Source organism: Haliotis rubra, unplaced genomic scaffold, assembly GCF_003918875.1.
Source record: "Haliotis rubra isolate DU_JTF1 unplaced genomic scaffold, ASM391887v1 Scf6, whole genome shotgun sequence".
Lineage (NCBI taxonomy): Eukaryota > Metazoa > Mollusca > Gastropoda > Lepetellida > Haliotidae > Haliotis > Haliotis rubra.
In genome coordinates this window covers 3,067,149-3,193,139 of record NW_025767301.1, presented here as the reverse complement: position 1 = coordinate 3,193,139, position 125,991 = coordinate 3,067,149, and the positions used below count along the sequence as shown (strand labels likewise).

At 39.8% G+C, this 125,991-nt stretch overlaps 1 protein-coding gene across 1 annotated transcript; it reads right to left on the bottom strand.

Moving 5' to 3' along the window:
* Nucleotides 1-15,068: 15,068 nt before the first annotated feature.
* Nucleotides 15,069-112,667, bottom strand: LOC124255374 (synaptotagmin-17-like). The gene is made up of 11 exons (XM_046689270.1): nucleotides 112,037-112,667; nucleotides 67,488-67,640; nucleotides 55,334-55,786; nucleotides 52,208-52,450; nucleotides 48,491-48,642; nucleotides 35,950-36,114; nucleotides 31,017-31,136; nucleotides 29,134-29,340; nucleotides 22,677-22,791; nucleotides 21,446-21,651; nucleotides 15,069-16,883 (listed from the first exon to the last, which is right to left on the bottom strand). Exons 1-11 carry the CDS (start codon nucleotides 112,053-112,055, stop codon nucleotides 16,761-16,763), a joined length of 1,956 nt encoding a protein of 651 aa, XP_046545226.1. The 5' UTR covers nucleotides 112,056-112,667; the 3' UTR covers nucleotides 15,069-16,760.
* Between the last annotated feature and the right edge of the window lie 13,324 nt (nucleotides 112,668-125,991).

Sequence of the window (125,991 nt, the reverse complement as noted above, 5' to 3'; positions counted from 1 at the left end):
GCTGCATTTGTGAGACCGACTACCTTTTAACTGACCCTCGTATATGATTGTATTCACAATGAAAGAATTGTACTTGGCCAAGCGTTATAAAATAATAATATGTGCCATTCCCTACAAAGATATCCAAAAACTGTCAAAATGTATTTTGATTATTCTCGACATTGTTAACATTAAAGTGTGTCCTTTTCATCAAGTAATGATGTAGATAGTTGTAAGCATTCTGTACTCGTTGACCAGGGTCAGCGTATGTCATCGTATCCGAATTGCACAGATCGATGCTGATGATATCAATCAATGGTTTGTTTGACCCACATTTTTCATATAAACCAGAATATTGCCAATTTCGGCACTAAACAACAAACAAAACAGCATCACATTTATGGTGTTAGTCGCTTATGAATAAGTATGGATATAACATTCACGTGTTGTAAAAACACCCAACATGTTTCCTGAATAATACATTGAGTTATCAAAGTGGGATTGATCAACTCTTCACCAGAGTTGAAAGTGATGATTGTTCATTCTGTCCGTTATAATCAGATTGAAGGGTTGCCATGACAACAGTGTATGCAATAGGCATCGACGATCGTTGGGTCATTATCTTGTAGCCATCTCAACGTTGGGTTTCAGTTATCAACTCACACCGCTTGATAGTCATTCTGAACTGTGTCCTTAATGCACAGACAGTCTCCCTGTTTCTTATTGCCGAGGTCACCCCTATCTGATGCTTTTGGTGGACATCCGTGTAATGTCTGGTTGCGATGGAATCCTAGAAGGGACATATAACAAATATTATTCAAAGCGCGACAATGCGACATAGCGACAATCCGACAAATGACCAAAATGTCGCGTTGTTGCTTGTTTTTGTAAGGGCGACCACGCTACGATCATCTATATAGCGACAATGTCCCACTAAGACTCCATAGGTCACAGGTCAATACTTTACCTGCATAAGGATAGTCGTCTTCATTATAGTAGGAGCAGGTTAACTCCCATTTTACGAGCCAGAAACCATTTTAACGAGCCAAATCCGCCTCAAGCCATTGCGAGCATCCACTGAGACGTTATCATATCTAATACCCTTGTGAACCATGACCTGATGCTTGTAAAGATGCTTGAGACCCTTGATCATTACATGTCCCAAATCGTGATGAAGTAGTCGACAGGTAAGACGACACAGCAACGTTTCAGCAAAGACCTTCAGAGCGAAACATTTCTACATTATTGCCTCTAACTACGATTCGCTTCACTTCCATTCTCCTTTGCCTCAGGTGAAGTGAGGTGAGAATTGGGTTTATCGTCGTGCTTGAGAATATTTCGCTCATATGGCGACGTGCATGCGTGTGTATGTGTATTCGAGCTGCTTGTACTAGCCCAGACTGAAGCTGGTTTTATAGTGCTAGCCCACTGAGATATCCATGCCGCAGTGAAGCATGAATACCCCACTCAGACACATTATACTGACTCCGAGCCGACCAGTCCTTGTTGTACCCATTAATGCCGAGCGCCAGGCAGGGACCAACAAGTACTATATTTTACGTCTTTTGGTATGACGCGGTCGGGGATCGAACCCGCGACCTTCCGCTCTCCGGGCGGACGCTCTAACCACTACACCACGGAGGCGGTCTTTGCCTCAGGAATACACAGCTGCATAGTTTATGATAGCTCGTGTAGTTTCCACATTTAAATGCATATTCCCATTGGTGCACCACCTCCGTGCTTGCACCCAGTAAACTATAAATGGTCTGTAACTGTGAGCCAGAGCATCTGCACACTGTCAGATAATCTTTTACCTATATTGAGACTTCTTTGTTACACTGGTGATTAGACATTACTCAAAAACAATTAGTACATTAGGTAATTCGACTTTCACATTGGACAAAATTATTTTTGAAGTTGTGGTTAACATTTATTACATTTATATAAGATGTAAGACAATATAAAATGATATTTTGTGTCTTTTGTCATATGCTTTTATTGGCGTATATCGCAGCAATATCTATAATATTAACGAATATGAGGTTATTACCGGGAACATGGAATTAAAATTAACAGTTGCACTGACACGTATAAGCAGATACACACAAACTAGCCGACCTGACAATTGAAGCTAAACGTTATTGCACAGTGATATAGGATGGTGACATGGCATATTTACAGACTCTTGTAAGCTAACACTTTTTACCATCTGTAGTAAGCATAGTCCAATACAAAAAGTTTTATATATTTTCTACAGTAAAATGATCTGCGAAGAAGGTCTAATTGTTGCCTTCAGACTAAATGTTCATTCATAATACTAAAAAATGAAGGCTTTAATTTAATGTTTATCAGATAAGCAGATAGTGACGTTCGTGTTGGTCTTTCTGACATGATTAAGTGAATTATAATTAACTTGCATGTACTCGTGAATATGGGGTTGCTACAGCTGATACTTGTGTTGATAACTTGTCATATGGAGGGTTTGCACAACTCCGAACTAAAGGTTGACAGGGAATAATTTAGGCAAAGCACAGAGAGAGAGAGAGAGAGAGAGAGAGAGAGAGAGAGAGAGAGAGAGAGAGAGAGAGAGAGAGAGAGAGAGAGAGAGAGAGAGAGAGAGAGAGAGAGAGAGAGAGAGATTTTAAGTGGGTGGGGTTGGGTGGGTAGCCCATTTCGTTCTTGGGGAGGTAGGTGGTCATCAATTTTACACATGTACTTGGGGAGTGGGGTTCAGCAACTTTGTACATAAGAATATTACAATTTTATATTTAAAAATTATGGGAAGGGTGGGGCGGGGGCATTTGGTGGGTGGGGTGTGGTGGGTCGGGGTGTGGGGGTGTGTGGGGGTCATTCACATTGTACACACTTCTCCATAAAAATCATCATCATCCCCCTAACCATAAATTATGAGCGGTCCCTTAGCTTGGGTAAGAATGATACCAATAGAATTGCTGGTCGTTCTTTAACCAAAGTGAATCACTAGAAGGGATATACTTATTTGACCGCCATTGAACCATATCAGATTTCAAAATACTTGAAGCTGAAGTTAAACTTTCCAGTCAAATTGCCCTGTTTTGACTTTGCCAGTCCGGGCAGAAAATCCCATTCAAATGCATCAGGAACCAGATGAGTCAGAACATATAGGGATCGTTATCTGAACTGAGAAATCTGCCCGCTTCATTACCAACTCACCAGATGATGCACTTATAATGCCTTTGTCTTCAATACATGGATTCATTTAGCTTCGTCAGATTATAAAACATTTAACTAAAATTATTTCAGAAGTGTTATTGTTTTAGTGGATATCTACAGATAATTGTTTCATCCCGTATTTATTACAACTATATAAAATATCAAATATATACTCTCCCAAAAAAGAAACGCATATAGGAATGTTAACTGTATTTTGATGTTTATTTTGAAACATCTTGTAGGCTTTATGAGTCAATGAAATATAGCGAAATTGCACACTGGGAATGCAGACTTATCCGTCTTTGGCACCAACTCGAGGAAAGTCAGTTTGAGTGTCCCATGGAGACGTGTGGTGGCGCTGAAGTCAATACCTCGTGTGACCACCGTGGGCATCCAGAACTGCACGGCATCGCCTCGGCATCGAACGAATAAGTCTCAGAATCTCGTGTTGCCCAATCGCAGCCCACTCTGCCTGCAGTGCCCGTGCGAGTTGCTGAAGTGTCTGGGGCTGAGGGTTACGGCGTCGCACCCGTCTGTCCAGGGCATCCCACAGATGTTCGATCGGGTTTAAGTCCGGTGATCTTGAGGGCCAGGGGAGCACATTGATGTTGTGGTTCTGGAGGAAGTCTCTAGTGTGTGGTGCTGTGTGGGGGCCTGGCATTGTCCTGTTGAAACAACTCCCTCTGGCGATCAATGATTGGAAGGAGGTGTGGGCGTAGGATTTCGTCACAGTACCGTTGAGCTGTCAGGTTGCCCTGGATCATCACCAAATCACTTCTCCTACGGCAGGTGATCGCTCCCCACATCATAACACTACCCCGGCCGAATCTGTCCACCTGGGGAACGCAAGCGTCGGCGAAACGTTCACGTCGACGTCTGTACACCCGCATTCTTCCATCGCGTCGTTCCAATAGAAATCGTGATTCATCACTGAACCAGATTCTACGCCAGTTCGGTAGGTTCCAGGCCTGAACGTTGGTGCACCATTGAACTCGATGTCGACGATGGGCCAAAATAAGGTCTTCTAGCACGCAAACCAGCCTCTCTCTACCTGTTCCTGACAGTCTGTGCAGAAAGCCTCCTCAATCCGGGTATTTGTCGAGCGGTACTGGTCGCCGTAGCTGTTCGATGACGCAGGTGATGTACCCGGATGTAGCGATCCTGCGCCGCAGTGGTCGCTGGATGTCGCCCACTACGAGGGGCATCTGCTACCGCATTCTGCCGGCGATATCTCTCCCAGAGCCGTGAAATGGTGCTTTGGTGAACATTCATGCGTCGGGCAACTGCACGTTGAGACTGGCCGGCTTCAAGCAAACCAATGGCGATATGACGGTTGGCTTCACTTAGACGTGGCATTTTGCGTTCGTCAACAATATTCCAAATACAGTGAATAATCGACAGACAGCGATCAACCTTTTATACCCATCATTGAGACTATCTGATCCCCAACTTTCACGTGCATTGCAAGTGAATTGTGTATTCTGTGACACTACACGCCGAAATTGAAAATCATGCTGTTAAATACGGATATTTTACGGATGGTGCGTTTTGTTGTGATGTTTCAAAACATAAACACCATAGGACTCATAAACAGAGCAAAATCTTTTGTAAAATGAATCACGTTTTAATTCATTGCTACATGAAATTGCTATTTTCATGATGCGTTTCTTTTTGGGGAGAGTATATATGTCACGTTATCATATTTTGTCTCCCCAAAGGCATTAACATGTCACAGTGACAACAGACTGATAGATGGAGATTCTGCTGTCAGTTATTGCAACAGATACATCTTTCCTTACTTCGTGGCCCATGGACGTGTGGCATTAGTGACTGTAACAACCATCAGAAAACATTTGGACAGACTGCCTGGGTGGCATTGATCTATGTGAGGAAGATGGTCGCCATATTGGCATTGTAACAACACATGATATTTCTATAAGACAACGGACGAAAATAGGAATAAATACAAATTGTATGTATTTGTGTTCACGGTAGTTTATTACCAGTTTGGTCACTATAATTAGGAGCTGAAAGTGAAAGGTATTTTTAGTGTACATGTAAAACAATATCGTTAATGTATCCTTTCATATAATGAGAAAATATAGGAGATAGGTGTTTCCTGGCAGTCGTTCTAACATACATGTACATGGGAACACTCCTGACGTCAGATGTACACACAAATCTGTACGTATTACTTTCAGCCGTCATGTATTGCATTTTCGGGAGGATAACATTAGTGAGTGAGTTGGGTTTTACGCCGCTTTTAGCAATATTCCAGCAATATCACGGCGGGGGACACCATAAATGGGCTTCACACATTGTGCCCATGTGGGGATTCGAACCCGGGTCGTCAGCGTGACGAGCCGACGCTTTAACCATTAGGCTACCCCACCGCCCCTGAGGATAACATTAAACATTTGGAGTAACAAAGCACATATAGATAGGCGAGCCTTCTTCACAGCTACGGATAACTTTGAAAACATCTCTGAAACTCCCCCGACATGTCTAGAAGGCTCACAATTGGCCGCTTGTCCTTTCTTGGCAGATACATCAAGCTCGTGTATCTGGCTACAGGGAGTACCCAGGCCTATTTTTCGTATTTCAAGAGGACACAATGAAATCCTATGTCAGGATTAGATGAAAGGCTTGAGCATTTCAAATTCTCGAAATCCCGAAATCACCCAGTTCAGCATTTTGTCTTTTAACCATGGCATTACATTAGATATGTTGAAAGATGAAATGGTTGTAAGTCTAATTCTTATCCATCTGAAATCTGATACCTTTATTGAAATGTCTGAAAGTTCTGCTTGTTTTATAGATAATGCTGATACTGAGAAGCTCAAAGACTCCTCAACATAACGTTAGTCCTTCCAGGAAGGGTGAACAATTGCCTCTCTATACGGCTGTTAGACATGCGGAGGACATGTGGAGGACATTAATTTACAAATACCATGTTTAATTGATTGACTTCTTATGTATGTTCAAGTGTTTCCTTCAGGTGAACTATTGAGTTGCCTTTGCATGTGTTTGTGCCGGTGCTGTCATTCGGACAGGATACGCTGACCATTTTGCCCCAAATCACTATTTTGAAGTGATGCAAAACCATGGACAGGTGAGAATGGCAAAATAGATATTGATTTTTGTAGAGACCCTTAATACATTTGGGAATGATTTAGTCGATTTTCCTTAATAGTGCTGGGGGCATTCAAAAACAGTTTTTCAATGTGAGCTTATCCTGTGTACGCCCTTGACCAAGTAAGTAGCCGGAGGTTAAGTAACCTGATAATTTACAGAAACACGAAGCAAATAATAAATCCGGAGTTGATCACTTGTTCGGAACAAGGGCAGTGAGGTAGCCAAGTGGTTAAAGCGTTCACTCGTCACTACGAAGATCTGGGTTCGATTACCCATATGCGTACAATGTGTGAAGCCCATTTCTGGTGTCCCCCGCCGTGATATTGCTGGAATATTGCTAAAAGCGCTCTCACTCGTAGGAACAAAGGTCATCTCACTATTATAAAACAGTGTTTCCTTCACACTACCCCTGGGCCCTGACAAGAGGCAAAAAACAGATGAACCCATAGGATGTTTAGGCGGATATACAGTCCTGAATATTACATGCTGCTTACATTAGCCTAGAACACATGGCAATTTAATTCCACCGATATCAGGACGTTCTCCAGCTCGCGGCTTCGCACATTCATACATTTTACTTACATTTACACCCCTCATTTCTACATCCGAGGACAATACTGCGTAGAGTTTTTCTGAAATAGTCACTCTGACATTTCTTTGATTTATGACCGAAACGATTCACACATATTTCGAGAAGCTAAAACACAACCGTCCACTTTTGTTCTGCATGTATTCTTGATAGACGGCGGATGACAATCATGAGGCAACTTAAAACAAGGAGACAGAATGACCCATACCTCAAGCCTTCCTTAAACGCTTACAGCCGTGAAGAATTATCTTAGTTTCTGAGTCGACGATCGGCAAATGTCCTACCCGCTGTATGTTTCTGGGTCGAGAGCAATCAAACATATCAGACCAATCTGTCGATGACAAATCAAGATATAGTGATATACTCCTCACAAAAAGTTAAGCAACACAAATTGTTAGTCTCATTACATTTTCATGTATTGAAATTGCAAATCATGGAATGATGCAATAGAAAGGTGAAACATATGTACACAGGATTAACAACATGAAATGAAATGGTATTAAGCAATAATAGACTTACAAATCATCAAAAGCATGTACCCGTGAACAGTCGTGCAAAATGTTCCCATTAAGGTTCAAGTTAGTTTTGGACAGTGAAGCAGTGTTCAGTAACGCGTATCACCACCACGAGCACAAATGCCAGTTTCTACACGTCTTGGCATTGCCCAAATGAGCCTTTAAAGTTGCTGTTGTGGAATGTTCTGCCATTCTCTCTGTAACGCCTGCTCAAGGTCAACCAGAGTCTGGGGGTGAACATGGAGACCGTAAACACGACTTCCAAAAATGTCCCAAACATGTTCAATGGGATTGAGATCAGGTGACAAGCCAGTCCATATGTGTGATGTTGTTGATCTAAACAACATCATTAACAACTCTTTCTCATTATCATTCATAGACGGGCATTATCATCCATAAAAATGAAGTTAGGACCCGCTTGTTGTAGCAGAGAAATGATTACAGGTAGGTTTACACCGATCAGGGTGCATGTGTGAAGAGTGGAGCACATTCATGCCACACATATTGCATGTTGTTTCTGAGGGTGGTTGTGTTCGGGTGATGATGTCAGTGTTATCAGATAAATCAATTTGACAGTCACTATTTTTTGAATATTTACCTTTCAGTAACATGCCGGTAAAAAATCGCTATCGAGATTGATAAAGATATTACACTGAAAATACTTGTTGCTTATTTTTTGTGAGAAGTATTATACAGTGAATGTATAGTATTTAAACACCGGTCAGTTAAACCCTGGTATACACGAAACTCCTCATCCCAGCATTCCAAGAGATGGAAACATCCAGATCTAGACAAGTGGTTGTTCAACAATGCCCGTAAAATTGGAATAGACATGACGTCACTTTGGAATACCATTACGTCATAATTACACGACGATATGCCTCTGTGACAACTGATCTGACTCTTTAGCAGAAAATATACAAATTAACAAAAGCTGTTCGGATATGTATTGATTACTTCTACTGCTGTACCAGTGGGATTCAACATCGATAAGCCAAATGGTGCATGGCACTGTCCCATTCATTTAACAAGAGACATCCCTTCCGGATTGGACTTCGTCTAGTGTCAAAGTGTCCACAGGAAGAACACCACTGTAAATGTGGTCAGTAATGGATTTACAACGTACATGTAGGCAGCGATTTGTTCCGCTTGGTTTGCCAAGGTCTGTTATCATACCTGACCTTATTCTCCACAACCGTCAACACAGAATCGTTAAAAACGTTATTGAAACATTCGTTGGAACTGCGCTTCCTTTATGGCCCATCAATGTCATTCAAAATCATTTTTTCTTTATATTGATTGTTTGAATTCAAAGCGTTCTCAGGCGAAAGCTTGTCTTTTCCGCTAGGAGCAATTCTGTCTTGGAGAGTTGGCATTTTCCCTGATAGTGTTCACTGGCAGGGAGTGAACATCAATGCATTATGACAAAAAACTGTATCTATGATATCCTCAGATATTCTACTTTAAGTCTGTCAAGGCAGGTTGGTAATAAGTTGCTCTGCTTCTTTAAGAACCTTAATATCTAAGACTATGTAGTTCTAGAGGTTTCAAGCTAAATTCCTGTCACATCTGTTCCTTCGTAGTAAGTGTTGACGTACTGTGTATGTGATACTCCCACTTCGCCTAGTGTGTCTGTAGGTGGAGATGGATTCCTTAGAAGATGAAAGGTTGGGTCGTTATGCCAAAAGCCTGGGGTCGATTCCCCATATGGTTACAATATCAGTCCTGGCGCACCCTTCTTCAATTCTGCCAAATCTATAACCACTCACTGGAAATGTTGACTGGGAATGTTTTAGTGTACGTTTGATTTACGATATGTCTTTACATATTGTACACTTTCGTGTACACATCTGTTTGTCCATTGTACACTTTCTTGTACATAATTGTACATTGTACACTTTCTTGTACACATGTTTGTCCATTGTACGTTCCTTGTACACGTTTTAACATTATACACTTTCTTGTACATATATGTTTGTACAGTGTACACTTTCTTATACACTTTTGTACATTGTACACTTTCTTATACATATATGTTTGTAGATTTGACACGTTCTTGTACACATATGTTTGTCCATTGTACACTTTCTTGTACACGTTTGTCCATTGTACACTTTCTTGTACATATGTTTGTACATTGTACATTTTCTTGTTCACATCTGTACATTGTACACTTTCTTGTTTGCATCTTAACTGAAGATCCTAGTTTTAAAACTGACTGATAGACACTGATGCCAGTAAGAGCATATTGCCTTCATGTGTTAAGTGTTAATCGGTGTCCTTTAACAATGCCATGACAACAGGCTGTTTAACTCCATGGCACAAAGGATACCTGCTACTACTACCGCAGTTGCTACAACGATCTCCAAGCATCGCGGAGCAGACTGTAGACAGGCGAGTCGGTTTTACGTTGTGTTATGCTGTGACTAGTTGAATGTGTTTCTCTGTCACCTGCCTGAGACTGTAGCTACCGTTCTACATCGGTGTTTCACAGTACTGTCTGTAGTTGGTTATACGCAACAATGCCATCTGTAAAACCTCTGTACCTCTCTGCTACTGTTCTCCTCTTCCTATACAACAGGTTTACTTCAACTGTGCATGGGATACGGTGTTCGTGTACAGCAGTGTTACATTCACCGTACGTGACAACAGGTGTCCGTGTACAGCAGTGTTACATTCACCGTACGTGACAACAGGTGTCCGTGTACAGCAGTGTTACATCTACTGTACCACACATTAGGTGATCGTGTACAGCAGTGTTACGTCTACTGTACCACACATTAGGTGATCGTGTACAATAGTGTTACATCTACTGTAACACACATTAGATGATCGTGTACAGTACTGTTACATCTACTGTAACACACATTAGATGATCGTGTACAGCAGTGTTAGATCTACTGTAACACACATTAGGTGATCGTGTACAGCAGTGTTACGTCTACTGTAACACACATTAGATGATCGTGTACAGCAGTGTTACATCTACTGTAACACACATTAGATGATCGTGTACAGCAGTGTTAGATCTACTGTACCACACATTAGGTGATCGTGTACAGCAGTGTTACATCTACTGTAACACACATTAGGTGATCGTGTACAGCAGTGTTACGTCTACTGTACCACACATTAGGTGATCGTGTACAATAGTGTTACATCTACTGTAACACACATTAGATGATCGTGTACAGTAGTGTTACATCTACTGTAACACACATTAGATGATCGTGTACAGTACTGTTAGATCTACTGTAACACACATTAGGTGATCGTGTACAGCAGTGTTACGTCTACTGTAACACACATTAGATGATCGTGTACAGTAGTGTTACATCTACTGTAACACACATTAGGTGATCGTGTACAGCAGTGTTAGATCTACTGTACCACACATTAGGTGATCGTGTACAGCAGTGTTACGTCTACTGTAACACACATTAGGTGATCGTGTACAGCAGTGTTACGTCTACTGTACCACACATTAGGTGATCGTGTACAGCAGTGTTACATCTACTGTAACACACATTAGGTGATCGTGTACAGTACTGTTACATCTACTGTAACACACATTAGGTGATCGTGTACAGTAGTGTTACATCTACTGTAACACACATTAGATGATCGTGTACAGCAGTGTTACATCTACATACGTGTACAGTACTGTTACATTAGTACGTGACAACAGGTGTCCGTGTACAGCAGTGTTACATCTACTGTAACACACATTAGGTGATCGTGTACAGTACTGTTACATCTACTGTAACACATATTAGATGATCGTGTACAGTACTGTTACATCTACTGTAACACACATTAGGTGATCGTGTACAGCAGTGTTAGATCTACTGTAACACACATTAGGTGATCGTGTACAGCAGTGTTACATCTACTGTACCACACATTAGATGATCGTGTACAGCAGTGTTACATCTACTGTACCACACATTAGATGATCGTGTACAGTAGTGTTACATCTACTGTAACACACATTAGATGATCGTGTACAGTAGTGTTACATCTACTGTAACACATTAGATGATCGTGTACAGCAGTGTTACATCTACTGTAACACACATTAGATGATCGTGTACAGTAGTGTTACATCTACTGTACCACACATTAGATGATCGTGTACAGCAGTGTTACATCTACTGTAACACACATTAGGTGATCGTGTACAGCAGTGTTACATCTACTGTGATCGTGTACAGCAGTGTTACATCTACACACATTAGATGATCGTGTACAGCAGCAGTGTTACATCTACTGTAACATGACATTAGATGATCGTGTACAGCAGTGTTAGATCTACTGTACCAACACATTAGGTGATCGTGTACAGCAGTGTTACATCTACTGTACCACACATTAGGTGATCGTGTACAGTACTGTTACATCTACTGTACCACACATTAGGTGATCGTCGTGTTACAGTACTGTTACATCTACTGTAACACACATTAGGTGATCGTGTCGTGTACAGCAGTGTTACGTCTACTGTAACACACATTAGGTGATCGTGTACAGCAGTGTTACGTCTACTGTACCACACATTAGGTGATCGTGTACAGCAGTGTTACATCTACTGTAACACACATTAGGTGATCGTGTACAGTAGTGTTACATCTACTGTAACACACATTAGGTGATCGTGTACAGTACTGTTACATCTACTGTAACACACATTAGATGATCGTGTACAGCAGTGTTACATTCACTGTACCACACATTAGGTGATCGTGTACAGCAGTGTTACATCTAATGTACCACACATTAGGTGTTCGTTAACAGCAGTGTTACATCTACTGTAACACACATTAGGTGATCGTGTACAGCAGTGTTACGTCTACTGTACCACACATTAGGTGTTCGTGTACAGCAGTGTTACATTCACTGTACGTGACGATAGGTGTTCGTGTACAGCAGTGTTATATTCACTGTACGTGACGATAGGTGTTCGTGTACAGCAGTGTTACATTCACCGTACGTGACGATAGGTGATCGTGTACAGCAGTGTTACATTCACCGTACGTGACGATAGGTGATCGTGTACAGCAGTGTTACATTCACTGTACGAGACGATAGGTGTTCGTGTACAGCAGTGTTACATTCACCGTACGTGACGATAGGTGATCGTGTACAGCAGTGTTACATTCACCGTACGTGACGATAGGTGTTCGTGTACAGCAGTGTTACATTCACCGTACGTGACGATAGGTGTTCGTGTACAGCAGTGTTACATGACAGCCAGCAGTTTTATAAGCAACAGTATCTCACCGACTGTGCTTATCCCAGGGTGTTTGTTCATAAGCAACATTATTCTACTAACTTAACAAGGCTACACTTTCGTTATACTAAATTAAAAAAGACGATATAACGAAAAACTACAGCCTTTCTGAACGTGGAACGTGGAAGCCAACTAGGTCATTGTTGAAGCATATCAGATGAGTCCAATGGCCCACGGAATGACAATTTTTAACAAATGAGTGAAGTTGTTGTGAACCAATCAAAGATATCTTTCACTGTAACACATAATCAGATCTGAACGCCGATATAAATTAAATGCCCAACCAGCGTTAACAGATCTCACTAAGTTAGAATAGAACAGCGTCCCAACAAAGCGTTCCGAGCACTAAAAGACCGTAATTGCGATAATCCAACATCCAATACGATCAAGTTACTGTAGCAGGGCGTGGAGTCATCCCACAGGTGACATCCTTACCTTGTCAGCTTGCTGACGGGGTTAACCTCTTTGGTCATGTGGACAAGGCGTCCGTCTTCGGATCAGAAGGTCCGTGGTTCGAATCCCAGCACGGGACTCGGAAAGTTTATGGCCGCTGCATTGGCGCCCAACACGGGGCTGAGCACGTTCATATGAAATTTGAGCAAAATAAGTCTCAGTACCCAACTATGCGGCTCGGGACGTGCCTTCTGTTGACGGGGGTGTATGTAGCAGGGCGTGGAGTCATCCCACAGGTGACATCCTTACCTTGTCAGCTTGCTGACGGGGTTAACCTCTTTGGTCATGTGGACAAGGCGTCCGACTTCGGATCAGAAGGTCCGTGGTTCGAATCCCAGCACGGGACTCGGAAAGTTTATGGCCGCTACATTACAGTCGTCGTAGCTCTTAGATCGTATAGGGAAACGGGGTCCTGGACATAAATATGAAAGAACAAACTTTACATGAATAGACTTTTATTCATCACAGATAAATCTGTACAATATATATAAATCTCTAAAATTCTCAACATTGTACGAAACAATGGCTTTGTGTCCTACGTGCCAAAGGAACAGTTTGTTAATTGACAAAATATGTTTACATAACAGTTATGGATTTAACAGTGCAGTGAAACAAGGACGTTAAGAGTAAATTAGGGAGTTGTGAATAGTGCTCAATAACAGGAACTTATTGCACAGACATTAACAAAATTTGGAACAACATATCATCATGTGTATATTGGCTGAAACATGTCAATGACTGTATCCTATATACAATGTACTTTCTTGTTCCGACCTATTCAGTTGTAATATCAAAGTAAAAACTGTATGCGCATGCTCACTGATCATAAAGATATGGTCATTTATTTCATGACAGATTACATTATATTCCACTGGCACAATGTTGACACAAACTGAACTTTTCTTGTGCATAAAGCAACATTTTTGACTAGAAAACAACACATTTACTTCTTAGAACATATACAGTTTTGGACAAGTTTTGGCAATCTGAATACAAAGGCATTTTAAATACATAAATATACAGAGAATGTAATAATATTGATGTACAAAAGTATGAATGGAACTCAGTCGCAATGATAACTTTTGTGAAGTAAAATATGCATTATCTTTTCATTAATGTGTGTTCAGACACATTGGCAACATCACGGTGAAATAAGGTCTTATTAATGTTAAAATCGAATCTTGATTTCACTGAAATGTATAGAATGGTCTTAAATATTAACGTATGTAAACAGAATGTCATCAATTGTACAACACTTGGAGTAAATACAAACATAAGTCAGATATGGAATGGAATGAACCATCAACATATGAAACGTCATCATGAACAAATATAATCGCGATTTTTTCATGAGAATTAGACTACTATTTTAACACTGAATAACAAAAGCCGATAACAGTAGGGGTTAAACAGTGTTTTAGCTACAATACAAAATGTCATATTGCGTTTAAAGCTTTCCACGTGTGAGGAAACGAAGTCTGGTAAATATGAACAACAAATACCCTGTCCACTCGGTGTACGCGCAGCTGTAGCCTAAACACAGTAAAGTAGACTGTATACAAGTTTTGAGTAGGACTGGTTACCGGTACAAGGAAGGTTTTCATGCACTACAGAGCAGGGGCACATATGGCCAAGTCTCTGAGGCATGGTTTGACAGCACCGTTCCCATGCTCATGAGATTCGCCACAGTAGTAAAGACATGCATCATATAGGGCTTCTCTATCACATCAACCTGTGAGTTAACTGATGTACTTTTCAAAATGGCTTCACAACTACAAAACTGAAAACGACTGTTTAAACGAAAAGTTAATTTAAGAGTGTCTATAAGAATATATTATACTAAAACTTTAGAAAATCATCTGCAGAATGTATTCCATATACGTTCATTTTTCAAATGTGTGGCGAAAGCTTTATTGATAAACGAATTAAAACATAATTGATAACAAAAATATCATCTAACGTAAGACGTGAGCCCAGTCTCATCCAAATTTACCTGGGTCCAACGTAATATCTCATATTTGGAAAACTTCGAAATAGAATATAACAAATGCAATTTATGGGTAAAGACTTACGACACAACAAACAAAATATAATGCCTTGTATCGATGACTCATGAGACAAAAATCCAAAACGGTATCACGAAATTTATAATTACATTCAATAGAAAACCCATCATTTCAACATGTCAGATGCTTCAAAACATTCATTTGATATATATGCAAAAGGAAAACTTTCCTTTTTACTTATTTTACAATTTATTTTTTTCTAGTACACGAAGAAAATTTCTTTATGGAACAATACATATTTTACAGGATACTCCCGGGCTGTCCCCATCCACCATTTCCCCTCCCTACCCCCTTAAATTCGGGTCACCTATTGTCCTTCATCTGAACAAACTCTTCCGTTTTTCGGCATATAGAAATATCACGTTGTATAACACTCCTTTATTGTCAAATGAACTACAGATTCCAAAGATTTCGAATCAGTTTCCTTTTTTCTACATTTATCAAACAACAGATATGATTATGATATACATTGATTGGCCAGTGAAATATATGAATGTCTTACAATACTATGAATTACAAAGATGTTATTTTTCTATTTTCATTAAAAGTAAGAATTCTATTGTAAACATGAGATATAAATATAATAGCTAGTAGCAATAATGACGTGCAGACTATTGCTTTGAGACACAATTCGTGTTCAGACAGTTGACCAGAGTGTTATTTACATGACATTAAGGTAATACATTTCAACGCGACAGATATGTGTATGCAATGTATCAGACTGTTTGGTCAACAGAGCATACAAAAACACGCCTTCCAGACGCAATAAGTAACGGTGGTGAGATCTAGGTTTATGATACGTTTCACTGTGACAGCACACTCTAGACTCCTGTAACAGAGATGCATTTGTACAAAACATTATGCATGAGACTCCGTATAGTGATGGTACACAATGCTATTACAACAAAAGAACATTAGTTATCAAACCAAACATTGAAAATCACTGTCGTGGAAAAATGCTGAAATAAATATGGATACAAAGAGCGTAGCATACATTTTGCAGCGGAGTTGTAAACATGTGACTTATAGCTTACACTGGAGTTCCTTCTGGAATAGGGCGTTCTGGTGACAAAGGGTACAACCGAGACGAGGTACTAGGTGCAAACATATATGAACTTAAAACCTGATACTGACAGAATAGAGGTTCTAAAGGTAATGTGTATTGTCAACGATATCTGTAAAACAGAGAAGAAAGAATGTTCAAATTTGTAAGACAAAGGAATGAGTGCAAGATGTTTATCAGAAGACATATTGGAGGATACAAATGCATTTTAAGCAGTTCCGATAAGAAGACTTCCTGATGCATCGTCATCTTCTGATGTCCTCATCCAGAATCCACAAGAAGCCACCATTCATGTGTGTTATGACCACCAAATCACACCAGCACGGTCGATATCAACACGATATAAACATTGTATGTTCAGTAATTCAGGGTTTTTGGTGAAGTTTAGTATCAAGATACGTGTGGACATTATACAAATACTGACATTTACAGGGGGTTACAGTCACGTGATCAGCAGGTTGCCATGGAAACAGTAGTGTCAAGAACATATTTTCCCAGTTTTGATGATGGGATGCCAGTAGTCCGCAGAGCGATGTGGGTGTTCCATAATCTCATACCAATGCTCTAGCTGCTCGCCATGGCTGTACCAACCAAGGTCAACCTGAAAAGGTCAAGGTCAGAATATAACGGAAAAGGACTCACAAAGGATTGACTGACGTTATTGTGGAGGAAGGGGGTAGGGAAAGGTGACAACAGCGATTACAAACCCAGTATTGTTCACTGGTGTCAACAAGCCATACATACTCATACAAGAATATAATATGAATTTGTTTTTTTAGTTTGTTGGTTTCTCGTTTAACGCCGCGTCTAGCAATATTCCAGTTACATGACCGTGATCGAGTCTGACCCGGAAAAACCAGGATTCGACTGCATGAGCATCAATCTACACAATTAGAATACAATGACATGTGTCAACCAAGTCAACGAGCCTGATCACCCGATCCCGTTAGTCGCCCCTTACGACAAGAATGGGTTACTGAAGACCAGTTGTAACCCGGATCATCACGGGTATATAAATATGTACCAATGTGAGAGACATGTAATATTTCACAAGCAATCAGAAGCATGCAGTTATTTTGGAATGTTTGAAAGTTTGTCAATCGCTCAGATAACCCTTTCATTCAAAGGATTAACAAATTGCTTGCATTCCGGTGTCAGTTCCTCGACGAAGTACCTGATTGAAACCTGATTTTCTGCACACAGACAGAAATAATTTCGATCAATTCTCCAAGTGTCCATTCAATCACTATAATGTTGCAACTTTATTTTAGCCACTGTCACATATCAGGTCACAACGCAAGAACAAATACTCATTTCATTGTTGTCCAAAATCAATACTGTTGTTGCATACAGCTTTATCTCCTGAACATTTTGATGTGTGGCAAAGGGTGTGAGATTGAATAACTATCTTTGCAACTTAACGACCTCGTCAGCTTACACTTGCAAGCTGAAGCCAGCAGTTTTTTCAACATGAAACCTTTTGTGATGATAAAATTCCTTCTTCGAGCCAATGGTAACACGTCATCCATCAAATTTACCGCTTATATATTGATTTTGCTGTCGTCAAAACCATCCGCCCATGCTACAAAACACGTGGAGCATACTATTTGCAAGTCCTCAAACCAAACTTTATATTCCCAGGTACTTAATCTGTCAATATCGCATCAGTAGTTAATCAGCATCATAGAACACGTGTGTCACTTCTTTTAAACCTGCGTCATATGACATACCTACTCCAACCTCGAACCTTGTAATCATACGTTGATAACATCACACTGCTTCCTATTAACGTTGCTATAAATATAATATTTTCCTAGACTTTTTTCATTTCTCTTTCATCCTCCAGAAGAGCTCTTAACACGATAATATATAGTTATGTGCATCCTAACTATACTCAAACATGAAATATTACTGTAAAAGTCATTCGTCTATAGGAAACCTGTACATAGGAAACTCGCTTAATAATGGTTCAGGGTTATTATAATCTCAGCGCTGTGGCGCAAGCATCACCCTTGCTTGCTACTTCGTATCTCACTACAAAACTAGAGCTAGTGACGGCGAGTAATCACTGGATCTCGTTTCAGAACAAATCTAATATCATCGCAGTAATATAACGGGAAAGGCTCTCGTGGCCATAATTTGCTTAGTATATTTCATTGGCATGAAAAGGATCCAAGAGCCTTGCTTCATCTCTGAAATAGTCTCAAGTTGACAAGTAAGGGTTTTAAGTAGGTCGATGATTGCTTTCAATCATTGCGTAACGTGACGTTCGTTGGCTATGGCTTGCGTTTGCTTCAACACATCATATCAACATACACGTTGACAAAACGTCATATTTGCACGGAAAGTAATCCTGAAATAGCATTTCGTAAGTCCGTAAGGGTTTCTTATCTCTTAATTGACTTAGGAACGAACAGTTTCTCGTCGAAGTGATTGTGAATGAAGGGAATGAAGCACAATGGCTGCTTCTGCAGTTAATAACGCGTTGTTGAGAGGTGATATGTTGTCATGATCAGGGTTTGAGATAACACAGAGCGTTGCTGAAACCTGGGAACATGACAGCTGGCCTTTGTAATGACTGATCTCTCCACAGGGCATGCTGCCCACACTTGCTCAACTGTTGCTAACAGTTTGAATTCAAGGTTCGTTTAAGGAAATTCAATGTTCCAAGAAATAGAAAAACGGTTTTCATTGAGTATATATAAATTATATTCACTTCAGTATTTCTGAAGGAGGAACCCTTCTTTTTAATCTGAAACAAATATATATCCCCTAGTATTTTATTATATCAATATTACTTTTTTCTATATGGAAAGTCCAGTGGTCAAGTGGTTAGAACGGTTTGTTTTGTTAAGCTCAGGTCCTGGTTCGAATCCTAAACTACAATGAGCGTTTCTGGTTTCCCCCGCTTTTATATCGCTGGAATATTCCTGAAAGCGGCATAAAAACAAATCCATCCACCCACTCACCCTATTGAAGTGTCAAGAGACGCCATTATCACTGTGACTGTGAATGTCATTAAGCGTCATAATATTAATTCATATTACTTCAACAACGTAAAGCTGCAGAACGTGAGAAATTAAGGGATATAGGGTTTAGCTAGTTCCCGTGGCGTGAGTCCAGCTTGCTTGGCCACTTTGACATCTTTTCATAGATGAGGTTAGTATCGTTCTGTTAAATGAATAATCCGTTGTAACTGACACGAGTCGTAAAGGCAATAATTTGTAGGAAAGGAATAAATATCCTTTTATGAAAAATAATTTAAACTAACTGTATGCCAAGACATAATTTAAAAGGGCTATTTAGAGCACACGACTGACCTTCCACGCACTTGTAACATATGAGTGAATAAAAGCCATTTAAATATTCCGCCATATTTAAGCTCACTCGACCAGAATGCACAATTCGTAGTTAACAAAGTCAATAAAGACGTTACTTCAGCTTCCTGACTGACTTGCAAGACAATCAAATGGATCACACCAATGTACCCGTGGACGTTAGATGTGTTAACAGGATTAATATCGGTGATAACACAAGTAGGTAGCAGGTTCGTGTATGGCAAACATGGTTTAATAATAGCTAGGATTCTGTTCTTAAAGAATAACAGACTCTATTTGTGATAACGTAATCTGTTATTTGTAAGAAGTGCGATCTCAATGCAATGAACTTCCCTTTGTGTTATATATGACTATATAAAATTTAATCAAGAAACCATTAACCGTTTACTTGTCAATATATATGATATATAAATGCATTATTCCATTACACAATGACTTTTCTCGGTTGAGTTCCATGAATGTGTTCTCTACTGTCTCCTTTCCGGGACACAGATTTGGTAAACAAAACCGATTTTCAGAGATCCATTCATAGGTATTTCATAGCATTTTCTCCCTTTAAACAAAAAGGAATCAAAGGATTGTCAAGAATGGGTATTCTTTTGCACTGACAATTTAATTTCAAACTTAATTATTCTTTACGTTAAGATCTATAAGTTCATGGTTTAATTATGTGTAATTATAAGTTCGATTAGTGGTAATTGCACGTAAATTGACTTTCTACGTACATCCCTCGTTTCTACTCGTCACCGAATCTTTGGAGTGGGTGTTTGTATGATGGTGTGTCTCTTGTTTAACCCCACCGTTAGCAATATTCAAACTTTATGTCAGTTCTATAAATACATGGGCCTGGACTAAACGTTCCTGTAATTGACATCACGAGAATTCATGACGAAACAAACTGTTTAGGGGATGACATTAACTGCAGGGCTGATGAAGTTTAATGCTATAAGTAAATACTGTTTTATATTTATTTTTTTGCAGTCACAAACAGAGAAGGTTACTCGATACCAGTCCTTAAATCAAATGTTCCTGCGAATGACTTCCCCACCACGTCTAACCTGATCAATTCATTATTCAATAGTTCCTGCGGAAAGCTCCCTTTAATATATCATATGGTCTTTCTTTTAGACAAAAGCTATCGCCCAAACGTTCTCTCTTATCTCACCCGTCCTATCCTGTGATCTGTTATTACTGCAGTTAAATTTCATACACTAACTTACTGGTCTCAAGATATTTGTTTGCTGTGTCCTTATCGATAGTGTCTGCAGAAACGTTCTTTTCCATATCTGACCAGGTAAGTCCAACTATCAATAGTTTCTGCGGTAGGACTTCACCATATCTCACCTGGTAAGTACTATAATAGTTTCTGTGGGCAAGTTCAATTTCGTAGCTCACCTGGTCAATTCTACGATCAATAGTTCCTGCGGAAAGGTTCTCTTCCATAGCTCACCTAGTCATTCTGCAACTAATAGTTCCTGCGGAAAGCTTCTCTTCCAAAGCTCACCTCGTCATTCTGCAATTAATAGTTCCCGCGAAAAGGCTCTCTTCCATAGCTCACCAAGTCAATTCTACAATTACTAGTTCCCGCGAAAAGGCTCTCTTCCATAGCTCGCAAAGTCAATTCTACAATAAAATTACTAGTTCCTGTGAAAAGGCTTTCATCGTATCTCACCAGGTCTATTTTTCAAACAATATTTCCTGAGGAAACATTCTCTCACATAGGTCATCCTACCAACTCTATAACCAATATTTCCTGCGGAAGGACTCTAACCATATCTCACCTTTCCTTCAGTCAAAGTTAGTGCAGTCATCATATATATCTCACCTGGCCTATCTTGTGTACACCGGTCATCATGTCTTTGTGCAGCACGTGAAACACGAACACGTGACCTAGCAGTTTGGGGTTCTCCCTGTTGATCTCAAACACACACTGGTGGTGCCATACTGGATCTTGAGTATTTTGTCGGACTTTAGTTTTGTGTTTGCCCTCTCTGATTCCATTGACGTACATCTCAACCTTGACGTATGGGTCTGAAAGTGAAGAAACCAAGGGTGAGATTTGCACCGATTGGAGCTATACTTTACCTCAAGTAAGTATTGGCAGGGGCAGTCACCATTACGTCATAGTAATACGTCTTTAAATAGCTTTAACAAACAAACAATCAAATAAATAGATATATAATATGCGCTAAATGTAAACACTGTTTCTAAAACATAAAGTAGAGCTTGTCTTTTCTGAAAGTGTAAATGCATTCGGAAACTTCCCATCTGTCCATCTGAGCATTGAGATGCTTGTATAGTTCTGATCAAAATGGTTGAGCTAAATCGGAATGAGATCAGTTTTCTTCATCAATTTTCTTCAGTTGAGGGAGATAAATTACTGCAGTCTTGGTTGCCACAACCGTGTAGTAGATTGCCATTGCAACTTCTTTTAACTACGTCACTAAATTGCATCATTGTGACTTGACGTCATAATTAATGCTACTTTAGGCAAAACCTATACACAGAGAATCTTTACCCGTTATTATTCCCCAGGAAAAATAAATAAGTCGGGTAAGGACTCCTTACGCATTAAAATAGTTCAATAACAAAGAATTTTGAAATACATATATAACTTAAAAAGAATTTATATAGACAAGCTGACACCCTTTTGACGACACAGTTTTGTCATCCATGCAGACTCTTCAACACAAAAACGTACAATATCGAGACCCCGTTTGTCTCGAAGAACGGATGGCTGTTTTTATGGTCCCGAGGAGTCGACACACTACCACAGTGCATCATCAAACAGATTCTTTCGCAAGAATGTTGGGCAACTACGTGATATCAAAAGACTCAACTATGTAATCAGCGACACCTTTAATGTTCTCACTGCATCTAGAAAATCTCAACCCCTGCGTTACATCTCCAACATAACTCCCAAAAACGCTAACCATCACTTCAAACAAAATTACCCAAAATTAGACCTTAAACATACCGCAGCTTTGGTATGGGATTACCACAGACATACCAAGAATGGGCCGTGGGCGTGTTTGTTTCAGATGTGCGAGACTCACTTATTGCTCCTAACAGCGACACACGAGGAAGGTTGCGTCCTTCCAAGACGCTGAAGACAATCTTCCCCGCAACTGGCTGAAAACAACCGGATATCCGCAGATCCCCTTGGTGGAGCTGAAAATATAACCCACAATTTCAGACTTTGTTCATAGAAAGGCTTAGTTACATTAGCAAGTAGAGAGTATGGGAACTAGGGGATTGTAATTGCTAGAGGCACTTTGTACTTCTTTGCGACAAAACAGGATGTGGAAAAGAAATTTGTCATCAACGTCTTTGTGCATTGTCAGTGTCACAGGGATGTTTTGAGTGCAAAGTTTGAGAAGATAATTTTTATTGTTCTTTTTTTAACCTTAGCCGCTGGATGTATAACCAGAGAATTGTTTTCCTTGGCGTATGACTTGGATATCATTTTACAGTATGATCTTCACCCACATATACTTGTTGTTGGTTCTAAAACTGTACAAGATCAGGCGATAAAATCAGACAAAAATATACCTTCTTTGTAAGGCCACTTTAGTGTGGTGGGTGGGCGTTGGTGGTGTTTTGACATTCAGCTATGTTACACAGTGGGGCACATCATGGACATTTATTTCACTTGCATGGACAAAGATCATAAAGTTGGATTTGAACCCGACCAGTTAAATGTTCATCCTACTTGTATGACTTGCACTTAGATCAGCGCACCATTATGTCCCATACATATTTAGCATTTTTATTTTTCAGCATTATTTAGTCCTTTCAGACACTTGAGATCCTTGGACATATTGAGAAATTTCCTAGATTAGAAATTGTATTCAATGTTGAATGTTTTAAATTTCCCTAGAAACGGTGTCCGACATAAGTCCTGAACAATGCATGTCCAATATAACTACAACCACAGTATCTATTATTGAAAACTATACTGCAAGGTACCATGGAATCGCCATTGTTATCTGGGACCAGACGGCTGTAATGCCAGTGAATCTGTTCCTAAAGCATCTCTGTACAACTGTCTACCTGCAGACCGGAAATCGCCACATCATGAGCAATATCCCTGGAGACCGACTAAGCGGGGCTATATTGACTAGCCGGGAAGGACAGCTTAGATTGGACAGATAACTAACAGTTACGGCTGGGCCAAACAGCTGTTGAACCGATCGGCGTACTCGTGTCAGCAGCTTGTTCTCAAGCCTCTCGACGAGCCGTGGAACGATAAACACAACACTCTGTGGGACTTAGCACTGCGACAGGGCGACTGGGCTTGACATTGATTACTTGCTGTCATTAAGTCTTAGCTAAGTGTGAAATACACCAGACAGGAATGGCTATTTACGCCGAGAGACATTGGTTACGAATTAGGGTCGGTGTCGTTTGCTTATATTTATACGGTAGCGCTGTGTCACATTGTTACAATTGAAAAAAATACTTGGTTGTTGAGAATATTCATCAGTGTTATACGCTGAGTGTTATATAAGGCGTTAACAGTTGAACATTTAGAAATCCTCTTTGAACAAAGTCCAACACCATTAGGAACTTGTTGTCTGACAGGCGAACGGGCACTTGAGATTTACCAAGTGATGACTTATTGTCACAGACGCCGACTACGTCACCTGCACCACCGACACTTAAACAACTACACCGTGATATTATCACGCTTACAATCCAACCTAATTGATGGATTATAATTTTACAGTATATACGCATTGCGTGTCTTTGAAGGAACACATTGGAATTATAGCCGTGTACTTGACATATTCCATTCACAAGTGAGTGAGTGAGTATGGGTTTACGCTGCTTTTAGCAATATTCCAGCAACATCACGGCGGGGGACACCAGAAATGGGCTTCACACATTGTACCCATGTGGGGAATCGAACCCGAGTCTTCAGCGTGACGAGCGGACGCTTTAACCATTAGGCTACTCCACCGACCCTATTCAATTCATGTATTCTATACGCTGTACATCTGTAAGATGAGCGAGATATTTAAAAGTCAAATGTTGGATGATAGAAGGTTTGATACATATCCCAGATCACCCTGCGAATTTAATTCTAAAGATTCTGAAATACCCCAAAAGATTCTTTTCTCAAGAGAATACTACTTTGCCGTAATTTATTAGCTCCACAGCTGAATATGCCGATTTGACTGACTTTGTTCCCAGTACTCAACGGATGTGGTAATATGAGAATTACTGCTGCCAAATATTCACAGGAACAGTAAATGTCCTGAAAATCGCTTTGGAATCGTGTTCCCTACACAATTTCTGACGAAGCACGTTTGTCTTGGGTACAAAGTGAAACCTCATATTTAATTGCACAAACCGAAATCGATTGTCTAATGATTCAATTTGTTACAGTTCTTTACCAACACTCATTACGATGAGTGTTATCTGTTCAGATATTCATAGCGTCTTTCATTGCTCTGTAATTGCAGAATTTCTGCGTTCGCCTTCTAATATTATCAATACAATTAAAGGGCAGATGTGATCCGCCATCTTGCCATATGGACATAAAGTAAATTTAAGCAACATAACTATTTCTAATAAGATAGAAGGAGTATTGTTAAAATTGACCCAATTGTCATTTTTCCTAGGACGAAAATATAGAAAATAGCAGTATCAAGGGCTACCAGAGTTTTCTTTTAAAAACCACACTCCTAAGTAATGGAAGTTTTCGTGTGTAAAAAATTCCACGGTTTCTAATTTGTTTGAAGCCTTAAGCCGGAGCCTTCACTGAGACACTTTTCTGAAATGATAAGAAGCGTTAATTTCCCACGAGAGGGGCTTTACGTCGATAGGTTTTGCTTTAATTCAGAACTTGGTCGCCATTTCGAAAAGTAAATGCAAGAATTAGCGCTTGACCTTGCCGACAGCATGACCACAAATTGATTAAATGGTCGTGTGATTTAGGTGTTATCATTCTGAAGCTATCCTAACAACTGCAGACCATACAAGACGGTCTGGTGCGTGTTGGACACCCATATTACTCTATCCATTTATGTTTCTACTCTTGACACCCTAGAGAAATTTAAAGGCGATTATCTCAGAGCGAGGGCGACCTGAAAGGAAGCATTGTAATTCCGCTGATAACGATAGGCAATATCCTAGAGAACAATAACGTTGTCGAAAGTAGGACTGGATTTTTTTTAAAATTAATTGTTTGTACCATAACACCTTTCTTCAAACAAAACAAAGGTGTCACGGTATTTTCAAGATGGATAATATGTTATTGCTAAATTGGTTTCTGGTAAGTTCTTCCCTTTCAAAGATCTTAACCTTAAACAGATCGAAAGCGTCTGTCCAAGTATTGAAATTACGATAATTATGGAGGCTTCTGGAGAAAGGGCCAAGTTAAGTTTCATATTTGTTTTGAGTAACATATTTTGACACTGTGTAATGGTGCAAATCCTTGGTATGTTCCTTGCATCTGTTTTGTGGTTGTGTCACAGGTATACCTGCTAGCCTTTCCTACAGCTCCAAGTCCATAGATGTTGTAGTGCCGACGTTGACATGATAAGAATACATACTGGCTTTCAGAAAGTGGTCAGATGTAGCAAATGTCACAAATAGCATTAACCCTTTCTTAAAGGAAAGAATCTAGTGCCTTTATTTTGGGTGGGCACTTTGTTTACCCCTCTGTCAAGTCATACGTCTTATTTATTACATACCAGGAATTACATTACATTTAAATGATAGTCATGAACAGTCATGGCTTGAAACGTGTAATAAAGCATAAGCAACGATAAACAGTTGGGGTTGGACTCAATAAGTGACTTCATAGGACTCCCAATGCCCATTAGATCACAGATAAGAGTGAAGACGTGGGACATTATTCTAGCTAGGAATCTCCACGGGTACGTTCTTTGTAACATCTGTTCCATTAGTATCCGTACAACGTATTGAACGTATACAATTCTACTGTATTACCATACCCATCTATGTCTCAAAGCTGTTCTAGCATACCATCACGCTGGAGCTCATGCTACCAAAAGCCTCGACCGAAGTGCACCTTCGTTCAAAAACCTTACGCAATGCTATTAAAGTGTTCCGGAATATTCGGAGATTTACTGCATCAGTCGGTGACACAAAGTAGTTCTGGAACTTATAATGAGGATAAAGACATGTTAAATTCCTAAAACTAATGACAAGCTTTATCCTCGTTCAACTGCAGTTTAAGGCCGATGCCAAAGACGAAAATAGAGTTAAACGTTGTAAAGAATTACCAAACGAAATTGCCTCTATGATCACCGTATATATTTTCTGCACGTATCTCTGGTCCCAAGTCTGGACCACGTACTGCCCTAAACGTCTCGGTAATACATAGTGTCTGGATATTAATAGTAACTACATAATAACAATGATATTGTTTCTAAATGTAAAGAGCACTTGTTAGGCGGCTATGTCTGGGCCATGATGGAACATTCGACGTTTTCTTTACGAGAGACGTCCAATATACCTGTTAACCTATACAATCTCCAATGTCGGCGTTAGAAACGCAACATCTACATGCTCTGAGATAGAGGTATGTGATATCAATAAGTTAGCCACATTAGAGATTTATCATCTGGTTGTAAAGATGTCTGGGCATAGAAGTCAGACATAGCGTTATAATGTGCATGCTATCGTTTTGATGAAGGACAATAGGCACTGGTCAATCTAGACATTTGTAGAAAGGGCTACCAAACGAGGTGAGGTAATGCGTCTGAAAGGAAGGTATTCTAAGTGAGAATGTTTCACCTTAGAGGCTGGGTACTGGATGAAACCAAGGACAGAGGGAGATTTAAGATCTTATCCATCTACAATGTACCCGTGGGGACTGTGATCCAGATCCAACACCTTCATGTGCTGGTCGTAAGAGGTGACTACGTGGATTGGGTGGTCAAGTTAGATGACATTGATGACCGTATGTCATGTCCCGATGGTGTTGGACTTTTCTAAGATATGTATCACAGGGTGGTATTGGTCCTTTGCAACCCATGCGTGTTCCTAAGAGGCGACTAACGTGATCTTGTGACCAGGAACGCTGACTTGGTTAAATCATGTCACCGCACGCCACGTAAATCCATGCTCTTGACATGAACCAACAGATTTTCTGGTCCAGACTTGACTATTAACAGACCACCACCATGAATCTGGATTTTGCAGAGTGCGGCGTTGAACAAAATACAAACACGACACCTTTCATTTCCTGTTTCAAACAGAATGTCTTTCACTGTACGTGTTTTTCGGTCCATCCAGCTGAGGTTTTTAATCATCTTAAACCTGAGGCAATGTTATATAATTAACAAAGGACGGTCCATTAGCACACATAACCTACTGAGCAGATTACTTTGGCTCAACGTACGCAAACACTTTCTGAATACATCCCTGCACAGCTAAACCCCGTGAATGATTTCATGGACCACAGAAGAGCTTAGATGGGCCATGATGGTGGTAATTTGATGAATGCAAATCAGTGTACAACATTTCATTATAAACAACGGTACCGTGGCACATTTATGTAGGCCAAATGTGACAATATCAGCACATGTTTGCACAACTGAAGTTGTTTGATTCAATAAGCCATGACATATACAGCTTTAACGACAGTCTACGCCATCATCGGCGATGTAGTTGTCTGGTGCTAGATGACCTGGACATTTTGATCTGTGATACATAGTTCACAAGTAATTATGTCATAATGTATGGATAGTGTTAGCTGTCTGATGCTTAATGGTCGTCTGACCGGTGATGGGAATTTGATATAGCACGAAATACAGAACAGTGCCATAGTCCGAGGTAAAACAGTTAGGGCATAATGGTATTATTTGGTAAGTCAATATGGTATTGTGCGAGAAGATATGGTGAAATGTTGTGTATAACATGATAATGCAATGTATGCCATTATGATATTGCATGGTATGACATGATATTGCAAGGTATGCCATTATGATATTGTATGGTATGCCATTATATTGTATTTAATGTTAGGACTTCATTTTGATATATGCATTCATCATTTAGCTTGAGCTTACGACATAAAAACATGTGTATCATACCCAATAACATAAGTAAGCAAATTACATAACCAGAAGTGGGACTTATTTCACATGAGCATCTTCGTATTGTCAAAATCTCCAGAAGACAATACAGTCAGCGGTTTCAAATTATAAATGTGTTTGGTGGAGTCAACGCTAGGTTTGCGGCCAACGTTATGATATACCACATCAAGGGACATAGCTCTAAAATAAACTAGACTCCGTCTATTGAAGTTTCGAGCGTTTGCGTGCATTCATCCCGTACCAGTTTAGTAGCCGGGCAATACGGCTCATATGGATTTTCGGCCCTAGGGCTATTATGGCTGATATGCATTTTCGCCCGGGTGGTCAATATGGACGTATGCCGACAGCAAGTATTGTATGTGTAAAATGGTCCATATAATTGATAGGTTTATGATAACATGGTACAACACAACCCTCGACTCCAATATAATTAACTTACCCTGTAGACTGTTTGTGGCATGAGGGTCAAGTCAACCAGACCACTGGTCAGTTTCTCAACATCCGTCAGTTTGACTGACCCTACCCCCACCAGGTGGCGCCGTGACACGTGATGTGAGGAGTACACTTGGAACTCCAGAGCAAATTCTTCGTTGATTTCCGTTGGCACGATGTCTTTGATGGTAAACTTTTCCAAAAACAGTGGATCCTAGAAAAGCCATGATACTTCCAGTAAATACACGGTTATTATTGAACAAATACATTATGGAACATACATGAGTGTTACAAAATACGCAATGGCTATGTGTCAGATATCAGACAGAATAATATTTGTCACGTTGTCTCTAACTAAAGTTAACTCAGAGTTCGTTTGTTTGTTGTTTAACACTGCACTCAGCAATATTCCAGCTATATGGCGGTGGTCTGTAAATAATCGAGTCTGGACCATACAATCCAGTGATTAACATCATGAGCATCGATCGATACGATGACATGTGTCAACCAAATCAGCGAGCCAGACCACCCGATCCGTTAGCCGTCTCACGACAAGCATGGGTTACCGAAGACCAATTCTAACCCGGATCTTCATGGGTTACCTCAGAGTAAAGTTACAAATTTCACTATTAGCTGTAAACGGAAGCACTGGTTGAGAGTGAAGGGCAAGGTCACGAAACAGTTATGCAAGTATTTGTTTTTTTGTAATTTAAGGCTAAAGAAGGGGCAGAACGTGACACAAGCTAAACTTATTTCATGTTTATGTATTGATTTAACAGACATGTCAGTAACAGGTGAAAAGTGTGAGTATGACATCATCAGGAAGACACATTATATAGTCATAACTAATAACCACATCACTGTCAGTCGACGGATTATATTAACATTTGATGAGTAACCCACTACATAAGACAAAATGTAAACAGCTCCTCAAACGATTTTATATAACCTCTATATATGAAACTGTTTGTCAACGCTATGACTGTCGTAGGTCTCAAATGCTAACATAGACACACTGCTGTTGTATCTGAACGCCCACTTTGTGAAACGAGGCCCTGGACGTCGTGGAACGATTCGATAGTCAACCAAATATTAAATACTGAGTACTGAATATTGAATACAGAATACTGAATTAGAACTTCACTCACTAACGTACTATCGGTAGAGCAGGATATGCTTACCCACTACTCAAAAACCGTCCTGCTGTTATTGTACAATGATTCGTGACAGCGTTTCTAAAGAATTCCTAGAATGCTGATATTGAAAGTGTAGATGACTTTGTGTATTGGTCACATATATAATGAATAAACAGGACAAGGCGTTATAACTATCATGAACTTTATTGGATGATGTAGTCTGTTGGTAAAAGCTGTCACTCATCACATTGAAAACCATTGTACAAGCAGCCTCCCCCCTCTCTCTCTTTCTCTCTTTTCTTTTCTCTCTCTCTCTCACATACACACGCACACACTTGATTTGCTTGAATAGTAATAAATTCTGACTGTATCATAAAACATTAAAACCCATTTCGCCTCACCTCCATAATGACTACTCTGAGTTCCAAACCGATGGTACCTGTTGACTACAAGAGGGGATACAATATCGCGGCTACTGGCAAGTGCATTCAACTAAGGGTAATCCCATCACATTTAACGTAATGTATAGTTAACAGTGCAATGCAGTTCAGTCGCGTGTTGAATTCCAGACCTCAAACCACTCTATCTGGCAGGTCATTGCGTTCCTGAAAAATGACCTCACCATTTAAGACACATCGCTCGGGACAACATGGAATAGGATTTCTCACAGTCGGTAGCCTAGCTGTTGGTGGAATCAATACTTCTTGAAGAATACGGTACATAAAAGCTGGACAATCATTGGTACAATCCCTACCGTTGTCTTCGTGAGCGTCTTGGTTCTGTATTTGAACGTCCTCCCAGGAACCAAGAAGGCTTTGACATAAGGGTTGACATCGATATCCTTTGGTACTCCAGGAATCACAAGACTCTGAGCCTGAAATCAGCAATATATTGGCCAGATGTTCACATCGTTATTTGATCTGGGAGCTATGAAATGAACATGGAAAGAAAAGGCTGACGATATCATATTTATCGTGAGGCAATGCCTGAGTAACTCGTGTGTAGCAAATTATAGGTGTTACATTATTTTGGCAACGTGGTTAAATGGTAATAGCTGATAATAAAAGTGTTTGAAATGACGGTAACTTTAATAGAAACATGAAAAGTACTTGTGTAAGTAAGAATTGATTGATTATTTATTGAATATATTAAAGAAAGCTGAACTTAAACAGCTCACAATGACTCCTTTCAGATATTTGTAATTTGTAGTTATTACCTGAGATTTCACATTATTAACTATTTTACCAAGAGCTAGGCAAAGTGGAATATTCAAGATGATATGAAATGTTATTGAACGAATCTAATATATACACAAACTAATTTTAAAATGAAGCCTTGTCGTGGCTCAAAACAATCTCCTTAGCCACAGACTGGTAACTACCAGTATGAAAAGTAAGTACCAAACTTTATATTGACAACGTACTAAGATTAGAACCCACTAGCCATTACATATCTGCGAGATCAAAGAGTTTCCATGACAACCACGACTGACATCTAAAAGATTGTATATTTCCCTCAAATCAGAACTCGCCAAAAGATCAAAGTTGCAATTCCTTTCTCCTGTCTTCCTTCACTTTAATCACTGTCATCGAGGTAACAGTTTTTCACAAAAGGCAAACATGTTTGTCATGATTGATGGTTGGATTAACACTCGAAGGCTTAAAACCCGCCATCTTTACAGTCTATTATGTGATATGCAGCATGCTGTTGAAGAACCGGAAAGATACTTATTATATCTCATTATTCTGTATTAATCATATTTTAAAAAGGGAATCTCATTATTAAAAGGATATAATGCCCCTACAATATGATGAGTGAGTAACCCGGTACTTCATGATCACCGAGAATTATTGTGGAACCAATGAGCTTAAGAATAACTGGAATAACATACGTTAAAGGAGAAAATTCTTTTCCATATTCATTCGACATATTTGCTTAAGGAAGAGTCGAAATATGATTCCGGCTATACCATTTATAAGGAGAGGTAAATATATATATGGTTATAGCCTGTTTACCAATCCGTTAATTAAATAATGAATAAATGTTGTTTAAAACATATATAAGCATATGTGTATGAATAACCATCAAATAGTGATGGTACTAGATGTATCTTTGGTTTCTAATCCAAACAGGTGAAACTTAAAGATTCCATATTTTTTAAAACCACGCTGAAACTTTCAAAATGTGTATCCACTTTACGTTTTACTCAAGAATGCGTGAAATACTTTGTAAAATATATCCAACCTTTCATTTCAACTGAATAAAAATAGGAACAAAATAAAAACCTTCATCCCCAAACCAACTATCCATCAAATTAAAAACGGAACCCATTTTCATTTCAGTACTATGACGTTATCTTGGAATAAACTTCACTTCAGTAGTAACACTTGCAACTCATTAAGTGACCATATCTTTGAAAGAACATTTTGTACCTGTTTTACACAACCCGTAATGATCGCTTATATTGGATCTATTCTATCAGCCTGCGTATTCAAAGGTATATATCTATAACCACAAGCTTAACATTAAAATTAACAAAGCCATTTCTCTAATCATAAGAAATATCCGCTAAAAGGTACAGTCGCACAGTTGTAAATGCCTGATTATATCATGAGTATGTATTGTAGAACATGATGAAATCAAACTCTGTCATTGATGTAATCCGTAAGGTTAAATGTCAACCCTAGGGTTACTTACGTATATTATTTCGGTTTCATGAAAATATAATGCATACCACCCCCACCCCCAACCGCACCCCCAAAACAACAAAACAAAACAAAACAACCCCCAAAACCAAACCAAACCAAACCAAACCAAAAAACCCAACAACAACATCATAGCAAAACCAAATAACCAAAAAAATAAAAAATAAATAACAACCCAAACAAAACACAAGGAAAAAAGAAAAAGAATGAAACAAAAACTGTCTGTAGTTTCAGACAGTTGATAATAAGGTTGTAGTATTTCTACTCTTACTTTCTACTTTTTGTGTGTGTAAATATGTTGGTGAGGAAGGTACAGACGAATACTAAAAAGTATTCGCTACAAGTTGCGGAATATCTAAAAGCCGTGTTATTGCAGTTTGAAAAACCCCTCCAGGCAAGGTACAAATACAGCACTCCTGCCGACCAAAAATAACTCAGATGCCCTGACACCGAAACGAAATTTTCTTGTAAACAAAATTAAATGTTATTCAGCGTAACGCCACCTACAAGGCATCTTGTGACAAGCAGCTCTAAGACCAGGGATGATACACAGGATTCTACGCTATGAGCCTAATGGAGGACGGGTCATTTAACACTCATTTGAGGTTGGTTGAGGACTCAATATAGACTAGAAAATTGCGATGCCGCGGGTTCTTAAGGGAACCTTAGGAAAATGACATTGATCATATTTGACTGAAGATCGTCGACAGGAAAGCAGTATTCAGCGACAGATGCGTAAGGAAGTAAGCGATTCCGCGTCAAATTGAGACAAAATGACTCTTGGCACTTGAAATCATTATCTTCTATTATGCGAAGGCCCGTAGATTTAAAGCCAACAGGTCTGGCATAGTTGAAGGGGAAAGGTGTATATTAGAGTATTCAACGACGCCCTGGAAAGCAGAGTGCTTGAGATCTTGAATAATATCCACTATAATAGCTCAATGCGTCAAGATGAACTAATTAGCACTGAAAGGTATGTTGGACAAATCCCTATTGAGTGACGTTTTTTTATTCTGTAACTGGTCTAAAATATAAAAATGAACACTTGGCGTTGTAATGTGTGGCTACATTAAATAAGAAAACTGCCTCCGTTTTAACTAACTACTTTCTCTTCTATACAACGTTTCCTGTGTCCAAGCTGTAGGCAATAAGCGTATTCTCTCATCAAGGTTTTCTTTGATTCTGGTCCCTAGGCTTCAACAGTTTGAGCATATGATTGGCGTTTAATTGCAGGAATTGTAAATGTCATGATAGAAGAAACTGGTCATATCTGTGTTTAGTTAAAGCCCGTTGTCGCGTAGACATAGGTTCCAAGTAATTTGTTTTACAAAAAATAATTGTTAAAACAATTGTCTGAAATAAATAATGGAAACACGGTTTTCTGCAAATGTCCATATAGAGGGGTTGCCAGACAAAAACGGTGTCGCTGTACGAGGAAGATTGAATGGTTAGGAAAGCCAAGAGTAGAGGAATACATTTTTGGATAGGCGTTCAGAGGTTTGGAAGAACATGAAAACTAAACCCTATTACTTCTGTATTGTTTGTGACGGTGTTTCAGGGTCTCGTCTTGTCCTTTCATTGGATGAAAACAGATTGACCCCACCTTCTGTATTGTTTGGTACAGAGTTTCAGGGATACATTGATTGTAAATGTAAAAAAGGAGATACCTTACCCTTTCATCGAGTGAATACACATGGATCACAATTTCAGTATTGATTGTAAATGTAAAAAAGGATATATCTTGCCCTTTCATCAAATGAATACATATGGATCACAATTTTACTAAAGACTGTAAAGGTGATACAGAGATGTATCTTGACCCTTCATCGAGTGAATGCACATGGATTACAATTTCAGTATTGATTGTAAATGTAAAAAGGATATATCTTGCCTCTTCATCGAGTGAATACATATGTTTCAGTACTGATTGTAAATATAAAAAAGGATATATCTTGCCTCTTCATCGAGTGAATACATATGTTTCAGTACTGATTGTAAATATAAAAAGGATATATCTTGCCTCTTCATCGAGTGAATACATATGTTTCAGTACTGATTGTAAATATAAAAAAGGATATATTTTGCCTCTTCATCGAGTGAATACATATGTTTCAGTACTGATTGTAAATATAAAATGGGATATATTTTGCCTCTTCATCGAGTGAATACATATGTTTCAGTACTGATTGTAAATATAAAATGGGATATATTTTGCCTCTTCATCGAGTGAATACACATGGATCACAATTTCAGTATTGATTGTAAATGTACAAAAGGATATATCGTGCCTCTTCATCGAGTGAATACATATGGGTCACGGTTTCGATATTGACTTAAAGGTGATATTGGGATATATTTTGCCTCTTCATAGAGTGAATACATATGGATCACATTGTTTATACTATTTGTAAAGGTGATGAGGGATATATCGTGTCCCTACAAGATTCACTGGATGGAGGGGCAGGAAATAGCCCTGTAACACCGTCACAAACAGTAGAGAAGTTATTCTCTAACAACATTTATTGTATTCACAACAAAAGAAACAAGAACTGCAAGAAGATATGTTGTAAGGCACATGATTATGCATGTAGGATACTAATGCATGCACCTTTAGCATAAACACTTCTTTACATAAGTGTGTGTATGTAGTAATTGATCATTGTTTCTACGGCTAATCATTTAAAGATATATATATTGACGTGAATGAAGGACAAGGCTCAGACAACTTCGCAGTTCCATCATTTGTCATTTGAGTGGACTAACGCTTTAGAATGCATAGATCCATTTGCCTATTAATGAATGTCATAATTACACACACGCACGCACGCACGCACGCAAACACACACACATGCACAGGCACACAATGCCACCCTTACATGGCCCTTCCTGTACACACAAATGTAGAAAGAATTGGACATGGGCATCAAGGCCAAAGTGTCCCTCTTAAACGTGTAGAGGCTTAAAGCGCACACCGACACTTACCTCGACTATGATGACTGTCAGCGTGGTGTTGTCGTGGGAGAATTGTAGCTGCACCTTCAGATTCCCTGTGGGTTGCACGGGCGGGGCGTACCTCGGGATCATCTCTTCCAGGTTCAGGTCATGCAGGGCAACTGGAGTGTCTGGCAGACCTATACTGCCCTGACGCTGTAACAAACATAAGTCACACTTTAGACAGCTGTACAGGGCAACCGAAATGTCTGACAGACCTATACTGCCCTGACGCTGTAACAAACATAAGTCACACTTTAGACAGCTGTACAGGGCAACCGGAAATGTCTGGACAGACCTATACTGCCCTGACGCTGTAACAAACATAAGTCACACTTTAGACAGCTGTACAGGGCAACCGAAGTGTCTGGCAGACCTATACTGCCCTGACGCTGTAACAAACATAAGTCACACTTTAGACAGCTGTACAGGGCAACCGAAGTGTCTGGCAGACCTATACTGCCCTGACGCTGTAACAAACATAAGTCACACTTTAGACAGCTGTACAGGGCAACTGGAGTGTCTGGCAGACCTATACTGCCCTGATGCTGTAACAAACATAAGTCACACTTTAGACAGCTGTACAGGGCAACCGAAGTGTCTGGCAGACCTATACTGCCCTGACGCTGTAACAAACATAAGTCACACTTTAGACAGCTGTACAGGGCAACCGGAGTGTCTGGCAGACCTATACTGCCCCGATGCTGTAACAAACATAAGTCACACTTTAGACAGCTGTACAGGGCAACCGAAGTGTCTGGTAGACCTATACTGCCCTGACGCTGTAACAAACATAAGTCACACTTTAGACAGCTGTACAGGGCAACCGAAGTGTCTGACAGACCTATACTGCCCTGACGCTGTAACAAACATAAGTCACACTTTAGACAGCTGTACAGGGCAACCGAAGTGTCTGGTAGACCTATACTGCCCTGATGCTGTAACAAACATAAGTCACAGCTGTACAGGGCAACTGTGACACTTAAGACACGTTGCGCAGAACAACCCGCTTACGTTATAACATATATAACACACTATTCTATCCTTTTTGATCCAGGTAATAGTTAAACATGGAATTCCCAAAACGTAGTCGCCAAGAGTTGCTTTCACAGAGCTTACAACACTCTCCAACACGGAACATACACGTTAAACTTGGATACATTGAATCCAGAGCCTGTGATAAACACACGGTATAACTTCGTCGAAGCCTCTCCCTACTGCAGCCTCATTGTTTACAAAGAACCGCTTTCCCAAATAGACGTGTATAGTCACCCCCTTTACAACCGATCAGCAAAGTTGAAAGCTGTCAAGTTGTCACTCTTTGAATCTGTCGACATTTGTTGATTACTATGGGGACTGCTCCCTACAATGCTTCCTGAGACCAATTATATTCCTTAGACCGTGCCCTCCACTGATGGTTTTGACAAACGCCTGTCTGTATCGGACACCGGGTGTCTTGATTGGGTCTTTAGGGTCTTGATCGGGTCTTGATTGAGTCATTAGGGTCTTGATTGTGTCAGCCCTAGTGTGATGGCACCGGTATAGGCAGGCGTGTGCTTATATTATCAAACACATATTTTTGACGTGGTATGGAACTCTGTTTTTTTCTACCAATATCAGTTCAGAAATTAATTCGTGACAGGCTCAGTACTTGCTAAAGTCTAGGAAATATCGACAGACATCATAATGAATATATTCCGCAAAATGACATCTTTTATCAATTGATCGCGGTCAGGTTGCAGCCTCTTTTCTCCTTATCGTGGAGATATTGAATGTTTGTGTCACATTTGATCCCTTCAACCATCACATAAAAAGTGATGGTTCCAAGAAATGAAAGCAAATTAGCGTAGATTAACTTCATAGGAATTTGCGTCCGTCCTCAAGAGGTCATAGATTTCCGTTTCTAACTGTATTTTGTACATCACAAACACATAGTCGGGAGGGTATTTGCATTTAACTATAACCATAGACTGTTGAAACCGATTTCATAACATGATTTCTTCCCTAATCCCTACCCATGGTCTGACGTGCAGGTATCAGAGGCTCCGTAGGCCCAAGCAATACTCAACATCATTGTCGATATTGTACAGAATATTGGTTCTGCCATAAATCCCCCATAACATCATTGTCGATATTGTACATTAACATCATTGTCGATATTGTACAGAGTATTGGTTCTGCCATAAATCCCCATAACGATATTGTATTGGTTCTGCCATAAATCCCCCATAACATCATTGTCGATATTGTATTGGTTCTGCCATAAATCCCCCATAACATCATTGTCGATATTGTACAGAATATTGGTTCTGCCATAAATCCCCCATAACATCATTGTCGATATTGTACAGAATATTGGTTCTGCCATAAATCCCCCATAACATCATTGTCGATATTGTACAGAATATTGGTTCTGCCATAAATCCCCCATAACATCATTGTCGATATTGTACAGAATATTGGTTCTGCCATAAATCCCCCATAACATCATTGTCGATATTGTACATTGGTTCATAAATCCCCATAACATCATTGTCGTATTTGCATTATTGTACAGAATATTGGTTCTGCCATAACATCATTGTCGATATTGTACAGAATATTGGTTCTGGATCATTGCGACATTCAGTATTTGCATTCCATTTGCGAGCGGAGATTTTGTTCTATTTCCTATGCTACAACGATAGTAACCTGAAGGATTATTAAAGTTGTGTAGTGAACTGCACGACTACTAATGTCGTTAATTGGAATTCTACATGCAACATCACGGAGTCATTTCACAAGTTTGTCGTGCCATGGCACATAGTAAAAAGCCATATTCAGCATCACACAACCCTTTAATATTCGCAGATCGTGATTAATCCTTGAATTGATAAGCAAAAGCAAACCCATGCAAGGTTCGTCTTGTGTTATGCCAACAGACCTTCTTCATAGAACTACTCAGAACACCGTCTTATTGGCAATCTCACACGGCTAAATGAGAAAAAAAAGCCAAACCCATTTACGGCAGGACAATGGCAGCAAGGTAGTCAACGAGAAGCTTGATCAACATAGCGTGTTTGTTTTAGGGTTTTCTATAGGCCTTTGGACACCTGACGTTGCTTCACATCTTGGATTTAGTTGTGTGCGATTAGTTGATTTGTTGGTCTGTTATTTCAGCCGAAAATAACTTATACTATCTTCAATAAAATGTTGGACCTAGCGGAAACTAGTAACTAGTGTTTATGTTGCTGAGCAGGACTCGCCAACGAAACTGCTTCGTCAATTAGAGGCCAATGGATGTTTTCTACGAATTAGGACCTCGTGAAGCTGCTTCAGAACAAAAACAACGGTGCCTATTCCCCCTTTCCGATTGCCCCAGCATACTTTACGGGTTTGTCGGAAGTCACCTTCCGTTGCAATCGATTCCCTTTGTATTTTCGTGCTCCTCTTTCACGTGAATAATCTTCGTCCGTCTCATGCACATCCTTTCATGATTCGATTATGTTATTAACAAGGTAGATAACTGCTCTTGCCGGACAAATGTTGTGGTTGCCTGTCAATCCTAATGGATCAGTCGTTGCTATAGTTACCTATTACATCATCGTGTTTATTTTCAATAAATTTTTCAAATATCCGAGCTAAAGTCCTTCAGTTAATCCGGCGGCTTCAAGAAGTTGTTAATAACCTAATCGATTTTCAATTTAGCAGGTATGAAGGATGAAAGGTAGTGCAATGAAGGCATCGGATCGATCATATTAATGTCAACATTAATGAAGGAGACAATTCCGTCAATGTATGACTACAAAGTGTTAGCATGTACACAACAAACTAAACCAAGTCAAGACGATATAGCCTTAGGGGAACGCCCTCGTTTGTTTGTTTGATCCCGCACTCGGCAATATACCAGCTATATATAGTCTGTAAACTAGATAATAGACTCTGGACTAGATAATCCAGTGATTGGTGTTGTGGGCAAACAACCAAGCCACCGGGCTAGACACCCAATACATCTGGTTGTCACTGGACCAGTACAGGTTGCTAGGGACCTATTCTAATTAACCTGGAATCCAAGGGAGATTCGCTTTATTCAGTCTCGTGTCCTTGTGACATTAACAGAAACCAAACATAAACCTGTAAAATTTAATATGGTATACAAAAAAAGTAATAATTATCATGCATAAAAATGAAGATGAATTCCTTGAGTTCTATGTACGCAAGAGAAAATGTCATGGTATGTGTTTGTATCTATGAAGGGCAACAGGTAAATGTCATGGCATTGTGTCTATGAATGCAACATGTAAATGTCATGGTATTGTATCTATGAAGGCAACAGGTAAATGTCATGGTATTGTGTCTATGAAGGCAACAGGTAAATGTCATGGTATTGTATCTATGAATGCAACATGTAAACGTCATGGTATTGTATCTATGAATGCAACATGTAAACGTCATGGTATTGTATCTATGAATGCAACATGTAAACGTCATGGTATTGTATCTATGAAGGCAACAGTAAATGTCATGGTATTGTGTTTGTAATCTATGAAGGCAACGGGTAAATGTCATGGTATTGCGTATGTATCTATGAAGGCAACAGGTAAATGTCATGGTATTGTGTATTCATCTATTAAGGCAACAGGTAAATGTCATGGTATTGTGTATTCATCTATTAAGGCAACAGGTAAATGTCATGGTATTGTGTATTCATCTATTAAGTCAACAGGTACAATGTCATAGGAAAATGTCATGGTATTGTGTATTCATCTATTAAGGCAACAGGTAAATGTCATGGTATTGTGTATGTATCTATGAAGGCAACAGGTAAATGTCATGGTATTGTGTTTGTAATCTATGAAGGCAACAGGTAAATGTCATGGTATTGTGTATGTATCTATGAAGGCAACAGGTAAATGTCATGGTATTGTGTATGTATCTATGAAGGCAACAGGTAAATGTCATGGTATTGTGTATGTATCTATGAAGGCAACAGGTAAATGTCATGGTATTGTGTATGTATCTATGAAGGCAACAGGTAAATGTCATGGTATTGTGTATGTATCTATGCAGGCAACAGGTAAATGTCATGGTATTGCGTATGTATCTTTGAAGGCAACAGGTAAATTTCATGGTATTGTGTATGTAACAATGGAGGCAACAGGTAAATGTCATGGTATTGTGTATGTATCTATGCAGGCAACAGGTAAATGTCATGGTATTGCGTATGTATCTTTGAAGGCAACAGGTAAATGTCATGGTATTATGTATGTATCTATGCAGGCAACAGGTAAATGTCATGGTATTGCGTATGTATCTTTGAAGGCAACAGGTAAATGTCATGGTATTATGTATGTATCTATGAAGGCAACAGGTAAATGTCATGGTATTGTGTATTCATCTATTAAGGCAACAGGTATATGTCATGGTATTGTGTATGTATCAATGAAGGCAACAGGTAAATGTCATGGCATTGTGTATTCATCTATTAAGGCAACAGGTAAATGTCATGGTATTGTGTATGTATCTATGAAGGCAACAGGTAAATGTCATGGTATTGTGTATGTATCTATTAAGGCAACAGGTAAATGTCATGGTATTGTGTATTCATCTATTAAGGCAACAGGTAAATGTCATGGTATTATGTATGTATCTATGAAAGCAACAGGTAAATGTCATGGTATTGTGTATGTATCTATGAAAGCAACAGGTAAATGTCATGGCATTTGTATTCATCTATTAAGGCAACAGGTAAATTACTTTCAGTCATCTATAAACGTAGTTTCCCAACTAATTTGCCTTTTACTTGAGCAGTTTCGACTGATAACCGAGCTTAAATTTTTTCTAATGTCGACGTTTGATATTAATGATTACAGAAGGCGTTTAGTCGTCTTATTATTTATACCATGTCACTGCATCCAATAATATGACCAGATAACGTCCAATCACCCAAATGAACTAGGTTCAAAAATACTCCTTGAGATATCAGGTGCACTCCTCCTTTCTGGTGGGTATTGTCGGTTTTACTTTGAGCAGCGTTAGTGGACATTTAGCCTTTCCTGACATCCGACCAACATAAGCATCCCTTAATTTGACTAAAATTTCCCTAAAAATGTTTGTACAAGAATATAGAAGATTCTTTTCCCCGTGAACAGATTATGACCGATCGCAAGAAATCTTAAAGTAGTAGTTAGAATTGTCTGAAAGAGATGTGCTGATCGTAACATCATTAGGAAGATACGTGAAGCTAATCGATGTCACATTTTAAAGTAAAATCGTGGTTTTTTTCGTGTAAATATATTCAAATGTAATTTGAGTCGCACAGTTCAGAATCTAACCATGAAAGATGCGATAAGCAAGTATTCAAGTTCCCGTAAGTGTTTACCTGACACCGGGTGCTCATGAAAAATACCAACGATTTCCAATCGTGTTTATATTACGAATCTTGTGTATTCTGTCAAAATGTTTTGAACTTTACCAACAAACAGAAACAAAACTATTTTCATTCCTTTAACTATCTGTATCTTGGTCTTCTGTCACCTTGAAACCACAGTCGGTTCGCGAATACATGACATGTCGGCACAATTTATATCTAGACCTATCAGTTTACAGGTGTTCAATTCTCATGAGTATCGGGTAATTTGATCTCTATCAATAGGGTTCGCTATTGATCAGTCATAAACAACAGACTTAATTACCAACTATAACAACAGGCATAATTCGGGGAAACTACATCACCTTTTGTTTCCCCAGGTTCATTAGTTTCTCATTCGGTAGTGGATAAATATAGTAATAGCCAAATCGAAGAACACAATACAGGGATTAGGCGTTGTAATGAAACACGTATGTAAGGAGTAAGTCTACGTGTATCTACTGACTGTAGTCGACTGTTCTCGCCGTAGGTCTGTCAGCGTGTTATGGCGCAGATGCCCTTTGGCATATCATGTACAAGGAATGTATGTTGATAGGAAGAAGATCGAAACGTAGTAATTATGTATAAGGTAATACAAATGCGCATTATCTTTATAGATACTTTCAAAGTCGGGTTTCTCGAAGTCCGAATCTGTAGTTTCTGTAGATATCATGACACTATTTTGTTTCGTCCATTGTCTTTAGACAGATGTACGAATGTCAATATTCTTGGGCCTAAACAATTTTATTATCCATATGGTGAAACATAAACAGTGTCATATATATCATATGTGCACATGTGCACATATCACTTTTGCCTAGCAACCATTGTTTCAGAATTTGTATTACGTCATTAAACAATTGAACGTGACGTCAATGAACAGGGCTGTCACACTTGCTTGCCATGTTTTACTGCACAAATATACATGACTAAAATGGATAATAAAGAAATTATTACACTCGCAAGTGTGCCACACGACTTATACGAAACTCGTGCAAACTTGTGTATTGCCCTCGCTCTCACTCGTTTCGTATAAGTCGTGTGACACACTTGTTAGTGTAATAATCTCTGTGTATAATTCAGTCAGAGGGAAAAACATGAAAACAATGCTCACGTATGTGCAGTTTTAACTGTTAACGAGATCTTCTGTCTCTATTTTCATTTTAACAAGACAGTCTTTTGTAACCTTTCAAATGGAACTCAACGGCAACCTAATTTGTCATTCGTCGCAACGTCGTTTTGTTTCCGGTGGGTTTCAGAGAGCATCATTAAAAAACGGACTGTCATATTAAAAAATCCCATTCTCCCCAAACGGATATTTCCGGAGGAAGCCAGACATTCCCAGTTACTATTTTTGTCGGTTAAGTAAGAGAATGGCTGTGGCATTTCGTCGTGATGGTATGGTACCAATGGAAGGCATTGTTAAGTCATGTTAACTGATGTATTAGTCCCAAGAGGGACCACACTCTGTTCCTGTAGTTTCCTCATGTCTTGGAGCAGTTGATTGGGAAAGGTTCCATGTGAACGTCAGTACAAAGGAACTAAAAGTATAATTACTCACGCCAAACGCCATTGGAGAGGCACCATTATTCCACCTTTCTTCACGTGGCGTTATCGAAATACAAAACGCTAACGTCATGGTTATGTATATGTACCGAAAGCGATTCCACTGGACATAAAAGGCAAAATAGTGATAAGTGATAAGAATAGAAAATCAGCAATGACACCGGGTGTTCGCCAAAAAGGAGCAATCATAGTAAACCCTTTCCAAACTAATTCAAGTAAATTATGGAAATATGAGCGGCATATGGTAACTACATTGCCGGTTATACGTGTCTGTGTTTTTCAAGCACTGAATACAGACGGTATTGAATACCGCTTTGGTATTGACGTTTATACGGATGTATTATTGAAATGGTTTTTTTTGTGTCTGTCGTATGATTATTTATATGGGGCTTCGCAGAAAGATCATTACTCGGAGTAGAAACTAATTGCTGTATTAATATTCGTCGTGGTATAAATCAACAGTATTCTTGATTTTTGCCGTAAAAAACCTTTTGCCGAATCTTGACAGAGTTGCTTTCACGTATATTTGTAACTATCTTTATTATTTATATCTTCCTCCAGCATTTGACAAAGGTGTGATTTGAGGCGTTGTCTCATCACACTTTGTTAATTAACTCATGACGGTACTTTGTTGGATGACGTCAGTGTATTCTAAAATAGCGTCACTGTTTTCTTTCAAAGCAATCCAAATTGGACCTAAACGACAGACCTATCATGTAGAAAGATTCAGTGACAATGAAATAGTTTCCCTTATATCATAACGATGACATTAATACCTCTGTTCAAACATACTGCCACTCTGTCATGGTGACAGATAATTGGTCTGACCAAAGGTCAGGACAGCTAAGAATGGAAATAATAACTGTCATTTCAAATGAAAGATTTGAACTGATAATGGTTGCGCCATGTTATAAAATCTTACCCAGCTGCCTAGAGACCAGGGCAGTCATGCTTAACCTTTCCGCAAGCAACTGTTTTCAGCACTGAATTACAGTCATCCATGCATAAACGTTTACCACTAATGTGCCATGTTCTTCCAATGGAACTTCGTTTGGCAGATAAGCCAGAATGATTTGTGTTCCAGTGCTGACCGTTTTAATTACGTACCTCAGACTTTTAGGGGCATGTACGCTGGATTATACAGATGCATGCACTGTGTTTTCACAAATTAGGCTGACATATTTGTAAGTCGACAGTGACAACTCAGCCTTCATTAATGTCAAATTACAATGTGCGAACAAGACTCTTAAACCTTTAACCAATAGTATCATTTCTATGCACTAGAAACATCTGTAGTGTTAACATCTGCTTTAAAAGGAAACCCAATATCTATATATGATGTAATATTATACTGTGTGCAGCCACTTATTTCATTTTATTTGCTTTTCACATCCTGATAATATTCAGTGTATCTTAGCATCTATTTTAGTACGTGATTCATATAAGGTCAAGGGCATTTGACGTGATTAGTAACGGTCATTTCAATTTCCTGAATCCACTATAACCATGATGGTGAACTTTTAAGTGGAGATGGCAAAGTGGATTAAGTGTTGTACTGGGTAGCCAAGCGTCTAAGAGCCTTATCTTGGAGGTTAATGGCCGTTCGAGTTCCAGGGGAGTAACAAGTTTGTTTGCGTTTTTAACAATTCTAGCCACAATTACTTCCTACTAATGTTCAATTTCCGGACGAATAGTTTTAGACGGATAATTTGAGGATTCATCTGAACGATGGGATCTTACTTAGACAAAAGTGCAAGTAGGATAAATATAACTTTAATTACATGATGTATGCGAAAATAGCCAATTTGGTTCATTTCATCGTGCACGTTCTATATTCAACAACTTTAACATTGCTACAATATTTCTTCAATAGCATGTTCATCAAGATAAGTATAATAATAAATGCAATAAAAACATGTTCATAATCATTAGAAATCTCAACTAAAAGCGGACGCTATATTTCGATTTCGACCATAACATTGTAACAGCTATTTTGCCATCTACAAACAGTGGAATCCGTTTGTGAGGATAGCCAACACTGGAAATTCTTTTGGGCTGACGTTTTACGCGATAATTATTATGAATCCTCCCCCACCGGTGTTCACATCTAAAAGACACGCAAGGGCAAGTCAATTGATTGGGAACAATTAGTACAAGTCGGGGAATTTCGATCACTGATGTATCAAATTTGGAAATGTCCTACAAATGTCAAACATTGAAGTTTTTGTAAGCATCACTGAGTTCTTGAATGTTGTAACTGGTCAGGCAATTTTGGGCACTTTGAAATCTTCGAGAAAACCTCAAAAGCTTCGATTGCACACCAAGAGCTGCGAAATGTCAGTAACGTGGATGTGATTGACTATTGCTCCACACAAAGAGACAGTTTATTATCGGAATGGTGAAGTCAACCATCTTAAGCTCGTGAAGAGGTATTTTGCCACTCTCATACATCTAGGTCCATAAATCAAAATGTGAAACAGATGAGGTGGTTTCACGTTTCACTTCTGTTTCTAAATCAGATGTGTAGTTACGTGGGAGGGAAATAGCTGTTTGACTATAATTGAACGGCATCCGTTCATCGATATACCTTCTCCACCTAACTCCCTATTTTTTTCCCTATCCGAGCAGAAATTCTGATTCGTACGGAGCCCAACTGGTTCACATTGGAATGTCTCGATGACTTCCCAAATTTCAACAAGATTTTATCAAGATGGAAATCTAATATTAGTATATTTCACATTTTTCTTTCTCAGAAAAATTCAGATGGTATGTACTTGTATTTCTTACAAATTGTTCTGAGCCTTTGGAGTTTGGAGGCGAGTATACATTACACATATAATATCAACAGTAACAAATACGAGGGTTACTAGACATCTCCCCCAGTTAACATATGGCCATATTTGTGCCTTAGTATTTCAAATGTCACGTTCTTTGACCAAACGGTTAATGTTGCGAGGTTTGCATTATAATGGTTGTGGTATTTGAGATCCAGTCATAGGGAACAACAACAAACTTCGTGTAAGGCTGACAGCTACCCGCGGATAAATGAATCTATTTGAAATCCTGTTCCTCTTTCTCAGTTTGTGTATTGTACCAATGACGACCCCGTGCAGTGACAACCGACCCTAAAAGACTTTCAACAGGTTCCTCATCCTTTTGACCATATATAGGCATATGGTTTGATACAACATACACAGAGGTTTAGAAAGGAACGCACTTTTCTGAATAAACCCAAACCACAATTACCCTGAAATTCACTCTCCTAAATCGCTGTTCTAAACCAAGAAGCACCCATACTGCTTAACGTTGAACTTTAACAGAATGATAATTCGTCCTTAAGATAATCAAGAAATCTTTTGGCATACTTACAAATGCTATATCGCTATTGTTTTCACTGAAAATAAGGACTTTCAGTAATGGAACTGAAAAATGATTTCATTTGAAGGTGGATAGACGTACTAGTTCAGTTCATCATGATAATTGCAAACAAAGGGCTGTGCATCACAATATAGAAACATACAGAAATATAACGTGCATTCATTGGCAACAGAAGGTTTTGAAGGTATATAACAGAGCGTGAGATTTATTTGAAAACTGGCATCAATAAATATCACTGGTCTATTAAATCCATGTTTGGGATCAATACACACAGTACATCGTTGTTCTAACGAGACCACGTGAGCAGAATGATAATTAGTAAGCCCTCGTTTGCAGTTGCTGTATGACACAAAAACAGTGGGTTTATGTTATTATAGGGGATGATGGCGGATTAGCCACTGAAGACAACGTGTGGGAGAATAGTTAACAAAGCTGCTTATTATAGACACGTTGTAATCAAATAGCGCCATGTGCTTCCAGGTGATGCTTCTATTTGAATATTGATAATCAATGGATCATATGATCATGACGGACTGATCTGATGTTCAAAGGGACAGATGCCAATAGCGACCAGGATCCAGGAACAAAGCATAATAAGGCCTTCATTTTACGACCAATAAGTCATGTACCCTCACAATTTGATTATCAGTGAATCACACAATGGTCGTCGGGGATATTAAGGCATTCATAGGAGTGTATGAAGACTGATGGTATATTGGTAATATAATGGGGGTGGGATGTAATCGAATCTACCCAAACATGAGATCGATAGCATGGATACACGTCAACTGGACACATACTGGTCACTCGATACCTATTTGGGGTTTAAGGTTTTGAGGAAAGGGATGTAAATCTATCACCTTTAATATTACGAACACGTTTATTAGATAAATATCGCATTCATTCTTGAAATGTAATTTGGCAGGATTTCAGTGAAGGACCTCGAAATAATTTTACAAAGATAAACAACGTCAATGACACAGGATAACCAGTTTCGATCATCCATCGAAACCAGTTCATTGGAAATAAAACATAAAAGGCAAAGAAGCTCTGAAATTGTATAGTGAGTCACTCGCAATCACTGACGACACCGGGTGTCTGTTAAAAGTACCATGAGAAACTCACACAGTGTACATAAAGAGCTGAGGTTAGCTGAATTTGTATAGACAAAATAATGATATCAAAATATGCAAAACCTACCGATTTTGGTTTCTTTTTCTGGTAAGGGGGGATAACCGCCCCTGTTTGATCCATAGCCTGAATGCTACTGAACACCAAGGAGGAGAGAGTGGAACGACGTTCTCCATGGTAACGTTGTCGTGGCGTTGATGGGTACATACTCCGATCGATTTCTGAAATATATATACATGGATTGACCCAATGCAATATTTGGGTACATAAAAACACAACAGTTTAAGTTCGTCTGAGACCAGTTTAACGAAGCGGTCACACAGCTTCGGATATCCAATACTAGAAAATACAAGCACGACTCCCCAAACACTAAGATTACTTTGAGGAATGGCTCAGGCAGTAATCATGCTAGGAAATAGCTTATGGATATTTAGATTTAAATGAAAACATTCAGACCAACTAAAGCAATTGAACTAAACTGTCGGAAAAAAGAAAGTATATCACAGAAAATTAGATTCGACTTGAACATTACAAACGTCTCTGGGCTGAAAACAGTAACCTGTTACGAGATAATCATTGAAATACACAAAAGTCATGCAATATCAACTATGATACTCGGAACAGATACATCACCATCGCACGCCATGATTTGGGATTTATGAGGTTTTGGAAACGTATATTCATCCATTCATCCACGTACCATGACCAGCTCACGTTCATTTCTTGTAGGTATGTATGTATGTACGTATGTCGTACGTACGTACGTATGTATGTATGTATGTATGTGTGTGTGTGTGTATGTGTGTGTGTGTGTGTACGTGTGTGCGTGTGTATGTATATATGTACAAGAGGTTCTGAAGACAAAAACGAAAAAACCTCCCACAAATATCACTAAAAAGTGATGATGCCATTTGTCAACCGCACCATAATGAGTGCCAGCAACAATTGGTAACAAGGAACTGGTTGTCTCCGACTTCGTACCTATTAAGGACATAAATAGACAATGTAAAACTAATGGTACTTCCAAGGTACTAGAATAGTGACTAGTAACCTTATCGTTGGCCTAATTGAATATACGTTTCCAAAAACTCATGAATCCCAAATCATGGCTTTTTGCCAGAGACGCAGATGAACGTTTCTGTGACAGGTTGTTGAGGACTATGCCCTTGAGGGAAACTGGGAGTCCTCCAACTGTCTTGGCACCAACTCCATCTACTTATTCTATTGTCATTTCTAAATTTCATCTTATATGACCAAAGTTAATGTCTGTGTTCCGCTGACTGGAGACACAAGCAAGCCTCTCCGGAGGGTGGAACAATCTACCTGTCAACGATGTTGGCCATAATGACGAGCCAATTCAGCAATGGAAACTATTTAAGAGCAAGACAGAGATAGGCAGCCATTTTATGGTATTGATTTTGGTTCTACGACATAAAACACAAATCCAGTTTCACAGACCTGTAAGTGTAAGATTTCAAAAGAGTATATATTCCGTTACGTATTTTTATTACGACAAAGAAAACGTTTCTCTAAGAGCAATTTCCGTTAAACAGAAAGAAAAAATGTTCCTGGTTTGTTTCACATAGTTCTTTTCTGTAAAGATAGTACGATGGTGAGATCAGTTATAATACAACATTATATCATCGTATAGACAGCATTGGTGGTGTGATACAATTGTCCAGAATCTCTGGTGTCATAACCTATAGCGACGTCATTATCAGTCCCATAGGCCTGTCATGTAACCATGTCATGTTCCTAATATCCTGCTTGACCCAGGTCAAGTGTCCAGGTTTGACGTCACCATGCACGTGCTCTTAGGTTTTATCAAACATCTGAGTTCTGCATCACCTTGAGCTGTCATCCACATCCACCTAACACCCCGTCATAACGGGCGTAGTCTTCAAAACGGCGTTAAACCAAACTCACTCACTCACTCACTGTTTCTAATATCCCGTTGTTGCTTATCTTACTGGTGACGTTAAATATTAACTCACGCACTCACTTATCTTACTGATAATCGTTCCGTTAGCTTAAGTCTCCGTTATGATACATCTTATCATACACAATATTATGATAATAATAGCATATTCCTACCGCGCATATGTCCATGCCTAAGCATACTCAAAGCGCACTGTTACAATCTGATTATTATTACCTGGGATAACCCAAGCTGCCTGTGAAGCGCTAGAAAGTTATAGTCACATGACTTATACCACCGGCTATCCATTATCTGTTGGGTGAACAGAGGCAATTTTGAACAAACTCACTTGCCTAATGTGTGACCACTGACCATTTGACAACGACATTAGAATCTATGTCGAAACGTCGCCTATACAGAATAAAGAAGTTGTATATCCATAAAAATAGTCCTCATTCTTCACTGACTGAAGCCTAGAAACTCTCAAGAGTCAAGGTGCCAAACACGCTCACCCATCCAAGATCTCTCCGCGCTCAACGCTGCTCAACTGAATTGTGAGTGAGTGAGTGAGTGAGTTTGGTGTTTACGCCGCTTTTGGCAATATTCCAGCAATATCACGGCGGGGGACACCAGAAATGAGCTTCACACATTGTTCCCATGTGGGGAATCGAACCCGGGTCTTCGGCGTGACGAGCGAACGCTTTAACCATCAGGCTACCCCACCGCCCCAACTGAATTGTGACCTGGGCTCAGGACCACACGCCACCACATCATACGACTAAGCTACTTTCATTTACCTGTACATTTGCTGTTTAGATGACCTTTCCTTACTGTTGGCAACAAGTAACCTTTTCGTTTGTGGTAAGTAACATGCTGCTACCTTAAGTTAACTGTTATCGAGTATCCCTTTTGTTACTGATAGGTGACTGAGAAATGTGGACATTAAGTAACCATTTTGTAATCATTTGATAACCCCCCTTGTATCGTACAAGTAACCGTGTTGATATGATAACTACCTTTGTTACTGAGGTGACCTGTCAGTTACTCATCTGTTTTAAATCAGTATCAGTTTCAGTCAACCCTCTTGATTGAGCGATTCCGTGATTTGGTTGACTGTGTGTCATCGTAACCCGACAACGTGGGCCCATGCTCATAATATCAATCACTGGTTAGTCTGATCGAGACTCGATTATTTCCACAGTTATCTATGTGTATGTGTTATACAAATATGATGAAATCCGTAAATTCAAATTCCGTGGGGCCCTCGCATATTTTACTACTACTACTACTACTACTACTACTACTACTATTCCTACTGCCACTACTACTACTACTACTACATTAGAGGGCGGTGGGGGTAGCCTAGTGGTTAAGGCGTTCGCTCGCCACGCCGAAGACTCGGGTTCGATTCCCCACATGGGTACAATGTGTGAATAACATGTCTGGGGCACCCTCCCTTTTCTCAATAGTGCGCACCCCCCCTTTCTCAAAAAGCTGTATCCGCCCCTGAGGTCCCCTCGTCTTGTCTCATCTCGTGACACATCCAGTTACTTGATTTCCAGATCGACTATGATCCAGTTACCGACGTCTAACTCTGCCTGATACAAAATCAACTAGGCACTATGGGTATAACTCTAGTTAAGTCAGAGTTCCGGTATTGGTGAAAGGAACTCGTTGGAAATTCCCTTCGTCAGTCTACAAATGCCCCTGTATTTATGTACTCTAGTGTAATATTGTTTGAATGGCTTCCTGACGAGCATTCCCTGAAACCATAAACATTTGCTTTATGAATCATTTATGAAGTGCGGCATCAGGAGCTGTGTGAGACATTAGCTTGTGGACATCTAGTCCACAAATGCCAGGCATACCTTCTTGTGGCTGAGGACGGGCAACCTGGTTGTGTTGAATCTCGGCCAAGGAATGGCTGCGCCTGTAGGGGGGGATCCCCTTTCTTTGGTCTTCCCTCTGAACGTAGGCTTCGGGCCCTGGGACGTATTGGGGGGTCCCCCAAGAATAGCCCGACCCATAGCTTGTACGTCTGTCGCGTAGTTTCTTCCGCCCAAGGATACGATGGAGGTCCTCGCCCTCTATCGTTTCGGAATCGGAGAAGTCTGAAAAACAACAGAGTGACGTAGTTGTCATGCCTGGGGTCGTTTGCTGGCAATGAGGCATACTGCGTGTTGGGGATAATTAGATGTCTACCCTGGGGCAAGGACTCCCAGGACAATAACACACATTTTGTCCCACTGAGATCTGTTAATGCGTTAGCTGTTACAGCCATTTGGGGCAATCATATTGTTTGGCGTTAAATCATAATATTTTTTACCTCGAAAGTTAATGGAATAACATGTTTTGAACAAACATATTATCGCGGCACATTATTACCATATCTAATCTACATGCTGTTGACAACTATCCCCGCTCTTTAACATTAACCCCTTTAACATTAAAATTGGTTATTAATCATGTGATAAATAATAAAATGTGCGATTAAATTGCGATAAATGCATCGTTTTCATTCTTTCATCATGGAGATGGTAACTTAAAACCACGCAGAATAAAACTAAAAGCCAAATACGTAAAGTACAGATCTCAAGAAGTTTGTAGCTTAATCATGTTTAATAACATTACTGTTTGTCTTATCTCACAGTGTTTAGGGCATTTCCTTCATCAAGATTGATCAATATCGATCATGGCTGGAAACTGCCGGTTCCAACAGCCCCGGTACATAAACGTGTGTTTAACACCAATACGTGTTAATATGTATGCTCTGAAATTAGTAACAGAATTAAACCGACGTCTATTTGCACGTCGACGAAACCAACTGTACGTTGATTACCATTATCTGGCGTGAATCGTGACAGTTCCAAACAGTTCAGTACTTATCGTGACCTCTGTGACGTCCACGACTGGGCGATAAATGCTGCTGTTAATCCCTTGAGTAACACACATCACCTTGTGATGCAGGCAAGTGATATACACGTGGGTGGTATGCGTATATTACACTATATATCTTAATACAGGAAATTAACGAAGACCTGATAATTTGGATCATCAACAGCAATGCAGACACAATTTAGTTTCATTGATCTCATTGTAGTTTTTTCAACCGTATATATAGGGACTCTTCAAACGATTCCTTTGAACGTTCGTGCTTGCAGTTACACAAGAAACATCTATTAAATTCATGAAGTGGGATGTCTCTGTAGAGAAAATTACTTTCAGCTTAAAAGGCTAATCGACCGCAAGTATAATATAACTGAACAATGGACGAAAAAATACTATAGTTAAGTACTGAATGATATTGCGTTCCTCACAATGCACTTGGAAAGCACCCAGAGGTAGATGTTGTAATGTGAACTGAAATCACGGTTTGAATGGATTTTCCTATTAAATGTGTTTGCAAATGGTATTAGGGAGTTCGAATAACATCAATCAGCTGAATCTAATTGATGTATTGATTTTTTTGTATGAATAGCATCTATCTACATTAATATGATCCATTACTACCGTCTCGACGGACTGCTATTTTGGTCTACATGGGGTATCGCTCTGGTTCGTCATCTTGGTCCTCGAGTGCTAAAAGTCTGCGGCTAAAGTCACTTTGGACTCTACTCCCATATCTGGCTGTCACGCAATGATACTGGTGAAACGCTGTAGAAACTAATCTCTCTCACACTAGGATATATCGTCTACTGGTCTCCATCACAACAGGTTTCGATTTGCGTGTGACATTCATCACTGGATCAAAATCAGTCACTCACTCACTAAGATAATGCTTTGTTTCCTGTTAGAGTGAAACTCTTTCGCCCATATGAATAACCCATCATATCTGAACCTAACGATCCGTCTTCACATTATTTCTGTGAGAGTCCTCATCATTCATCAATCTTTAAATGTTTCTTGATGCTGACTATGAATGTGCCTTTTGCATCATAATTAGTAACATTTCGATTGGTGAACTGCTGCAGAGGTAAGTGTGATCTTTGTTCCCAGGTGTAAGGTTCTACATTTCCGTCCTAATCTAATATATTTGCATATTATATACCTTCTGTCTTTCTATTTGACAGTAATCTGAAAGCCCCACAATACCTGATTGTAGTATTTCTATATTGATGTATTATCCATTGATCTGACAGTGAAGTCTTAACTTATGTTTCTACTCGTCTCAGGTATTTAGCAGAATATTAATTCCTTTTTGAAATCGGTGCATTTTAAAATATACTCTCTTTTCGATTAAAATGTTATTTACATGTTTGTCTTTCAATGCATGTTGAAATATATTGTATGTACCACATGGACTAATAACAGCATGTATACTGACATAAATAAACAATGACATCACACATTCACAAGACCGCATTGCAGTGCGTCCCTAGCCAAGTTAAACATGGCGTACCTTAAATGCGAGCGTCATTTGGTACGTAAGGAACTTAGTAACCTTAACGTCCCCCATAATTCATTGATTCATAAATTGAATTATTATTCATATATTGAGTTCTCACTTAAACGCCATGTTTTCCCACAAATCCCCTCTGGTAATAGCATCAAAGGCCACCTGTTATGAATTAACTGTTACGTATTTTGATCAATACGGATAAGAAAGATTATAGAAATTTCTTCTGATTCTGAATTGATTAGAACGCTAAATAACATTCACTGCGTTAACCCACATATATCAATCCATTCAACTGTTCACGTGGTAGAAACTATTTCAAACTTTGCATGAGTGAAAATTGTTCATGAAGAAGTACCTGCCAACTAAACAATGACACTCCTAAAGTGCCACATCAGTCATGATATATATCTGAAAAGTACATGTACGTAATTGCGAGTTTATAATGGGGTAGTTGCGAGTATAGCTAAGCTGTAAGTTTAGGAAAAACTCATAAACAGAAAAGAAAATATTCATACATATTGGACAGTGAATGCATGAATCAGCATAAAAATGTTAAACATTAAAAGTTATAAAATACATATAAAGTTATACAAACCAGCAAAAGAGACGTCAGTATCGTCTATCCGACTCCCATCCGAACCTTTACGACTACTTCGACTACTTGCCGACCCTCTCCGATCAGACGGATCGGACAAAATCGACGATCTACGACTTCCAAGACTGTTTGCCGACCCCCTCCGATCTGTGTCGGATGCAAATGAAGTCCTCCGACTGCAAAGACTGCTAGCGGATCCCCTCCTATCCGAATCCGAGGCAAAAGAAGTCCTTCTGCTACCACAGCTGCTACTTGACCCTCTGCGAAGGTCAAGGGCAAGGGCTCCTAACATCATGTGGTCCGACGCTGAAGCATAAGATGTACGTCTGCTCCCATAATCCACGAAAATTTGTGGCACAACAAATGGTGGGTCTTCCTTACTCCTCTTCCTGATAAGGGGTCCAACAATTAAGCTCTTCTTTTCCTCTTTCTTCGGCTTTTTCTTGCATTTACCTGCAACATAATCCGCAGCTTTTAAGGCAAAAGAAAACTGAACGTAATACAATGGACGCCGTTTGAATAATTGCGAAAAAATGCAGGTTAATCAATCGCTACCTAGACCAAGCTGACGCATGACACATTCACTGAAGGCCCCGAACGCTTCCTCAAGAAAAGAGTAATCCATGGCAGGGTGTATCTCTCCTAGTGAGTTGATGTCGGTGTGACTACATCAAAAACAACCAGTCTCATGCCGTCAAGAAATGTATGCGACCTTTCTGCCTATGACACAGGTTGTCGCACCATAAACAGAGGTATATATATCTCTGTCCCCTTCATTCATAAACCGCTCCACAATGCTACAGCTCTCCACGGAGCTCCACAGAAGCGCGGCTCAAGCCGAACACGCCATCCCGACAGCTAGTCTTGACACTAATGCCGACCCAACACAGTTCGCGTCGTAATCGCCAGAGGAAGCCGCTTCTTACAAATATTTCTTTATGATGATAAAACATAGGTATTTGCGTCCAATGAGCGCTGACCTAAAGCCGCCCCCTTCTTCTCCTTGTGCAATTATAGCAAAATCGACACTGCCTGACCAATTTTGCATCGCTATTGGGGGTAGAAATTGGATACCGGTCGTGTTTAGGATAATTACCTAAAAGCTCACCTCATAATTATCTCTGCGCTTCAAGCAACAACCGGAGCAATTATTTCAGTATAAGGCGATCACAGTGCCCGGCATGTCGCGGACGACGCGGACATTTTATAGCAAAGGTAATGACATCTCTTCCCGTTGTCCCAGGAAACCCAAGTCCGTCTTTGTAGGGTATAATGGTCGTGTTGACAACTTAAATTGTTCGCCCAGACTCTCAGCTGAATTCAGTGTTAATATTTTGGAAGAATGCTCCGTAAAGGTTGAAGCTAAAAATATCCACCTTGACCATTAAACTTGCTTTTAAAACATTATTTCCAGACAATTCGGACATCGTGTAAGGACTTTAGAACTGAAGAACATATCTAAACATGGTTAGGGGGAAATCAGCTTGTGAAGCTGAGTCCATTTCCTAGCACTGGGGTTCTGGTTTTCTTCAATGTCCTTAAAAGCATGTGGGATTGCAAGACTACTTCTCATTCCGTTGATTTGTTATCGGGTTGGTGCTCTAGTGGCACCTGTCCTAACTTTCTTCATTTATCATGATTTCGTTCCGTAATTCTCCTTGACTATGTTTTTTCTTTGGAGGAAACAAGCTTTGATGAGTTAAATTCCATTACTTTGTGTCTGGAAATTCTAAATCTACTCTAAACAATTATGAACATTTTCCGGTAATAGATATCCCCTTTCTGCATCAGAAGGAGTATTTTAAAAGATTGTAAATGGATAGGGAGAGTAACAATACTTTTCATTCACCCGTAAATGAACCAATGTCTATGCTATGAACATGTATTTAATGATAAGTCGTATGATATGAATTATAATAACTGGTTGCTTCGAGCATATAACGATGAATATTCATAAACGCTAGGGCTAGCCAGGCATTTCATAGGCCCTCATACAAACGAATCAAGAGTTACCCATTTAGAAACCAATCAATATTCGTTGAAAAACCGCAGCAGTGATCACTCTTTAAACACTTTTTAACAATGAATTTTGAATATTTTATGGGCAACATTGTTATTTGCTGAAAATATGATAATTGAAATTTCTTATACATGATCCGCAAATTTATTGACAGGTTCCTGTAGAATGAGTGGAACCAGGGGTTTTCTGCTGCTACCGTTGTCAGCGCTGTTCACGACTTGACAATACGTTGTTCTGGGCTCTTAATAAATGTGGTAGCATTTATTGGTGATCGTACTGAGGAGACTCAAGTCCAATTAGTTTAGGCTTGAAACGCCTACGAATTGTACGTAGATTGAAGAGGGATCTCAACGATATCACACACCTGAGCATGGCTGGAGCGGTGATGTTACAACTCTGGCGTTACGACTGAACATATGTCTGATTAATATGTAATCAAATGTAGGACCATGATAATAATTAAATTATCATTAGCGGTAACTAGGTAACACATCAGGTTATGATTAACATTATGTCACACAAATCTCACACCTGACTGCTTCACTGCTTTTAGATACAGGTTTGTCTCATATAGTACGTTCTGGAAAATATTTGTCAAATCCAGATATTAGTAAATATATAATGTCAACAGCAGGGAATAATTAGCATCGTATTTCATTAGGCGTAAACCTAGGGATGAACATTATTTGAACGGATCACTGCAAGTCAGTCATGACACCGGGTGTTCGTGGAAAGTGAGTGAGTTTAGTTTTACGCCGCTTTTAGCAATGTTCCAGCAATATCACGGCGGGTGTTCGTGGAAAGGGCGACCTTCCTCCCCAACCGACAGCACCCGCAACTAACTATTTCATTGTGTATGTAGATATATTGAGGCTTGACCAGACAATCCAGTAATGGACATGGTGGCACACAAGCTGGTTCTGTTGAAACTATATACGACAGTTCAGTTCTGAATTACATCAGCCATGTGCAAGTGCAGAGATTGCAGCATCTGAGTAAGAAGAACGTTTAACAAATGTTCGTTTTGCAGCACACACAAAAAAAACGAACTGGGATTTTTACAATGTGATTTTAAAAATCAGTTACTGATTCAATGGGTAATTTTATTCAAATGACACCCCTAAAAAGTCGAAAGTTGTAATGATAATGATGGTATCAGATCCACTACTAAACAGTCCTAAACTTCACTAAACCTTTTTCAGTTAGAATAATCTTGCCGTGTAAAGTCTGACAAATTAAATTGTTAATGTAATTGATGTCATCAAATATGTAAATGGAGAAACAAATGGGTAAAAAGTAAGCCTAATTGATTTGTTCAGTGAATCTAAGCGAACTCATAAAACTGATTACTTGAATTTAAGAGGCAGATTCCCAGCCTTAACGTCCCGCGTAGTTGCCTTTTGATTGAGTCCAAAAAAGCGTTCTAAAGAACATTTTATTGAATCACTAACGTGGCGCTTTAAAAGAGAACAAAACGATAAGCCAATTTGTTAGAGGGTAAGAAAAGCCGGCCATCTGCGGGTAATAAGCCTTTTTAAAAATCGCTTCCTGCAATCGATTTATATAATCTCTCTGAAATTAAGGTCCTTCTACGCAACCAAACATGCCCTGGATGGCAAAGAAAAAATGGCAAGGGATTTGAAGCTCTTCGATGACGTCGTTTGAAATCGTATTAAATCCGTACCGGCTGCCAAAGACATTATTCATGTTCGGGAATATAGCCAGAAAAAAATCCATCAACCAATAAATCGAACAAACTATAGTCAGCCATTTTACAAAACTGGCAAAAGCGGAAAAAGGTCATCCCGCCTGAGCAGAATTTCACAAATGCAGATTAAACTTTTGTAATACAAAACATATTATCTGACAGCGAAGATGTGTGGATGTTGACGTGTCCCTAACCATGGCTCAAGTCGTGTTATTCAATGAATTAAGCAGCGGTGTCTCCAGTAAACAGAGACGAGAAAAGAGGTTGGTATGTTTGCTTGTGAGATGTCTGACGTTCCATAATCCGTACATCACTTTGTATTTGCTCTAACATGTCTGATGAGGCGTTTGGTTATTTATACTTCTACACGTCAGTCTTCACGCTTACATATTACACAATTTGATATCGACGTTTCTCTGTTTCCAAGCACTGAACCTGCCGAAAATAGGATTAAGCCTTCGCGAAACCTTTATGAGGGATTCGTCTCTGTCAGTTAGGCTAGGTCTTCAGTATTTACTTTGCTTATCCTCAATTAGAGAGCGACTAACAGTCTACGCGGTAATAGAGATAAGGCCATCCGTGTTTTTTATGTGTTTGTCATCTTCGTCCGGGAGGGAGGGCGAAAACACAACACTTCCACTAAATATTTTATAAAAAAATAAAATTTAGATCACTAGGTTTTAGTATTAATTTAATTTATAATCGCGATCGAGTCGCTTTAAAATAAATGTTCAAAAGAATATATAGATAAGAAAGATCAAAGCGGACCTGTTTTTTTATGAGAATGCAGTGGTAACAGTTACTGTATTTCTTTTATCACATCAAGGCATAAATTTCAACAGCGGCGGGGAAAATTGAGATAGGAAAACCTTTTATTACTTCACGTCTGAATAAAAACTATTAAAACACAGAAAAAGTACGGACAGCCCAAAGCCTTTATGAGACTGACGATAGGGATTATCCTGATTAAGGTGTTGAGGTCGTCAGAACCATTCCCGTGTTGGGACAAAGGCGTTGTTTATATTATATACTCACGGTAAGTCTGTGAGTGTGGTTATGGGTATTTAATCGTTGTCAGTTTGTGATTTCTTGAACAGATAATGGCGTCTTCCTAATTGGTTTCTGCATTGCATTGTGACGTTACTGTCACAGGACGAGTCTCTCGACTTTGTGGAATATATAACTCGACGCTTTAATTTCATAATTGGGTCGTTTTCAATCATACACGTTCTTCAAATATACTCATGGAAACGAATAAGGGAACACATGAAAGTACAAGTGTTCCTTTATTCTTTTCCAGGTTTCTTCACAAGGTATGTATTGCACTGTGTGTGAAATTCTGGAAATAAATAATGGAACATTGTACTTTCATGTGTTCCCTCATTCGTTTCTATGAGTGTATCATCAAAATTGGTTTTATGTACCTGTTTGTTTGATGTTATCAGGATCCGATTCACTGAACGATCTTTGTGATATAATTTAAAGAAGGCAAATAATTTCACACGTACTTACAACAGTTGTAAGATATGACAAACATGAGACACTGGGCACATATCCGTTAACTTTCAAGAATTGACGGATTCAAATGAAAAAAAAATCGTTGAAATACTGTTCTTCAGTAATTTGGAATTGTTTTTGTAGCTTGAAACTAACATGTTTAAAAAACTGTTTTTGTTTCTTAGTTGTTTAACTCCACATCCATAAACACAGATCAGTGACTGACATCATGAGCACCCATACGTGCAATTTTGTCACCATGACATGCAATGAACCACGACATTGAACCGGGCACCTTTCCATTGTAGACAGGCATAGGTTGCAGGAACCGATAGTCATACTCGGTCTCCCACCGCGGTGTTTCAGTACTAATACCATGAAAATGATATTAGTTTTCTCAGATTTATTACCCAAACAGGCTTTCAGAAGAAACAAATAATCTGGCTTTAACTCTTCTATTTTTATCACACGTGTAATAAAAGAGCAAATAATGCTAGATATTAGCGTATGAGCAATGCTTACTATTGAGATGTCTGTGGTTATAAATGGACATTACAGGTGGCGAGAGGGATCTGACTGTCCGTTCACGTTGTAGAAATCTTTTACACAAATTAGTTCCCTAATCGATATGAACGTGTTGCTCCTTACAGGCTCGAAGTTCAACCAAGGTTCAGGCATCAGCGGCAAAAACAATTTGGAATGTTGCTAATTAATATGTTCTCTTTTCACAGGGTCATATTAACATTTAACATAGGCACAGAGCCGTGATATTGTTACACTGCAGTCACTGGTGTCTTCTCGATGTACTCAGAAGGTAGTTAATTACACAGCTACTCTCAATAACACACCACGAGTACAGCGTAGACGACTTCGAACTGTTAGACAACAAACAAACACATGATCTGCTCATGCAAATTGGTTTAGTGGTGGGGGCTGTCGACAGCGCATGAAATGCACACCTTTTTCGCGAACACCTGAATTTCAGTGATCCCTCAATACAATTTTGATGCAATGCAAGTTATTTGGACGTATAGTCGAGACTGGGTGTTCTCTGGCTTTGACGTTTTCCATTTACTGGTGAAATGCCAAATCACATATTCCCAGTGTACCGGCATCAAATATCTCAGCGGATGTCAACTTTTATCGACGAATATTCGATTGAAAAGACTGAAATTGTATTTTATGTTTACCCAAATACCATTCTGAGTCTGAAATATGCTTACAAGCTTGCAAATAAGATTATTGTGTGATATTTTTAGGACGCATCACACCGCAGATGAACATCGATATAACCTTGTATAATTCAGCTTAAACTTAATGCCAAACTATGGTGAGGCAGTTATATTTTGTCTCCCCGTCTCTGTTATATGTAATAGTTTGATTCATTCTGACACATTGGTGATACTTTTCATCTTTGAACGTATTAAAAAGTTAAATTCCTTCAGTTTACGCCTCTGTAGTTTTGTTATGTACTTTAAAGTTTTTATTAGCGTTTTATATAGTTTTTCAAGAGAAAAGAACACCTCGCTCTTCATAATTCCATCTTGAGTCTGACACAAGTTTGATCAAGTAGTCTTAAACGCAGCAACTTGACTCATCTCAGGATCCGCTGATTGTCCGGTTATTATCATTGAGATATTCCCGTTAAAGATTGATTCCCACTCTCTGTTTTGTAACCGATTTGTTTGTGATAGACACACTATAAAGTATACAACTTCTTAGCTTTCCGCGTCAAACATCAACAACAAAACAGTTTCCATAACCATCAGAAATGTCCTGTAAAACAGAGTCCTTTGCACGTTACCGACTATGTCATATACAAAACGTTGGCGAAGAAGGTGAGCTTATCCTGCCACACCCGTGATACACGTCACAAACACACTGAATAAAGCCAGGTAACACAACCGGGTTTTATTATCCGAAACAGATTCTTTGGATCGTAAAAGGCAGAGGTAAAAAGGAGGTGAAAAATATAAAGATGACTATAGAACATGGATGACACCAGGTGTTCTAAACAGTAAAACCTGGATTCTTCACATCCATCCCATTACTCGTGTTGCATATGCCACCTGTCCATCGAATATTCATGACCGTATATGAAGTTGAAATTGGTTGCCAATAGCAACAGAAATAGCAACATTCCATTGTTCTTACCATATAAAGCGCCATTGTCCTAGCATTCTGAGCACCCTCTTTGCCATTGAAGCCACAGAGGCATCCGTAGCTCAGTAGTCGAAACATGACATTTTTAGTTTCTATGGCAATGAAGGGCGAAATTGCAAATGAAGAAACGAATATATTGTACGAAATGTTATATTAAAAACTCACATCATAGATCAGCAACTGCTGAAAGTTGAAGTGTAATGATAAAGAGAATGCTATATAATATAAATTACTGAATATTAAATGTTAATAAGCTTCAGTCTATTTTTGGACGAAAGTTGACTACATACAGCAACAAGAAAATGGATTGAATGCCCTTTGCTATTGTTTGAAATGACATTTCTGGAGACATTAACGAGTCTGGACGCAATGTTAATAAAACAGTGACGTTAATAGGAAGAGATACTAAAATAGGACCTTTGTGCAGGATCTACCTGAAATATATTGACCACTCTGAAAATATAATCTTTCAAATGCGTGTTTAAATGACCCGAACGATGATGAAAAGAATTTTACAGAATTGCCCTGTTTCAGGAAATAAATAGAAAATTAGATGTAGAAGAATCTTTTCAAGTTACTAGTGATATGTGTATTTGGCGCTTAATAATCAGAATGGCTACTTTTATGCTGACAATACAATAGAGTAACTTGCATCTCGGAATGTGTGCCTCGGGTTTTATTCCGAAAAGGACTCACAAACAACAATGAACTTGGTTTCAAGTAAACATTCTTGTGTCCCCATTAATCTAATTCTATTTACCAGAAGACATTCAACCTTTTCATGTCCTACACAGACAAACGCGGTCTTTTATGAAAGAGGGAATGTACAATGTACTGTTAACGGATCAAAAGAAGAGCACGAAGAAGGCTATTACACCGAATAATGATCTTCAGACATAACGTCATTGCAGTTCGGAGGCTGCACAGCGCCATACGGACATAAAAGCAAAACTACCAACTATCGTCAAAGTTATTGTGTGATGCCATCCTCAAAGCCATTCTCAAAGTAAGGCAAGTCTGGAGAAAACTGTTAAAATGCTTTAAAATGTTACAGAAGATAATCTATTTTTAAGCTTGAATTCTGGTCAGGTTTTCTGATTTTTCATCATGTCTGACGAGCTCACGCACATGCTCAAACCATCAATACTGATTCTGGTTGTTGCCAATGGAGTCTGGCATAGTCTAATTGATGTAATTTGTAGTTGTTCGAAAGTCCTTTAAACCTAATGTCCCTTAAACGATGATGGCAGCTGTATAATTATGCATTAGACCATGCAATGGTCAAATAAACCGTGAGTAGAATGAAAGAACGAGGGAGGGGATGGAGAGTAAGAAGGGAGGAGGGAAGTAGTCCTACCGGTATCGATATGTCGATTGACCTCTGTTGTATTGCAAGAAATTAGCTCGCACGACTACACGTCTATTTGGTCCTTGAGACATACAGGCGAGCTTTGTGGGTCAATAAGAGGAGATTCATCACAACCTAACTTCCAAATGCCCGTGAAATTAGGTGTCGTAAGCTACATTTCCCTTTATTCAGATTGGCGAGTAATACAGGGAGGCGACATCTGTTCGCGCGTAGATGGTATCGCTGGAGAGGAGATGCTACATTAGTCAACGATCATGGGATATTATCATTACTGACTTAATCAGAATAGAATGAAGCAAGACAAATTCCTGGAGTGGCAGGGAAGTAGAACTGTCCATTTGGTGGGAGTTATACAAGGTATTTATAGATTCTTAGACTACCACCTTGTAAAATGTGTCATCCGAAACTCTTTTTTTTGGCAGCTGAATTCGAATATGCACGCATTTTTATATGTGTAGATTTTGGGAGTTACAACGTTCAGCTTCCGTGTCATATTCATGGTTTTTGATGCATTAATCACTCCAGGCAGATGACATTGTTATGTTTTATATTTCCCGCTTTAAAATGTAAATTTAAACGTCATGCCTGATAACCCATTCCGCTTGTCTCGAAATCATGTGACTGAATTTACCCGATGACAGTAAAATCTTACTGATGTTTCTCTCTATTGAAACTGGTCAAGCCCTCCTTAAATAGAAGCTACAACACCCTTTCCACATCCATAAGAAATCTCGTATTGTACAATTGTGACTGCAGCATCAGTATGTATTAGTTTCATTATTACAGCTGTACGATGTTGTTTATAAACAAATCGAGTCTGGACCAGACAATCCAGTGATTGAATGATGTTAGGACAGTTCGTATATTAGAACAATAAAGTAAATGTTGTGATAATATTGTTATACATGTATATATCTAAATAAGTTCAGATTATTGAATGTGATTGAGACACGGTTGGCCCAATCATCCATTGTGTCAGTAAAGCGTGTGTGGATTTTGTCCCTTTGGTTCAACAAGAAGCCTATAACCGTGGTTTCGACTCTCAGATTTGCTGTGATGCTATTCCAAATTTGTCATTCCCTCTATGAACGCGAGTTTCCCCACAGTGGTAGACGTCTCAGACACGCGTCACATCAATCTGGCACCGTCTTATAATTGTCATCACAAATGTGCCTTTTGTGCCCAATGGAATCTGTTTGAGCAGACATTGGAAACTGGCGAGAAGGTCTTGCAGAAAGCCAGACTCACTCATTCTGGATCAATTACTCACAAATGCCACATTCATGTCAAATTTCCCCTTGGAGATAACACACCGTTTTGGCAAAACGATTTACAATTTCATTTGGAGAATCACAAAGGATTCATCGTCTCTGAAAGTTGTCAATACACATGATTGAAAAGGTAATAAACAGGACACCTATCATTCAATCATACAACCTACTGCGATGAAGTAGAATATTATAGCTAACTACCGAAATAGCCAGACGAAGTTATATTTCAAATACCTAGATTGTGCGTAACGATCAAAAGTGATTTCTGAAGTGATGTGGTTTTGATAGTTAATGATTCAGAAACTCTTTAGGTAACTCTATGCAGCAACAAATCGACGATAAAGTTTTTAGAAGTATCTTTTTTCTACTTGCCTCTGATATTCTGTGTTATCAAAACACCAGTGTCTTTGAATGTTTGTCTTTTGAAGGAAATAAAGAAATTCTAACTGACAGTAAGGAGTTTTTAAACCCACACTTATAAATCATTGTACAATTACAGCAAATCACATGGATAATTGACAGCTACAACCTTGGCTTATCGCGAAAGAGTGAATAAAAATGACGAACGTGTCGAGATTTACGAATCGCCCTTCGCTGTTTTAATCTCAAATATTTAAATATTTATTGTAGTGTTATTACCAAGTAATTTCTTTCCTTCGATTTGATTCGATTCTGAAATTGCAGATGATAAATTGATATTGAATTACATGTGAATCCGTTTTAAAGTGAAATGGCTGATGAGTACTTTTTGAAGGGAATGTGTTTTGCGTGGATATTGTCTTGAATGTTGGGTAAAGGAAATACGATATTCTCATTTTTATCATCAGGACAATTTTAACTGACAAGTTTATTCTCTTTAGCGTGCACCGCCATATAGCTGGAATATTGCTGAGTGAGGCGTTAAACACCCAACAAAGACTTTGGTCGGGCTGGAAAGATATTGTCATGAGTTTGAATCACAGATTCTCCCTGACTGATTAAAGGTTTGTCAGCAGCATACTTGTGTTCATTAGTTTCATCAGGGCGAAGATGAGCGTGTCCTGCATCACTTAGGGCTTTCCTCCTATACGATACCCGTGAATATTCAGGTTAGAGTTGGCCTTCAGTAACCCATGCTTGTATTAGAGGCGACTAACGGGATCGGGTGGTCAGGCTCGCTGACTTGGTTGACACATGTCGTATCCCAACTGCGTAGATCGATGCTCATGCTGTTGATCACTGGATTGTCTGGTCCAGACTAGATTATTTACAGACCGCCTCCATATAGCTGGAATATTGCTGAGTGCGGCGCTAAACACCAACCAACCAACCAACCAACCAATCAATCCTCCCATACGAACTGACAAACTGATGTGTCTGAAATATTTCAAACTTATTAAAATCAAACTCACTCATTTCACTGACACAAACAAAAGAGCATTTTCCGCCGATTCACAAGGGAAACTTCGACGATCGTCTCCCTACAGCCCTTACTTTTCTGCCGTGTTATAAGTTAAGCGCAATAAGAACTGGTAAAGCTATTGCTTCAAAAATAGACAGCGTCCCAATTTGATTAGGTCAACTGAGAATATATACGTAACCTTGGCAACTAATGAGACAAACGAAATAGTGTTTCCTTTCATAACTCCCATTTAAACATAGCCGTCAGCTAACAATAAGCCACAAGTGAGTCACAGCCGTACGGCTCCACGGCTCCAAACTTCCAAGGCTCCAACAGGTTGTACTAGCCCGCACTAATGCCGGTTTTACAACGATATCCTACTATAATAGGCTCAGGCAAGGATACCCCACTCAGACACACTACACTGAAGTCCTTGCTGTAGCCCCAAACAGCCGAGAGGGAGGCAAAGTAACAAGTAACATCTTTTAACGTACTTTGGTTAGAAGCGGCCGAGAATCGAACCTGTAGCTGGTCTCCGGTCAGACGATCTGTCCACGGATGTCTGAACATATGTTACTAACAGTGTAAAAGAGGTTCCGTTGCATGTGTCAGCCTTCGACTATCGATCTATGACTTTATTTACGTATATGTATGGGAATTTAGAAAGAACGACATCTCTATCAAACAGACTGAGCATGCCATTAATATACTGTTACAAACTGATTCTGGCTTAAGTTGGTCTTACCATACATCTTCCTGATGGCTCTCTTGACGCTCCTGTCCCAGAAGCTTCGTGTTCTACAGGTGGGATATCTCCAGCACAGGAAGACGATGACGGAGGTGATGACCACCACGCTGACGCCGCCCATGATGATCCCGGCAACCTCCTCAGAGGGAACTGCAACAAACAAACACACAATTCAGTAACAGGTCATTCCTTGCCATCTCACATCTAGCAAACCTTCATCGAGAAATACTACTACTACTACTACTACTACTACTACTACCACTACTACTACTACTACTACTACCACTACTACTACTACTACTACTACTACCACTACTACTACTACTACTACTACTACTACTACTACTACTACTACTACTACTACTACTACTACTACTACTACTACTACTACTACTACTACTACTACTACTACTACTACTACTACTACTACCACTACTACTACTACTACTACCACTACTACTACTACTACTACTACTACTACTACTACTACTACTACTACTACTACCACTACTACTACTACTACTACTACTACTACTACTACTACCACTACTACTACTACTACTACTACCACTACTACTACTACTACTACTACTACTACCTACTACTACTACTACTACTACTACCACTACCACTACTACTACTACTACTACTACTACTACTACTACCACTACTACCACCACTCACTACCACCACTACTACTACCACTACTACTACTACTACCACTACTACCACCACCACCACTACTACCACTACTACTACTACTACTACTACTACTACTACTACTACTACTACTACTACTACTACTACTACTACTACTACCACCACTACTACTACTACTACTACTACTACTACTCACTACTACTACTACCACCACCACTACCACTACTACTACTACTACTACTACTACTACTACCACCACTACTACTACTACTACTACTACTACTACTACTACTACTACTACTACTACTACTACTACTACTACTACTACTACTACCACTACTACTACTACTACTACTACTACTACTACTACTACTACTACTACTACTACCACTACTACTACTACTACTACTACTACTACTACTACTACTACTACTACTACTACTACTACTACTGCAGGACAACTGCAAAGGGACACCAAGTCTTTTTCCGTTTGGACAAAATGGTTGCCTCATTTTCCCTCAAAGAATATCAGTATCAGTTTGACTGCACCGTGAGCGTGATTTCACAGAGGAGGGGATAAAGTACTTCATATATACATATTCAGTTATTTGCACATGTGTTTGGCTGTGGGTTCCTGTGATCTGATCTGCTTATCTCTGCTTAGAAACTGTCATACTGCGATTCTATCAGTTGAGGTGATAACAGCGTTTGCCGACAGACAATATGGTGTGGTCGCGGACATTAGGGACATAGAGGCTGTTTGCAACATTTGCAACTGATGGTATTTGAGGGTGTCTTGTTCCCGTGGTGTTTTGTTTATGTTATGATATTCGCACTTAATTCAAACTCATAGCCAAAGCAGTTGGTCTTAATTAACATTAAATTGTTTCAGATTTCACGGAAGAAACAAGATTATTTCTTGAACAAATACATGTTCTTGAAATATACATGCAATTACTTACAGGCATTATTAGTAGGCAAGGAATGGGTGAAAAGGAATATTAGAACAATGAAATGTGCCCATTGTGAATGCTTTTAAAGAGTCAAACATACGATCATAAATGTGAAAATACCCGATTTCTTGGAATCCGTGGAAGAAGACGAATATGTTTTCAAAGAGCGTGATATGTTCGTCAGAAGTTGTTTGATCAAGGTTACAACAATCAAAGCAAAGCCTTCAAAAGTTTTTGTGGTAAATATGTGGAAGGCGTATCCAAATTTGACGCATTACTGACACAAAAGATGCCCGATGGAATTCTCTGTTTTGACTTCTACCCGTGTTTTTGCAGGTGAATAATTGACTAGCCTTTGCTTTTGTTTGTGACAGGTACCGTCGGTGGGCCACCTTTTCAAGAACAACCTGGTATCATCACTAATTTCATAGTGATTCATAAACACATGCTCATGGTATAGTCGGAATTGTACATTCAATTTCTTATGTATGTGGAGAGGGTTTGTAGGTTTACTGTGAAAAGAGCATTGTCGATTTAAACTAAAAATTGTGAAATGTCAGCACTATGGACTGAAGCTGCAGGAATATTGCTCCACATGAGATGAAGTAGGTCGAATGAAACCATCCTTCTTGTCACACAGCCTTGTGGACATATTGTCGTTATTCGGAATCTTCTATTTTCTACTTCAGGTGGGTAAATCAGTGGCTATTGGAATTAACTGCAACACCATGGCACACCAAGGATAATGATTGCTTGGATTCTGAGGTTCGAACCTCAATCAACTGCTGTGCGACAGAGAAATACAACACTCGCCAGCAATTCCCGGCAGAATATTGGTGACCCACTAGTCATAGACAACGTTTTCTCTTTCAAGTCGATGTAAATTATTAAACACAACTCTAATATTGTTTGTACAAACGAACGTTAAAAAACTAGGTTAGCCTCTTTAACGTTCACAAACAAAACAAATCAAGTTGCGATACAGAAGATTGATAGGTTTTATCAGAAAATCAGACTGCGTTGCATGACTCGTGATAACAAATGACAACGATCTTGTTGACACAACCCTAAACAGATCATGTATGAATTGAAATTCCCTTGGGGTATTCATAGGGGACAAAATAAATCCAAGGTTAAAGTATAACATTGATTACAAAATACGTGGTGGGGACGTTTCGTGCCAGTGGCATTATTGGGTTGAACAACACATGGCAGATGTAAGCGCTTGTCCTCTAGTGCTGGTCTCGATCTCCTGAAGTTCAAGCCAGACACGGACTTTGTGTGTCAGAGAAATCATTGACATGTCTGTGTTGATATGAGGTCGTGTTGTTATCTGACATATGGTTAAACAGACGGACATGCATGTGTCAAAACGTTAGCTGTATATTTCAAAGTGTTTTAAATTATATTCAGTATGTCAGTTATATAACAATCCTCGGCTTCTAATGGGAAGAAAGCCGAACAGTTGGTTATCTCTCTGGGCAACAACGCCATCAGGAACAGTGGTGGATCCAGATGGGAGGGTGTGTGTGGGGGTCGTCAGGGGTTCGCCCCACTATTTTTGAAAATGACTAAAGACCACATATGAGGAAACCATTGCATTCCTGGGGAACTCTGCACTGTTAGTTGCGGTGCTTCATGTCATAAGACCATCAGCGTCCGTTTTATTAAAATATCATAAAATGATGAACGTAACAATGATGGATATTTCGATGCATCTGCTCTGTCATAACAATATTGATACTCAGCATACAAACATGCTGTCGTCTGTTTGTAATCTCCTAAATTTATTATGTATACATTCTTCCTAAGCAAACTGCACCAAACGACGAGCCTGAGTTATGAGATTAGCCAGTATCCATAATTCACTGATTCTCTGGTCGTAGAAGGCAACTAGACGTGAGCAATACATGGATGGATAAGTGCAAGCCAGTGATGATACCACCTGTTCCAGAATAATAATGATAATAATGTGACCATTTATATAGCGCCAAACTCCACGCCAGGTATTCCCATAGCTCTAACAATCAAGGCCCAGCGCAATATTACCCCGGATAACCCAAGCTGCCTGTTAGGCGCTAGAAAGTTATAGTCACATGACTTTTTCCATCGGGTACCCATTTTTCTGTTGGGTGGCAATTTTGAACAAAATCACTTGCCTATGGTGAGACCACATGACTGAAGCCTTGAAACTCAAAGAATTCAAGTTGCCAATCAAGATCACCCATCCAACAGCTCTCCGCGCTCGGCGTTGCTTAGCTTCTGTTGATTTGTGACCTAAGCTCTGTGCACAGGATCACACGCCACAACCCGATGATATGGAAAGCAAGTCCCACCCTAACAGTAGCACCCGCCTCAAAGGTTACATCCATGTTGCCTGACACCCTCACATATCCTTTCTAAGTAATGTTGCGGCTTTCTGTCATGAAAACTGTTGTGTTGTCGAAATACTGTTCAGCACGATTTAAATGCAACTCACAATTAGCATTTTATCTTACATATTCAAAGTTACAGCGGAAGAAAACAAGAAACACATGTATCTGGGTCATAACATGTCTTTAATTCATATTCATGTTAAATTCTTTATATCATCACTACCGCAATCGCGTTTATGCAAAGTTGCACTACGTAACCTACAATGATAACACCCCAGGGACCTGTCGACGTCCCAAACATGCGTGCACAAACTCTTTAGGGTGTAACTGTTCAATTATCTTGATCAACGTGTCGTTGAGTTGCCACCTGTCATTGTTTACAATGACGTTTGATATCATGATATCAGTATATCAATGTGCAGTCATTGTGGTGACACTTTCTCATTTATCAGGGACTACTTTTTCGACGCGTGCATACAAACATTTATTACTCAAGATCTAGGAAGTACAACATAAGAACGGTTTTAATTAGTGTAAACGTTGTTCTCATTATAAAAATATATCATAAGGAACTGTTAATTCGTGTGGATCAGAGATCTTTTTTGTTTCATTGCAATGAATTGAGCCCATGTCTGTGGACAAGATGTCATTAAAGTGTCTCTCTGCTTACATAGCTTACAATGGGTTATGTTTATGTCGGCAGTGGCTAGGTTGTAATAGACTTCGTGAGTAATGTTAGATGTTGTTTTCTTTCTTCCACCTCCTCCTCTCTCTCTTTCTCTCTCTCTCCCTCATCCCCCAATAACCCACTGAGCCAATTTGGAAACACACGGAAACTGGCACTGTGTTTTTTCAATCTAATTGACTATATCTAACTATTTTCATGAAACTTACTTATATATATAATGCATGTCTTTTTATTAAATGTCATGTAAACAGGTCTTTTTAAAAATGGAAACGACGTATTTAATTAGCACGCTTTCTTTATCCACAATATCGCCTGATCAAAGAATTGGAACATCTTCGATCTACCTACAAAGATACAATATATTACTAATACTTTCTATTTCGTTATTTCCTTGATTATAATTCAAATATATTGTTTATTAAACGAGAATCTGTAGCTGTAAATCAATCCTGGTAGCTTTAAAGTTCTGCACACAATATCGATTTAATTTGACGTTTACTTATATTAATCCAGCTAAGATATATATTTTATGACTACAGTTAGAAATGGTGAAACGTCATTACATACACCACTTACTAAAAATACACACTAAATCCGGAAACTGATACCAACTGACAGTTCATCATGATGATTATGTTTCCATTCATTTTGAACAGAGAGTCAATTCATTTTGATAAGAGAGTCTGGGGAACATCAAAGATCGCCAACCCGTGCCTCAAACACTGTAACAGCTCGTTCCTGGACTGTTTGAATTTCTGACATGGATTAGCTGCTATTCAATTTTCACATGCTATTTTCGTGAGAACAAACAATGCGTAAAGCCGATCGATCCCATCGAAAACAGGTTACTTTGTCAGAGTCTTCTGCAGGCCGTGGATTATAGTGTGGTCCCAAGCACAACCGTGATTGGACGCTGTGTGGAGATCTAAGCCGTGACAAGCCCCAACTATGATGTATTTAGTTGTCAGGAGCTCTATACGACGGAGAATTATACACTATTAAAAGCCCTGATGACGAGGAATGATAAATCGCCGCGTGGAAAGGTTCATAATTGCTCACCTGAAGCTTAACAGAGGTATTGGAAGTGTGTAAAAAGGTTTGATGAATAGTCACAAAATGAGACTGGGGAGGTTTTAAATGCCCTCTTACGACCTGAAACCATTAGCTTCTTACGGTGTGAATATTATCAGGTACTAGAGTTAACATTGGTTAACTTGCTGTATTCATGCGAATGCCAAGATAGTCTAGGGCGACTTCTTTCCAACTTAACCCTTCAATTTGTCTCATTTCAGTTTACGCGCAAGACGTTCGCTTAATTGGGGTGGTAAGTACAAAGACACGCTTATCATACATGAAAGGAGCTACCATAGTCTAGGTGCTCACTCATAGAGGATGTTAACTATTTGAGTGAACCCTTTTCTGACCTATTGGCTTGAAACAGAAACTTAGTGTGACGCTGATGTGATCCTGGTCCATTGGCTAGACACTAAGCGTGACGTCATTTATAACTGTTGTAATGTTATTTCGATAGTATATTGCAACAAGTTACGGGTATTGCATTTTTTCAAAGTTCGGTGTTTATCTCTCCGGTTTTTCGATGCAGATTATTTATAAACTAAAAGAAATAATCCTTGATCGATGTAGCATTTGTTTCCAGATCGCAATGACCATACTTACGACTCTGTCTCTAAAGGGTTAACGCCTGTTTGTAATTTGTCAAAATCGAAACCAAAGCTTATGTGGAATTTACAAAGATAACGCAGAGTGTCTGTTTACATCAAACAATAATCCAGCGGCTCCTGGCTTTGGTGCACTCATGAAAAACAAGCTTAAAGCTTGTTTGTTGAGGTGAACCATTGTCTTGCCTTTGCATGCTTTCTTGATAAGAATATGATTACGGATATGTTTTTTAAATTTTCATTTGCTTTATTTTCTTATTTCATTGTACATGCTGACATAGGCAAACAGGTCTGGTATGATCTATGAAGTAGGTCATATGATGACCTTGTTCTGAATAGAGACCTACCTGCGCCTTAAAGCCATGCGAACCCATGTTAATAGTTAACGGTATTTAGCGAATGTCATTATGTCTATAGATATTAGGCATATCGCAGCAGTGGCAACTGTTGGTGTTTTAACTGTACATCGACGCGGATGCATCGATATATCGATTTATCGTCATCTATTTATAATAACACCAAACCACAATAGTCTAAGCGTCAAGCTGGAAAAATAACATTATGGCTTAACGATATGAACTAACACACATCTTTCAACGAACAATGTCATAGGCGTAGAAGGTTCTGGCTGCAGTAAAATGTTTTGTGACGTTGACCTTCACTCACAACGAGACCTTCCGTTATAAAACTGGCAACGAAAATTCGCGTCTGTTGGTTGTTTGGTGTTTAACGCCGCAATATTCCAGCTGTATGGGGACGCGTCTGTAGCGAATGCTAATTGTCATCAGGTTATTTCACACTGGGTCGTTGGTGTGTGAGTTTACTTATTTCCAGCTGACATAATGTGATGCATGATTCTTGCCATAACCACCGAATGTTATTATATACTGATATTTTTTGCCAGATAACGGGGATGGCAACATTAAGTAATTTTTGTTCACAAGTAAAACTACATATGTATTTTAGTTAAAAATACCTCTACACGGGTCGCGAAAAGCAGGATTCGTATTATTCGCTGTTAGTTCTCCTCACATAGACGCTGAGCAAGATGATCTACGCGAGTTTTGAGCTGATAAACAAATTAATTATGATTGATTATACGAACTCTCCGACAGCTCCGGTCACATATAATGAGCACCTAAGGGATCTCTAAATTAGCTAGCAACTCTCAGCCGTGGGTATTCTTACCGGGTAATAACACGTCGGTCTACAGAATAGTATATAGCAGACTGTTTGGTCTCTGTAATTGTGCCTACAAATGGGGAATACACCAAATACGAGCAAATATACCTAATTGTGATGACATCTGACTAAAAAACTAGAAGGATGCTTCTTTTAGGACTCCACTACAATGTCGTCTGCTCGGCGACATATGACATTCTGAGTGGTTTTGATGACACGGCCCATCTAAACCTTTAAATAAATCTGCCTGTCTGAAAGGGCTACAGGTACGGGGTTAATCTGCCTTTCACAGAAGTCTGACGACGCTAGAATGTAAGGGCTGCAACTGACTACCACGGAAGGAACGTGTGTGTATTGATTAAATCTATATGCAGAACAGAGCTAATTATTTGAGATTTTTTAGCAGGCTTGTCATTTGCATTGTTTCTGCAGGATGTTTCGTATCCGCTTTGTACACGGCGACAACACCAACTGGAAATTAATGGATTTTTTTACCACGAACAAATACTGTTTTGAGACCAAGGGTGAAATGGAATCTGAACTCATCAGGCAATTTCCGGAGTTTAGTGGCTCTTCTTGGTGTTCAAATAACGACGCTGATCTGACAACGATGTACTCTGCTGTAAAGATTGTTTGTTTTGACGGCCGTAAATGGTGTTGACGTGTAGAGGAACATGACAATGTCTTTGCTCATGTATTTGAGTGACTGGAAGATTTTTTAAAGCAGGTTCGAAATCTAATCAACATTGTTACAAGATAAATGACTACACTTTGTAATGAATCGTGGGATTTCAACTCAGAATAGGGACTGATTTGGATCAGATGGACATAATATCTGATTTGGCAGATTGTTTAGCCTCGCAATTCCATCAAAATTATTTTAACTCTATCACCACGGGGAGTAGATGGATGAGTGGCCGTCTTCAGCATTCTGACTCCTAAGAGCTGCTCAGGCCTCGGTACAGCATACCCAGGAGCCGATCTTATCTACTGCGGTATATGTTAAGGCTAGTGACCTATTCCTCTTTTTCGTCAACAGTTAAGGGGTACCCGGTAGGATTGGATGGTAATATTACTGCTACCACCACAGGCAACTTTGGGTGTATACTCCCCAGGGATGAGAGAACGGAAATCGAGTTCATGCTGATCCATTGACCTGGGTAATAATATAGCGCTGTGAGCATACTGTAGTGTGTGCGTTTGACACATTATACAGCTGCACATTAAAATACATGTTTACACGTGTAGATCTTGCTGCATTTGAGTATGTATAAACTACGTTTATAACTATTGTGCGTTTAACGAAATTAGGGATATGTCGAACTGATTGCTTTATACTGACCACCTGATGCATGTATATGACGAACTAAACTTATTGACCCCCTCGTTACAACAGTAGTTCACTGTACCAGGCATATATAGATGCAAGTGCAGTGAAACACGGGTATAGATTCGTTAGAGATGAGAAACAAGAAATTTATTTTATGTGGCCTGAGCACTCGACACTTTGCGTAACTTCGAGCCCTCTTTCCCACAAGGACAAACTATGACTATCGATCAAATAATCCCTCCTAAATCACAAGTATTGATCTACTCTGACTGTCACCAACTTCACAAAGTGGACATAAATATACAATTGCTTGTATCACTGTGAAAACAGCCATATGATAAGTTTAGAAATTGACTTCACATTTTGGAAAGCCCCCTTTTTGTTTAGACGGGGCCCAGTCAATAACATGGCGACGAGGGGAGGCATAACTTGCTATCACGCTGATCGGAGAGCAACACGAAAAGCCACAAAAAGGAACAAAGACTGTCCATCCATTTGAATAGAAAAGTGGGTGTGTCTCGACACAAACACTTAGGCCATTCTTCTGCATAATTAAAATATGATGACATTTGCAATTATATTCTAAGTGAATTAGAAGGTGTTAAATGATTAAATATTGTTGCAGATATTCGGCAATTTCGAAATCCAAGATGGCCGCTTATAATTTCTTGATTTCAGTACTTAGAAGTTTAAGCCAAAAAGCAAGAAAAAATACAAAATGCTGATTCCTGTGACGTCGAAACGATGCTATGCGTAGGTGCCGTACCAGTGGCCTACTTGTGGAACCTCTATTTTAAGTCGTATACATATACACTATACTGTATATGCACCGTCTGTGCAAGGAACTCATATCACTGTAATCTGTACTTGCACTCACTACCGGATAATAATGATCCCATAACTCTCATTGTGCATCACATTACTGGCTTACTCTTTAATCTCTACCTTGTTCGATAATGCATTGCGTGAACAATAAATCCTTATTGCGTAAACGTCAATCACACTTTGTACATCAACTTTGTCTATTGTGTAAACATCAATCAAGATTATCAGCCTGTACTTCAACTGTATAAAGATACCTTTACTAATGTATATTAATGCTTGATCAATCTCCTGGTTGATAAGAATTAGTCTGATGTATATATGTCGTAATAAATGAATACCTCACACCCATGCCTATATTTATACGTCGTAATATATGAATACTTCATGTCCATGCTTATATTTATGTGTCGTAATAAATGAATACCTCATGTACATTCCTATATTGATGTGTCGTAATAAGTGAATACCTCATGCCCATTCCTATATTGATGTGTCGTAATAAGTGAATACCTCATGCCCATTCCTATATTGATGTGTCGTAATAAGTGAATACCTCATGCCCATTCCTATATTGATGTGTCGTAATAAGTGAATACCTCATGCCCATGCCTATATTTATGTGTCGTAATAAATGAATACCTCATGTCCATGCCTATATTGATGTGTCGTAATAAATGAATACTAGTACCTCATGACCATGGCCATATTTCTTGTTGTAATAAATGAATACCTCATGCTCGTGCCTGTATTTATATGTCGTAATAAATGAATAAGTCATGTCCATGCCTACATATATATGTCCATATGTATATAGGTAATAACAGAATACCTCATTACAGGCCTATATTTATTTGTCGTAATATAAGTGAATACCCCATGAGAATGCCTATATTTATGTGTCTTAATAACTGAATACCTCATGAGAACGCATATGTTTACTGTCTGTCTGGTATAAGCACTGACATTTAGTTAAACCCATTGCTATTCTCTTTCTTTTTGTATCTCTACTCTGACTGAAGTCATATAAAGCTTTCCAGAGTTGTGTCCCCTGGGCACGTCAGGATCCTAGTTCACCCACGTTGCGTTTGTCAACACTATGCCTTCCTCGTGGATCTCACCCAAGTGGTAAATGTCTGAGACCTGCATGACGTCAGCTTGTCTTCACAGATAACACGCCATGATATAACTAGAATACTCCTAAAACGGCCTTAAACCTAACTCACTCACTCATTCACTGATAAACCTCAGATATCAAAACATTCCCTTCTCCAGGTGTATGATCTAGTAAATATAAAGAATTGTGAAGGTATTATTACAATCAATCAATCAGTGGCTCCCGGTTCTGTTTACAGGATATCGATTGACAATGTCATTCTGAAAAGTGTTCTTCCTATTGTTGAAACGTGAGATCCTGGCGATACACCTGACACGACACGCCATTACTTGGCTAAGGTAAATGTCATGCCTGATCATTAGTACTTGGACACCGATAGTGACAGCTGCCCGATATATGATAAGTGACACGGCGTCTATGTTGAACGTATGATTGACAGTGTCTACCATCTTTAACCCGTCATGGGGTATCATATCTATGTTGAACGTATGAGTGACAGTGTCTACCACCTTTAATCTGACATGGGGTATCATATCTATGTTGAACGTATGAGTGACAGTGTCTACCACCTTTTATCTGACATGGGATATCATATCTATGTTGAACGTATGAGTACCAGTGTCTACCATCTTTAATCTGACATGGGATATCATATCTATGTTGAACGTATGAGTGACAGTGTCTGCCACCTTTAATCTGACATGGGATATCATATCTATGTTGAACGTATGAGTGACAGTGTCTACCACCTTTAATCTGACATGGGGTATCATATCTATGTTGAACGTATGAGTGACAGTGTCTACCACCTTTAATCTGACATGGGATATCATATATATGGTAAACGTATGAGTGACAGTGTCTACCACCTTTAATCTGACATGGGGTATCATATCTATGTTGAACGTATGAGTGACAGTGTCTACCACCTTTAATCTGACATGGGATATCATATCTATGGTAAACGTATGAGTACCAGTGTCTGCCATCTTTAATCTGACATGGGGTATCATATCTATGTTGAACGTATGAGTGACAGTGTCTGCCACCTTTAATCTGACATGGGATATCATATCTATGGTAAACGTATGAGTAAAAATATGCTATTGGGATATCACAACTATTTTAAAAGTATGAGTGACAGTCAGTGTAGATCACACTAAACACTCAACTGGCATATCAAATTCATTTTAAACGTAAGGGTGACAGTGTCTATCACATAAAACATGCTATTTGGGACATCGCACCCTGTTCAAATCTTTGAGTGACACCGTCTAGCACATTACACTTGCCTTTGGGATATCATATCTATGGTTAACGTATTAGTGAAAGTGTGTATCATATTAAATATGCAAGATTCTATTGGAATATAACATCTGTTTTAAACGTATGCCACAGCGTGGATATTAAGTTAAACTCACCACTGCGATATCATATCTATTCTAAACGTATGTCACAGTATGGATATCAAATTAAACATACCAATGCGATATCATATCTATTCTTAACGTATGCCACAGTGTGGATATTAAATTAAACATAGCACTGCGATATCACATCTCTTTCAAACCTGTGAGTGACAGTGTAAATCACAAACATCTTGTGCCCGTGAAGGTCCGGGCTTGAATATTGATCTTTAGTAACCCATGCTTGTCGTAAGAGGCGACTAACGGGATCGGGTGGTCAGGTTCGCTGACTTGGTTGACACATGCATGTCATCGGTTCCCAATTGCGCAGATTGATGCTCATGCTGTTGATCACTGGATTATCTGGTCCAGACTCGATTATTTACAGACCGCCGCCATACAGCTGGAATATTGCTGAGTGCGGCGTAAAACTAAACTCGCTCACAAACATCTTGGTGGGATATCACCTATATGTTAAGCGACTAAGCTTCGGAGAAGGTGACGACAACCTTCTGTAACTACTTCAGTTATATCATCGCCGTGGCAGCTCACTGTTGCCAGGAGTAACCAAGTTAGGTACAGTTGAGTTGAGTTGGTCTTTACGTCACATCGGCATTATTCCAGCCATATAGTGACGAGAACAAGTTTGCATTAATAAACCACTGTAAGTACATACTCGGAATAAGTTTTATTTCAAAAGCATATATTCATTACATTGTCATTTAAAACCCGAAAAGTCATAGCACCAAATTTAAAAGCAGGCAATTCGTTAGTCACATTACACAGTTACAATTTATGATACAGATCAAGTTCCCTCAGGTAGTTCACTATCATGATCAGATGAGCGCTCACGCGGGAGAACAGATCTTTCAGATTTGTTGTATCATAAAGTGAATCCCTTGCAGACGACAAATCCACACAGTCAAGCAGAATATGCTTGATGGTGAAAACCTCATCGCAAGAGACACACATGGGGGGTCCATCCCCATCCGTTTTCAGCAGATAGTCATGTGTAAAGCGACTGTGGCCAATACGACATCGTCGTAAAATTACCTCATCGCGTCTTGACTGACAACCCAAGTAGGCATAACCAATTGTTGGCTTCAATTCATACAGTTTATTTCTTCCTACTTGAGTGTCCCACCTGTTTTGCATGAGGTCCCGTGTATAGCTTTTGATAGTGGGTTTGAAATCACTGTATGGGATCAGCAGTGGAGATAAGGGCTTGTCAAGAGCTGCTTTAGCTGCAGCATCGGCTTTTGTGTTACCTGCTATGCCGATGTGACCCGGCAACCAGCAGAGGACGATGTCACATTGGCCAGTAGAAAGGTCGTTGTAAAGTTCTAAAATGTCCAGAATGATTGGGCGACTTGAAGTTATATTTTGAAGTGCTTGAAGGCAAGATAATGAATCTGTGAAAACGATGAAGTTTTTGGAGTGATTCTGCTGTTTAATGTAGGTCAATGCTGACGAGATAGCTTTGGCCTCGGCAGTGAAAATGGAACTGTTGTCGGGGATCCTAGAGGAGACAGTCTTGGATCCAATGACTGTAGCACTGGCAACTTGGCCCTCAACCTTGGATCCGTCTGTGAAAATGGATCTATGGGTGTCATACTTGGAACGTAACTGGTTGTATTCCTGCTGAAGCACCAAAGGATTTGTTTCGGACTTTTTGAGTTTAGTGAGGGTAAGATCGACCTGTGGTTTCACCATCTGCCAGGGTGGTGAAGACAGGAGTCGGTAAAGTGCGATGATATTGAGATCAATTTTAGCTGCAGATATGTGTGGTTGAATTCTGATTCCAAGTGGTGGAACCAGGCTTGGCAGTTTAGGAAACAGGTTTTCATAGAGAGGGTTGAAAACACAATTGTATGCTGGATTGGACTGATTTGAACGTAATTTAGTGATATATTGCAGTGAAAGTTTAATGCGGCGTTGCTCAAGGGAAGTTTCGTTAGCCTCTGCATATAGACTGTCTACCGGAGAGGTCCTAAAAGCTCCCAGACAGAGCCTCAGGACTTGGTGGTGGATAGAATCTAATTTTTCTAAATTGCTTTTGCAGGCTCCACCATAAACAATGGAGCGTAGTCTAGTTTAGAGCGAACCAAAGATCTGTACAAGTGGCGGAGGGTAGTCTGATCCCCTCTCCACTCTGTATTTAAAACTACTTTTAGTAAGTCCAGAGCCTTCAAGGCACTTGGTTTTCAAATATTTTATGTGTGGTAAGAATGTCAGGTGACGGTCGAATATGAGTCCCAGGAATTTGGCCTCTTCTACCACCTTGATGGGAGTACCATCTAAAGATAGGTCTGGATCCTTGTGTGGTTTGTATTTGTTTTGGATTTTGAAAACTTAAAGCCATTATCATTGGCCCATTTTTGGATTTTGTTAAGGCAGAGTTGTAGCTGCCTTTTTATTGCGTGCATGTTCTTACCACGACATCGTGAAATCGTCCACGAAAAGGGACCCATCAACACAACTGTTCAAGACGTTATATTAGTGAGACTATTAATTTTGATGCTAAAAAGGGTGACAGACAGGATGCTGCCTTGAGCGACGCCCTGATCTTGGTGGAAATAATCAGACAATGTGGAACCTACCCGTACTTGAAATTGTCAGACGCACCAGATGGTCAATGGTACTTCGTTTCTTTCGGAAACCACATAGGAGGTCACTAAAGAGGTTATTGGTCTCGAAGTACCAGATTAATCGATTGTTTACCATGCGCTCCATGGGTTTACAAACACAGCTAGTTAGTGATATAGGACGGTAGTTTGAGGGATCAGTATGATCCCGGCCAGGTCTTGGTATAGGGATGATAATGGCATTGTGCCACGAAGGAGGAAAGTTGCCGGTTGTCCAAACGTCATCAAATATTTTGTGTAGAGTTTCCAAACTTGAATCAGGGAGAAGTTTGAGAAGCTGATAATACATATCATCAGCTCCTGCTGCAGTGTCGTGAGCCTGCCCCAGGGCAGTACGTAGTTCATGGAGAGAAAACGTTTCATTGTAATCCTCACCATTATCAGAGTTAAAATTGACTCATTTCTTTTCTTGTTGGGTTTGGTATTTCTGGAACTTGGGGTTATAATTTGACGAGGAGGAGTGGTTTGCCAAAGTTTCGCCAAGTTTGTTTGCAATTTCAACTTTATTGGTTAAAAGGGAGTCACCATCTTTGAGATGGCGAACACCAGATTTGGATCCTTTGCCCTTAATCTTTAGAATCATGTTCCACACCTTGGACATTGGTGTGCGGGAGTTGATTTTGGACACATATTTCCTCCATGGTCTGCGTTTAGTTTGCTTAAAGGTACGTCTTGTCCTGGCATTTGTCATTTTAACAGCATTCAGGTTATACACAGTAGGATGTTGTCGGAAATATTTTTCCGCCTTCTTCCTATTTTTTCTAGCTTGTTTGCAGTTTGCATCAAACCATGGTTTGCGTATGTGCGGATTTGCAGAGGACTTAGGACTGGTTTTGTCTGGAAATAGTTCCATGGGATCAGGAACATTCCTGAAATTGTCAGGTTTAAGGTTTTCAGGTTTGAAATAATGACCAATTTGCCTTAGTAAAATTCCACCTTGTTGAAGGTTGTTCATCCGCGGGATTGATAGGAGTAAGAATTGTTGGGAAGTGGTCACTTCCACAAAGGTCATCGTGGACCGACCATTCAAACTCGTTTAACAGATTAGAATCAGGAAGTGATAGATCAAGAGCAGAGTATGTTCCACTGGCAGGATGGAGATAAGTGTTTGATCCATCGTTAAAGATGCATAGATCATTATTTGTGAGAAAATCTTCAAGAACCTTCCCCTTGTTATTTGTATCGGAACTCCCCCATAGGGGGTTATGGACGTTCAAGTCGCCCATGATTATGCAGGGCTTTGTGAGTTGATAATACAAGTTCTGTAGATCTGCTAGGCGGATAGTTGAGAAAGGAGGAAGATAGAAACCCTATGTTCAGAGTCATGCGGACAGCAACAGATTGTAGATTGGTGTTAAGTGGAACAGGGCTATGGAGGATGCCCTGCCTCACCAGGATTGAAGTTCCTCCTGTAGCTTTTACGCCGGGAAGAGAAAATGAGTGGTAGGAACTGTACCGACGGATGTCAAATTTATCAGTCCTTTTTAGGTAGGTTTCTTGGAGACAAAACGCGGATGGTTTGAAGTCTTGAATCAATAATTGTAATTCGTTAAAATTATTCTTAAGTCCTCTGCAATTCCATTGAATCATGTTTTGTGGGTTCATGGTGCTTCCACTGGTGACATGTAACGTGAACGTGAGAAAGCGTTTGAGGAGCTCCTATTGGTGTCAGGTGGAGATGGAGTGACTGTTAGGTACATGTATGGACTTAAAGACACAAGAAACCTATACTTGGTCTTGTTACTAATTTTTGAAAGTCTGTTTCAGTTTCGATTGCCCTATCTACTTGCACAGACCGCCTCCGTGGTCTGAAGGATAGTGAGTCTGGCCGGAGATAGGAAAGTCAAGGTTCGATCCCCGACCGGTCATTGGGAGATGGTACTTGCCTGGCGTTGGCCATTGAGGATATGAAACAAGGACATTGGCTTGTAGAAACAGCCATGCACACCGGTACGCACGTACGCACCAACACACGCACACACTGTCCATATGTTTTATGTCTAGAATATGGTCTATTGTTCTTAGTACGAAGTTCCATGTCTGGAGTAAAATCTCTCGATTAAAATCACCAGTGATAATGCTAAAATCGAGAAATCTTTTCCATTCAAATGAAATCTCTTCTGAAAGCAGATTTAGTTCTACGATTCCATCAGAATGGTAAGGATATGTAATTATTAACTGCTGTCAAACACTGGTGGTAGGAAATGCGGTTGTACGGTTTCTACTATACCATTAGACTGTGTAAATGTAACACTGTCAAACACTGGTGGTAGGACATACGGTTGTACGGTTTCTACTATACTATTAGGCTGTGTAAATGTAACACTGTCAAACACTGGTGGTAGGACACGGTTGTACGGTTTCTACTATACCACAAGACTGTGTAAATGTAACACTGTCAAACACTGGTGGTAGGACATACGGTTGTACGGTTTCTACCATACCACCAGACTGTAAATGTAACACTGTCAAACACTGGTGGTAGGACATACGGTTGTACGGTTTCTACTATACCATTAGACTGTGTAAATGTAACACTGTCAAACACTGGTGGTAGGAAAAACGGTTGTACGGTTTCTACTATACCACAAGACTGTGTAAATGTAACACTGTCAAACACTGGTGGTAGGACACACGGTTGTACGGTTTCTACTATACCATAAGACTGTGTAAATGTAACACTGTCAAACACTGGTGGTAGGACATACGTTTGTACGGTTTCTACTATACCATAAGACTGTGTAAATGTAACACTGTCAAACACTGGTGGTAGGACATACGTTTGTACGGTTTCTATTATACCATTAGACTGTGTAAATGTAACACTGTCAAACACTGGAGGCAGAACAAACGGTTGTACGGTTTTTACTATACTATTAGACTGTGTAAATGTAACACTGTCAAACACTGGTGGTAGGACATACGGTTGTACGGTTTCTACTATACCACAAGACTGTGTAAATGTAACACTGTCAAACACTGGTGGTAGGACAAACGGTTGTACGGTTTCTACTATGCCACAAGACTGTGTAAATGTAACACTGTCAAACACTGGTGGTAGGACAAACGGTTGTACGGTTTCTACTATACTATTAGACTGTGTAAATGTAACACTGTCAAACACTGGTGGTAGGACATACGGTTGTACGGTTTCTACTATACCACAAGACTGTGTAAATGTAACACTGTCAAACACTAGGTAACAAACGGTTGGACATACGGTACTATACCACAAATGTACTGTGTAAATGTAACACTGTGTAAATGTCAAACACTGGTGGTAGGACAAACGTTTGTACGGTTTACTATACTATATGTACAAACACTGGTGGTAGGACATTAGACTGTGTAAATGTAACACTGTCAAACACTGGTGGTAGGACATACGGTTGTACGGTTTCTACTATACCACAAGACTGTGTAAATGTAACACTGTCAAACACTGGTGGTAGGACATACGTTTGTACGGTTTCTACTATACCATAAGACTGTGTAAATGTAACACTGTCAAACACTGGTGGTAGGACATACGTTTGTACGGTTTGTACTATACCATTAGACTGTGTAAATGTAACACTGTCAAACACTGGAGGTAGGACAAACGGTTGTACGCTTTTTACTATACTATTAGACTGTGTAAATGTAACACTGTCAAACACTGGTGGTAGGACATACGTTTGTACGGTTTCTACTATACCATTAGACTGTGTAAATGTAACACTGTCAAACACTGGTGGTAGGACATACGGTTGTACGGTTTCTACTATACCACAAGACTGTGTAAATGTAACACTGTCAAACACTGGTGGTAGGACAAACGTTTGTACGGTTTCTACTATACTATTAGACTGTGTAAATGTAACACTGTCAAACACTCGTGGTAGGACATACGGTTGTACGGTTTCTACTATACCACAAGACTGTGTAAATGTAACACTGTCAAACACTGGTGGTAGGACAAACGGTTGTACGGTTTCTACTATACCATTAGACTGTGTAAATGTAACACTGTCAAACACTGGTTGTAGGACAAACGGTTGTACGGTTTCTACTATACCGTTAGACTGTGTAAATGTAACACTGTCAAACACTGGTGGTAGGACAAACGGTTGTACGGTTTCTACTATACCATTAGACTGTGTCAATGTAACACTGTCAAACTGGGATAAAAATATCAGGTGTTCACGAACAGATTAGAACTACATTACACTGTATGATACAGTATCACAGCCGGTGACTACACACTCTCTGGGTGTCATCTGTAGTCAATGATGCCTACATAGAAATGTCCCCCTCAAACATCGTATACGTGTTGACCTGTATCATAACTTGTAATTATGTAATGTGTATGACGGATTGCATGTTTTTAAATTTGGTGCTATGACTTTTTCTGTTTGTAAATAATACTGTTTGTAATTAATACTGTAATAATAAATATGTATTTTAGGAAACTCATTTAAACTTTGTACTGAAACTTTTCAAAACTGTCCCCTCGCTATATGGCTGAAATAATACCGACGCGACGTAAAATTCAGCTCAACTCAACTTAAACATCGTATTCTGGATTTCCACCCCGCCCTCACATTACAGATCAACAAATGATGATTATTACAATCGGAATCTAGACATAACAACCACGCTAATGGACTCCATCAGCAACACCATCGACGTCATCAGAAACGTTACACCCTGTATTTATCCGCCATGTTTTGTCTAGCCACAGACAAATGTCAGTCTGTCTACCAACGTCTTTCATGAATACAAAACAACGTGATGTAGGAGTTCTGTTTTGGGAGGTTTGGGCAATGCTCTGTCTTAAAGACTTAACCAGCTTGAAGCACACCGGCGAGGAGCAGTAATTGGCGATTATTTGCCCTCGGCGAAAAGGATCTGTCAGCAAATGCTTCATTTTTCATCCGAATGATTCGGGACTGGGTGTTTAACAACATGTTTACAGATTCGCTACGAGGATGTAGCTGCTCACGGCATGCCGCTGTAATGGAGACAGCACCGTCACATGTTGATTCTGCGTGGATAGGAAAGAAGGAAGACTACCGGAGGCAAAGCCATTGTAGAGTTTCCATTGTCCATAACTGCAATACGTCATTTTCAGTACGTCAGTTCCATGGTCACATGTTATTTGTGACACGTTTAGGCATCACGCGTGTGATTCTTGCTATAATTAAATGCTGTGGTATTGAAGCGATGTGCAAAATGAAAGTTATGCAACGTTTCAGTAAATAACATGAAAATATTTGTTTGAATGCACAAGCATGTCGTGCTGATGGGTCTCACCACTGTTATTATATATGGAATCTGGAAAGTCTCACCCGTGTCCTTTCATACTACGCCATATAGCTGGAATATTGTTGAGTGCCGCGTAAAACTAAAACTCACCTTTCATACCAAACATATAAACACTTAAAAAGCCAATTCATGCCGAGGTGTTTAAAAAGATTTATCGACAAGAGTTGATACTTTTTATGTAAAAAGAGGAAGATTATAGATTCTGTTTATCATCCAGTATCATTCTTGAAACCTTTTTAGTTTGTAAACTGTAATAGCCAGAGCTGTTAGTGAAAACAACTAATGGCAGAGAGTAAAGTGACGCCATTGTGATGTCCACTTTTCCATGCTTGTAAACTAATGTTTTACTATCTGTCTTCTTGGATTTTCACGTACACGAGTGTGCTACTATATTTCTCCTTCGGTTACACGAAAAAGGTTACATGTTTGCGATATTTCTTCTGCTCTTTTTTGCGAAACGAGTGTGTTACTTGAGTGAGTGCATGCGTTTGGTTTTACGCCACTTTTAACAATATTCCTGCAATATCACGGTGGGGGACACCAGAAATTGGCTTCACACATTGTACCCATGTGGGGAATCGAACCAGTGTCTTCGGCGTGACGAGTGAACTCTTTAACCACTTGGCTACCCCACCGTCCCTTTGTGTGTTACTTGAAAATGTTAATCTACATGTAAATATATACGTTAAAGCCTCTGAGAATCCAGTCTCGATTATCCGACGAAACAGATTCAATCAGTCGTAAAATGCAAAGAAATGTGAAAACAACATGAGGCGATCACTGGAAACTAAGGAAGACACCAGGTGTTCGGGTAAAAGGGTAAACATGACCTTCCCTACCTGTAATACACGATTTCAGTGTTCGACGCCATTAAAATTAATGCGAGTAAACTTGAAAGTTGGCATCAACTTTGGTAAAGGTTCCACGAGAGCTGCTGCTTCTACCATCTTGTTGGAAACATTTCAAGATTTCCATCTCACATCACGACAAGCCTGTGCATCGTAATACAGCAGATCTCAGGCAATAGTCCACCTGAGCTGTCAATTGATGTGTTATTGACATTGTTTTTTGCCCCGTAATGCTATTACCCCGGAACCAGAACGAAAGTGATCCCTAAACTTCATTATGTGTTTGTTAGCTGTTAGGAAAACATCAGCAACTTAATGTCAAGGCCATTTAGTCACCAGACAGACTAGAAATCTCGGGGGTCCCGTTGTTGGTCTTGAAATTGAACATTACACAATGCCGCCGGAAAATGACAGTTATGGTGTATGAGACTGACACGTTTCCCTGTCATAATCGCTTTTCATCGTTTAATTGTTCTAAAACGGATTAAATCCGTTTGCCATGGAAGTCTCCAATGCCGCGTTGCCATGAAATATACAGTAGGTTGTTGGGTGTAGGCCAGCATCAACGTGATGTCCATGTTGAAATCTCGTAGTGTGTTTAATGTCATCTCGAGGGTGCCACTTTGAAGTTGTCGATATGACCATATTCAAGTTAATGACGTGTTGATACACTGGCTCGTGGTAAAAATTACATGTTTTCCATGTAAAACAATCCACAATCTAGAATATTATCTTAATGGAAACCAATGGTAAAGAGCGGCATTGTATTTCAACAGGCTTGCACTTTAAAACAAATCTGTCATCTGTCTAGACTTGTTCTAGCAGATACCCACATACTATATTTCAAAGTCAGTAAACATCAGTCAAATTTAATTTACCTGTAAAGAACACAAAACATGTATTTCACCTAAAGTTAAGCAAGGTTCAATTTACATACTGCATGCATAAAAGTGTCTCTGACACATTTTACAAACAAACAGAAAAGTAGCATTTACAAATTAGCAAGTTGATAATACCAGTTCACAAAACAAACGGTCAGGTTGGCTTGTCAGTGGCAGTAATAGCGTATAGAGATTAAAGCTTCCAAACGGATGGCCTTGTCAAATGAGCAGGACTTGACGTTTCTTTGAATCAGTGAATGGCTCATTAATACGATAACAACCAACTAATGTCGAGTGTAAACTATTAATGTGCATTGTTTGACATGAAGGGAAAGTCAGCTCCTGGGAAATCGAAGTCGCTCATTTTATTATAGCTTTCACTGTTGTGATGTCCTTTGGAGTGCAGTGTTACGCCAAGATCAAGGTGTGTAGGTGACAAACGAGATGCACTTACTCCTTTGATTTCCAATTCCCACGACTTTAGCATTTAGATGCATTCCGCTATGTAGCTGTTAGCAAAAGAAAGCATGTCAGTTTAACATGGATTGGAATTGAATTTCTTGTTTCGCTTTCAATTAATCAGATGAAATGAAATTACAGACGTTCAAATAGACTGAAGACAATGATGGCATCAGAAAAACATTTTCTGCCAATTGTATTGAGCTTACATCAGCCACACTGAATTATTGCAATCAGATATCACGTTTTGCTTCTGACAGAACCACAAAGCACCTTTGGTTCCACAGCGCTAATGAGCCATTCCTGCTCTTGTGATAAAGCTTAGTCCAGGTTGCTGGCGGCCTCTACTTCTCATTGAGTTTGTGTACGGATGTTGAGTGCTCCCTACAGATGCATTCAGCTTTATAAACTGCCCCGTCAATATGAACAAGCACTTTCATCATCCTGATGGACAGTCTACGGCTCTTTGGAGAGGAGAGAGCAAGCATTTCTGTCGTCAAGAGCAATATATTAAATAAACCAGAAATACAAGTTCATTATAGTCAGACACAAGATTACCGACAGGTTTCAGTTGAGTGAATGGCCGAACATCGGTTTCAGATGATTGCTCCCAAGGGTGTACTGCGGTTGCAACGCACTGTTGGCAATGATTTTATGATGCAACAGATACAAATGAATACAACAGGTTCTGCGTGCGTGAAGTAAACGTATGCTTAATACGTGATGCAGGAAGGTGTAACTGAATTAAGACTACAAAACACTGGTACCAACAGGCCTCTTTATGAATGAAGCTTGTGAATGAAACTTACGGTTGCTGTAAACAGGCTTATGTCAGCGTGTTTAAAATAGATCTATGTCTACTTTGTTTAAGGTCTCATTCAAAGAGGAAATATGAAATCAGATATGATATGAAATGTGTCATTTACGTACAGGGTTCGAACCCGAGTAGTTCTAATTACGTTTCTAGGTTATTCAGTGCCCAACCCGTGCTGGAGAGTGTCACTAAACTTGGAAACGTCTGAGCTAATAATGTCAAGCTGTCAGGTGGTGAAATAACTGGAGATGGTGAAAAATGTTTGGGCTAGCTCTTCGGACCACGAAGACGTTTAAGCCGCGGAAAGATATTTTGTTAAGTTATACAGGATCAAGACTCCTAACAAAGTTATCTTAAACAGATACATTCCAAACACTACAATAGTACTTCCGCCAAAAATTGTCATGTAAGTGATTAAACTTTAAAATATGCCATACATTTGAGTTCCATTGCCTGGAGGGGCGGTTGGGTAGCCTAGTGGTTAAAGCGTTCGCTCGTCACGCCGAAGACCCGGGTTCGATTCCCCACATGGGTACAAAGTGTGAAGCCCATTTCTGGTGTCCCCCGCCGTGATATTGCTGGAATATTGCTAAAAGCGGCGTAAAATCATATTCACTCACTCACTCCATTGCCTGGAAAATATGAATTACGTGTATCAACAATGTGAACCAATGTATCTGAGCTTAAGTCTGACCTTTCAAATACAAAACCCCCAGCAAAAACCTTCAATGACCTTTAATATTAATGGCTGTTTTACAAATGCATTTAGATTACATTCAAAGGCTACTCAAAATATCATCCAACATAAAACGTTAAAAACAAACCCGAAATATCAAAGTGTAAACAGACACGTGATCGGAAATTCCCATTCATAACCGTTATCGATCTGACATCGATAGGCCATTAAAAGCAATTTAACATTGTTTGCAGAGTGCAGTTTGACTAAATATAAACTAAAGTACCGTATGTGTCGCCTACTTGTGCGGCAGATGTGATGGATTGCTGTGAAGGGTTGCAGCGTGGAAGTGTCTATTCGTTTGATGTTATCATTGGCGAGAGAGCCAGGTGTAATCAAGTGGGTGTTATCATTTATAGACAATCGTGAGGGGGTGGCTCTCAACATAAAGCCCCGGCTTTGCGAGTGAGGGTGGATCTATATGTGTGTGGTTATTAGGAGTGGTAGCTTAGCTACCTGTTGATCTGGCCTCATGATGTACTTTGGAAGGATATATAACTTAACACATATATTTTGAGACGTTGCGTCGAGACTGTACACATGTTTTTCTGAACTCTGGAGAAGGGGAAAGGATTTTGTCGGACAAGCTTCAACCACTACACACTTGTTAACAGATCAACCATTGGCATTCACGAAAACTTATTGAGGCACTTGAAAACACTTTTTTAATTAGGAATATTTTATTGCAATATATTGTATATTTTATGATACAGTTGAAACACCACTGACATACAAGTCAGCGAGGCTGACCACCCGATCCCGTTAGTCGCCTCTTACGACAAGCATGGGTTCCTGAAGATCAACACTCTAACCCGGATCTTCACGGGTCCCTTATAGAAATAAGTGAACGGAACATGTATTTAGTATCTGAAAAAGTAATTATTTTACATTGTGTAGCAGATAGCTCCAACTGGCAGGGCTAACATCCTATTCCACACTTCGTACGTGCTTTGCAGAAGATCAGTACAGTTGATATATTTTGATAAATGTTTCACATTGGACATCACTAGTTCTTGTATATTTATAGTAAAGAGAATCCCATACGTGATGGCACTGCTGAGTTCCCGTACTGCCGATAGATATATTACATCAGCGTGTAAGTAATAAATATTGCATTAAAGGTTGTTGTACTTAGTTTGCAGTGAATATACATTTAGAATCATATTGAACAATCGAAATAACATATCTTGACCATTGAACAGACAGAACTGTCCCGTGATGAAAGATTGCTGAAGCAGCGAGATGGTCAGGCTGGCTGAATTGCTTGATACATGTCAACATTTTCGATTAACGTAGATCGATTGTCATTATGTCAATTATGTTTTGTCTGTTCCACATGTAATTATTTACAAACATACGTCAAGTAGCTGCAATGTTTAACTACCAACCAATCAGAACCCAGGCAGGAAACCTTGACAAAGGTAAGCTTTAATGATGCGCTATGAACAGCAGGTCACTGAACACCGTGTTAAGAAACACAGCTATGGACAGCTGATATGTACAATGCATTGTCTGACACACCACATGGAAGTGTACACCACACCAATGACAGCGAAGGACCAGCTCGCATTTCTTGGTTACCATAACTACAGGTATTCTTATCTAGCTTCTCCAAAACAAGTGTACACTGTCCACTCTGCTTCAAGCCTCGCTCCAGGTCATGCTGTTGACACTGACTATCGTGAATCCTTGAACTGAAACACAATAACTATAATCGATGCTTCTCCACAGTAAGTAAATACAAGCTACGCGATGAGCGGGAATAATCCATAATTTACTTAGAAATTAATGAACACAGGTATCAAATGAAAACATTTAATCTCTTGTATAAATGTGTCATTTTCAAACCCGATAAGGTCTCATAAAGTTCAAAGGTTGGTGAAAATCGATAAAGAGATTGGCGTGCATATATGTTAGGACATAAACAATATTTGTATCCGATATCTGTACACAGATGTAGAATATATATATATATATATATATATATATATATATATATAATGGCTGTATTTCAAACTGATTTAAGATAATAATATAGATATATATCCCGTTTAAGTTTGATGAAGGTTCACATTAAATATCCCCTTGAAATCAGATTATTGATTAAACGAATATTAAATCAATAATAAATGTCTTAAATGAAAAAATCATAGAAACAGTAATTAAGTGATGTTTGACAGGTCCAGCAACAGTTGTGAATGTTGAACGACATCTAACCCAAGCTGCACGTTGAGGAATAATCGATTGCGACCTTTTGACAGAACCATTACATCTCAAGATGGAACATGCCATGCGTTCAAATTACTGCGAGTTTGCGCTGTCATACTTGCAGTCGGAAGTGTATGACAGCCTGACAGGGACAACTACCATGGTGACAGGCCAGGCAATCGATCGCTGAGTCGTTGTTTTCATAGAGACAGGCGCGATTCACGTTTCCGGATACTTGATTTAGAGAGTCACATGAATATTCATGAGGTCATCTCCAAACCAGATTGGCTTTGAAGTAAACTCTCCGTTGGGGAGTTTAGACTCAAGAGATATTCATTTCCTACACGAGGAAGACATTGAACAGTATTCTATCAAAGGGTCACGGCTAATGGAAACAATTTACAAATATGTTTAAGCGAAATGAATCCGACATAAAACGCTTCTATACTCAAACAGAAATAAACTAGAAAAAGCTAAAAATATAAACAAAAATCAACAAAAGCTAACAGCCACACCCCCACCGAAGCACTCACTACATACACACACGTCCGCGCAGTCAAAGAAAGAAGATGAGTCTGAGTTCAGTACAGTGATATGATGTTTTTCTCAAGTGGAGTTTGCTGGAGATGAAGTTGTTGACTGAACCGATGTTATGGCGATAACATGTTGTATAGTGAACTAGAAAAGAAATGTCTGTTTACATTTGACGCATCAATTTTACACTTTGAATGAAAGTAGTTTTTGACACAATGTATCAGTGCTTTCAAGGAGACTGGCATTGTGTCGTCGGCTTGATAGAATACCAAATTCTATGTTCAGTATATCCTAGATTTAAAACAGACATACATGTCTGCCTTATCACAAATTTCATAGTCCTTAAATACTTCATCGAGTGGCATTTCAGAAGTTAGGAAGTACAACATAGACAATTTTTATGGATAACAACTTCTTATTTCGTGAGTGCGACGTTTCAATACAAGTTCTTGTGCCGTTGTCATTCCTGCTTGACAGCGGTACAAGAATCTGTATCGAAACGTCGCACTCACGAAATAAAGACGTTGTTATCCTTAAAGTCTGTGACCCGTGAAGGTCCGGGTTAGAATTGACCTTCAGTAACCCATGCTTGTATTAGACGCGACTAACGGGATCGGAAGGTCAGGCTCGCTGACTGGGTTGACACATGTCATCGTATCCCAACTGCGATCGTTGTTCATGTTGTTGATCCCTGGATTGTCTGGTCCAGATTCTATTATTCACAGACCGCCGCCATATAGCTGGAATATTGCTGAGTGCGGCACTCACTCATATAGTCTGTCTCTATTGTAACACCTCTATAACGGAAGCTTCCATAACTGAACGTACTGATCAACTGTATGAAGCGGACATAAAATGATCAATAACAATCACAGCCGTCAGTCGATGAACGAATCCGCCAATCCACAACGTGCTACCCAGCACAGCGGTAATACCATATCCACGTCAAAACCACCTCTAGGTATTACCACCTGTTGATAAGCCTGTGCCAATCCTTGCATGCAATTAAATCACACTATTCATGTGTACCAAATAAAGATTGTTATTAGTAACATTAATTCCGATATAAGTCCTGTGACGCACTAATGTCGTATTTCTGATATCAAAATACACACCGGATTAAATCCGAGTCATGACCGAAATACACTGATTAGCTACAAACACGTTCATTACATCATGTTTCTTGGAAACAAGGAAGAAACGACGTTTGATTCGGCAATGCAATACCAGCTCCACACACCCATGACTCGCGGTTGTCATATGATGGAACAAAATAGAAAACGTAATATTATGCTCTCGTTACAATTCATGAAACCAATTATGACGGTTTTGCGTTATGCATATCATTAAGTCTTCATTCCATATAATCAGTGACGTGATTCCCTGTTACTCTTGGGAAAAAAAATCGAAACTGTTTCAATGCCTCGAAGAGCAGCGCGCATGTCAGTGTGAGTGAGTGAGTGAGGGTGACCCTACGTTACTATAGCTTAATTATTCTAGCAAATATTACGACATCATACCCCGTACCCATCGTAGGAATCGAACCCGATTGTTGTCGGGACGAGTGGACGCTTTGACCAAGGGGCTACATCAAAGTTTGACACATTTCTGTGTAAAGCCATGTGTTTTATCAATGTTATGTATATTTTTACCAGTGGCAAAATTCTCTTCAGCGCAATAAATAAATAAATCCAGTCAAATATCCTTTTGATATATATTTTCAATGTCCGGAGTTTCAATGGAAGGGTTATCTTCCATTGCCTACAATTGTCTGCGTGGTTTGTCCACTTGGGATAAACAGCAGAAACTGGTCACTTAAAAATGATTAAAAAACAGTTTTCTATTATGGCTTACAGGAACGCAGTGCTAATAGACGAGCATCAAATGTAAAGCCTGAGCTGACATGGCACCAAGCCTATGACACAGTGGTGCTGAAAGCCTTGAGACTCGTCAGTGTAGCCTGGCCGGGATCGCTCTCCTCTGGACGACATGGCATAAATATGGTCAAGCATCTGGCCCTGCCACCTGTTACCAGCAATCAACGTGTAACTGTATCATGACAAATAATCGAATCTGGCCGCGATCATTCACTGACCGATTGTGTACGTTGAAGAAACCTCGCCGACAAATCTCTGAGGCGGGGACACAATTGCCACAACAAGCACTCAGTCTTGAGAAGGAATTCATCCTATCAGTAACTTGTTTGTTAGGAAGAACGTCACTCCAGCGCAAGCTAAACCAATTCCTTTAACAGTGTTAGCATCGCCTCATGGCTGTTTCATCGCGTGTCGGGGCGGAAAAATGCCGAGCTTCAGGTCAAGGGAGGCAGGGGCCGGGTTAATTTTCTTGGACTTGATTTGGGCGGCGCGCTCAGTGGACATCTCTTAAAGGGGGAGCGGTAATCAGAGGGACGCGCCACGGAATTGGCGTCTCCGCTCCGCATTTATTGCTCTATGTCTGAGCTGAGATGAAGGGATGAACACTGCCTGATTAGACTACCGTCTAGATGAGAGCATCTTTTAAATAATGAAACACGAAAGAGGGCAAGAATATTCTCTACAGGCGGTAGTTTTGCTTTGTTTTGTCACAGAAGCGGTATGGTTGTGTATAATAAACGGTAATTTAATTTTCTCGTGTTCTTCCACTGTTAGTTGTATTTGGTTCAAGCAAAAGGACACAAGTTTGTATACATTTAAAATGGTGGTTTTGCTTTTTAAACTTTCGAAATCAGGCGCTGTACTTGCTTTCTGTACTGAAGCAGAGCGGTCTGGATAATACTAGGAGAAACAGAACAATATGGGACTCTGTTTTCAGTCAGATTTTATAGATCCATGGAACGGGCGGCATGACAAGTTAACTGATTCCATGAGGCAAATGGGGAGGCATCAATCTCTAAATATAGCGAGGAGGAAACGCAGCAGAGACCGTTACAATTCGACCGACCAGTGAAATACAGTGGAGCCTCCTCGGGTGCAGATCTCGGTGGTAGTAGCAACTATTTAACATAAGCTGAGAATCGTGACCCCGATGAAGAAGGAGTGAGTGAGTGAGTTTAGTTTTACGCCGCACTCAGCAATATTCCAGCTATATGGCGGCGGTCTGTAAATAATCGAGTCTGGACCAGACAATCAAATGATCAACATGATGAGCATCATTCATTAGTGATACGATGTGTCAACCAAGTCAGCGAGCCTGACCACCTGATCCCGTTAGTCGCCTTCTACAGCAAGCATGGGTTACTGAAGGCCAATTCTAACGCAGATGTTCACGAGTCAGACGAAGAAGAAAGATTTACTAGTTAATTTACAAGAATTACAGTTCTTTTTCAAGATGCAAATTGTGAATGAATTTCTGAAAATTTGAAATATTTACACATACGATTCAAATTTATAAGACCGTGTCAGCAATAACATTACATCTCTTCAGTCTATGTCGGACCTAAACATAAATGGTTGAGTGATTGAGTTTAGTTATACGCCACACTCAACAATATTCCAGCTATATGGCGGCTGTCTGTAAATAGTCGAGTCTGGACCAGACAATCCAGTGATCAACAACATGAACATCGATGAAAGGGGCATAGATTCAGTGTTAATCCCATCCCGTTAGACTCAGTAACGCAGACAATCCTACCCTGTACAATACCCTTAAAACGCATTTCTTTGCCCGCCCACGTAATCTGACACACATACATCAGACCGTTAACTATTTTAATGGATAACGGAAGACACCCGGTGTTTGCGAAGAGGCTAAATCCTACTTACAGCTAATTATACTTTGCTACATTGGTGCCTCCACCTAGTGTTCAGTAATAAGCGTAGGTTTTGATGGAGTTCCTGTTTCCTATGGCATTTACTAGTTCATTACCGTCAAAACGAGAGGCCTGTTTTCACTGTTAACCTTAATCACAGGACATGATACGAGAACTTGGCATGCCACTTGCCCTGTTACTTCCGTCAAAGAAAACGAAATCAGAGAGGTCCAGCAGAGGCCTCCACAGGTAAACAAATACACCACCACAAGTGGGTTATTTGAAAAGCATCTCATTAACGTTAATTGTATAAGCAATGGCTATGTGTTCATTCGACCAGAAAGCTCGACTTCGCAAAAGGTTTGGAAATGTTGAAAATATGTTCATTCTGATTGCTGAGAAAATTGGAAATACCAAACCTGGTGGCCTGGTCATGAGCCTCTGGTCAGAAAGGTCATGTGGTCAATGTCGTACAGAAGGTCAGTCCTCGGACCAAGATCTGTCCGACTCGCTAGCGTACCGTCGTCATCAACGTCACACAGTTGGCAGAGTCCATGTTCAACCTGTCCATAATGATGGGCCTTACCCTCGAGCTGCATAGTCAGCCTGCTTACCCTTCTTGCATTGGTTGATATAGACACAGTATGGACAATAAGACAGCATTTAAACATAGCTCTGCTTCGGTAGCGCCATCTTGAAATGTAAAACCCGAATGACTCAGGAATCGAAATGGGATACATGAAACTTTATGACGCGGGATACTGAATGAATTTACTTCATTTAACTATTATTTAACCCATGACGAAGGAATGACGCTCGATCCATGAAAGACATTAATGTTTATGAAGACATCTAATGCTATTGTAAAGACAATAATATGCATAATTATTTTCTGACCCCGAACGCAAATAATTTTTTTCGAAACTGACACAGATTGAGGAAAAGAAGATAGATATAGTCAGAAAAACTTGGCAACGGAGACGTTTCATTTTGTCCAGAAGGAATCAAGGGAAATGCTCCCCTTACATCTGTAGCACTGGAGTTTGTACCATTGAAAAAGAAGATAAAAATCGCATTAGCTGCCTGAAAATGATATCAGAAATTTATTACTTTACTATTTCAACCCTAAAAATATGAAATCCGTTTATTTCTTATTATTAAAGTGATGATTATTTTAGATCAATACACGTCATGTTTCCTTCAAACACGAAGAAGGTAGAGCAATGCTTCATTAGCTTTGGGCAGCTCAATACGGTTGTGAGCATTGCTCCCGATCGGCTCACTTAAGGAAGAATACAATTAGGACTAGTTAAGGTGAGTGAGTGATCGACATAATTTAACATTTTAAAGATGACCGTAAGATGGCGTTCTGGGTCATGCAAATTAGGGGTTGATAGTTTGAACATCAAGCTATGCACTATAATAACACACACACACACCCACACACACCCCACACACACGCACGCACGCACGCACGCACACCCACCATAAGATATGAAGTGCTTATTCCAGTTGTTTGTGGTGGTCATGAATTGTTGTGGTCGGGAATACTTATTCACCCACGGCCGTCTTGTAACTTGAATAGCGATTAGTTCAGGCTGTGTCATAATACAACGTTCCCATTCGAGATGTTGTCCAAAAGGTATGTAGAAACCATTAACATTGTCCTTTCTATTGTGTCATCATTTCTTGTATGTGCGTTGGGCCCGTGTGATCCCGTCGATCAAGGCACCGCAATTTGCTGTATAGAGTTACGTCCCTTGGGTACACAAGCAACCTGTGATTGGTGATGGGAATCCCATTTCGCCCTGATTCTGTTTCTATGTCTGTGAACACCATAAGCGTTCTCGTGGGCTTCACTTCCATCACTTCCGGGTTTCCTCACACTTTAAACTGGAACACCCTCATGTTAATGCAATACTGTAAAAGGCAGCATTCAACTCACTCACTCACTTGTATGAACGTTTTCCCATTTGCATCATATATTCCACTGCGACGTGTTTGTATTGACAATATGTTATTGTTGTGAGGTGGGTAGCCTACTGGTTAAAGCGTTCGCTCGTCACGCCAAAGAACCGGTTTCGATTCCCACATTAGTATATTCTGTGAAGTCCATGTCTGGTGTCCCCACCCTGATATAAAAGTGGCGTAAAGCCATATTCACTATTTTCAGAAGAGCAAACATGACGACTGGTGATTAATCTAACCACCAAACCTTAAATGGCTCATGGCACTTATGGTATCATTTTGATTGGATCCTAATGTAATTGTAGATACGGACCGAAAGTTTAACACTCAGTGGTGGTAATATTATGATTGTGAGGTCAACGTCCTTCAGGACCTCCTTCACGGTTGCATCACATGGGCACAATGTGTGAAGCCCATTTCTTGTGTCCCCGCCGTCATATTGCTGGACTATTGCTGAAAGCGGCGTAGAACTAACTCACTCACTTCTTCACGGTTGCATGCAGTCTGAATACAATGACGCAGAGCATTGTTCTGGGTTTGACTATAGTATAAACAAAATATCAATGGAACCATCCGGCAGAGCTGTCGGTATGAGTGCAATTTTCTAAAGCTTGTCTATCTATGGTATTGATTGACAGAATGAATAACGGTTGGTTGAATAAAGCATTTTAGAAAGTAAGGAGGCGTTAAAATGTTGAAGGATATGAATTAGCTTGCTTTAGTATTTACCACAAAACCATCGTTCCAAGGACTGAGTGCTGTATTGTCATCGGAGACAATTGTGTGTCTCTATGCACTGAAGTAGAAAAGCTACCTTTCAGTTTCATTACACCTACTAATTTACTGTTGTTGGCGTTAAAATATGGAACGTTTTGACTTAATTTATTGAACAAAAAGGCAGCATCTACAGTGTATCGAAGCGTGTGGAACGAATTGAAAAGATTTTCAGATGAAAAAAGTAAAACATAACAGTCTTGCAAATATATATTTTTACAATTAGAAACATTTTGATTGTTTAAATATTTTTAAGCCGCGCTCATCAATAATCCAGTTTTGTGAGGTCGGGCTGAAAATAATCGTACCTGGGCCAGACAATACAGTGATTGATACTGTGAGCATCGCTTGATGGGTTTACGGTCATCCGCGCTGAACACACAATCAATGTGGGTCTGGTTTGACAGGCATGGATTGATGGGTTTCGGTGATCCGCGCTGAACACACAATCAATGTGGGTCTGGTTAGACAGGCATGGATTGATGGGACCAACTCAAACCCGGAATTCTTGGGCTTGGGAGTGGGTAAACAATCAATGTTAAATCTAGTGAGACAGGCATGGATTGATGGGACCAACTCAAACCCGGAATTCTTGGGGTTGGGAGTGGGTAAAGCATTTAATAAGTGAAATAGGCATGAGTTACTGGGACCAATTCAAACCCGGAATTCTTGGGGTTGGGAGTGGGTAAAGCATTTAATAAGTGAAATAGGCATGAGTTACTGGGACCAATTCAAACCCGGAATTCTTGGGGTTGGGAGTGGGTAAAGCATTTAATAAGTGAAATAGGCATGAGTTACTGGGACCAATTCAAACCCGGAATTCTCGGGGTTGGGAGTGGGTAAAGCATTTAATAAGTGAAATAGGCATGAGTTACTGGGACCAATTCAAACCCGGAATTCTCGGGGTCGGGAGTGGGTAAAGCATTTAATAAGTGAAATAGGCATGAGTTACTGGGACCAATTCAAACCCGGAATTCTTGGGGTTGGGGAGTGGGTAAAGCATTTAATAAGTTAAAATAGGCATGAGTTACTGGGACCAATTCAAACCCGGAATTCTTGGGGTTGGGAGTGGGTAAAGCATTTAACAAGTGAAATAGGCATGAGTTACTGGGACCAATTCAAACCCGGAATTCTTGGGGTTGGGAGTGGTAAAGCATTTAATAAGTGAAATAGGCATGAGTTACTGGGATCAATTCAAACCCGGAATTCTTGGGGTTGGGAGTGGGTAAAGCATTTAATAAGTGAAATAGGCATGAGTTACTGGGACCAATTCAAACCCGGAATTCTCGGGGTTGGGAGTGGGTAAAGCATTTAATAAGTGAAATAGGCATGAGTTACTGGGACCAATTCAAACCCGGAATTCTCGGGGTTGGGAGTGGGTAAAGCATTTAATAAGTTAAATAGGCATGAGTTACTGGGACCAATTCAAACCCGGAATTCTCGGGGTCGGGAGTGGGTAAACCGTTTAATAAGTGAGATGGCATGACAGATGATCACAGTATATACTCTCATGCACCGCCCGGTGTCACAACTTGCCAGCGATCTGTTGTTTTAGTCGTACGCCAATTTCCCAAAGTGCCACATGAGATTCGCATGTGGACTTCATCTCCATCACATAAAAATTGTATGAAGTTGAATATAACATAATTATGGAAACGGTAAGATGTCAATCGATTTATCAAAGCCGCAGCTCCTATCAACAAGAAGTAAAAGATAGTTCAGTGTACCAGGTTCATTGTTATAAGAAGCTATGTCAGACGGTTCCCTTTAAGCAGAGATTTCTTTTGATTAGTGAGTATGTGAGTGAGTATGGTTTTACGCCGCGTTTAGCAATATTCCAGCAATATCATGGCGAGGGACACCAGAAATGGGCTTCACACATTGTACCCATGTGGGGAATCGAACAGGGGTCTTCGGCGTGGCGAGCGAATGCTTTAACCACTAGGCTACCACATCGCCCCTCTTTTGATTTTGAAAAGGGTTGTGCCACGTTTACTTACTATTCATGTCTTACATAATTAATTTCTGTGTGACCAAAATTCCAAAATGTATGATGGTCAGTAATACTGAATAGCCATAAAAACCCTTTCGACAGTAATAGGAAACCTCTGCAAAAACATAGAACCGATTGCACCACTCCGTCTATGTCATGGGAAGTTTACATTAATTTTATAAGTCACTATTTATAGTGAAGATGACATGTGTGGATATGGTATCAGAAGGATGATCGTATCCTGCCTCACCGATGGCTACCGTCACAAACACATGCAAAGGCTTGTCAATTGTTCACCTGAAATGGCCATTTTTCCTCAAGAAAATGAGAAGGATATCAATCTGATTCTTCAAGAACGGGATAACGTCTCGCCATAACTGTATCAGTTATGTATATTATCTACGTTCTATTATGATTAATAGCCTGTATATCTCGGAGAATCTTGTTTCAGTTGGACGGCTACTTTTAGTTGAGCTGGGCTCAGAAGAAGTCTGTTGTACGGAATAGGTTCAGGCCATATCGTACTATATAGAGATGTTAATGGATTGCACAGTGTCTTGCCAGTGGCATGATTAAAACGTCTATACTGAAGGGGCGGTGGGGTAGCCTAGTGGTTAAAGCGTTGGCTCGTCATGCCGAAGGCCCGGGTTCGATTCCCCACATGGGCACAATGTGTTAAGCCCATTTCTGGTGTCCCCAGCCGTGATATTGCTGGAATATTGCTAAAAGCGGCGTAAAACTAAACTCAGTCAGTCAGTCAGTCAGTCTCTATACTGAAAGCTCGTCACGTACTTCTCTACACTAAATTGCTACACTGGGAGACAGGACAGAAGAAACTGAAACTCTTAGTTGATTATAACTGATTGTTAGTTCGAAATTAGCTCAGCTACTATACTATTTTAGAAGAAAGAACTGTATTGGCTATGAGACCGCACTCAGTACAGCTTCTTGGTTTAATTGAATCCAGCTATGTATTATTGGAAGTGGTTAATGGTGCTGGTGTACATGACTACAATATATAGTGTGTGTTACGTTACATAATGCACATACATACAATGCGATGCATAACATACGGAAGATATGTGTATGCGGAAAATACTCAAGTGTCGAAGGTGAACAAATCATACCATCATACCCCTTACACTAAGGGACCGTCCATATGGTTGGGGTGGGGTGTGGGGTGTGGGGTGTGGGGTGTGGGGTGCGGGTTTGTGATGATGTTAAGGGAGGGGGTTGTAACCCATTTTATTCTGGGGAGGTAGGGAGTCACGTGTACAAGGGGGTTGTCAGCAATTTTGTACATATACATATTAAAAATTATGCTTAAAAGTTATGGGAAGGAGGGGGTGTCATTGATTTTGTACATGACATGTAGGGGGTGTCACTTACTTTGTATACAAATTTTAGGGGGTGGGTGTCATTCACATTGTACATGCTTCTCTATAAAAATCATCATCACCCCCTCTAGCCAGAAAATATGAACGGTCCCTAAGCTCATTCAAAATACGTATCCTCAAGTTACCTTTTAAAAATATCTTCCCTGTTTTATTCTTTCCCACGTGACCTTTCAGGAAACGAGAAAATAATTGGTTAAATGGTTAGAGTAGGGCAGTGTACCATCTTTGAAATGTTTCATTAAGTAAATCAGGAATGGGATAGTTAGTACATCATGTGAATATTTCTACTTTTTATAATGAAAACCCTAAAACCAAAATTGTTTTTGTAACATCTGTTTTGCGATGTGGCGTCATCGCCCCCATCATCTTCTCATCACTAACTTTGTCTCGCTCGTGAGTCTGGAGAAATGGAAAATGGATGGTCTGTAACCAGTGCCATCAGTTATTGAGACGGTACTGCCCCTTGTTACAATCATACAGAGTGATGACACCGGGTGTTCTCGAGATGTGTAAGCATTTCCTATTGTACCTGATTTCATGTTACATCGTATTACCAAAAAGACCCGTGAAGATCCGGGTTAGAATTGGTCTTCAGTAACCCATGCTTGTCGTAAGAGGCGACTAACGCGATCGGGTGGTCAGACTCGCTGACTAGGTTGACATCGGTCCCCAATTGCACAAATCGATGCTCAAGCTGATGATCACTTGATTGTCTGGTCCACTCGATTATTTACAGACCGCCGCCATATAGCTGGACTATTGCTGAGTGCGGCGTAAAACTAAACTCACTCACTGTTACAAAGAAACAACAACAACCACCTTTGACTTCCCAAATGACATCTGGATTGATTCCAACTCTGCTAAGTCACGAACTGTGAGATCTAATGCCAGTATCATTTAGCTTAGCTCCCCACAGCATCCGGAACAGCATTTTAATTTAGGTGCACAATACATGATGAAAGGTTCAGCCCTATCTGATATATGGGGACAATTTGGATAATCTCTTTGTCAAAAACTCTGTTTGGTGTGGTATGAGCAGTGCAGGATCAGAAATAGCGCAGGCTGATGTGATATGAAAAGACTGAATATTGCAATACTTGACCTTTACCACCTGCGAAGTGAACAAGGGCCATGCAATATTGTCTTACAAAGGACGCCATCACAGTGATCAAATTAACCAGACGCCATGCTAAGCCATTGTCAACATTGCGACGTCCATGGACAAGTCTGAAAGTACAGCTCATAATCCAGTGCTGTGCATTTGTCCTGGCCAAGCAATGTCAAAGGAGGAGATTAATTAGATGTCAAACAACTGCGGAACTGCAATAACATGGAAATACCCACTGAGGTCCGGCAGTACAGTTGTGTTCTACGTGGAGAAACAGCAACTACAGTGCCATTCCATGCTGCGGTAGTTGGACTGTAGGCTTGATGAGTAGCAGCTAAGGGCAGGTCGGATGGGTGGTGACAAGAGTAACTGCCATTGATGGATGGGGGATTAGTTGACTGACCAGTGGGAGGGACAAAAGACTGCAGGTGTGCTAACTTGGCGAAGAATGGTCATATCACGTTCTGCAAGAGGTTCCGATCCTACACGCCAGTCGATACCATGGTGATACTGCCGGGTTTGGTTAATAATGAGTTTGAATCAGTTATTATTAACAAGTGTCAGGGTCGGTGTTGAATGATTTGTTAGGATGGTGGAGAGAGATGTTTTTAAATAGATAGGGTCACCGATTCACTTGGGAAGCTTCAGCCAATTCAATTTAGCTGGTATCCATGGAAACAGTTCTCATATACATCATCCTTTCAGCAGAAACATAACCTATGCACTTCACAAAAGTACGTCGTCATATCAATAATTTCCATGGAAACAATTTATCCTAACCTCGATATGATATAACGTATCGCTAGATCAGAGGAATGGCGATACATCTGTAATTTCCGCGTCGGAAAAATCCGTTTACAGTTAAAACTATGACATTATGTTCTTGGCCTTGATTAAATTCACCGTATAGATACAATGGCGGATGTATGGACAGGGAGAATGGAAGAGCAAGGAGAATACTAAACAGTCATCACCCACAATGTGTTTGTTCCCCAAATACGAAGCTCAAATAAAGGGTGTGTATGACAATGTTTCTATATTTACGCCATTACGCCATTAGCGCATCAGCTATTTTCATTACATTTTACCTGAGGTGATGATAAATGCGATGTTATACACAATGAAGTCACGTTAACATTAGTAACAACAACATATAGTTATCCGTAGCGTCTGACAAGCAGAGCGTTGTTAAAGATCCGCAAGTTTTACAGTTACTTGGTTTCAATAGTCAATGTGGGGCGGTGGGGTAGCCTAGTGGTTAAAGCGTCCGCTCGTCACGCCGAAGACCCGGGATCGATTTCCCACATGGGTACAGTGTGTGAAGCTCATTTCTGGTGTCACCCGTCGTGATATTGCTGGAATAGTGCTAAAAGCGGCGTAAAACCATACTCACTCACATACATTCAAGGCCTTTGTTCAGTAGTTTCGATGTGTCAGCATCGGTTTATATGTCTTTTGTTTAACTCGTCACTGGAAATATTCCATCTAAACGACGAATATCTGCAAATAATCGAGTCTGGACCAGACAAGCCTGTCACTGACAGCTTAGGCAGCATCGATCTCCGTAACGAGGATACAATGAGGTGGATCAACCAAGTCAGCGAGTCTGGCAACCGGATCCCCTCAGTCATCGCTTAGGACAAGCATGGGTTGCTGATGACGAATTCTAACCAAGATCTTCCAGCATCAGTGTTCTGGATACAAAGCAATAAGGTGTGATGACATAAACTGGCGCCATTGACGTTTTAATCGAGATTGAACTGTCACATTATATAAAGAACTGTGGTTTAGATGCCCAGTAAGATGTTCAGTTTATTATTGTCGAGCTGACTGGAGAAGAGGATTCCGATCAGTAGCACAACACCAGCGTGGCTGTCTCTAGTGAAATGTCACAGCTTGTGTGCCCAAGGCAACTTTTTATGAAACCATCTCGTCTTGGGAAAACTAATGATGGAGAAAAAAACTCTTGGGTGCTCTGGGGTCCAATTATACTGTGCTAGGTTTCTCCATACATACGGAAACAGCTGTTTAAAAGGCTCATCTTGAGGAAACTCACATTCTTATACGTGAGGGGTCTTGTGTACAACTACTCCATCGCTAAAGACATCTTTTGAAAGGCGTATGATTGGTACGAGTGATAAAATGCTTTCGCTTACTTAAAAACCGTTAAGAAAATTTAACGAGATGTGTTTATGAGTTCAAGAAAACACGATGTGTTTTATGGGGATAATAAAAAACAACACATTCTATGCATACTGCTGTCAATCAATGTTCTTTGATGTGTCTTGTCAAAGAGAGATTGGTTTATATTAGCAGCTCGAAAGCGTGCCTGACCATTAATGATGTAAGTTGGATAACTGTACAAACCTCCAACTTAAATGACATAAATATGCACCATTAATGATGAAAGTTGGCTGGCTGGTTGGTTGGTTGGTTGGTCGGTCGGTTGGATGGTTGGTTGGTTGGTCGGTCGGTCGGTCGGTTGGTTGGTTGGTTGTTGTTTAACGTCGTATTCCAGCTATATTGCGGCAGTCTGTAACTAATCGAGTCTGGGCCAGACGGGCCAGTGATCAACATCACGAGCATGATCTACGCAATTGGGATATGATGTCATGTGTAACCATGACCACGAACCTGAGCACAGTTCGTCACCTCTTACAACAAACACGCGTTGTTGAAGACCAAATTTAACCCGGATCTTCACGGGTCAATGATGAAAGTATTTTACTTAGAAGGATTACTATATAAAATGCAACTCCAATAGTTATATACACCTTTGATGATTAAAGTATTTACCTGAGACGAATAACAGTATAGATCTCCAGTTCAAGTATTGATATACAATGAGGATGAAATTATTTACCTTAGAAGGTCAAATGTATAAACCTTCCCGTGAGCTATCATTAAATACAGCAAGTCCTCTTTCTTTTAAGTTTGAACTGTGGGTAGCCCAGTGGTTAAAGCGTTGCTCATCACGTCGACAGAACGGGTTCGGTTACCCACATGGGTACAATTTGTGATATTGCTGGTATTGCTGGAATATTGCTAAGAAACCTAAACACATTCACTTACTCTCATGCTTTCAGTCACTACCTAACTCCATACTATGTTCAGTTATGACGTTCAACTACAACGCATCCCGCTCTATAATGTTTCCTTACAGACTGTTTGTTGTCTAACGTAGCACTCAGCAATATGTGACGGCGGTCTGTACGTCATCGAGTGTTCACCAGAACGACTGACCTAAACCAATACCCACCAACAATACACACATTACATATAATATGTGACAACTACAAAACGATTTTCGACTGTGGGATAAGTAAAAGCAGCTAGCATTGCGAACAGTGTAGACACATGCGACGTTAATCTGCAAACCGTCCAGCCCACAAATTGTGATGTCACATAAAAAGAAACATACATTTAATGTTTTCAGTTTTATTTTTACACACTAACTATACTTTTTATTTAAATGAATCGCAAACAATATGTTACAAAACTGTGGTCAACGCTGAGTGCTTGAAGGACATTGGCTTGTACTATCTGACCTCAAAGCGTATGGTTCCCCGAAAGGGGCCTCAAGCAATATCTGCATCCTATGACATAAACCCCCACACCACGTGAGTCATTAACTGCATGCAACGTGCCCAGCTAATGGTGATCGGCTGTTGACATACGGCATCAGCGAAACTCTGCTTCCGGTATGAAGAAACCTCTTCCGCTTGTAACTGGCCAGAAATGACATTATAGTCTGAATATCATGGTCATTGACATTTTCGTAACTCATTCCATTTACAACGATAACCATTGAAGAAAGGGGTCAAAGATACACACTGAAAGCTTGTTTCTTTGTTCATTGGTGTTGGCCTCTCTCCAATGTCATTCTCGAGCGACTGTAATCGACTAGATTCGAACTGATTCTTAAAGTCCACGATGACCATGATGTCTAAGATCATATGAGTTGTCAATCATGTGTTCATGTGTTCATGTGTTCATATTCACTGACATTTACAGGGGATGTTTGGACGCCATTTGCTCAGAGCAGGTAATATGCACCAAGAAAGACACATTCACTGGCCCATTGTAAAACCAGTGCCATAAACGGAATAAGTCACGCAAAACGTCACACTAATCTTTATGAATGTAGGACGGTCGTTATCCTAATTGTTCATGCAGTTTTGGGTGCATTGTCTTCAAGTAACAACTCTATGGTTTTGTGCATGGTCGTTATCTAGTCATCTGAGGACAGGTCTTAAACCAACCAAGCATACACGCCTCGTTTCGAGTTTTGAGAATGTGTAGGTGAGATCCTCTAATACCAGATAATATGAAGGGATGCCTCCAGTCTTAAGCCAAGGACACGAACCACGTTTTCAATTACATTGATTTCTGTATCATTGTATAGAATAATTGGTATCACTCATAGGGGGACATGTCCTCCATCTAATTGGAAATGTATCCATGGAAACAAAGTAATGGACTTATCGTGTTTTTATATCCATTGTCTACAAAGCAAACACCTTCTCTAAACTTCGCTGAGAAGATAAACACAATTTCTTCTGTAGCAGCTAAGCAGAACTCGACAGTACACAACAAAGACTACCAGAGACAGCTGAGTGTGTATAAGAAGGGAAATATCAATCGGACATCATAAAGAGTCTCCAGGGCTACTGGCATCTAGGCTGTGACAATGTGTAATGGTTTGAAACAGGTCTCCAGCGAGAAGACCCTTACCACCAGACAGCTCTGAAGCAATTGTCAGGGCAGGCCAAGCTACCATTCCAAAATGTGTAATTGGCCTCTGGGATTTAGTTACGTTTAAAGGCTTGGAAGCCTGCATAATCTGTCGCTTGACAGGTGAGGTAGATACACTTGGACGGGTGAGGTAAATACACGTGGACAGGTGAGGTAAATACACGTGGACAGGTGAGGTAAATACATGTGGACAGGTGAGGTAAATACACCTGGACGGGTGAGGTAAAGACAGGTGAGGTAAAGACACGTGGACAGGTGAGGTAAATACACGTGGACAGGTGAGGTAAATACACCGGTACCTGGACAGGTGAGGTAAATACACGTGGACAGGTGAGGTAAATACATGTGGACAGGTGAGGTAAATACACGTGGACGGGTGAGGTAAATGCACGTGGACGGGTGAGGTAAATACACGTGGACAGGTGAGGTAAATACACGTGGACAGGTGAGGTAAATACACCTGGACGGGTGAGGTAAAGACACGTGGCGACGGATGGACATTAACTAAGATATATTATGATGTACACAAGATGACACCACGAGACTAAGATAGAGACGCTGTTGATGATCGTAATCACAAGCGATAACAAGCCTGTAATCATCTGTGTTGTCGCTCTTTCATATTTTTATTTACTTGAACTTCAGCCGTAATACATGTTTCACATGCGACAAATAAATTGTGAGATTGCCATCAAAGGGCAGCTAAAAACACACCAGTTAAAACAAGCATATCTAAGTACTTTTTCAGGAGTATTATCAGATGTCCTCGACCCTGTGTGAGAATGGACGATCTTCTCGTTCTCTAACACCTGTTATCATGAAACCTGCATTTAAACAGATTTTAATGACCAAGAATGGTTTCCTGCATTAGACATATCAACAATAAAAGTAGACTGTGGACACTCTGACATGACGTTGCACGCACAGGATATTTGACGAGTCGACTAACTTGATTGTTTATTTTGGTTAATTAAGAATCATAGTCATTGTTGACAACCCGATCACGTGCAGCATATGAACAAATGTGCTTCACGCCATGGCATTTGTCCAGTGTTGATTCCCTCAATGGTTGAGTTTCAAACATATTCACCACTGGTTTGTCAACAAACAAAAACACACCTTCATTCTGAAGCAAAATATTTGCCTGAATTATATATTGTACTCGTACACTAACTCACTGTGATAGATGTTTGTTTTCTTTCTTATAAATCCAAGATTATACAGAACAGCCAGTATGATCTACCATTTTCTGTCTGTCTGTCGATCTGCAGACAATTTCAATTAGCAAACATGCCATACATATTTTATAATGTAAACTTCTTCATCCCAATTAATATGTGTATATAATACCCCGTTTGAAACGCAATGCAAATGTATGGTCGAGAAAAACTGCACCAAGAATTTTATTACACGATAACAAATCTTTCAGGTGTTTAAGTTTCTTTACATTGACTACAATATGAACTAGAAAACAATAATTATACAGATGACGACATTGTTAAGATATGTTTTCAAAAATAACAACATATTCAACGACCTTTCGCACGTTCAATGGAACGGCCATACTGGCTTAATAATGCGCATTAGTGAAATTTTACTTGCTTGTAATACGGATGAGCCTCGCCTTATATTGACAATCAATAACCAACAAATACACTTCTAATGCTCTGTCAATCTAGCGTCAGCGCCTTCATGCCATAACAGGTCCATTAATTTCAAGATCTAAGTCATTTGATGTACAGATTCGATAACGCCGGTTTTTAGGTAAACCGATACACGCTTGAAATACGCATGCATGTTTTAATTCATCGATCATGAGGTGTTTGTTCGTTCTGTACATCTTGGCTAAAATGCATTATCTGCCATAACTTATTAAGCCATCTGATTGGATCACTCGCACCTGAAGGTGATATCAACTCGCGCCTTTAAGGTCTTTGATAAAGATGCTTTATATGATTTCACATCTGAAATTCATCTTAAATATATGTCTGATATCAGCTGAAGATATGCAACTTTCCAAAATATATTGTTGCATATGTTCATCACAATAGCAATGGGATGCATTTAATAAACGTGACAATTGTAAATTCCCATTCTTGTGAATAAATATTCATAATATAAAGATATTGGAAGAAGATGTTATCAACATAACTCACCTGCAGCTGACATACTCATGTTTGCGGGAAATCCAAGAATCACTAGGAAAGAAATCCCATAACTCGATGACAAATGCTCTTACGGATGGAGAATGTTCCCTAGTCACCAAGGTCCTAATCACAAGAAGCACACCGCTCTCATAGTCATGGATAGGATATCACTCGCTGACGGTGAATGGAATCTTCCAATATGTTCCAGTTTTATGGCCAATATGCGCAGCACCGTTTGTCAAATTTCTTACTGAATCATCAAAAGTGAGATTGCAGAAGCTTCAAATGTATTTGGCGAAAATAATTGTCTCAAGATTGCCAAATCTGATCACCTGAGCTTCAACACCTGGCTAGAAATCAACAGGTGAGCTAAATTTATTCCAGGTGAGTTTTGGAATCTGCAGACCGCCGTACGTATGTTACTGCAACCTATTGCTTAGCCGCGATTCTTGCAGGTAATTCTCCTGTCAAGGAAGGCTTGAAAGAATCATTAGAAACGGGAAGGTTCCATTGTGACACCACGAGCAGACGACAGAACGACAGCGCGCCGCGCAGGGAGCAGTCGAGCCCGACTTATTGATCATTACACCTCCCACACGAAGTCCATACCAGCTAAACAGGGGCTGTTGATCTTATACAGCATTTCTGTTGTCTTTGCCCAATTAATGCAAATTTACTAGTGACAGAATTCGACTACATAGTGAAGACCTAACAATGGACGTTTCATTGCAGACGGATCGATTAAATCAGCTTGGCTGGATTATATGCTGAAACAGAGGTATACGGTGCCCATCCAGAGCCTGCACGCGTAGATGGATTCTTCCAAAGTTGTGGATATATCAAGTACGGCATGAATATATCAAGCATTTAATCTATTGATATGGGTATTGAGTGATGTTGAAGAAGGACCTTTCAGAGGCATAAGCCGTAACTTGAGACAAGCATCTTTGTAAGGAGATCCCTCTTCGAATAAATAACAGAGCTGAGGACACTCCTTGAAGTCATATATGTGGTGTTAAGGCAACACAAGGTGCCAGTCAGAGCGATAGCGTCATATGACGTAACATGGCTGAAGGGGGCACCTCATTGTGACCATCCCATCATGGAGTCCGTGTTCACAGGCTTCAATTACCCAAGAAGAAGACCGATTTTCACTTAGTAAGCTTTATTTAGATAATGGACAAGGTCAACAGATCTGAAAGAACACATTCGAAGTCGTGAAGATTTTTTTAATGCGGTATGGGGCCAGTAAAGGTCTTACTGAAATTGATTTGAACTTTGATAAATGGTTCTTTGTGCAACATATGAAAGGATAGAAATGGGTTTTTTAAAGGTTATTGACTTTCGTTGATATCTAGTCAGTCTTTACTTGCAATTCCTCGGAGCTTGGCCATCGTCAAGGATATATATAGTACTCAATGAGTAGTTGGAAAATACAATTAGGGAACAGCTTGAGACTTCGAAGTCAGATAACAAAACATAATTCCTTAAATTGGAGGGGACATCGCTGATATTTGACAATTTATTCATATACTTTCCCGTACTGTTTACCTTTTGCGTCCAGTGGACACTGTTTTGAAAGGTAATCGAAACTGGAGTCTTTGGACGTTTTTATATTTTTATTATTGATGCGTCTGCACAATTTCCTTTCATAAAAAGTATTTATCTCAGGGGATGTGCAGTCCATTGAGAACACCACCATGATAGTTTCACTCGTCATTTCAGTTTTGGGGAAAAATGGATCGAGCAGCTTCTTAAATCATAGTGAAGTTGGATTCACTTGCAAATATCATATTCAGGGTGTCAGTATTTTTACACTTTTTCCTTGGTATGATGTGATCCTACACTGATCATTCATAACAGTCAGCATTGAAAAAAATGTTTTTATTTCCTTTACCTCGAAAGTAAACATTGAGTGTTGAAACGTCTTCCTATAAATGATTATTTATTAACTACCACTTGTACGTTATTTAAAGTGAGTGTTAAAGCGTTCGCTTGTCACGCCGAAGGTCTGGGGATCCCGCACATTGGTACAATGTGGGAAGCCAATTTTTGGCCGGGGTATTGCTGGACTATTGCTAACAGAGACGTAAAACCCAACTCACTTACTCACTCACCCATTAGCTCCTAAACTCATATGACGTGAAGACATCCATATGTTACGAATTCGTAGACCAAATAACAGAGTGAGTGAGTTAAGTGTTACTCCGCACTCATCAGTATTCCAGCTATATGGTGGCGTAACTTCTTTGAGAGGCATTTAGAAGTTGACCATCCAATCACCTCTTACGACAAGCATGGGTTACTAAAGATCAATTCTTACCGGATCTTCACGGGTCACCAGTAACACAAGAGAACGACCACCGTTGTTTTGCCTACAGAATAGCATAAATCAGGATAAATCTGGGATTCCATCTACGACCAACGGTGAGTGAATCCTGACACCCAGTACTTCATCCTGTCACTCGGTTCATGGCCATTCCCAGTCGTATAGAAATTGGCAGGTCATTATGATATACCGATTATGATAAATGAATGAGTGAGTCAAGTTCTACGAGGTGTCGATAGACACGCCAGTATGTTTATGGCGCAAGCTCTCAACACTTACAAACCCGTGACATAAACTGGAAAAGCCTTCAAAGCCGTGTTAAACCCAAATCATTCACCACTCACTAAAATTGTTAACCGGATGTGCATGCCATCAAGATACATGTCAATGTAATGTTAAACCTTATAAAACCCAGAAAGCCATCTCATTAAAGCATTAACTTGAGAGCTTTCATGAAACCACAGAACACATTTATGGTACTGAGCAAGAAAACAATAATTATCAGTCCGATTTCAACCAACGCTCAACGCCTGCGGATCCTGCAAAGACTAAGGCGTGCAACTCAACAAAGCTTCATACGACTGATCTGCCTATGCCAGCATTTTAACCATAGATACTGTTTTAATTGTGTTAACATTAAAGAAGATGAAAAAGCACGTTTTACTTTCCTGTCCTTTATACGACACCGTTAGGACTGAACTATTTTTGCCGTGTTGTAGCAAGTCAGAGGGTTTTGAATTTTTATCTCCACAGGAACAGTTTTATGCTTTACTTAGCAACCCGGTCCTAACCTTTAACAGTGCCAAGGCCTGCAATAAGATTCTTCATATACGTCGTGATTTTTTATACAACTAACGTGTACATGTATATATATATATTATATCTTATATATTATATATGTCTTTAGTTTTTATGCAGAAGTGTCTCCCATAAATCGCTGAGCGATTGGTTGCATAAACAAGTGAGACAAAATAGAAATATGTGTCTGTCTGAGAGTGTTACGTAATCGAGGGTTCAATAGTTCTTATTATCCCTCGTTGGGTGACTAATGTATGATAATCATTCATCCACGTCACAAGGTCATTTTCTCGGCATCCACAGAACAGCCACGTCCTGTGATGAACCTCTCTGACACTGCTTAATTTGTTACTGGTATGATTGGAACACGCACCTTATCTCAGGGGTATTGGAACAACAAACCTGCGTTCATGACAGGGTTAGAATTATGTGTTTATTAAGTCATTAAGATACATCACTGCGATCGCCTCAGTGCTCATTTAAAGTCAAATTGAACTGTGCCTGCACAACGCGTGTCACTTTAACTCCATTTCTCATTTAATCAAGAACGAGCCTACATGGGCATTATACACTGAAAGTATCAAAGATGTATTTCACCGGGCAGGTCATGATGACAGAGTGACAGTAAATCATTATTTCAGAGATCAGTTTTCTGTATAAATAACATGTTTATCGATATCCTGTACAAATTACTAGCTAACTGCCTCAGCGCTGACTCTTGTATATGTTTCTGACGCACCTTGGAAGGTACTTCCTTGAAAGATGAGAAGCTACATTAAGGTTATTCAGGCTTTTTGTCTTAATAATGAAACTACGTTTAAAACGAACAGGAACTTAACTGACTGATATATCGGGTCCCGGGCATTTTGCTTTATATTTCAGTAAAATTCAGTAAAATCGACGAACTACGGTTATGTCGAACGAAAATAAGTGGTTCTTTTGAGTTCGTTATAAGCGTAGTTTATATTATCAATATTCAGTGTACTTTTTAGAGTAGTAACAACATTGTTTGTTTTGCTCATACATGTATAGTATGCTTATACATGTATAGTATGTATACATAGCCACATGTATAGCCACGAAAACATGTGCTTAAACGGCACAACAGTGGTGAACATTGCATGAACACTGAAGTGTTCCGCCATAAACACAATGTATGACCGTATTAGTTTGTCTTATGTGTGAAACACATCAACTGTCGCACGTTGTGGTTAACAAGATATCTGATATCGTCGCGGTATACTCCCTGTTGTTGATACAGACTGATACTCACCACCACGTACGTCATTATCAAGTTTACCACTTCATTTATATGTATGTTGTGCAAAGACATGGAAATCCGGTTGAAAATCTTGAGAGCCTGATGGATGAAGGAGGGTGCAACTGGACAGAAACTGGTTCTGAAAGATTAGTAATTAGAACAAAGTTTGTCATCATACTACGTTTTCCAAAAGCGACGGAGAGATTATCGGCATAAGAGTTGCATTCGTGTAATGTTTGGTCCCCAAATGTCCCAGTACGAGGTATTGGGGAAATCGCAAGAAGAACCGTTGTTGAGAATACATTTACACAGCAGGAACGACGCCAGTTGCCAGAATAGTTTCGTATATGTGTTGTTATGAAGATTTATAACATGTCAGTCAGTGCATACGTGGTATATGCCTAAATTAGCCGTGGATATGGCGATGTTTTTCCCAAATGGAGACCCAAAAAATCAATCAAGCTACCCACACGTGGAAGCACACCCACTTAACGCTACCACCTTCGTACGTTTAGGCGTAAGTAAGTAGTACGACTTTAAGTCCAACGTTTAAGACCAGAGTGGTTCCACAAAGGTATTTTAGCCACAGGGGTTCGAATCACTGTTTGGACAATAATTTTTAAAAATCAAAATCTGGACTTTTGCAATCGTATATTGTTTTTATACGTTATGATCAACCTATATCGGTGAAGAAATGAATTTTAGAGAAAATTCCACCGCTACACTCATTACATAATTGTATGTGATTTAAGCACTACAGTCGTGAGTCTATGTTAAAGTATGGTAGTTACGATCGTCGTAGTGGTAAGATCGCTTTGTGGAACGGGCCCCAGACCTCTCCTCAGATATGTCTAATAAACATCGTAAGATGATATTCTCTGGTATACAATCTGCTCTGACTAGTTATATGGTTCCTGCTAGGACTTTCTCCAGAGATGTCTTATAAATATCGTAAAATGATATTCAGCGACATCTAATCCGCACTGACGTGTTAATGGTGCAGCATTAGCGCCATTGGGGCTGATCTAATACAGAGACGGCGCCAAACATCCTGCAGATGAAGATGCAAGGAAAAACATCAGTATTTATGTATATTTAATTTGTAACTAATATTTCAAGGTGACACCTTGTTTCCGTGTATTTATTTGTGACAAGAACTGACGGTATATTTTTAAATATACTTATATTTTTTTATGTTGAGACGTATATTGTAACTGTCTACAAGTTCAAGGATGCAGTACGCAATTTTGGGCATGCAAATAATATGTTTACTTGTTTCACGAATAGGGGTTATTATTGAAAACGATTATGTAGATTCGCTTTATCAATCAATTATAGTTGTTAAGCGCCGCATTTCGACAACATCCATTTGGTTGCAATTGTCCAGATAATAGGGTGACCTGTAAATAATTGATTTTGAAGTAGATAGACCAGTGGTCAATATCATGAACACGTCCTCCGGGTACTAGACTAGACTAGACTAGACTAGACTAGAATAATAATTTAATGCCTTTTCAGGAATTTGTGTTACATCAGCAGAGCTACTGACACATTAGAGAGATACCAAACATATTTACATAAATTCTTTGATTTAGGTATCTTCACATTTGTTTAAGAGAGATATGGTACTTGGAATAAAGGATGTACGGGCTCTCTTAGTTTTCAAAATTGGAACTTTGTATCGGCGGCCTGAAGGGAGGAGGTTGTATTCCGATTTTAAGTAGTGAGTACGGTCAGATATGATTTTGACAGCTTGATTCACGATTTGCTGCTCATATATTGATGATAAACATTCAAATCTGACTCCAGCGACTTTACTTGCAGTGTTAACAATTCTGTCTATTTTAGATTTGAGATGAACTGAGAGAGACCCGTACCAACAATGGAAGGAAAATGTTAAAATACTCTGAATAAATGCTACATAAAAAGATGACATCACAGATGGGTTAACATTAAAAGATCTCAGCTTACGCATGAGATGAAGACGTTGTTGACACTTTTTGTATAGGGCTTCAGTGTTAGAGTTCCAGTTCACCTTAGAGTCAATGAAGGTTCCCAGATACTTATACTCCGACACTGTCTCAACACATTCACCGTTGATTATCACTGGAAGCATTTCTGTGGGTTTACTCCGAAAGTAAATTATCAGTTCCTTTGTTTTTGTGACATTTAAGAGTAAGTGGTTTTCTGCAACCAAGTCGTAAAATGATTAATGTCCTCTTTATACAGCTCTTCAGAATCAGTGTGGTTCAGTTTGCCGACAATTGCTGCATCATCTGCAAACTTTACAGTTGAACAGGTTGAATTCGAGCTTGCACAATCATTAGTGTAGAGGGTGAAAAGAAGAGGAGATATTACACAGCCTTGTGGTGCACCAGTGTTGGTGGTCCGTTTACTCGATACAGCCCCGTTAACTTTCACGTACTGCTGTCTGTCCACAAGAAAGTTTTCGCTCCACTTGATGAGGTATGAGTTAACGCCCATGTCTAACATTTTCTGTACCATGATATGTGCCTGGATAGTGTTGAACGCAGATGAAAAGTCAACGAAGAGGATCCTGATGTATGACTTAGGTGTCTTTAGATGTTTATAGACATTATTAATTATAAGGAGTGACCTCTCCTTGACCTGTAGGCGAACTGAAGCGGGTCTAGTATGTCGGCAACTTCCTGACGGAGATGTCTCAACAAGATGCTTTCCAGCGACTTCATTGCTATAGATGTGACACGGACTTAACCAAATCACCTAGCCCGACCACCCGTTCCTTTAAATCGATTCGGGCAACAAGTTTAGGGATCTCGTTTTTATCCAGAATTCCCTCTGGGTAATGACAGTACTGAGCATTGAGGTTCAAAAATATTTTTTAAGTGAATTAGCTGCGTTCAATCGTTTATGTGAGAAGAAACGTACATTGATCTGCTCATGTCAATGGGGATATTAAGGAACAACGGGAGAATAAATATAGCAGAAAATTGCATTGCAATTGAAGGCAGTGAAAGCAGGAAATAGCTGTACAATATTTGATAAGCGGATGAGATATCTGTGTTGACAACCATGGAGGTGGGCACAGAGCACACAGTGTTATTGGTGATATGAGAACGAATTATCAGCAATGGAATTGTTCCATCTACGGAACATATCACCTCTCAGCCCACGAAGACAACTAATCAGTTTAAATTTAGCTGGTTCCGAGCAGAACTTAACAAAACCACAGATCAACATTTTCAGATTAAATTAACGCGTTAAATATTCTGCCAAGCTTTTATAATGATGATATAGATGGACCACTCTGCCCGTATTTCAGTTATTATCATTAACTGCGCAGCTGTAATTAGAACATCAATGCCGTAGGGATATTCATTCTCGTATCTTGAGTGATGAAGAGAGTTGAAATAAATAAGAAAGTCATACATTTCCAATACCTTCACGTACAAAACATTACTGTATTACTTTAAGATTGCCATTGCAATAGATGGATGTGCACAGCGATCCTTGCAGGCACGTCCCTGGCATCCAGACCAAGAAATAGGTTTGTAGATAATGATATTGTTAAACCGTGGAAAAGTAGAAAGTGTTTAAACTTAATTGGCAACTGTAAGGGAATACGCAGCAGTCGAAAACACTTCCGGGGCACTTCGAAAGCCCACCATGACTGCACTGCGCTTTCACGAAATGACAAGATGGATGCGGCTTGTGAATGTATTTGTTACAATAACTCTGCGATCCTTGGCCGCCCGGGTTAGTATATGTTACCGGTAAACTGTGCTAGTCGTGGAGGTCATTATGTTGATCGGGTGGTCAGGCTCGGTGACAGGGTGTATTTCGTGTACCATAACATTACCCATGATATCAATCACTGGCTGAACCGTGAAGATCCGGGTCAGAATTGATCTTCAGCAACCCATGCTTGTCGTAAGAAGCGACTAACGGGATCGGGTGGTCAGGGCTGACTAGGTTGACACATGTCATCCTATCCCAGTTGCGTAGATCGATGATCATGCTGTTGATCATTGGATTGTCTGGTCCAGACTCGATTATTTACTGACCGCCACCATATAGCGGGATTATTGCTGAGTGCGGCGTAAAACTTAAACTCACTCACTCACTTAATCAATCACTGGCTTGGCACTAGATTATGTAAGGCCGTTCTTAAAAAGACACACATTCCAATAAACAAAGCTTGTGTAAGTTGGCCATGCCGAAATGCACAATAGTCCCGTACTCCTGCAATGTAAAAAGGGAGTGATGAAAAGACGTCAGTGACGACCCAACATGACGCCAAAGGTTCGGAATGAACTAGGTCCTTGTAGCAAAAGCAATTAATAGATGGCAGCTCCAGACGACCATCGAAGACAATGACCACTAATCCTGTGCTTGTTTCCGTTCCACAGAGCGACCTCAACGACGACGACAAGACTATGTTGGAGTGGACAAGTCTATGCGCGTTCTTATCGCAATGATCATAATGTTGAACAGAGCTTGAATCTAACCTTCCCAGCTGTTACAGTAGTAAACCCCCTCCCACCATTTAGTGTGGTGACATCCCTTGGTGTAATTAGAAACACCATAGGTGCGAGAAAGACAATGGGTCTGTCAGCTGTAATCAAGCTGGACAGTGGGAATCTCTTTACTACAGGGCAAGACTAATGTTACTTGGTGGTTGCGACCATGGAGACTGGCGACTCGTTATGAGGCTGGAGGTAACACTGCCAATTATCTCGAAAACAGCTGGAAGAATATTTGTCATACTGATGTACAGACCCACGTAGTATTCGACCATGATACTATCCTGAAAACAAACTGACCTCGTGTCATTAAATATTAATTAGTAGAGTTACACACCGCTTTTAGCAATAGTCCTTCTATTATAAAGAAATTGCAGCATTATTCTGAATGAAGAGGTTCTGAAGGGGTGGGTAAGGAGCCATTCATCTAAAGGCGCTACAGTTCGTTGTTTAGAATTATGTGCCTTAGGCAAATCGGGATCCAATAATTGTGGATTCAAATCCCAGATGCTAAAAATAACTAAACAAGAGCTGAATTATATCTTGTAAGTGAGTGAATAAGTGAGTTTAGTTTTACGCCGCACTCAGCAATATTCCAGCCATATGGACCAGACAATCCAGTGATCAGCAGCATGAGCATCGACCTGTGCAACTGGGAACCGATGAAGTGTGTCAGCCAAGTTGGCAAGCCTGACCACCCGATCACGTTAGACGCCTCTTACGACAAGCATGAGTTACTGAAGGTTCATTCTAAAACGGGAGCTTCACGGGTTATTTTATCTTGTACTGTATCGGCCACAGCCTGGTTACCTGGGTCTGTTGCGCCTGCGCTACGCTCCGACACTGAGCGTAGCGCAGGCGCAACAGACCCAGGGAACCAGGCTGTATCGGTCACTGCCTAAACATGCCACAGGTCAACGGTTAGGTCAACGTTTAGGTCAACAGCTACGTCAATGGACAAATCGAATGGAATCTAAAATGTGAAATAATGAAACTTCATATATTTATTCATATATGGCCATATTTACATTTTTCATGTCAATATAGGCATAAGCATATATGAGCTGTTATGTATTTTGTTAAATTTGTATGGGTGAGTTCAGTTTTATGCCGCTTCTACCACAACGGGGGACACCAGAAATGGGTTTCACACATTGTGTCCATGTTGGGAATCGAACCCGGGTCTTCGGCGTGACGAGCGAACGCCTTGACCACTAGGCTACACCACCGCCCCTATCCAATTTGTATGACATAGATGGGAAAGAGAACATATAAATTCTCGGGTACTGGGCAAAATATCATTACATGTCAAAATAATTATGATTTATTTGTGAAGATTCTCGCTGGAACTCCCGCAGGTCACTGTAGGTGTCTTAATAGAATATTCTGTTGACTTCATCAGATCAGATCTTTTTTGGTTCCCTTGATGTAAACGTCGACGTCGGCATGTCGCTACTTGTCAGGATGAAAGAATGGCATTCTCTTTGTTTCTGAAAGATACAGACTACATGATACCCTATATGTATACCGGCAGGGATGATTCTACCAGGATTGTGTTTCTGATCACAGCAGGTCAGAATTAATCTATATCTGGGATGAGTTATGTATATTATCAAATACTTTGTCTCTGCTGAAAAGGTCAACCTGCAGACTAAATTACGTATCGACAGGAACGGTGTATTATTATTGTATGGGATATTAGTAGGCCTACCTTGTTTCTCTGGATGGAATTAAACGTTACCATAACAACTTTCGGTTTTCAACTGAAACAAATATGAAAACACAATGCAAAAATAGCAGTAATTGTGTAATATATATTGATATCGATACTTATTTGCAAATGGATGACTTCAACTTTCTTTTTATGTTGAACAATAGCCCGACAGCTCCAGCCTTTGGTGCTTACATTTCACAAATTTTGAGGTACAATCAAAGAGTGAGGGAGTTTAGTTTTACGCCGCACTCAGCAATATTCCAGCTAAATGGCGGCGGTCTGTAAATAATCGAGTCTGGATCAGAAAAGCCAGTGATCAACAGCATGAAAATCGATCTGCGCAATTGGGAACCGATGACATGTGTCAACCAAGTCAGCGAGCCTGACCACACGATCCCGTTAGTCACGACAAACATGGGTACAATCATATGGAGTTCAATCAAGGTGACAACACTGAAGCTCTCAGTAAATGTCGACTTGTACCGTACTGCCCCGTGTTTTTTTCAGATGAACAACAATTGACAAGCCTTTGCATGTGTTTATGACGGATGCCGCCAGTGGGGTAGGATTCTTTAACCTATTAGCGAACACCTGGTATCAAGATTTTGATTCATAAACATAGTCGAAAATGTAAATCGACTGTGGTTTCATTTGCACGTGGAACAATTCTGTCGCTTTTGTGTATTCTGATATGTCAATTTATCAAGAAAGTGGAGAGTCCGTAACGCAATATGTCATGTATCAAGTACATAAGGGCAGTCAGTGGTGTTAGCATCATAAATAGTTTTTAGGTAATTTTGTCATTTGTCCTTTCAGTTTTGCAAACTATAGATTGCCAGATATGGTATAGTTTGTAATCAAAAGAAAGTACACACCTGGTGTTTTGGGATTATTTGAAAAGTGTTGTGATTTTGACTGGCAAGTTCGCAATTGGGCACGATATCTGTGGTGTTATGGCACCATATTAGGAATGTCTGTGACTTATATATCACTGTAAAATGTCTTTTCAAAACATATACGTCGCTTTTGGAAAGTAATCCAAAAGCAGCAGGTGTGTACTTTCTTTGTACGTCAGTTTACTTATGTAGTCGCGAAAGGATTTCCGTCTGAATCTGAATTCACAAGATAAGACAAATAACCTCTAAAACAGAGGAGGATCTTTAATGGATATTCTGGGCAATATGAAAACAAGGAACCTTAAAGTCCAGTACACGACAGATATCATCTCACTCCGGGACGCTGCTTGAGTGTACATCTACATCATAGGAGACGATAACATGGGTTCGTGTGGAATTCATTACGCTGACGATTACGGACAAAGCATGTTAGTCTTCTGAATTGCCCAGCAAATTGATCGTCATTGTTGCTAACAAACTACCGCGGATCACCTTCGGAATGGGATTCTGAGGTCATTTGAAGTGTGACATGGAAAGGGTAGATATATCACCATAGAAAGATTCTGTAGAGAAGAGGTCATTTAAAGTGTGACATTGAAAGGGTAGATATATCACCATAGAAAGATTCTGTAGAGAAGAGGTCATCTAAAGTGTGACATTGAAAGGGTAGATATATCACCATAGAAAGATTCTGTAGAGAAGAGGTCATCTAAAGTGTGACATTGAAAGGGTAGATATATCACCATAGAGCTGATTCATGTGAGAAGAGGTCATCTGAAGTCTGACATTGAAAGGGTAGATATATCACCATAGAACAGATTCTGGGGAGAAGAGGTCATCTAAAGTGTGACATTGAAAGGGTAGATATATCACCATAAAACAGATTCTGTAGAGAAGAGGTCATCTAAAGTGTGACATTGAAAGGGTAGATATATCACCATAGAAAGATTCTGTAGAGAAGAGGTCATCTAAAGTGTGACATTGAAAGGGTAGATATATCACCATAGAGCTGATTCATGTGAGAAGAGGTCATCTGAAGTCTGACATTCAAAGGGTAGATATATCACCATAGAACAGATTCTTGGGAGAAGAGGGTCATCTAAAGACATTGAAAGGTTCTGAATGTGAGAAGAGGTCATCTGAAGTATGACATTGAAAGGGTAGATATATCACCATAGAGCAGATTCTGGGGAGAAGAGGCCATCTTAAGTATGACATTGAAAGGGTAGATATATCACCATAAAGCAGATTCTGTGGAGAAGAGTTCATCTTAAGTGTGACATTGAAAGGGTAGATATATCACCATAAAAGAGGATTCTGTGGAGAAGAGGTCATCTAGAGTATGATATTTACATTGAAAGGGTTGATGTATCACCATAAAGCGGAGGAGAAGAGGCCATCTGAAGTGTTACATTGAAAGGGTAGACTTACAATTTCAAAGGAAATTCACAAGTTAACCTCCAAAACAGAGGAATTTCTTCAATGGATACCCTAGAAGATAGATGGCGTCTGCAATGTACCTTTAATCATGAAGTTGTATGTATGTGGCGGTGTGTGGTGCTGTGCGTAGAGCTCAGGTCACAATCAGTTGAAGTTAAGCAACGGTGGTCGCAGACAGTCCTCGGATGGGTGACTGTGTTCGGCAGCTTGACTCCTGAGAGTTTCTAGGGCTTCAGTCCTGCCCCACAACGAAACATATGTGATACATGTGGTCTCACCTTAGGCAAGTGAGTTTGTTCAAACTTGCCTCTGTCCACCCAGCAGTAAAATTGGGTACCTGATATGATACGATGGTAGTTTGAATTTGAACCTTGAGAGCCTGACAGGCGACCCGTTGTATTCTCCACAGGGAGTGTTCTGTTGACCAGGGGTAATATATCAGCGCTTTGAGCATGCAATGTGCATGGATAAATGCGCAATATAAATGGACTATTATTATTATTATGTTTTACAGATTAAAGATAGTATGCAGCAGAGAGGGTTCGGGTGATCCTGGCACAGTCAGGATGGTAAGGCTCATCATCAGCTCAGGGCCCTTGCCCCCTCTACACGCAGCCCAGACAGCGAATGGGACTTCTCCCAGGAAACGCTGCCTAGTCGAACCCACCAAGAACTTTCCGGAGAATATGAAGGCTCCCCAACACTGCAGCCATCTGCATTACCCAGAGTGTCAGAAGGGCTGTACTCCCGGTGGAGAACCCGGGCACTCTCCTGATCTGCGCCAAGAGATCAGGAGGTACTAAACCAAGGGCGCCGAGAACAATGGGGAGCCTGGCGACAGTGTACTTGGGATGCAAGCGAGACATTTCAAAGGCGAGGTCCGCATATTTATCATGCTTTTCCTGAATCTTGCCAATCACATTGGTGTCAAAAGGGACAGAAAATTCAATGATATAAATAAATTCATTGGCTTTATCAAAAAGGACAAGATCAGGTTTGTTGGCAGGAATTCTTCTGAGGC

Excerpts from the sequence above, each read along its gene's own strand:
- LOC124255374 (XM_046689270.1), bottom strand. Across the intron at positions 31,137-35,949 it reads TGACAGTCATCATAGTCGAG|GCTCAGAGTCTTGTGATTCC; the intron begins GTAAGTGTCGGT and ends TGCTGATTTCAG. Across the intron at positions 22,792-29,133 it reads TGCCACAAACAGTCTACAGG|CTCCACCAAGGGGATCTGCG; the intron begins GTAAGTTAATTA and ends TTATATTTTCAG.